Raw genomic sequence first — 118,174 nt, 5'->3', positions numbered from 1 at the left:
CCCCCTTGCGTTAATACTTTGTAGCGCCACCTTTTGCTGCGATTACAGCTGCAAGGCGCTTGGGGTATGTCTCTATCAGTTTTGCACATCGAGAGACCTTGCAAAACAGCTCGAGCTCAGTGAGGTTGGATGGAGAGCGTTTGTGAACAGCAGTTTTCAGCTCTTTCCACAGATTCTCGATGGGATTCAGGTCTGGACTTTGACTTGGCCATTTTAACACCTGGATACGTTTATTTGTGAACCATTCCATTGTAGATTTTGCTTTATGTTTTGGATCATTGTCTTGTTGGAAGATAAATCTCCGTCCCAGTCTCAGGTCTTTTGCAGACTGCAACAGGTTTTCTTCCAGAATGGTCCTGTATTTGGCTCCATCCATCTTCCCATCAATTTTAACCATCTTCCCTGTCCCTGCTGAAGAAAAGCAGGCCCAAACCATGATGCTGCCACCACCATGTTTGACAGTGGGGATGGTGTGTTCAGGGTGATGAGCTGTGTTGCTTTTATGCCAAACATAACGTTTTGCGTTGTGGCCAAAAAGTTCGATTTTGGTTTCATCTGACCAGAGCACCTTCTTCCACATGCTTGGTGTGTCTCCCAGGTGACTTTTTATAGATATCTTTGAGAAATGGCTTTCTTCTTGCCACTCTTCCATAAAGGCCAGATTTGTGCAGTGTACGACTGATTGTTGTCCTATGGACAGAGTCTCCCACCTCAGCTGTAGATCTCTGCAGTTCATTCAGAGTGATCATGGGCCTCTTGGCTGCATCTCTGATTAGTCTTCTCCTTGTTTGAGCTGAAAGTTTAGAGGGACGGCTGGGTCTTGGTAGATTTGCAGTGGTCTGATACTCCTTCCATTTCAATATGATCGCTTGCACAGTGCTCCTTGAGATGTTTAAAGCTTGGGAAATCTTTTTGTATCCAAATTCGGCTTTAAACTTCTCCACAACAGTATCTCGGACCTGCCTGGTGTGTTTCTTGGTCTTCATGATGCTCTCTGCGCTTTAAACAGAACTCTGAGACTATCACAGAGCAGGTGCATTTATACGGAGACTTGATTACACACAGGTGGATTCTATTTATCACCATCAGTCATTTAGGTCAACATTGGATCATTCAGAGATCCTCACTGAACTTCTGGAGTGAGTTTGCTGCACTGAAAGTAAAGGGGCTGAATAATATTGCACGCCCCACTTTTCAGGTTTTTATTTCTAAAAAAAGTTTAAAATATCCAATAAATTTCGTTCCACTTCACAATTGTGTCCCACTTGTTATTGATTCTTCACAAAAAATTACAATTTCATATCTTTATGTTTGAAGCCTGAAATGTGGCAAAAGGTTGAAAAGTTCAAGGGGGCTGAATACTTTTGCAAGGCACTGTATATGCTAATCATCCTCTCATTATGGAGCAATACAAATGTCATAACAATAACAAGTAAAAATGGAATTTAAGATCTTTGTATATATAGGAACACTTCATTAAGGGTAAGAACAGATGCTTTTATGTGTTATATGGTCAAAAGCATTTTGACATCTGACCATAAGCTTGGTAGACATCCTATTTCAAAAACAAATGGTATTTAAATAGAGCGACCTCTATCTTTTTAGCTATGGCAACAGCCACTCCTTTGAAAAGGTTTCTCATAAGACTTTAAAGTATGTCTGTGGAAGTTTGTGCCCATTCAAAAACAAACAAAAAAAACATTTGTATTGCTGGGCCATACAAATGGTCATACAAATGTAATATTGTCCTATAAACCTTGCTTTGTGTTCAGGGGGAAAAGTAATGGTGGAACTGAAAAGGCTTTTCCCTAAACTGTTGATGCAATGTGTTAGTGATTGTTGTGGCTGAAACACTTGAATTCCAAACTTAGAAGGGGTGTCCCAATACTGTTTATATATTATAGTTTTATTACATATATCTACTTTAAATATATTGACTTTTGAGTTTGTACATACACATATCAACATAAAGATATGTGTTTATAAGCCATGTCATGTATTTATAAGTCCATGTCGACCTAAGCTTGATAAAGGAATCAGTCCTGGAATATTCTGAAGTGGCCCTCTTAGTCTCTAGATTTAAATCCCATAAATCTATGGTGGGATTTAAAGAAAGCAGTTGCAGCATAAAAAAAACATTTAACCTCAATGATCTGGCAGCTTTTAAAAGAGAAGAAAAGCCAAAGATTTCACAAGAGAGGTCTTGTAAGTCTGAGAGGATAAAAACTAAAAGTGTTATAAATAACAAAGTATGTTAAATACTTGTTTCCTCCCATTGTAGTGTAATTCCTCATAGATAAAAAAAAATTCTAAACCACAAATACATTTGATTGTCAAATCCTTTATGTACTGTACCTTTTTTTTCTTTTAACACTTGTTTCTGCTTGTGTGTATGTGGACAACTGCCAAGGTAAATTCCTTGTCAGTGAATCTTTCTTAAAAACATGTTCTGATTCTGATACTGATCATAGATGTTAAACTAGGTGTTAAAGAGCTAGTTCTTTCTATTGGTTTTAACCATAGTCCTCTGGTAACAGTTAGCTCAAACACACAAAAGATTGAATAAAAATGTTGTACTATATTGTATCATTTTAATTTACTCTAGTGTACATTTGCACATGCTGCTCCTGCTTTATTTGTCACATACTGTAGTGTCGCACTGAATGTGCTACTTTGAACCATTAAACAGTTAGCATTTTAATATCCTACAGAAATCTTTCTAGAACTTTTTTAACTGCTTCTGTCCATTATATCAAATCAAATCACTTTATTGTCACGTCACATTAACACAGGTGTGAAAGGTGAGTGAAATGCTTTTAGGTGCTCAGTCCCTCACAGTTGCAATACACATTAATTACAAAAATATACACATTAACTTACATTAACACAATAACAACAGTTAAAGTAATGTTAACAGAATGACACCAAAGAGCTAACCATTAATATACATACTGCACAGTTTGCAACATTCTATGGATTGATGAGAAAATATAATTGGTACACCAACAGCTGTGAAGCATGGCTGAGGGGGCATTGTGGATTTGGGCTTTGCTGCCTAATGGCCTGAAGAGTAGTAAATAATCAGTTGAAGCTTTATATTAAGTGGATGATGCAGCAAATCAACAACAATACACATGAGTAAACCAGCACCAAGTTCTACCAGTTTTTTAAATGCAAAATTTGTACCCTCTTAACCTTGATGTAAATTGTTAATCAAAAGGTTTAAGAAAAACATAAGTACACTTGTTTTGTGTTATTAGCTTAAGCAGTATGGGTTCATACTGGGGTATGGGTTCATCACATTTTGTTGGTGATGAATTCTTCAGGGTAATATATTCTTTGGATTGTGCTGTCAATATATTAAGTATAGTACATGACAAAGTATTTTATTGACAATATTAAATGTTTTTGTATCAATTAGTGGGATCACTGGTCTGGTAAATTCCAGTGATGAGGACAAGCTACACTGTCAATGCAGAGCAAATCATGAGCAGAAGCTGAAGGTTCAGAAGAAAAATACAAAAAAAAAAAAAAACATAACTTTTAAGCTTACCTTTTTTAACCAGGTAAAATGTTTGTATAATTCAATGTCACACTCCATGATTTACAGCCATGTTCCAAGTTTTTATGTAGAACCAAATGGAATCCAAACTGGAACCGAATACTGAACTAGAACTCTAATCTACGTCTGCTGTGTCTCTGTGCCTCAGTATGCGTGTTTGGGTTTTTAACTGCCAGAAGGCTGTTCAAGTTTTGAGAGCATCTGGTTTGAAGCACATCTGACTGTGGTCTCTCTACTCAGATCTTACTAACTGCACTTACCCTCCTTTCTTCTTTTTTTTATAGTTCTCCTCCTCCTTCTTTTGCACTTCTTTTGCTTTCCTACTCTAATTCTTGTTGCATTAATTACACTCCCATTCCTGCCTGCACCCCTCAGCCTCCACATGCATGAATACTTATCTGCACTCTGTCCAAGAGTCATCATTCTTAGATTTTATTAGTGAGTAGTGCAAAACCCAATGCCACTTTTTTGTGGGCTTCATGCAGGGAACGGATTCCTGTTACACATGTGTTGCACAGCAGGCTGGAGGAGGAGGAGAAAAGACATAGAAGAATAAATGAGGCAATGGGGTCCACAGGAGCCCGGGAGGTCCAGGAAAAGGGGAAGTAGAGGAACAGAATGAAATATGGCAATGAGAGATGGTAAAGAAGTCCCGGAAAGCAGATTTTTCTTATATATTATTGAATGGCTGATTGTAATTAGATAGAGTATACATTAAAACGTATTCCGTTCCCACTCATTTAACAAAACGTATTATCACAACCATGTTACATACTAAAAATATAATCATGTAAATCCAGGCTATGATACTAAAAATCTCACTAGTATTAACCTACCAATGTATTCTACATTTTTAGCAATTAGCTAGCCAGCCGACTAACTTGATTTATTTTCCAAATCACATATCACATGAATATAGACTGTGTGTGAGTGTGTAGAAAGTTCTGAGTGTGTAGTATGGCGCAATATTTTGCAGTTTACGATTAAGCCAATTTGATTCTGTACTTAATTATGTATTATTTTCATATTTATATTATTTTATAATTATATTAAGTAAATAGAAAATAAGATAATATATATTCAATAAATAATTGTAATGTGAAGACAGACACCTAAAGTAAAATGTTTACAATCATACCACACTTATTACATCTGCTTAAAATAGGATTAAACAACCCAAAATCAGAAAGTTGGGACAGTATGAAAAATACAAATTAAACCGAAATGCAGTGTTTCTTACAAGTACTTTGACTTTTAGGTCATTACAGACAAAAGCATTATTTTGGTACAAAAGCATTATTCACTCTTTGAGTATTAAAGATATGTAGAAGATTGAAAGAGGGGTGTATATTTCTCCCTCTACAGTGCATGATACCATTAAATGATTCAAGGATCTGGTGGAATATCAGAGTGTAAAGGGCAAGGGTGCAAGTCTAAGCTGAACACTCAGGATCTCTGATACCTTAGATGGCACTACATCAAGAAGCATCATTCATCAACAGCTGATAAAACCACATAAACAAGGGATTACCCTGTCAGTTTTCTGTCAACTACTACAATACAGATTTACATTCACAAATGCCACTTAAAAATTTACTGTGCAAAACATAAAGCCTTACATTAATCATGTCCCAAAGTGGCGTTGAGTTATCTGGGTTTAAATGCATTTGCTGATCTAAAATTCATGAAATGGTAAAAAGAGGAGTGTCCAATACTACTTTTGACAATGATCAAATTGTAATGGCTATACAACTGGATCAGAGCATTTCCAAAATGGCAGTTCTTGGGTTGTTCACAGCATGGACTGGTTAATATCTACCAAAAGTGGGCAGTTGTGACCTAGCGGTTAAAGTATTGGACTAGTAATCTTTACTGATTTTTACTGATAGTAACTGCTAGGTTGCCACTGTTGGACCCTTGAGCAAGGCCCTTAACCCTCAATTGCTTAAACTGTATACTGTCACAGAACTGTAAGTCGCATTGGATAAAAGCATTTTGTAAGTGCTGAAAAGTTAAATTAGTGAAATGTCCAAAAACAGAGCAACAGGTTGACTGGTGACATGGCCATGGGTGCCCAAAGCTCCTTAATGAGATAATGGGGAGTGAAAGGTAGCCCATCTAATCCAGTCATGAGGTACTGTAGCACAAATTGCTGGTAAAGTTAATGCAGGGCAATGCTTCATTCCACACAATAATCAAGGTGAGGATGTAGGAACACCAGATCAAGAGCCTGTCAGGTTCAGCCTGATCTTCCAGACCTGAACCCATTGAAAACCTGATCTGTGATCCTAAAATGTGATCATCATAGATAGATTACATTGTAGTTACATTGTAGTTTAAATTGAAGTAAAATGAACAATTCTGAAATTAAGAAATCATGAACCTACTAGAATTTTATCCAGCCAGAATAGTAGTGTTTGAACTGTGCTGAAGGGATTCTGTCTCCTTACAGTGTCCTCATCCTTCATGCGACGCAGGATGTTCAAAACTTCTTTCAGCTCCTTGGCCAGCTGCAGTACCCTCAGTGACAGGCGGTAATCTGCAGATTCTAACAGTACTGGGGCACGGCTTACTTTGACAGCTTTAGGACCTGCATTGGAAAATCACAACATGGGAACCTTAAACCAAAATATACAATTAGTATATGGACATCAAATAAAATATGCAATGCTTTTGAATGATTTCTGATTATTTCATGTGAGTGACATTGTGGGTAACAAAATAATAAAAGAATGATGGTCCAGAACTAGTATAAAGGATCTTGTTTTCTCCAAGATCATGTAAACAGCTGGAAACATGTGCTCCATTTACTGGAATATGCTTAGGAATTCTTAGACACTGTCAGGCAATAAAGAAGGTCCTGCTCCTGCTTTTTTCTATAAATGTGTTCTATGTCAATTTTGGAACATGGGTGTTTTTTTTTTCACAAGCTTATGTGCAAGGAGCTGGCTTGATTCATGGCTTAATTCAGAATCTCTGGAAGCAGCTCAGCTTTGTTTGATGGTTTGTGACCTTCTATCTATGTTGATCACATTTCAGGGGTTTTCAATGGGGTTCAGGTCTGGATATTGACAGTGGGCTTGGATCACAGACTCATGTCCGTCTGCTTTTCCAGTAATAGCCAGTAGGGGGGTGTGGATGCACAGATGGCTGTCTCTTTTGAGCAGAGCCCACACATGAATCCACACTTGACTGGGCTCCACTCTATATATTTTATAAAGTATTTTTGTTTCTTTTATTTATTTCTGTTATTCGGACCACCCTTTATTTCGTAGTGTCATTTTTGTTTGTGGCTTTTTAGCCACATTATTGTTCTTCCTTGGTTAAGTATCCTGCACATTGCTTTCATTGTCCCCAGGTCTCACAGGTATAGGGCTACACCTGCTGTCTCAGTGTTGAGGTGTACCTTCCCCTATTACAATTTACCTACAAAAGAGATCGCACCAGGATGCACTGTAGAAAGATCCACCTCACATTGTACAGAAGTTAAAGGACCTGCTGTTAAATATCCTGGTACCAGATACAACAGGACTCCTCCCATTGTGTTGTGGAGTTCATGACACAGTGGGGTACAGTGGTTTTGATAGCATATTAGGCAGGTGGTTCTTCTAATGTTTTGGCTCATATATATGTAGTTATGTGCATTCTACGACGTGTCAGAATTTTTAGCACATTGTTAGACCAAGCTGCATTCTGAGCCTTGCCAGTATGAGGGCACTGTAGCAGACTGCACATTTTTTTACTCTCAGCATATTTTTAATGACACACTTTTTAAGTCAGAGCAAGCTTAACAGCACATACATTAATATTTAGTCATATAAACCTCTTCTGTGTTAGGTATGAACCTACTCAGGGTTACTACTGAATCTACTCAGGGTTAGAGAATTCAGAATTCACACAGGTTTAATGTTTAATAGAGAATAAAACAAACAGTTAAAACGTCTGTAAATAATAATAATAGCAATAATAAAAATAACAATAATAATAATAATGATAAAATCAATAATAATAATAACAATAATAATATCAATAATAGTAATAACAATAGTAATAATAATAGCAATAATTATAATAATAATAGCAATAATAATATCAATAGTAATAATAACAATAATAATAATAGCAATAACAATAATAATATCAATAATAATAATAGTAATAATAATAATAGCAATAATAATAATAATAATAATAGCAATAATAATAATAATAATAACAATATCAATAATAATAATAACAATAGTAATATTAATAATAATAATAATAATAATTAGGGGTCCAAGAATCAATAGTGCTGGAACCCTATTGTTTATGTTAGGACTCTTCTTTTTCTTCTTCTCCGATAAAACGAAACGCGTAGACCAAACCATAAGTCATCCCTCTGGCTACTCAGGTGCTCATGCTTAGCCCAATTGGCCTGATGGTGGCACTGTAGCATAGCATTAATCTTTCAGATCCATATCTCCTACATCGAATGATGTAGATACAAAATTCTTTTTTCCCCTTAATTTTTTTATGCTCTTTAAAATAAGCCTGAAAAACCATATAGCTCCACCCACTTACATTTTGAGTTATTTTGTGTAAAATGCAAAATCACACAAAATTTTTAGCACAAACTTCTCTGAATTTTAACCCACATACACAACTCTGGTATCAAAACAGCAAGCGTAACATACACATATACTGCTCTAACTCAGAAAGCATTTTTCTGATTCTCATGTTATACATAGTATAGGATGTTTGTAGGCAATGGCTAAAATATAGTGTAACTGCACTGCTGGCTGGTACTAAAACATACAAGTTAATGTTATGCAAAATAAGACTGTCTTGTGTGTCATATCCTCTCTCAGGAGGGGTCTATTATTATAATTATTCTTATTCTTATTGTTATAGAAACAAGGGAAGATTAAAAAAAATACTACTCTTAAAGACTATTAAACAAAGTCAAACTTCAGCCATTACAGTCAATTTATAACACTGCATCAATTTTCTAATGCATCACTGAGAATAATCCCCTAAAACAGTGAAAACTTTATACTTATTTGCAAATAAATAAGAATTCTTACCAGCTTTAATCTCATCCATTTGCTCGAAGGATGCCTCCAGCATGTGGCTGCTATTCGATGCCATGAACACAAATGACATTTCCTGCTTGACTGGCTTGCATAGCAGTAAGAGACATTCAGACACAGAAAAAATCCATAAAGTCGAAGTGTGTTCGGGAAAATGCATAAAAAATGTAATAGATTCACTTAGACAATTAAAAGAGAAGATGCAGGGGGTTGGGGCTTCACAAATTTAACATGAAGCAGCTTTGGTTTCAGACATGTCTCTCATTTTTCCATAGCCACTCCTGCCACTCTGTATATTTGTAACCGACTGGGGTGGATGAAGATTGGGGAGGGGTGATGCTTAAAACCTGATTTGCATAATTAACTTAATCTATCCAGGATACAGTTATAAAAATACATATTTCAAGAGATTGTTAATTTATTTCTTTATTGTTAATATCAGCTTTATCTTGTTTAGGGTTATAATGGGGACATAAGGCAGGGGCAGGCAGGGGGCAGTCTCAACCAGCCAGTCCACTCTCTAAATGGTTTAGGATAGTAAAAACCTAAACACCAGGAGGTCACCTATACACACCTCTTTACAGACAGTAATTAGAGGCAAAATATTACAACCAGTTCTCAAGGACCAATGTTGTTGTGCAACACTCACCAGACCAAATAAAAAATACAGGTCCAATACATGTCAGTGGTTTAAAACCATTAGTTTTAGAAATCCAAATAAGTTGAGAACCATTAGTTAATAAATCCTAATGCTACAATATACATTTGAATGAATTTGGCACTTTTTTCAACTGTAAAAAAGAGACATGCACTCCCATATGATACATAAATTTTTGGGACACAGTTGCTATATACTGTATGTGGCCCTTTTTCTGGCACATCATTCGAAACTAGACTGACAGTGAGTGAAGTGTATGAAATTACATTTGAACATTTTACCGAGGCGATACTCACACGCTCATCAGCTGTCCGAAACATCAACATCAACCTGACCAGCAGTAATCATTCTGGTTACACTGATTACAGAGTGCTACAGCTGACATCACTGAACAGCCATTACTGCAAATAGGCTCGCAAACACCTGACATCATGACTGTCAAAATAATAAGCATCCCTCCATTACACACACACACACACACACACACACACACATACACATCAATAAAATATGGCATACTCACACAAACATAGGGATTGGGAATGGCATTTATTTCTACTGGCTATTATTTTGTGAACATTTGTAAACACTACAAGACAGCCACAAAGCTTCAATTACAACTTAATGTAACTAAAGTGTAGTGCAGTGGTTCTTCAAATATTGGTAAATATTCATAATTATCATAAAAATTACAATTAAATCACAATTTATAATTTCCCCCCAACATTTTTATATTATTTATAGCTTTTATAAGTGTGTTTTTTGTAAGCAACACATGGGTCTTCTTTATAACACAGTTACTCATATTTAGCAGGTTTCACACTCAATAGGCAAAGATTTTATCTACTTTGCAGTGGTGTTCAGCATTTATACTGTGGTGATGGTGAGTAAGAACAAGACATTTTTGCTCTTTTTAAACTGTAAGTTACAGCACTCTTCTCCTGCTATATGTAAACAAGCACAGAACTGGTTCACGCCACCAAAAACAAAGTATATCTTGTAATCTTAACATAAAAACAAACACAAAACACACCATTAATATATATATATTGTTTATGCATTTTCTCCCCTTTTTCTCCTTTTTAGCACGTCCAATTGCCCGATTGCGTCATGCTTTTTCTCCACCAATGCCGATCCCTGCTCTGATTGAGGAGAACAAAGCTAACCCACGCCCCCTCCGACACATGGGCAGCATGCCGTATGCATTTTATCACCTGCACTTTGGTCGTAATTGCAGCAGTCATGGGAGAGATACCCCATCCGGCTTAGTTCCGCCCAAATATGAACAACAGGCCAATCGTTGTTCATGTGGCCGCTCATCCTTAGCCAGTAGGCAGAGCTGAGATTTGATACGATGTATTTGAGATCCCAGCTCTGGTTCCAGCGTTTGTTTTTACCTCTGCACCACCTGAGCGGCTCCACCTGAGTGGAGTTGAGGTCAACATCAAGTGTAATGCCATAAAGATTGGGGGGGGGGATTAAAAAAAGTTGCTTCCACACCATCATGCACTTAAATAGATCTGAATTTCATTTTTTTTAGAAACACACCCATATTTAATTTGTGCATGTTTTAAAGCCACAGCTACACCATTTGTATAAAGGTATGTGGACACCCCTGCTAATTGAGCTTTGGTATCGTAGGCACACCCATTGATTTAAGGGGTGTAAAACAAGTTACATCAAATATTATACATCTGTTCTTAAATATATATTTCTTATAATTTATCAGTCTACTGATTCATGAATATTCTGATGACAGTTGTTTATTTTTTATGTTTAAGCTTTATAAACAAACAGTCATGATTTATAAAAGGAGATGTGGATAATGGAGCAGGCTGTAATAATTGTACACAATTACTGAAATCCTGATGATTTTCTGTAATGGTCATGACTCATCTATGTAGAGTTTCATTGTCTCTTGTCGGAAAGGGAACAGATGCATGCTTTGCTAGCACCGTTATTATCAGCGACTAACTTGTTCCCTGCATCATGTGGTGCTTTTAATGACATTGCGGCAATAAAAGTCTTTTACACACTGGCACCATATGGCAGCAGTGGTAGCAACGCTACAAAGAAAAGAGGAAAAGAATTAAGAATATGCAGTAGATTATAGATTTAATTTTTATCATAATTCTGTTTCACTAGGTTTATTTCTTTGTAGGAAGCAAAGAAAAACTCCCCCCCTGTTTTCTCAGTGTGAAACACTAGCCAAATGTGATGAACACACTGCAACATGATTATTCTCATCAAAAACAAATTATGGCTTTTCTATTGTCTCTAAAATAAAAGTAATAATCATATCCTTACAATTTATTGAGGTTTCCCAATGCTATGCTGGAGTTTCCTTACAGTGCTCAGTTTGGTGTTCTTACTAATGTGGTAAATGACAAGAAGAAGTAAGCAAGTTTACTCAGGGGGAACTTTGTTAATGTGAGTCCATAGCCACACATGCCAGTGCAAAATTTCTGTTGGAATGAACATATGACTAAATGTGTGTCAGCAGTTATTGCCACAAAGAGAAGCCAACTCCATTTTAATGTCTGTGATTTTGGAATGGGATCTTAACCTTGTGGTCAGGTCTGGAGGTACTGGGAGTGCTGGTAGTAAGAAACTGTAATAAGGAATTATAACACAAATAGAAAGGTCATACAAACCTTGGTGGTATTAAGGCAAGCATACTCGAAATGGAGCTCATAGTGGTGTAGCTGACTGCACCCTAGCATACTAGTGATAAATGATAGGACAACCAATCCATAACCAGCAACCCTCTGTTACCCATGATTACCCATGATTGTTTTCCAATTAGCAATTTGTAGAGGCAGGCTGATCCTACTGGGTTTTAAGACCTACTTTGATTGTCTCCCAAACATATTATTTCTTCCAGCTCCAGCTCACCCACCCAGCGTTTCTGCACCCTATATGAAGCATTATATGTTTAACAAGAGAAAAATAGAATTAACAATTATAAAACAAGCATACAGGATAAGAGCTGAATCACAAATTACTTTTACACCCTGTGCAATGCAATACATGTGAAATATGGAGCAACTGGCAATCAGATTTTAATCTTTTTTTTTTTCCAGATCTGCAGCAAATACAGTACTAGTCCTATCTAGAGCTTGTAACATATAAGCTATACCACATGGCCAAAAGTATTTGGATACCTCACCATTAGCTTGTTGGATATCCCATTTAAAAAAAACAAATTGTAATAAGCAGCCACTTTTCTGAAAGAAGGCTTTTCACAGGACTTTAAAGTATGTCTGTGGGAATTTTTGCTCATTCAGTCAAAAGAGCATTTGTTTAGCTGGGCTCTGAAAGCTTCAATTGATGTTCCAGTTCATTTTAAAGCTGTTCAGTGGGGCCGAGGTCAGGGCTCTGTGCAGGCCACTGCAGTTTCTTGTAACCAACCTTTTCTTCATGTCTTTATAGACCTTGCTTTGTGTCCAGGACCAGGGGCACAGTCATACTAGATCAGAAAAGGGCCTTCCCTAAACTCTTGGCAAAAAAGAAGACATATAATTTTCTGGGTTTTCTCACATGATTGTAGATGACAGTGCTACCCACCGAGCCACTAAGCCAATGTCTTAAACATGTAAGGCGGAGACATAAACAGATTTTTATATTATGCCAAGTGTAACATAAGTGTCAGAAATACACATGTACAAAAGTGTAAAACATGTCACGTGTCAACAGACAGCAAAAATGTGTAAAGTTAAGACTATTGTAATGAACGCCTGAAAGATCATATTAGGTAATACATGTCTTACATTGGCTTAATCCAATATACCTTACTGGGTTGTGTCTCCCCCTGGTGGAAAAGACCAGACTTGCATAAATTAAATATTAATTTGAAAGTGGGAAATACAAGGCACCAGTTTATCTCAAAGCCTTACATAGTCAATAACATTTAGGTGTAATTAAGACAGTTAAGAATTAAGAAAATAATGCTGGCATGGGGGAATCATGTTGAATTTAGGGAAAAATTCAGTCATAGATTTTGAAGAGGCCAAAAGACGTGTAAAAACAGTCCTGATTCTTAACTATTCCGAATATCAGTGCCTGATCTCAAAAATGCCATTGGCACAAATTGAATGTGCACAAATCCTTACAAACACGCTCCAAAATCTGCTGTTTTTCCAATTAAAATGAAGCTGTTATAGCCACAAAGTGTGGCCCAAATTTAAATTCATGTCTTTTGATTTGGAATGGATGGTCTTTCAGTTAGAGGTCCATAAAAGTTTGGCCATATAGTGTACCTAAGGAACGTTTATGGGTGACCATATCTTTAGTGGAGTAATTAATGATAGAAAATCATGTACTTTATGGAACGCTGATGCCCCTCAGTACCAGCCTTGGTAAACCAAAGGATTTATGCTGCATTTAATTTGCGGGCGAGCCATACATTGCTGCTCTTATTCTCAGCTGTTGTGTATGTTGGCCACCAGGTGGACCCAGAGTCATACGTTTACAACTGTAAATTGCCCACTAATACTAGAGAACGCTTAATGGTTCAAGTCGTGTCTATGTGTAGTTTTACCTCAGTTTAAATAATCAAAATCCTTATCACATAAAAGTCGTTTTAGAAAATCGTTCCATCCACATGTAACAGAAATGCACTAAAATGTGAAAAAATAACATCTGGAGCAATTTGTGGTTGGTAAAAGACAACACGAAAGCCCTAGCAAGCACACATTCAACATAACATTGTATTCAAATTGTGAATTGGTTGGTAACATTACCAACAAATAATGTTCTGACAAGCTTTTCTGTTATACCTTTAACTTTACATTTACCTATTTAGAATATTTTAGATATGTTGTTTTCACTGAGAACATGAAAGTCGTTTCAGGTAATTCAAAAGCTATGGGCATTGCTTGAAACTTAATAAAATGAAAAGTAAGTAAAGTAAAGTAAAAGTAAAGTAAAATGAAAACTTAAATGTTATTAGATAACACAAGGCTTCTATAAAAGGGCTATGCTATATATTATTATTTGACTATCAGCATCTCTAGTTAACTATAACAGAAAATGTTATGTAGATTGGGTGGTAGATGCTACATGATCAGTTACATTTATTTTTAACTACCTGTACTTGTAATTCATTGATTAATTCAAAGTCTGTTTTACCACCACTTTATCCTGGTTAGGATCACAGTCAGGGCCGGCGCTAGGGGGGGGCTGAGGGGGGCATTGCCCCCCCAAATTGTGTCTTTGCCCCCCCCCAAGCACAATGCAAGCAACGGCTATTTTTAAAATTATCTCTGAACCAATCACAAAAATGCATTTTGTTTTACAGTGTGAAGATATTTCCTTGCTTATTCCTGATTGGCTCTTTGAGTCATATAAAAATCGGCAGACTGCCCCAAACAGTTCAGTTCGGCAGTATATGTTCTGTTAGTGTGAGCGAGAGGCAGGTATACTGGTAAACACTTTTTTTTTACAGAATTAATATTCTTTTGTTTTCTTTATATTTTAATTTCCCAATAATATAAATATTCTCACTCATTCCTATTTCCACGTTTGAATATTCTCAGTCTGTGTGTAGGTACATTTGTCAGCTTTGACTTAAATTTGTATTAAAGCCTTTCAAGAAATAGAGTTGTTCTATTAGTAATGGCAATTTAATTAAGGGGGCGTATTAAAATGAAATACAATTAGATAATCTTTTTTCTCCATTTACATAATCAACATGTATTTTTTAATCATTGGGTTTTAAGTTTAAGTTCGAAAACATGCATTTTTATTTCTTTACCTCATACATCACTTTAAGCCAGTATCAATAGCTTGGCTGTCATCATTCATGCACAAATCAAGCCTTGAATATATTTCTGGCTTCAAAAACATGACTATCAACATGCCCCCTCATTAGGTTTTACTGCCCCCCCAAGCAAAGCAGTCCAGAACCAGGGCTGATCACAGTGGTTGCAATGTACTAGGCAAAAGTTAGGAAACACCTTGGACAGGTCACTAGTCCATTACAAGGCAAACACACCAGTTAACCTGACTGTGTGGGGAAAAAAACAGCGTGCCCGTAGGAAACTCACATGGACATGTAGAGAACATGCAAACTCCATACAGAAAAGTCCCAGATTGCTCCTGGGAATCATTCTTGTTACTGTGTGCCACCCTGATCACAACATTTGTTTTACAATGTTGAGCTAAAGAGGCAGACTAGAACATTGCAAAACAGTCGTTGGATAGTGACAATATAACATTGCAGAACAATGTTGTTACAACCCTTAAAAGTGTTTTATTTCAACATCCATAAATTGTCACACAATGCAACATCAAAAATAGTGCGTATAGTGGAAAGGAAACATGAGATAAGATGAATGTTTCCCTGCGTATTATTACATGACTGCATCTACCCAGAAGCTAGAACTTGGTCATGATTGAATGTTGTATCAAAAGGAGGGTTGAAAAGGTACATTCAAATTTACTCAGAAATGGTTTGATGAGCAATAATCAAGCTCTACCCATGGCTCCTTTAGTCTCCTGACCTAAATCCCATTTAGAAGCTGTGACTTAAGCTGAAATAATACAGAAGTGATAACCAAGGAGCCTGAAGGATGTGGTGAGATTCTGTTTTGAGGAATTTATTGGAATTAATGGATTTTCTAATTTTATTAAGCATTATAGTACAAGACTTAATGCTGTTAAGTTGGCAAAGAGTTGTTGTTTTTAGTATTAATTAGGAGGGTCATTTTAGGACATTAAGATATACTTAAATATACTTTAGGATTAAATGTTTCTTTTATGTATAATTAAAATTCGAGATAAATAGCCACTAATGTTTTTTATACACTATATATTTCATTATAGATTTGTGCCAATACTTCTGTTTCTGACTATATTCAAACTTGTATATCTCTATAATGGAGATCACCAACATATTTGATGGATTGATTAATTGACATTGTGTGCTTACTTGCTTGCTTGATTGATTGATTGATTGGCATGAATTATTGCAGCTGTCCCTATGAAGATATTAAAATATATGAAAATGTGTTTGTGGTTTATGATAAAAAGATGAACTCAAGGTTGTTCACAGTCTCTTTATTACATCACTTTCTACATTACATTCTTTCTGTCATTACTTGGCACTCAATCAAATGTATTTGACCTAACCTTTATGTGCTCTTGCTAATGCAGTCCTCACACAGGGCAAAAATCAATGATCCCATCCATTTGACAGCCCACTGGCCACACAAAGTGATGATGGACTGTAGATCATCAGATTATAGTGATAAAAGATATACAGGCTATAAGCAGTATATGTTCAACCATCTGTTGTGGTATTTAGTGCCATTCAGGAGCCAGAGGTGAGTTATAAAAACATTGCTTGGCTCATTACTCATTCTGACCACAAAATGTATCTGAGGGAAACATTTTTGTCCAGTCTATCTTCTGAATATGAATAGAAAGTAACTGAATTCCTGACTTGCTCATATTTTTGAATGCAGGGTAAATGATGTGAAATTTCCAGGTGTTTAGAACAAGCATGCAAAATAAACCCCCTCTTTTTAAAGGAGTATAAGGTAAATAGCAGATACACAATACAAAATTAAGTACACACCCATCTAGCTTCTAACCTACTCTTCGCCACACCTATCGAAATTATATTTAATTAATTTTTTTGCTTGCAACAGCAAAGTGAGGTCCGTAAAGACATGGTTTAATGACACTAATGTGGAGAAACTCTGCCCTGCACAGTGCCTGGCTTTAGCAATGTTTGTGCCAGGCCTTCAAGTCCAACATCGGTTCCTGATATTTACAAATGCTCTATGGCTAAATGGGCACAAATTGAAGTGGAGGATGTTATGGTCGTAAAGGGGGTGATGGGAGCAATTTTCTATTACTGCCCACAGTTTTGAAATAGGATGTTTGTAAAGCTTGTGGTCAGTGGTCCACATTTCATATAGTGCACCTGGAAAACACAGAGTATATCTTTTTTTAAGTGTATTTATTAAATAAATATTATAAATATTATAAATAAATATTATACCTAAAGCAATATTGGATAAGTTATGACTCATACACTAGGCACTATCTGTATTTGTATATCTGTATATTAAAAATGTCATTTTACATTTAATTTAGGTTTTAATGTGTTAGTTAATGTCAAATGATGACACTGATGCAGACCCATGACTGTCAATAAATAGCACCTCATTGTACAAGAATTAAAATAATTACAATAAATAGATTTTTGACCACGTCACAAAAGTTGCATGGTAACTGGACAGCATCTCTGATTATAGGTTTCACCGGCTGCTCAGGTCTTGCAGTGGTAGAAACACGCTAGCACACCAGAGCTTGAATCTCAGCTCTGCCATTCGTCTGGACTGGGAGGCTGCATGAACAACGATTGGCTGTTGTTCATAGAGTAGGATAAGCCGCATAACTCCTCATAACTAAATGCATTACGACCTCTGCTGGCTGGTTGATGGCGTCTGCACAGAGTCGAGGAATAATGCGTTGATCAGGGTGTGGCTCTCTGTGCACAAAGCTGATCTGTATATGGTCTCGCCTATTGTAGGTGAAAAGATGTTGCACGTGTCGGAGGGGGCATGTGACGGTCTCGCTCTCTTCAATCGAGGCGGAGGTCAGCTCCAGTGATGAGGAAGCATAACGCTATTGGGTAAAAATTGGACGCGCAAAAAAAATGCAAAACAAAGTAGGTTCCTTTTATCTTTCCACTCCAGCAAGTTCATGCATTTCATCCTGTTATTAGGGTCAGATAAATATTTTACAACATTCATAAATCTGCAGGAAATTTGGCTGTATATTTTATTCTCATTGCCCTCATTCTGGTATGGCCTGGGCGAAGATGATAGTGCTGGCTTTGGTCAAATACTAATGATACTACTACTAATAACCTTGGGTAAATAGAATAGTTTCTAAGTGGTGGTAAGTTTCACATCAGAAACATAATACTAGACACGATTACACTGGGGACAGCCCAGTGACATAGCTAGTAGAGTGGGAGCCCAATGGCAATGTGGTTGCTAAGGTCCTGCATTGAATTCTCACTTCTGGCCACAGTCTTTGTGAAGTTTAATAGTTTTTCTTCATTTGCATTGATTTCCTTGGAATATTCTGGTTTACTCTTCCTTCCCAAAACATAGAAGTTAAATTGGCTATTCATAATTGGCCCTGTGTATGTGTGGGTTTCTGTCTCCACTGATGGATTGGTGCCCTGTCTAGAGTGTTCAAGTCATGTGCACAATACTGACAAGTAAAACAGAGTAAAAATCTATAAAGAAAATGCAGTTAAGATGTAGTGAAGTGCTAAGATGTAGTGAAGCGGTTGCTATAGCGTAATAATGTGGTTGACTGGTGTACTGGGGTTACTAAGCTTTTGTGAAGTGGTTGCTAATGTGTTTCAGGTGGTTGCTAGGGTGCTGGTGGGTGATTGCTAGGGTGCATTCTAGTGTGTGTGTGGAAAAGGATGTAAATAAATTTGCTCAGATGGGTGATTGTGTGTGTGTGCATGTATGTATTTGGTGGGGATGTGAATACTTTTGCTCAGGTAGGTGATTGTATGTATGTATGTAGTCAGTATCTTTATGAAATAGAGCTTGATAACCTGCACTGAAGGTAAACATGAATTTTTGGTGGTTGTTGGGTTGGTAGAGGAGAAAATGAATGGGAGTAAGTAGGGAGTTGCGGCTAAACAAGCGCATATTCAACAGCTGTATACAAGTTGGTCGCATGATGATACTGTGTCTCAAAAACTGTGTTATGAATAAGAGAAAGAAGATGAAGAATATACTGTCACATTGCACTCAGAATGTTTTCCCCACATTTTATTGTTTCATCAGATTCATCATGTTCATCGTCTAACAATAATGACTTAAATAAAAATAGAAACACATTAATTTGCTCAGGAATTTGTTTTTATTGAATGTTTAACACCAGCAGCTTTGACTTTTCAGTTATTTAGGCCTATTTTAATTCAATTTTTAAATGTGCACTCCATGCTTTAATCTATTAATATCTCACTATTTATTGTCTGTGTTTTATTTCACCTTGGACAGTTTCGCAGCTCTGTAGGGTTCCGAATTCAACCTTCCCTTCCCCCATTATCCAGTCTGGAGAACTCAGGTTCCCCAGCAACCGAAAAGCTTAGAGATGCACATTAAAGATGATAAAGGCCAGAAGCTTTTGAAGGAGAACAACAGGAGAAGGGTCCGTTCGGAAGATTTTGATCTAGAGCCTGGGAGATTGATGTGCAGCTATACGACATTAGCATTTACATTTGCGGCATTCAGCAGCCGCTTCTATCCAAAGGAGATGCAATTGGAGTAAATAAGAGGGCTCAACAGTGGCAATTGGGTGATGATGGGACTTGAACTGGCAACATACTGATTAGTAGTTGTTGAAAGGTCACTCATGGTGCAGCAATGTACTTAGTAGATAAACAATTTCATATCAAAAGTCTGAGGTTCTGCCGCTCAGGTGGCGCAGCGGTAAAAACACATGCTGGAACCAGAGCTGGGATCGCGAATACATCGTATCGAATCTCAGCTCTGCATTGCCGGCTGAGGCTGAGCGGCCACATGAACAACGATTGGCCTGTTGTTCAGATGGGCGGGACTAAGCCGGATATGGGTCTCTCTCTGTCAGACTGGTGCAGTTGCGACCTCTGCTGGCTGATTAGAGGCGCCTACACAGAGATGAGAAAAGAGTGCTCTTAGGGTGTGTCTCTCCATACCCAACGCTAGGTGGCACAACACTTGTCAATGTGTGGGTGATAAGATGCATACGGCTTGCTGCCCACGTGTCGGAGGGAGCGTGGGTTGTCTTCGAGGGATCGGCATAGGCGTAGAGGAAGCATGATGCAACTGGGCAATTGGACGCGCTAAAGGGGGAGAAAAAGGGGAGAAAATGCTTTAAAAAAAAAAAAAGTCTGAGGTTCTTTTGTACTGATTAAACCTTTTTTAATTATAAGCAGTCATTGTCATTGTGGTAAGCTGGGTGCATTGAACATAAAAAAATTGAAACCCTTACATCTAAAGAACAGCATGTTACATCACTCACCACAGTGGGAGACTTTCACCAGTGATCAAATGTTGTGTGACTTTCTAATTGTTCCAGTACAGTTAAAATTCAACTTCTGAATGATTCCCTTTGGCTGCTCCTGTCTGGGGTTGCCAAAGCAGATCTTTTGTCCACATGTTTGATTAGACACAGTTTTTACACTGGATGCCTTTCCTGATGCAACCCTCATGCACCCCAATGGCTATGTTCACATAACCTTCTGTATTTGTGAGCCCAGACACAGAATTTGAACCCCCAGAGCTTAAGCACTGCTGTTGCCAGCAGCATGGCTCTTACTATTACATCACACCAGCTCACCTATACTCTCAAATTTAAGAGTGAGAACATTTTAAAAACTCTTTTAGGCTTGAACATTTCATTTATCTTTTTGTTTGCTTCATTAAGCCCTTAACAAGGTCCAAATGAGCTGTTCAATCTCCTGAACTCAGCCTCTCATTACTGAAACCTCTGAGACTGGATGATTATAGATCAAGAGCCTTTTACACAGTTGTTTGATTTGGTAGTGATCACCACTAACGACTCTAAATGCTCTAACTCAGTGGTTCCTAAACATTTTACAGCTGTGTACCCAGCGAGAGATTGAACCTCCTGCAGAGGAACCCCTCTAGCTCTGAACACAATCATTCATTTATGTTAATAATGATACAGTTGTTAGAATTTTGGAACTATTTCTTGATCCTACCTGTCATTTATGCATCTCATTTATGCCTGGTAGATATTGTCCTATGAAGTTTGGTAATAAGCTGTCTGTCCAGGTGTCCGTCTGCTAAATGCTAAAAATGTAAATGTAATGTAGGTCTTTTAGCCACAATCGTTGCTAATATCAATTTTATGAAATATACGAGGGTTCTTCAAAAAGTTTCTGCACCTTTTAACTGTTTATTAAAAATTTCAAAAACAAATTACATCACTTCTCTACATACTCACCTTCTGATGCATTTTTTTGGTTGAGCGCATAGCCACTGTAGCACCGCTGCTTTCACATCATGATCACATTAAGATTTTCTTCCCCTTAAAGCTTCTTTGAGTGTCCAAAAAGGTGGAAATCAGATGAAGCTAAATCCAGACTATAAGGTCTCTCTTAATCTCTTAGACACGACCAATTACTACTCCTCCCGCCCTCACTGTTTTCAACAAAAATATAAATGTGTGGAAACTTTTTGAAGATTCCTCATGTAATATGATTCCAACCTTGCAGCAACAGTTTTACAAAAACCTTTTTCTGTTTCAAGTGTCCTCAATACAAGGTCCATAAGCTTGGTTTGACAAGTTTGAACACCTTTGGATGAATTGGTCAGGCTAGTTATGTTGGTCAGTCTACCTTCTAAAAGGCTAGTTGGTCATGCAGTTCAAGTTACAGCATTGCCAGATTAGTCAAGACACTTAACTAGTATTTTTGACTTGATCAGCATGTTTAGAGTAGATTAGACAGATGTTCTTTGTCATATATACAGTACATATACACATGTATAGTACAATGAAATGCTTTTTTCTGCATATTCCAGCTTGTTTGGAAGCTGGGGTCAAAGCACAGGGTCAGCCATTGTACGGCATCCCTGGAACAGGCAGGGTTAACAGTAGCTGCTTGGCAGAGCTGGGATTCAAACCCACAATCTGTCGCTTGATTGCCCAAAGCTCAACCCACTAGGCTACCACTGTCCCACAATCTTTGCAGTAACCATTTGGTAACTCCTGCTTTATCAAGCTTGACCAAGTGTCGTCAAGATGGCTTTGCTGTTGGCTGGTTGATGACTTTGGGAACATCACCCAGTTACTTTGTACAAAAAATACAGGGCAATTACAAATGTATGATAACTTTTGAGTGCCCAGCTATAAGGAGGGTAAAGTGCTGTCCATTGTTGCCTATGTCCAAAAACCTTGCAGTTTTGTTTTTCTTCCAGTCAAATGTAAAGAATAGTTATAAATAAGTCATCTAACAAGACCCACTTTTAAGGTCGCCTGATGTAATAAATGTTCATTTCTTCTGTGACATTGAAATACTAGGGTTAAAATTCACTTTTACAGAATAAACCCATCAACTCAACCTGCCTTCCAGCATAATAAAGCTCCAAGTCACAAATTACATCTCAATCTGGTGACTGTGAGTTCAGTGTACATCAACAGTCTGATCACCAGAGTCCAGTAGGCCAAACTTGGGATGTGATGAGAGATTTAGAGCATAAATTCACATCTGACAAATCTTCATCTGTAAAATGATGACAAAAATGAGTCTGTGTAGAGACATAGGGACCTGTAAAGTATTAGTATGATATTCCTAAAATATGGCCAATGAGTTACAATATTGGATGTTGGTGTTTACTGGTTATATGGCGATTCCTTATGACATTCAGAGCCATATGAGGGAGACATTCCCTTCTGCTTTATCATTATATGACGCCCTGAAGCTCCTCGTCTGGCCTGATTTCCCACAACACCTCTTTATCAGCAGGTACAATCAATGGCCAGTGAAATTTTCCTGATGTGCCTGAGCAGAGATGGAGCTGTCTGCCGTCGCCAGCTCTGAAAATAGAGCTGTTTCTCAGCATGAAATTGAAGTTAGTTATCTGATCCAGTGCTCAGTGGCATTAGAACAGCGGTTTACATCTCATTTGTGGTCAGCGGGCAACTAATAGCCTTTCACAGCTTCTGTTTCGGAATGAAAAGGAAAATAGAGCAAGGAGCTGTCTATGCATGAATTGATTTGTCTGTGCCATTTAGGTATTATGTGTAGTCAAAGTGGATCAATATCAAATGCCAAATAATTCATCTCTGTAAAGCTAGAATTGAGTTTAAGAAAAATACAAATACATTGGTGTAGGAAAAAGTAATTACCCCTTTCCGATTGCTTCTGTTGTTTTAAATTTGTCATACTAAATGATTTTATTGAACAAAACATAGTGATTGAGCAAGGCAAGAGGTTACACAAAGAACACGAGTGTGCCCAAGGTGGGATTTTATACAATTTGAGCTACTGGTGAGACAGATATTTTAATCCAAGCGATGTCCATTTGTGACTGCATACAAGCAAAGCAATTTATGGCCAAGAATATTGATTAAGGGCTCAACACTGACATCCGGGCAATGCTCAGGCTTAAACCAGCATCCTTCTGTTTACTAGTCCAGTACCCTAATCATTGAGCTACCACTGCTCAATTACTACTTGGGCAATAGTAGCTCAGTGCCAAGAATACTGGACTAGTACTGGAAGGCATGCAATGCTTGTATCCAGTTACTTTGGATAAACGTTACTACTAAACGCTGCTAATTCCAAAAGTTGGGACAGTATGTAAAATGCAAATAAAAGCAGAATGTAGTATGTGTAAAGTGTTATAGAACAGCTATTTAATGTTTTATACCATTGACTTAGTTGTTAGTTTATGTAAATATATGCTAATTTATAAGTTGATGCCATCACATTCCAAAAAGTTGGGACAGGGGAAATTTAAGACTTGGAAGTTTGTGGAATGAACAGAAGCACCTGATTTGGAACTTTCCACATGTGAATGCTTCCATAGTTGGGTGTATAAAAAATATTACAAGCAGCAAGGAATCTGCAGATTTACATGGATCTATTACTGATTAACAGTCCATTATATTTATCTAAAAAGATTCAGAGAACCCAAAGAATTGTTTCAGAAAAGCAATCTCCTATTACTAATGTACTAAAGTTATGACTGTAATCCATATATCAAAAACATTAAGAACATCTGCAGTCTTCTCTGGGCTCAAGCTCATCTGAGATGGACTGATGCAAAGTGGAAATGTGCTGTGAGTCCACCTTTCAAATTGTTGTTATAAATAATCAACCTCCTGTTCTCCATCCAAATTAGATTGTTCTCCATCCAAATTAGATTGTTACTATTAGTAAAACAACATTTAAAAACCAGTGTTTTAGTGCCAGTGGCCAGTACCAGTGGGTCATTTTGACAGTATTCAGTCAACAGACAACATTAATGCTGAGGGGTAACATATGCTGCTATTTATATGACATCTTTTCAAGGAACATCCTTGTTTGTTGTAGCAAGGCAATACTAAGCCAAATTCTGCACATTACAACAGTTATGGCTTCATAATAATACAGTGCAGGTGTTAGACCAGCCTGCCAGCAGTCCAGAAGTATCTCCTGTTCAAAATGTTAGGCTGTAGATGTATTGCAGCTCTGTCCAGGATTAAGAGAAATGCCTTAATAAATAAATACTTCAGGAAATTTTTTTAAGAAACAAGCATTTAATAACATGAAATTTCTTTTTTTTTTACTCACAAAGTAAATCATCCAGAAATGGAAACAACGGTGTCTGACAGAATTATTCAAATGTTATTTTATGATAATGGTTTGGACAGAACTTCACCCAAACACACTTGTGCACTTTAAAGGTAAAAAAAATAAAGAAATAAATTAATTATAAATCATTTCAAACAATTTGACCTCAAGATCTACATATAACACTATAACATTAGTTACAATATCCAGTTAAAAATTGGTCCGTTCCTAAAAAATAAGACATTTAATCAAATTAAGCTTACAGACGTCCATACAAATATTCTTGTTGACTAGTTTCACCCCCAATTCCAGTCATCCAGTGTTTACATGGAAGAATATCAGCCAATGCTGAGTAACTTTACTTCAGTGGAAGGTTGGCAGGACAAAAATTTTACCAGCTACTCATATTTAGTGTCTTGGAAATCTGGCTAAGCTGTGTGCTGGTTTTTGTCCTCAATTATTGGAAAGCTATTTATTTTAAACGGGTGACTACAACATCAGGAAAACAAATAACACCAAAAACCCCAGTGTGCTTTTCATATCACCATATTTTTGACGGAAACAACCATACAGTATGTGACCACTCAACATGCAGCTGAAACAATCAAGTTTTCCCATGCAAAGAAGGGCTTCCAGAGGCCTGGCTCAGACCCAACTGGAACTTCTGGACCGCTCTCGTGAAAGAAGCTCATATCTGGAGCTGAGAAGCTAAACTGCCCGGCTTCTCGAGTCTCAGGACAGAGCTATTCGCTCTCTCATGTTCCAACATGAAAGCAGGAATCACTCTATGGAGATGGAGGTGTCTTCAGGGAATTGCACGAGCCAGTCTGGCTTCCTCCGCCGGACCCTTGGTACTGTAGAGAAATAGAGCAGTGTGAGAACCAATATGTTTGCATATGCGTCTCCTAGGGTCACATCCAATGTTGGTGACAAAAGATATAATAGATACAGTAAGTGGAAACAGTTATTTTTACATCTAGAAATCTTACACATCTGTGGTGTAAATACGTTCTTTGGATGGCTCATTCACAATATTTCTAATTCACACCACCTAGGTTGCCAGATTTTTTTCTGTGTGCAGAAATCAGGGCATGAGCTGTAAGTAGACCCTCAGACATTAATATGGGGGTTCTGCAGTAGTAATGGAGTATTATGTGACCCAAATCTCAAAAACAAATGAATGAATAAATATATACACTGATCAGCCATAACATTAAAACCACCTCCTTGTTTCTACACTCACTGTGCATTTTTCCAGCTCAACTTACCATATAGAAGCACTTTGTAGTTCTACAATTACTGACTGTAGTCCATCTGTTTCTCCACATGCTTTGTTAGCCCCTTTTCATGCAGTTTTTTAATGGTCAGGACCACCACAGAGTAGGTATTATTTTGGTGTTGGATCATTCTCAGCACTGCAGTGACACTGACATGGTGGTGGTGTGTTAGTGTGTGTTGTGCTGGTATGAGTGGATAAGACACAGCAGCGCTACTGGAGTTTTTAAACACCTCACTGTCACTGCCGGACTGAGAATAGTCCACCAACCAAAAATATCCAGCCAACAGCACCCTGTGGGCAGATTCTTGTGACCAGTGATGAAGGTCTAGAAGATGACCAACTCAAACAGCAGCAATAGATGAGCGACCGTCTCTGACTTTACATCTACAAGGTGGACCAACTAGGTAGGAGTGTCTAATAGAGTGGACAGTGAATGGACACGGTATTTAAAAACTCCAGCAGCATTGCTGTGTCTGATCCACTCATACCAGCACAACACACACTAACACACCACCACCATGTCATTGTCACTGCAGTGCTGAGAATGATCCACCACCTAAATAATACCTGCTCTGTGGGGGTCCTGACCATTGAAGAACAGCATGAAAGGGGGCTAACAAAGCATGTAGAGAAACAGATGGACTACAGTTAGTAATTGTAGAACTACAAAGTGCTTCTATATGGTAAGTGGAGCTGATAAAATGGACAGTGAGTGTAGAAACAAGGAGGTGGTTTCTAATTTTACGATTGGTGTATATATATATATACATAAAGTACATAAAGGTTACCTAAAACTAAATAAAATATTCATCTGGATATTAACTCTCATGTTGCAGCGGTTTATCACACTGCACTATCACTCACAACTGTAGAGATCCGTGTTCGAAACGTTTGGTAAATCCTATAAAACTAATATTTTTTCTTTACATTTTAGGGTACAAAGTAAAAAAACATTGCATGTGTAAAACTGAATTCTAGTCACTGAAGGAGTAATAAATACAAACAAACTGGATCAATATTTGTTTCTCCCTATTGCTGCACACAGAATTAAACTCTGGATATCACTATTAATGCCCACTGGGTGTAGAAGCTTTTATAAACACAAGACACTGAAATAGTATCATGAACACCAGCTTTAATGCCTTGAGCTTTCATATCACTGGTTAGAAGAAATATTTTAATCTGAAAGTGGAACATAGCACAAGCACACAATGCGCTCTCACCAGTGTATTATCAGCTTCTAGAACCATCTGTTATGAGAGAAACACGTTGTTCTCTCCTCCAGCAGTGTAAATGAAGTGTCCAAAATAAAATGATTAACTTTTAATACACCAATGAATTTAAAGGAACTGGTAACTTTTCTACTATTTAATGGAACTTGTTTCGCAGTTTTCCCCTTCTTAAACACATGCAAAATACCAGTTCAGTAGCAGTAAGAAAATAATAGACTCTGGATAAAGATACTAATGTACTTTTGTGCTTCTCCAACATGACAATGGGTGTGTTCGAAAACCTAGTGAGCTGCCTTGCTGTCTTACTGCCTACATAGGCAGCTGCCTAAGTAGAGAGGATTCTAATAAGTCATTGACTTATAAGTCGCGCTACTCAGCGATTTCATCAGTTTTCGCTAAGCTAACGCTGTTAGCTTCATGCCATTCAAACCAATGGCATGGGGTAGCACAACACGCTAGCATGTCAACTAACATCACCCTCTGTGTACTGAAAACGGTAAAATTAGCTGATAAGCCCGAATTGCAAATAAAAACACTTGTGCAAGTTTATACAAATTAAAAATCAATAATAATTTATGTACGTTTGAAAATAACTCCGTTCGTTTCTCCGCACCGTCCGCCATGTTTTTTATCTTTCTGTGAGAAAAGTTGTGCCGCACTAAATGCTGGGATTGCCTGCCTTTTTTTTTTATGTTTTTTGTTCATGCCTTTTCTCCCCTTTTTGCCCGATTGCGTCATGCTTCCTCTCCACCAATGCCGATCCTTGCTCTGATTGAGGAGAACGAAGCCAACCCACGCCCCCTCCGACATGTGGGCAGCATGCCGTATGCATCTTATCACCTACACTTTGACGAGTGTAGTGCAGCTCAGCGTCGTGTACAGAGAGACACACCCTGAGAGCACTCTTTTCTCATCTCTGTGCAGGCGCCATCAACCAGCCAGCAGAGGTCATAATTGCACTAGTCATGAGAGAGAGAGAGACCCCACTCAGCTTACGATGTATTCGAGATCCCAGCTCTGGTTCCAGCGTGTGTTTTTACCGCTGCGCCACCTGAGCGGCTTTTTTTAAGTTCAATGAGTATATATAAACTAACTGTGCATTTGCATTTACTAAATGTACTCCTGTGGTGTGACTGAGGAGTGCAGAATAACATTAGAATTGTTAACTTGTAATATGAAAATGAGCACAGCATGGCTTTAAACTTCTTATTCCTTCCTTCTAGTTTGACCCTCTTCGTCTATTCTTTTATTATTATTATTATTATTATTTTATTTTCTTCCAGTCTGAACAAACAAGGTTCTCTTTATAATCACATACAGAAGAGGGACAGAGAGAGAGAGAGAGAGTGGGGGTGGGGTGGGAAGAGTAACACAGCCAACAGAAGCTGATGGCGTTTTTAATATTAGTTTTGCATTTGATGAATGGAGCCTGTGCAGGCATAATAACCTTTACTCAAATGACATGGGATGAAAACTGACAAATAATAAATAAGTTATCTTTATAAAACTAGTCCAAACTATTATCACAGAAGCACATTCATTCAGATATTGTGTTTTACCACTGCTTTATCCTGGTCAGGGTCTTGGTGGGTCTGATTCAATGAGCAAAAGGCAGGAAAACACCCCAAACAGGTTGCCAGTCAGAACAGAAACACTTACTCACAAACTCACCCCTTATTAGGGCAGTTTTAGTAGCTCTTTGGACATCTGGGAGTAAACCCACATACACAGAGAGAACATGCAAACTCTCTTTCTGTTCCCACCCAACTGGGGACTCAAAACCAAGCCCTTCTTGCTGTAAAGCGGCAGTGCTACCCACTTTGCCATTGTGTCCCCCTGTGCAGGCATAATAACCTTTACTCAAATGGCATGAGACAAAACCATCCAAATAACAAATGAGTTCTCTATATAAAACTAGTCCAAACTATGATCACAATAGCACAAAGAAGAACAAAGGGTTTAAAGCATTTAAAGTTATTAAGCTAAGGTGGAACAGTGGTCTAACATGTTTGCACACAATTGTGTAACAAAGCGGAAAAAACAGAAGAATAAAAATGATACATAAACGCTCTATTATTAAGACACTGATTGTTTAAATCCTGATGTTGTAAGGTTTTACTTGGCCTAGAGTCCAAGAAAGCATTTAGACTAATTACTTTTCTTTCTTAATTTAAGTGCCAAGAGCCAATCATAGGTGATTTGGAGCGTAATCTTCTACATTAGGACAATTAAGATAGGTGCATTTAGTTTGGTGCAGTTGGGTTGGTATATCTGTGTAATTGTTCCGCTTCTGAGAAATACACCAAAGAGCTTTTAAAGATAACGTGAAGGCAATTCCATGTGTCACAATTGACATTACAGGCACTTTAAAATTTATTTTTGTGTTTTAGTTGACGTCCATTCTTTAGTCAATGATTTCTATTTCTGACTTACCTCAATAAGTGGGTGCCACCGAGCGATGGGTTTTCGAGGGTATGTAAGCATCTCATTCCAGTGGTCTCTGCCTAGACTCTCTGCCTCGTTACCCACCCGACACACACCTATGATCTCGTTGTGACCTACACTGTGAAAGAAGCCAGAAACAAACACTTTTTTACTGCACAAGATCTGGTTTCCTTTTTAATGGGAAGAAATTTTACATATATGGCCAAATATATGTGGACACCCTTACTAATTCTTGAGATTAGATGTTTGAGTCACATTCTTTGCTAACAGTCATGTGTCCCTGTGTACAAAGCAAGGTACATAAAGAAATGGCTTGACAAGCTTGGCCTGCACAGAGCTTTGACCTTTAAGGTTAAAATGGAACATCAACTGAAAGCCAGGCATTAACGTCTCACCATCAATGCCTTACAAATGCTGTTGACTGAATGTGCACACATTTCCACAGACACACTAAAAACTTAAGGAAAGCCCTCCTAAAAAGTGATGACTTTCACTGAGGCATACTTGAAGTAGAATGTCCAACAAGATCACTGTCAGGTGTCCACATACTTTTGGCCATTTACTTGGCATATATTAATTGTTTATTTTATTTTATTTTATTTAGTAGTATTTAAGTACCCTCCTATTAACTGGAGCCCTTATGTTGTTATGCAATTGTTTCCACTATATAAACACCAGGTTTTTTTGGGGGGTGGGGGACATGTTTTAGTAACATGTAATATGAATCTGGATCTAGACTGAGTGCGGCCTGGTTTTAAGAACCGAACAAGGAACGGAGTGGACCTAATTGCACTTGTTTTCTTTCTATATAACTGTGCATGTCATCCCTGTGTCACTGCAGGACTTACAAGATGACCTGATGAAAGGAACAAAGAACTGTGACAGTGGTACTGGGACGGTGGTAGCTTAGTGGGTATAGCTTTGGGCTATATACCGAATGGCTGAGAGTTTAAATCCCAGCTCTGCCATTCAGCCACTGAGGCTTTTAACCCTCTCTGCTCCAGGGGCACCGTACAATGACTGACCCTGAGCTCTGACCCCAGCTTCCAAATGAGCTGATATACATGAAAAAAGAATTTTGTTGTACTGTACATATGACAAATAAAGGCATTCTGTTCTTTTCTATTATAAGTCACAAACATTTTTAAAAAATGCCAATTAATTAGGTACATATTTTGTACATTTGAAGTCAATGTTTACCACATTTTTATGGGACCTGTATGGGGACTAAGTTTTTGTAATCATTATTCATACAGGGAAAAGCTTTATAAACAGTTATATGATCTGACCATGCTGTGCTATCAAGAACAGTGTGGAGCCTACAAGTCTGAGTCTACTACCAAGAACAATTTTTATTTTATCAGCAGTGCTGTATTATGTTTCTCAAACAAGTTTATCTTCACTAACAGACTTCAAAAATAGTTTGTTATTTTTGCCTAGAAGCAGTAGTGATGATAAAGAACATACAGGAGACAATAAAATCAACACCATGACCGAAGCACACATGACGTTTTTTTATCATGGGTTTGTCTCAGTTATGAATAGTTAATTATTAAACAAATCAGGTGAGTAAAAATTTAATTGTTTAAATGTTTAATAAATAGTGCACTAGGTAGCAGACTCCAGCTTTGGGACTCTAGTGTATTAGTGAGATGTATTGTACCCAATGATGGGCTGTGACTCACCGATCATAATCCATAACAGCTATCAAAAGACTAATTTGATCTATGTTCTCCGGTGGTACATCAAACACTATAGCCTCATTATAAACAGGGTTCAGGGTATTCCTCTTGGTAGAAGTCTTCCTCTTCTTTAATCTACGGCCTTCACACATCAGGGAAACCTTTACGTACGGGTCTGGAAAATAAAGGTGATAAATTACAGTAAGAATGAAGAAAAAAAATATTTTATGCTGTACAACTCTGATCTATTTTTCCTGGTCTGTGTTAAAATATGTATAGTATTGCTCGACCATGAGAAGGGGTGTTGACATGTGCATGTGTTTTGTACCTGAGGCTCCAGTTATGTCCATGGCTTTCAGGTTGCGTGCTTTTATAACTGTTATGGTCAGTCGACCAGCAGTGGGCAGGTAACAGAGTGAAAACATTAGATCCCCCAGATCCACATTGTCCTGCAAAAAATAAAAAGAAAGACTATTAGTTAATTAGTTACAGGATTGCGCACACAATTCTTGAACAATTTTTGAAGCTTAGTACAGACTAGATGCTAGCTAAGCTCAATATACTACACTGGTCATCATTAAAACCACCTTCTTCTACACTCACTTCTTTCTACACTCACTGTCCATTTTATCAGCTCCACTTACCATATAGGAACACTTTTTGGTTCTACAATTACTGACTGTAGTCCATCTGTTTCTCTACAAACTGTTTTAGCCTGCTTTCACCCTGTTCTTCGATGGTCAGGACCACCACAGGACCATCACAGAGCAGGTATTATTTAGATGGTGTATGATTCTCAGCACTGCAGTGACAATGACATGGTGGCGGTGTGTTAGTGTGTGTTGTGCTGGTATAAGTGGATCAGACACAGCAGCGCTGCTAAAGTTTTTAAATACCGTGTCCACTCACTGTTCACTCTATTAGTCCACCTTGTAAATGTAAAGTCATCTATTGCTGCTGTTTGAGTTGGTCATCTTCAGTTGGTGACCGGACGCTGCCCACAGGGCGCTGTTGGCTGGATATTTTTGGTTGGTGGACTATTCTCAGTCCAGCAGTGACAGTGAAGTGTTTAAAAACTCCAGCAGTGCTGCTGTGTCTGATCCACTCATACCAGCACAACACACACTAACACACCACTACCACGTCAGTATCACTGTAGTGCTGAGAATGATCCACCATCCAAATAATACCGGCTCTGTGGTGGTCCTGTGGGGGTCCTGACCATTGAAGAACAGCATGAAAGGGGGCTAACAAAGCATGCAGAGAAAGAGATGGACTTCAGTCAGTAATTGTAGAATTACAAAGTGCTCTATATGGTAAGTGGAGCTGATAAAATGGACAGTGAGTGTAAAAACAAGGAGGTGGTTTTAATGTTATGGCTGATCCATGTATATGTACAGGTCAAGTCAAAGTTAGGACCACCCGCCAACATTGTCCAAACAACTTTAGTCCTGTGGTATCTGGTACCAGGACATTACCAGCAGGTTTTTCAGCCTCAGTATGTTGCAATGTAGATCGTCCTACAGAGCATAACAGTGCCATCTCCTCTGTGGGTAAACGAGGGAACAATACACTGTGACATGTGCTGGAACACATTCACCTCATCACCAGTAGTAAAATGATCTGCAGTTTAAACTGCAGCAGCATTTCTGTTGGTCTTTACCAGACACTATAGCTTCTATGACCTATTGGCTTGTCCCTTCTCAGACCACTGTTGGTGGGTTTTTACAACTGCTGTCTGTGAGCACCCCTTGCTGGCCATAATAGTTTGGTCTTTCTTTTTTTTTTTTTTTTTCTTTATTTGAAATCACATAAAGACATGACAACATTTTACACATATAATTATGATTTAGATTCCTTTACAATTTGATTCAACTTTTACCATTTTGATAACAAACTCAAAATCAGAACTCAAAATCAAAACTAGTTTGGTCTTTCTTAAAGTCACTCTGCTCTGGCCATACCTGCTGCATTCAACATGTGTACCACTAACTTCCATCGTCCCAAGATTTAATCACATGCAGAATTGTTACAATTAACCTCACTTCTCCACCACTTTCCATTTTTAACCTAACCGCCACATTAACACTTCTTCTTAAAATACTGTGGCTGTGAAAACACTCGGAGGGTTTCTTGTACTTCTGGATACGTGAACTGAGAATAGAGAATATACAGTATATTCCTCCTTGTTTCTACACACATTGTCCATTTTATCAGCTCCACTTACCATATAGAAGCACTTTGTAGTTCTACAATTACTGACTGTAGGCCATCTGTTTCTCTGCATGCTTTGTTAGCCCCCTTTCATGCTGTTCTTTAATGGTCAGGACCACTACAGAGTAGGTATTATTTGAGTGGTGGATCAATCTTAGCACAGCAGTGACACTGACATGGTGGTGGTGGTGTGTTAGTGTGTGTTGTGCTGGTATGAGTGGATAAGACACAGCAATGCTGGTGGAGTTTTTAAACACCTCACTGTGACTGCTGGATTAAGAATAATCCACCAACCAAAAACATCCAGCCAACAGCGCCCTGTGGGCAGCGTCCTGTGACCACTGATGAAGATCTCAAAGATGACCAACTCAAACAGCAGCAATAGATGAGCGATCGTCTCTGACTTTACATCTACAAGGTGGACCAACCAGGTGGGAGTGTCTAATAGAGTGGACAGTGAGTGGACGCGGTATTTAAAAACTCCAGCAGCGCTGCTGTGTCTGATCCACTCATACCAGCACAACACACACTAACACACCACCACCATGTCAGTGTCACTGTAGTGCTGAGAATCATCCACCACCTAAATAATACCTGCTATGTGGTGGTCCTGTGGGGGTCCTGGCCATTGAAGAACAGGGTGAAAGCAGGCTAAAAAGGTATGTAGAGAAACAGATGGACTACAGTCAGTAATTGTATAACTACAAAGTGCTACAATATGGTAAGTGGAGCTGATAATATGGACAGTGAGTGTAGAAACAAGAAGGTGGTTTTAATGTTATGGCTGATCAGTGTATATGTGTAGTGGTAGGTTAGCATTAGCATTAGCCATTAGTGCTTCATGTTCTTCTCATATATTTATTAATGCACAGTTCCTGTTCTGTTCTGGTTTTGTGTTGCACATTTTAATAAATCTCCACAATGTTCAGAACGTCTCAGCGTGTGTCCACCTTACATAAGGTTTATATAGCACTACCTCAAGAACCCAAAGATGCTTACAATTACAAAAATCAAAAATACAATTACAAGAGACGCATAAACCAGAGTAACGGCATTGAATAAGACATGGAGAGATCGCAGTGGAAAATCAGAGATTAGCTTGGTCAAGCAAGCTTTCTCCGTTCAGCCTACTGGGAGAATACATTTAAAAATGTCTTATGCATGTATTTTTAGTGGTTGTGGCATTTATTTTAGCCTAAGGGAACAAGATGTTCCTCATTAAATCTCCATCCCCAAATCTAAGACAGGTAGTCCGCTTTCCTCTGACATTGACTGATATCTAAATGTCTTTTCTTCAGCAGGAAAGTAAAGCCTGGAAAGTGCTGTGTGGTTACAAAACTTCTCCCTACTGTTTATCTGAGGTCACTCAGCAGGAAATGACATTTCTTTCCCTGTACAAGTGTGGAAAAGGTCAGCCTGATAGCATGCCCAGATTAATATTGCATAAATAAAGGGATGTCCCAAAGGTAAACCATGCTAACCAACCGTAAAAGGGCAACCGCTATTCAGAGTTTGCCTGCATGTTAATCTTAGGACACCCTTTCTAACTAGTCAACTCAGATACAATGTATGGCCAGAAATGTGTGGATGCCCCTCGTAATACCACATTTCCAATATTTGAACTATAATTTTCACCCACTTTATTATAATATTATGTTACTATAATGTGTATAAATCCAGTTAGGGTTCATTTACATTTTAATTCGCATGTTACAGTATGATAAAAACGGCTAAAGGCACAACTCCAAATGAAGGTAGTTGGGACAGTATAGAAAATGCAAGTTAAAATTTTTTCACATTTACTTTTATTTCATTGCAGACAGTATGAACCCAAAATATTTCATGTTTTGTCTCACCAACATCATTTCATTAGTTAATATACATTCATTCCATTGTTTTAGGCCTTTAATACCACTATATAATGTTTTACATTCTGTCTTGGTAAAAATCCATGGGCATCCCTAGTTGCATATGTTGCTCTAAAATCTCAATGTAATTTTCTGCATTAATGCGGCCATCACAGAAGTGTACATTACTTTTGCCAAGGGCACTGACACAGCCCCATACCATGACAGACCCTCGCCTTTGTATTTGTTGCTTATAACAGTCTGATGGTGCTTTCCATCTTTGGACCAGTGCACATGATGTCCATTTCTTCCAAAAAAAAAAACAACTGAAATACTGATTTGTCTGACCACAATACATGTTTCCACTGTGTGATGGTTTATTCTAGATGCCTCAGAGCCCAGAGAACTTGATGCTGCTACTGGACATGGTTAACATGAGGCTTCTTTTTGAACAGTAAGGTTTTAAGTGGCATTTGTAAATGTACCTGTTAGGTTCTGTGGCGTCAGGGGAATGTGCCATCTCTCCCTGACACCACAGGCCTTACAGAGCAGAAACGAGCTGCTCATTTAATTACCTGGGCAGCTCGTTAGGGCGAACGAGCTACAGCTGTGCCTGGTGCCTTCCCTTATTTAAGGGAAAGGTGCAGAGCTGTAGCCGTCGCACCTTCTGTGTTTGTTGGCCTTTTTCGTTTTTCTTTCTTTCAGTTTGTTTGGCACTGCGGTGCCCTTTTATGTTTGTTTATTTGTTAACTCTAGGTTGTGCCGCCGCGTTGTGCCGCCGTGCCGCCGCCGCCGGGCCACCGCTGTTGGGCCGCCGCCAGGCCGCCGCCGCCGCCGAGCCGCCGCCATTAGTGCCGCCGCTGTCGAGCCGCCGCCGCCACCTGGTCGCCGCCCTTAGGTCGCCGTCAGGCCGCTGCCGCCGAGCCGCCGCCGCCGTGCCGCCGCCACCTTGAGATCCATTAGGAGCGCCCAGAGGAACGCGACCCCCTCCCAGCGTAAACCACTGGTGACAGCGTCGCGTTCCGCCCTCTGGAGCGCTATCGCAAACGGCCACTTCCCAGCCACCCTGGCTGGTGACAGCGCCGTTATATTTAATCTTTAAATCCGCAAGTAAATCACACCCGGTAGATGGCATGGCGCTGACCAGCATTAACTGCTGGTGAGCGCCGTGCCATTTATCTACCGGCGGTGTTATCCCCCCTTCTTCGGCCAACAGCGCGAGGTTTCCCACCTCGCGAACCCGGTCGCTTCGCCTCTTTAGTGCTGGGAGCGGTTTTGCTTTCAGCGTTGCTGTGGCAGCGTGCTTAAGCTCCCAGCCTGGAGGTGAGCGACCAGGGTTCGCGCCTCGCGCTTTCCCTTTTTCCCCTTTATGTTTTTTCCCTTGTTTCTTTCAGTCTGGCGTCACCGGCTGCCTTTGGGATTCCCCGAAGTGTTTTTTGTTACTGTTATTTCTTTATTTTATTGTATATTATGTTTATTATTTGAAAATAAAACCCTTTTAAGTTAAACCCTCTGCATCCTTGGGTCCTCCCTCCCCACCTCATAACAGTACCTCTATATTGTAGCACTTGACAAAGGTTTGCGAAAGAAATCCCCTGCCCATGTGGTTATTTTAACTACTGATGAATGTCAGTCCTTAATGCAGTGCCGTCTGAGCGATCAGAGATGTTCAGGTGTTCAGCTCAGATATGCACCACTCGTCCTTTACGCACTGAAATTCCTCCAGATTTCTTGATATTATTTCTCTACATTAATAATATTATGCACTGTAGAGGGAGAAATATGCAAATCCCTTCTAATCTTTCTTTGAGGTACATACAGTAGTTTTTAAACGTTTTAATATTTTTTTCACACATTTCTTGACACTGGAGATCATCTGCCAATCTTTGCTCCTCAAAGACTTATCATTTTGTGGATACTGCTTTTGTTCCAAATCATGATGGCAATCACCTGTTCACATCACCTGTTTGAAATCTTTTATTTTTTATTTTTTTGAATTTGAATTAGAATTTTTTTCAGACCTGAAATGCAGGAATGATTTAGTTGAGTTGTAGTTGACCAGACAAAATGTGGAATATCTTGGGTTCATACTTAGTAAAAGATGATGTAAGAAACAATGCATTTTTTCTGTACTGTCTGTAATTTTTTTAGTAAGTTGGCAGTTTAGGGCAACTTGGCAGAACTTACTCAAAGGGATGCATACAACAGTAATAGGCCTAAATCCACCAGATTTGTTACTGTAATTACTTGCTAACTGCTTAAGATTTCAGGGTTATGGCTGGAAATTAAAGCTTTGTCACAAGTAAGAATGCAAAAGACTGCAGCCTTGGAAACTGCAATGTATATTTGTTCTATAAGCCTCCTGCCTCCTACGTTCTTGATTTTTTGGTGTGCTTTTAAAGAAAAAAGACATCCTTAGGGATGGCTGCTAAATGATTTCTAGTCATACACTGAAGAATGCAGGAGCTATAAATCCAGAAGGTATTAATTAGCATTTTGGGATGCACCCAGATTCTTCTCATGAAGACTCAGCATGTCAGACTTAACAAGCATTATTTTATATGCACCATGAAGCTGAGTCAATAAAGACATTTTTAGTAACTCATTTTATTGCCAGCAAATAGTTCAAACTAAGCTAAGTATTGGGACACCCTTCTAATTTGTGTTTCAGCCACAATTGCTAACGTGTAATAAATCAATTAAACAAGGGAAATTATATGCGTTATATTATATGTAGGAAGGTTCTTTCTTGTTCCAGCATGACTGTGCTGGAACTGTATAGACAAAGCAAGGTCTATAAAGACATGAAGAACATAAGGTTTGGTTTAAAGAAACTCCAGTAACCTGCACAGAGCCCTGACCTCAGCACCACTGAACAGCTTTGGAATGAACAGGAACATCAACTGATTTTTTTTTGTTTAACATCAGTGCTCAGCTATAGAAATGCTTATTGACTAAAAATGGCACAAATTCCCACAGACATTGTTTAAAGTCTTGTAAGAAGCCTTCTTAGAAGAGTGGCTGTTGTTATAGCTGAAGAGATCACATACAAGTCACACTATTTTACTACAATTTGTTTTTAGATGGGATGTCCAAAGCTTATGGCCGGGTTTCCAAATACTTTTGACCACATAGTGTATTAGGGTTTGGTCAACTTTTAAACTTTGTTATGCCAACATTAGATTTGAGTATATGTTCAACAGAAAATGTTATCAATATAAAATGATACAAGTATGATGTTCAGGTGGTGAAGTGGTACATTAATACACTAACCCACCACCAACAAGGCTTGCCTCGACCCACCAATGAGGGTCTTTTAACAAACACAACTGGGAAAGGATTTACCCATCGTCCCTGTAACAGTGACTACTACTGTACGTCTTGTGCTGACACAAGTGGCAAAAAAATACATTGTTTTTTATATGTTGTGGGTATAAACCCACGCTGGCAGGTGTAAAAGTGCAGCCATCAGGTTTACAAATATCAGAAAACAGCTAGGGTGTTGTATGTCACAATAAATTTAGCATATACAAATTAGATGCAAAAGAAATCAATAAAATAAATACAAGTAAACTCACGCCTTGTTTTGTACAGTATAGATTTGGTTCCAAGCTGTCTTTGGTTGCAACAGTAGCACAATAGCTGCAATAGGATCATCACAAATTGGGTTCCCATGGTTGAGCATGATGTGCAATGCTGCATCAGCTGGTTTGGTGCAGACACACCAGTACTGGATGAGAGTTCAGAATTATGCTCTGTCAACTAGCAGTCTGATGGATGACTCTGGTTTTGGTGGATATCAGGGAAATAATAACTGTGCACTGTGGCAGCTGTAAGGTTGGTGGTTATGGAATAATGGTCTAGGTTTTTTGCTTGCTCAGACCTCTTTAGTCCAAAATCTCACTGTCCAACATCAGGGTCTAACTTCACTAAAGCTCTTCTGGCTGTATGGAACCTAATTTACACAGTCATGTCAAAATCTAGTTGAAAGCTTTGTAGGCAGTTATAGCAGCAAAGAGTAGACCCCCTCTATTTTCATAACCATAGTATTTACAAGCATATATAGACATGGCTTTTGGGTGACCATATACTTTTGATCATGCATTTACTGGGTCCGAGGGAACTGTTCTTTTTTAGATTTTTGGACATAGGACATAGTCATGTTAATACAGGGAAAGACCTTTTCTAAACTGTTGCTCGAAAGTTGGCAGCAACTCCTTTATACAACTGATTTATTACATCTGGTAGCAACTGTTTGGCTAAAACACACATTATTTTACAAGAGGTGTCTTAATATGTTTGTCCATATAATGTATCTCCAGCTATAAGGAAGCTCAAATTACTTGACTGCTGGATGCCCAGGTGGTGCAGCGGGATACTCTGCTAGCACACCAGCACTGGGATTCTCGGTCGGCTGGGCATCACCTAGCAGGCACAATTGGCAGTGCAACTAAGTCTGCTGGGTGGGAAAAGACTGGACTAATAAGATGATGGGAACTTGTGTAAGTACCCTGGTTATTAGCCTGAGGCGCCTGTAGAGAAATGGAGGAACGTGGAAATCAATGTGTGAGTGATAGTATGGGTGAATAAGAAGGGGCCTGAGAAAGCATGTGTCAGGTGAACATACCCTCCTCAAATGTGATTGGGGTCCCCAGCAGTGGAAGACTAATCAGCTATTCTAAACTGGGTGAAAAGTGGAGAAAATGCAAAAATATAATAGAAAACTACATGACTGATCACTTTTAATTTCGAACAAGGTGGGAAATTATCAAATACAACACACACTGACCAAATACAATTCAAGAAAATAAGCAGAAAGGGTCTTGATCAAGTGCCCAACAATAGAAAGTGACTGTCACGAGCCCAGCCCCTCTGTGCTCCCAGAGCATGTGGAGTTTGTTGGTGTAGGTGCCGTGCCCCTCTCTCCAGGAGCATGTGCTGGAGCCAACGTCCCTTTTGTGATTGGTCTCTGGCTAATTAACCACAGCTGAACCTCGTCTAAGCTAAGAGGATTTGAACAGGCAGTGGCGGACCAGTCTTTGAAGACTATTTTGGTTTGACTCTGTCAAGTTGCCTTGCCCCGCCCCTTGCTCATGTTCGTTAGCTCCTGTTAGCTCCTGTTTGTCTGTTAGCTCCTGTTAGCACCTGTTAGCTCCCGTCTGTCTGTTAGCTCCCGTCTGTGTGCTACTGTCTGTTACTGTTTATACCTTGTTTTGTCTTGTTTCTGTTTGTCTTAGTCTAGTTCTTGTTTAGCTTAGAGTTTATGTTAATGTTTAGCATTAGCTAAAAAAAAAAAAAAAAAAAAAAAAACAGAAGACCCCTACCCTAAACCATTAACACAAGCCCTCTCTGACACATGTGGACAGTGGTAGCCTAGTGGATAGAGCTTTGGGCTATCAACTGGAAGACTGGCAGTTCAAATCCAGGCTCTGTTATATATGCTTGAGCAAGGCCCTTAACTCTCTCTATCTTAACCCTCTCTGCTCCAGGGCCGCTGTACAATGACTGACCCTGTGCTCTGACCCCAGCTTCCAAACAAGGTGGGATATGCGAAGAAAGAATTTCATTGTACTGTATATGTATATATGACAAAGTATATCTTCTTCTAGATTAGGGCTCAAGTTTAACTTAAGCTTTGTTCATGTGTGTTTAGATTAGTTTTAGCGTTTAGATTAGCATTGTTAGCATAGGTCATGTGTTAGTCTGTCTTGTCTTGTTTAAACCTGTCTTGTGTAACTTTGTCTTGTCTTTTCTTATAATTAAACACTTTGTCTAACAGCAGCTCTGCGTGTGTGTCCGCCACTCTTGTCTTGTCTAGCCCCTACTCGTTACAGTGACTGTAATTGGGCTTGGACAATCCAATTACTAGTCCAACACCCTAACCCCAGAGCTACTACATATATATATTGGGTAAACTTTAATCTTTCTTACTTAATAAAAAAGATTAAAGCCACGTCCATAATAGAAGCAATCTGGCATGAAGCAGCAGAGATCTTTTTTTATTGCCTCTATCCTAAGGATATCACACTGCAGACAATATTGATCTTTCCTCAGCCTTCAGCAATCTGCATATAAAGGTGAATTTAAAAAGCCTGTGGTCGTGCTTGAGGCCGAGTTCCCTCAGCTCTGTATTTTTCATGATAGCGATACGTCTCACTTTGTTTTGAAATGCTGAAAGTGAAGGGACAGTTTGGCACTTGGTTTCTATTTTGTGGGGGTAGATTTCTTAGCCTGTCTGAATCGAAATACACAAGGGCAGTATTATCGTCAACGCTGCAGCATTAGCTATAATTGGACAGAGGGAAGGGTGACTGTCTCAGGCAGGTTGGCATGTGTCAGAGAGGACTTGTGTTGTCTAAAAAAGAGTAGCACAAATTATAAATGGCTTGTTGATTTATATCCTTTATTGTATTTTCTCTATAAGTAATATGTCAATTAAATGAATATCATAAATCAGCTGAAATGACCAAAAGTATGGAGACACCCAAACATCACATCATTTTGTACCATCGTACATCACATTCAAAACCACAGACATTAACGTTAAGGTTTTTTTTTCTTTAGCTACAACAGCCTCAATCCATCAAGGAAGACTTTCTTCTAGACTTTGAAACATGATACCGGCTAGACACAACTGCATTCATAAGGCTGGAAACTGATGCTGTCAAGTAAAGCCTGATGAATCATTCCAGTCCATCCCAACTGTTGGATATGATTGAAGTCAGGTGATGTTTGGGTGATGCAGTGGTTTAACGTGCTAGTTCGACAAATCTAAGATCCGAGTTAATGCGTCTACACAGACATGACTGGCTTGGTCAGTGGAAGGGATGGCCAAGAGGATTCCTTATTACTGTGTATTTGAGGCCTTTGCTGGCTGGTTGAAGGTGCCCACACTAAGATGGTAATTGATGGATGGAAGTGTGACTGTTTGTATGTGATGAACACGACTCAGACAGGTGAAAAAAGTGTTTGCCAACTGCACATGTGTCAGAGAGGGCACCTCTGTAAACACCTGGTAGTTCAGGGCAGGAGGAGGTATAGAACTAGATAATTGAATATGACTAAATTAGGGAAAAGGGACAATGCATTCATGTGCTCAAACAGAAAAGAGCCTTCCCCAAACTTAATTGCTTATCTGAAATGTGCAGAAAAGAACCTGGACAGTCCCTTAGCATTTTAGGGTAATGTTCTATGGATAGACAAATTACATTAAATTATAACTTTGGAACAACTAGGGTCTCATGAGATATTAATGCAGCATTTTACAGAAAGTACACTGTACTAACAGTTAAATATAATGGTCGTGATGTGACTGTGTGTGGTTTTTTTTGCTGCATCAGGAACTGGACAATATGCTGTTATAAAAGCTCTTGATGCATGCTCAGTAATCCACGTACACAAATCCACAAAGTTGAATTAGTTCACCTGGACACAAGTTTGTTGTAGCGATATGCTTCGCCACTCAATCCAAGTGACTTCTTCAGTCTGAGCTGGCGGTGAATACCCCAACCTTATATGCAGACGATTCGCATAACGACCGATCAGCGCTCATTGTATAACAATGAAACTGGTGATCAGGTCCATATGCGAATCAGAATGACCAGTAATTACAATGACCATTTACATTTAAAGCATTTAGCAGACGCTTTTATCCAAAACAACTTGCAGTACTGTGACAGTGTTTAGGGATGGTCGTTCCCTCTTGACATACTGTAGATGGCCTCTTTGACTCCTCATTCAAACCAGCATTCTTCCTTGTCTGCACATCTTCATCATTAAATGAGTAGCTGCTGGCTTGCAGGTGAGTGTAAACCGAGGAGATCTTCTATGTTGTGCCATCCGTTTCGCCAGTGGCTGTTTAGTTTCCCCGATGTACAGTTCCTCGCACGCCTTTGTAAGATGGTGAGAGCGCAAACCAGTGGTGATTACATATGTGGCAGGAGTAGCAGAACAGTTGCAACACAAATTCTCCAAACACCGCGTATCAGTTGCTTTCAAACCCCAAAACATGCTACACCAGAAACTAGTTTACCCTAAGGATCGGATCCCCCGACACAAACAGAGTAACGTAGCTGCCGGGAGGAACAGCCACTGGCAAAACGGATGCCACAACATAGAAGATCGACCTCTTCTGGCCAGGACTCCAAGGTTTACACTCATCTGCAAGCCAGCTGCCACTCATTTTATGATGAAGACGTGCAGATCCTTGACAAGGGAGAACGCTGGTTTGAACGAGGAGTCAAAGAGATCATTTATGTCAGTGTTTCTCAACCTTTTTTCAGTCACGGCACCCTTTAAAAGTATTCAAAATCTCAAGTCACTCCAGTCTAAAATGTATTAAAAAACTTACACTCTGCATCCCTCAGACTGCTAACACACAAAAACACTACAGGGATGAGACGTACTGTGGTTGCATTGCATTAAGTTTCAGAAAAATCCTCACTTGTGCAGAGATGTACCTGTGTTTGTTTCTGCTAAAAAAAAAACATACATGCCATGAACCAATCAGATTTAACATCATTAAACAAGTTTATAGTTTATTTCTCAATTATTTGTCATTATACCACTAGCACTGCTCATTGTCTGCAAGTCAAAAGAAGCTTTATTGGCATGACAAATAAGGACATTCGTATTGCCAAAGCAAGTTACACAGAAATAATAAAAATAACAATAAAAAAAGAACAAATATATACAAAACAGTTACATGTGCAAAAATATAAAATAGAATAAAATATTAATAAAAACAGTGCAAAAAATGAGGTAATGAGCTCTCTCTGTATGTGTGTGTGTGTGTGTGTGTGTGTGTGTCGCTGGCTCTCCGCGATACTGAAAGTGATTTGAATTTCGACAATAAACAGCTCTTATTATGACTGATTAATTCCCTCTACTGATGGAAGCGGAATGGTTGAATTACAGCCGATAAGAACTGCACAGAAATATAAATATATATTATAATGGCTCCCAGAGGCACGACTCGATTCCTTTTGTTCATTTTAAAGAGCCGTTCAATAGAATCGGATCGTTCGCGAACGACTCATCACTATAGGCAACGCACGCAACCCGCGTTGACGTTGTAGCATGGGGAAAGGGGCGTGTGAGACAAGCTTTGATGTTTGAGGCGGCTAATGGTCTACATTTTCATGACAAGTTGACTTTTTTGTATTTTAAATTTATTTCATAGTATCAGTAACGTCAGAATGTTTTTGACGGCACTTCTGACGAAGCCAGACGGCACCCCAGGGTGAAGAGGTAACGACCATCCCTGAACCGAAGGGGGGCCTGAGAGTACGTCTCTCACAAACTTATAAAAGAACAGTGAACTTTGCTTTCCAACAAAAATATCTGAGACAGGGTTATGTAGTACAACAATGATCCAAAATAAAAAAACAAGTCCAGATCTGAATAAAAATGCCATCTAATGCCCTCAGGTTTGAGAGCATACTGGGCGTACACAAGCCAACTCTCAAAAAAAAACTGGCTAGCAACTGGCCCCCACTTTGCAGCCATAACAGCCCCCACTCCACAGGCTTTCCACCAAAATTTGGAGCATGTCTGTAGAAATATGTGCCTGTTTAATCAAAGAACATTTGTAAGATCAGGCATAGACGTTGGACCAGAAAAGCTGGCTCATAATTGATGTTCCAAGTCATCCCAAAGGCTCATTGCAGTCCTTCTCACGTCGCCATAAAAATTTGGAAGTCTTTAACGTGAACTCAAAATTTAGGTAGGGTGTCCGAATTATTTATATCATATTGTCCATTTAGTACATTGGTTTTTTTTACTATCAGTGGTTTTTTTTACTATCAGTAGTGCACAGAGGTTGCACGGCTGTAAGCTGAGATTGCACTGTGCTGTGGTGGAATGATTGATGCCGCAATAGCCGGACCCACTGAGCAGAAAGGGTGGCGACCATGTAGCTTTATATGGGTCTATACAGTTGAACCCTGTGCAGAATGGATTTGTCACACTGTCATTTTGTGGTTGACTGGCTACTTCCTTTAACTGACGGACTTGCTGAATAATGCATTCTGGGTGCATAAAGGTCATCAGAAGCAGACTACTTATGAATGCAAATTGTAGAAATAATCATCAGAGCTGACCAAGTCAATGATTTATTACACATTTTGCTCAGAATTACGTTTTATTATATGCAACATTACACTTTAACTTCAGATCAACCTCAGTGTGAGCAGGGCTAAATGAAAGCCCTGCTCACACTGAGGGGTACGTATTCTTCATCTGACATGCCGAGAGCTGAATTCCCACCCACAGGTTCTACCAGTTCTGGCTTAGTAAATGTGACAGGAGTTGTATGCCAGTATGCCAGCTTGCTAGCATGGGGCCTGTTGGCAATGATTTATTATATTTTTAAACACACAAGCTCTTTGTTTGTTAATTGTTATTAAAAAGCACTTTAGATCTGTATCATTTAATTAGAGCTGCCATCTGTAGTTACCATCACGGTAAACGTAATGGTATAAACAGGGGCGGCTCATTCATTAGGGCGATCGGGCGACGCACCACCAAAGGGCGAAAGGGAAGAAATTTTTCTATCACATTCAACCAGTGTTAAACTATCTGTGACTGTTCTGGAGTCAGTCTTGTCTCTGAATATCATAGTCCAATCAGCGTCGAGCTGTGTTCCGTACAGTACCGCCCCTTTTGGGGCAACTGCAGTCTAACTGAAAATCGCCCCGGATCTCTCTCATAGACTCTCATGTTAAAGCTCTTTTTTTCGTACTGCAGGCACTGTAATGCATTTTGAATGACTTTCGGGGGGGCACGCACTTACGTGCCTGTGTCACACGTAATCGTTCCTTATTTGGAAACTAAACATGATGTTCAGTATTTTTATCAATGGGAGAGAAACGCTGCAGATTAGACTGAGACAGGGCGATGTGTATGAAACAGAAGGAAACTGCTGCTACCGTGGGAATTAGAAAGCGTTTGGTTATTATTTTAAGTAGAGTTCACTTTTAGTCTTAGTAACGCCGTGTGTAGGGCGAAAGTAAAGTAACACAAGCAGGTCCGGCACTTTTCTCACTGCCCCCCTAAGCAACACAGTCCAGAACCGGGGCTGCATGTCAGTGTGAAGATGGATTATGTAAAAATGTTGTTTGCACTGTTCTTTATGTTGTTTTGTCTAAAATATGGTTCTGATTTATTATTATAAAGAATGAAAATAATAAATGTTAAACAGCCTAAATAAAACATTTTGATAATGTTCCCATGACGGTGTAAGACCCGTTATATTTTTTATAGGTGCAACCCTAACCGCCTACCCCCCCGCTCCCGCTCAGGTAAACACCTGCCATCTCACCCCTCACCCTATGCCTTCCGTCAGCCCAGGGTGTTCCTTATTTCCAGTTCTGAAAGTTGACAACCCTAATTGGAGCAGCTAGCACCTAAAATAAAATGCTGATGAAGACTTAAAGAATTAAATTGTTAGTGTGAAGGCTTTACTTAATTTTATGATTAATGGTAAAGCTGGTCTCTCTCCATGTTCAAAGTTATTTGTGAGGGCAAACTGACAGATGACTTAAAATGTTAATTATTTAAGCTTTAATTTACCCATTGAACGTGTCACCTTGGCCATCATCGCAACAATTGCCCCCCCTGAGAGATTTGACAGGAGCCGCCACTGGGTATAAACACTAACCAATAGTGGATACCACATGGATACCATAAATGAGTCTTGGACAAATTAGCGTTAGTGTCTGTGTGTGTGTGTGTGTGTGTGTGTTCATAGTTTTCTTTAATACAATTTTATTGATTTAGAATAACATTATTAAGATTACTTATGAAATGTAAATGCCAACATGGTCTGACCTTACAGCTCACCAGTATAGATTTAGCATTCATGGTAGTTTTGAATTGATGTTAAATTGGCAGTAATATATTGATTTGTTTAAGCAAACAACTAGCATCACATAGCCAATCAATCTCATAAGGAGAATGAACATCTAGAGAACCATATTATAAAGCTGAGTACTAACTGCTCACTTTTGAGGGGGGTTCTGTTTAACTTTCTTCTTGTTTTAAACCAAGCCATTATTGAAAGTACAGCGATAAAAAGCAAGGATTTTAGATTTTGCATTTTAGATTATACTTTAAAAGGGAAAAAAAACTACAAATCCCATAATGCTTTATGTCATGATGAATTGATGAATTGTTTCCCTTTAACAAAGGGCTCTTTGATATGTTTTAATTATTGTAAATACTGTAATTGTAGGTATGTAGTGTGTTATATGACATTAATTGAAATGTGATTTTATACAGTGTGGGGAAAGAAGGTTTTTTTTTTGTTATGCATTTTTGCCCCCAGTTTTCCTCTCAATCTCGTCCTATCCAATCACCTTATTGCATTACGCTTCCTCTCTACTGATGTTGATCTTAAAATGTAAATGTAAATCTCTCTGCATTCCTCTGACGCCTTCACCAGACAGCTGAAGCAGTGGTGGAGAAAATGATTCCCTAACTTAGATATAGCCAACTGTGTCTGCTGAGACTCAAGCTCAGATCCCTGTGTTGGTTGTCTAGCCTACCAGACTGCTGCACCACCCAAGCACAATAAATATCCAATCACCTTATTGCATTACGCTTGCTCTCTACTGATGTTGATCTCCACCCTGGTTGAGGAGAGCCGTGACTAACACACGCCCCCTCCGACACGTGTACAGTAGCCGACTGCATCTTTTCACCTGAACGAGACAAGTTTATATGTGGATCAGCTTTGTGTACGAAGGGACACTGATTCTTATTGTCCCTCGACACTGTGCAGGTGCCATCAATTAGCCAGCAGAAGTCGTAATTACATCAGTTATGAGGTTTCCTTTAGCACCCTGCCCTTGAACAACAGCCAGAGTGACTGACGAGTTCGAAATGTCAGCTCTGGTGTGCTAGCATGTTTTTAACTGCTCTGCCACCTGAGCGCCCCGGGAAACAAGGTTTTGTTATTAAATATACTCCTATAGAGGTGCTTCTGTGGCTCATTTACATTTATGGCATTTAGCAGACGCTTTTATCCAAAGCAACTTACAGGATACAGTCTTAGCAATTCAGTGCTAAGAGCCTTGCTTAAGGGCCCAACAGAGCCAACCTGGCAGTGATGGGGTTTGAACCAGCAACCTTCTGCTTAATAGTCCACTACCTTAACCTCTATGCTACATTGCCAGCGCTCTACACTCAGCGGTCTACTACGCTATCGTCCAGCGAGGCCTTTGAATTAGTACCTAAATTATGAACTAAAATACATTGTCCAGGAAAAATGACAGGTTACCCAACATTTTTGTAAATCAAAGACAACTCTGGCAAAACTGACTTACCAGCCTACCTCAAAATGTCAACCCAATATAATGGGCAGTGGTAGCTCAGTGATAATTGTAAGTTGATTTGGATGAGAGTGTTTGCTAAATGCCAAATGTAAATATAGGGCTTGTGTTTTGATGGTACATTTTTAAATGTTAAAACACTTCAGACAAAAAGAAATTGGAGTGGGTGTAGTGGAAAAAGTATGTGGGTAAAGCCTTGATCTTGCTGCAATTTACTCTTAACTTTTACCTTTTTTATCCTAGGGCAGTCAGTGGTAGCTCAGGGGTTAGTTACTGGACTACTATAAGGTCAGTGGTTCAGGCATCAACAGTGCCAGGTTGCCACTGTTGGGATGTTTGTATTGTATTTGGTCACAGATGTGAAACAACTGCTAAATAATGTAAATGTGAAAAGACACTTTTCAGAAATGTATTACAAGATCATTACAAGATCATGTCTAGCTCTGAAAGACTAACAAATGACGACTAAACGTTTTGCATTGTCCAAATTTGGGTAAATGTAACTCCACCTGCACTCTGGTACCCATGTCGCTTGCATGACACCCTCACTTACTGTACCAGACAGTGCCAGATTCTTAGAGACAGCCTCTATGAAGAACGCATATAGAAGATCACAATGTGAGACAGCGGTAGCTCAGCGGTTAAGCTACTGGAGTAGTAATCAGAAGGTTGCAGGTTCAACCCTTACTACTGCCAGGTTTCCACTGTTGGGATGTTTGTATTGTATTTGGTCACAGATGTGAAACAACTGCTAAATAATGTAAATGTGAAAAGACACTTTTCAGAAATGTATTACAAGATCATTACAAGATCATGTCTAGCTCTGAAAGACTAACAAATGACGACTAAACGTTTTGCATTGTCCAAATTTGGGTAAATGTAACTCCACCTGCACTCTGGTACCCATGTCGCTTGCATGACACCCTCACTTACTGTACCAGACAGTGCCAGATTCTTAGAGACAGCCTCTATGAAGAACGCATATAGAAGATCACAATGTGAGACAGCGGTAGCTCAGCGGTTAAGCTACTGGAGTAGTAATCAGAAGGTTGCAGGTTCAACCCTTACTACTGCCAGGTTTCCACTGTTGGGCCCCTGAGCAAGGCCCTTAACCATCAATTGCTGAAACTGTATTCAGTCAGAATTATAAGTTGCTTTGGATAAAAACGTCCACTGAAAATGTGAATTTTCATAGGGCAGTTGTAGCCAAGTGGTTAAGGTACTGGACTAATAATCAGAAGGTCGCTGGTTCAAGCCTGCCAGGTTGCCACTGTTGGGCCCTTGAGCAAGGTCCTTAACCCTCAATTGCTTAGACAATATACTGTCACAGTACTGTAAGTCGCTTTGGCGTCTGATAAATGTTGAAAATGTACATGTAAATCTCTCTACATTCCTCTGACGCCTTCACCAGACAGCTAAAGCAGCGGCAAAGACAAAAATTCCCTAACTTAGATATAGCCAACTGTGTCTGCTGAGACTCAGATCTCTGTGTTGGTTGTCTAGTTTACCAGACTGCTGCACCACCGAAGCACAATAAATACACTTTTAATCTACATATTTACAATATATTTTACAATATATATTTTTAATCGACATATTTGTGTTAGCTAGTAAAAGTAAGCTCTTTGAGGAAAATGGGCAGAATCATAAATGATAAATTGGGAAAATCAATACTTCTTTTCCCAAATTCTCTCTTCAGTCCCACTCTTATCTATCACACAAAACTGCTCATATCTTAGCAGGACAGCTAACCCATTCCACACAGAAAATGAAGAACACCTACAGGGATGAAAATCATGAGAGGGAAAATAATGGATGAAAAGTGGACTGATGAGCGAAGCACAGAAAAAGCATTTAAGAATAAGAAAACGGATTAAAAAAAGTAGTAGATAGAAGATGGAGAGCTGAAGTGGAGGAGAATATCGGAGAAGGAAAAAGGAGGAGGAGTAGGAGGCAGAGGAGGACAAACATGAAGAAAATGAACATAATTATGCATTGAACAGTATATAGTCCAGTGCAAGGATTAAAACATACAGTTTTTTTCTTAAATTTAGCAAATAAACAGTAACTGTGCCTCAAAATGTACAGAAAGTCCTTTTCTGTAAAGAATGTGGTTAACTTTTACTTGATTTTACTTTATTAGAAGACTCGAATAAGGTTAGTGCCTCTGAGCTGATAAGTCAGGCTTCAGATGTTACCCCACTGCTGTAATTAATATAGATCCAAAAGCAAAAAACTTAATCAGGAAACAAAATAAACAGAAAATAGAGATCTAGAGAAACAGACCAATAAACAAAAAAAATAAACATTTGAGAAAACAATGAGTAAAAATTCAGGAAATCCAAGAAAATCAAAGTCTAAAAAATCAATTAAACCAAGAGACCACAGGCACTAGCACACCAGCCCCGGGATTCTGAACACCCCAGTTCGAATCTTGGTTATGCTACCAGTCGGCTGGACGCCGTCGTGCAGATTACAAGATGCAGACACAAACTTGGCCACCGTGTCTGTGAGTCACACGTAAGTCACACACACAGCGACTTCAGACTCGACTCGGACTCGTTTCAAATGACTCGGACTTGACTCATGACTTGCAAAAAAATGACTTGTACACAACGTCAGTCCCTAGTGTCAGCATGTGTTAACATTAGTTACAATGTGACAATTTTATATATATATATATATATATATATATATATATATATATATATATATATATATATACAGTATATATACAGGGGTTGGACAAAATAACTGAAACACCTGTCATTTTAGTGTGGTAGGTTTCATGGATAAATTGGACCAGTCTGGTGGCCAATTTTCATTAATTGCACATTGCACCAGTAAGAGCAGAGTGTGAAGGTTCAATTAGCAGGGTAAAAGCAGAGTTTTGCTCAAAATATTGCAATGCACACAACATTATGGGTGACATACCAGAGTTCAAAAGAGGACAAATTGTAGGTGCACGTCTTGCTGGCGCATCTGTGACCAAGACAGCAAGTCTTTGTGATGTATCAAGAGCCACGGTATCCAGGGTAATGTCAGCATACCACCAAGAAGGACAAACCACATCCAACAGGATTAACTGTGGACGCAAGAGGAAGCTGTCTGAAAGGGATGTTCGGGTGCTGTCCGTCGGGAGCTCCACAGGGTCAATATACACGGCCGGGCTGCTATAGCCAAACCTTTGGTCACTCGTGCCAATGCCAAACGTCGGTTTCAATGGTGCAAGGAGCGCAAATCTTGGGCTGTGGACAATGTGAAACATGTATTGTTCTCTGATGAGTCCACCTTTACTGTTTTCCCCACATCCAGGAGAGTTACGGTGTGGAGAAGCCCCAAAGAAGCGTACCACCCAGACTGTTGCATGCCCAGAGTGAAGCATGGGGGTGGATCAGTGATGGTTTGGGCTGCCATATCATGGCATTCCCTTGGCCCAATACTTGTGCTAGATGGGCGCGTCACTGCCAAGGACTACCGAACCATTCTGGAGGACCATGTGCATCCAATGGCGGTGCCGTGTATCAGGATGACAATGCACCAATACACACAGCAAGACTGGTGAAAGATTGGTTTGATGAACATAAAAGTGAAGTTGAACATCTCCCATGGCCTGCACAGTCACCAGATCTAAATATTATTGAGCCACTTTGGGGTGTTTTGGAGAAGCGAGTCAGGAAACGTTTTCCTCCACCAGCATCACGTAGTGACCTGGCCACTATCCTGCAAGAAGAATGGCTTAAAATCCCTCTGACCACTGTGCAGGACTTGTATATGTCATTTCCAAGACGAATTGACGCTGTATTGGCCGCAAAAGGAGGCCCTACACCATACTAATAAATTATTGTGGTCTAAAACCAGGTGTTTCAGTTATTTTGTCCAACCCCTGTATATATATATATATATATAAAATTTTATATATATACAGTATATATATATATATATATATATATATATATATATATATATACAGTATATATATATATATATATATATATATATATATATATATATATATACTTATTATTATTATAAATATTCTGCTCTCTAATAACGCTCTAGCTGTCTAAACCCGCAACTCACGTAATGGGTAAATGTTATAGCCAGCTTCTGGCGTAGTGATGAAGCGTCGCTCCCTATTCCCTACAGTTTGAAGTTCATTTCATTTGAAAATTTTCCTTACCTTTGGATTGGAATCTCACTTAAAATGGTGGAATACCCTACGTAGTGCACTTTACAGGAACAACTGGGGTAAATGGAACGCTCCTACAGAATTGGCGCTAATGGTTGGAAGAACCGCTTTCTGAACCAATCAGACCTTCTGATTTTAATTTTTAGTAAGAAATGCTGTTACTTGCATTTATTCAGTTTGCGTCACACAGATGATGTCAATGAAATGCTTGATTGGCTTTCTAACGAGTTCGTGTTTTACTTCACAACTGGGAAAAGTTTGAAGGTTTTTAATTATAAGCACACATTTACAAAATAACGGATTATATTCCTAATGGGACACACAGTTATAAATTTAATAGCATCTGGAAGAACATAAGCTAAGGTAAGCAGTGGCTTTTTTAAATTTTTTTATGTGTTTTGGATTTTGGCCACTGTGTCGTGATTTATCGCACACTTTTGTTTTGCAATGAAAACAAAACATATCAGTTTAAGCTTTTAACTGCTACCTTCTTGTTACAGAAATTACATTCATTTGCACAATGATTAGGAAAGTAAAGGCACTAAGTAAAACGGCAAAATACAGTTGCTATAGTCAATGACAAATTGACTATGCTAAATCGGGAAAAAGGGAGAAATAAATAAATAAATAAATAGAAAAAAAAGAGACCAAACGAATATACTTCCCAAACTGAGTATGTTCAGTGATGTTAGAACTCTACCATGCTGCTAGTTTGTAGGCAAAGATGTGGAAAACACAACTAAACCAAAGAGAGAAAATAAATAAGAGGAACGGGGAAACAAGAAAAAAAGAAGAAACAACAGATCAATTTGGTGTAACTGAACAAGCTACTCAATACACTGGCAGATTTCAACCCAAAAGCTGAAGTGTGGTTTAGAAAACAAAATGTGTTTGCTGACGGTTATGAGGATATATCCAATCTTATCCAAAAAGGCTAGATGAGGGTGTGGCTACAGGTTATAATTGCAACCTAGCAAAGCTATCTATACCTGATTGCATTTGTTCAATCTTGAGTCTTTAAATGGCTAATCAGTTGCAGTCAGGTGCCGCTTCTGTCTGGTTGGTATGTACCTGTAGTCACCCTGGTTCTTTATGAATAAGATTAAGGTTAAGCCATTTATCATCAGATAATTAACACAGTTTGCTACTTAGTGACCTTTTATAATTTATGACCATATGTATTTAAGGTGTTTTTATTAAATTGACCAGAAATATTAGAATTTATTGCTAAAGAATTCACCCTAGTTGTTTACAACTCGACCCAAAGAACTATTGACGTGCAGTGAAATAGATTTTTGTCAAAACTAATAAGGAAACTGTCCCTAATATATTGAACCCCACAGTAAAACCATGTCCTGTATCTGAAATCAATGCTTCACTCTTAAATCTGAGGAGAAAAAAGGAATGCACAAGAGAGGACACAGTCAATTGCACATTCAACAATGCTTCTAATCTTTCACTCATTTACCCGTTCACTACTCCCTATTCCCACATCACTGCACAGGAAAAGAGGATTAGGAAATAAAAGCTGGTTAGGATGGTATCATCTTTCATTCTGATGCAAAGTTCAGCATTTACAGTCTGCTCTTGTAGGGTGAAGTCAGGTGAATTAGGCCACTGTTTCTCATTTCCATTTACAAATTACCAAGTTTCCTGGGTTTGAACATATATCCTTGCTACTAGCACAAACAGGGCTTTAATTATATATCTTTTAATAAATGAAGAGAATAATTCGATGAACATGTTTACTACAGAAATATTTTAGTAGTCAGTATTTGCATCACATTAACACTATTGTAATTGCTAAATTAATTTTGCAGCTATTTTATATTTGATGTCTTGTCTACTGCATTTGAAGCACATGAGTCAGTGAGATCAGTGGTTTAGTTTAAATATGTGCAGAGATCTGCCTGACCAGTCATCTACCCCGATTTGAAGAGATGACTAATTTATGAATCAGGATTTATTTTATGTTTCTAGTGTCAGACTGTGTAAATATCAATATCTAATTAATTAATTTATGTTAAAAGATTGCCATTAAAATAAAAATTATTTAACTTTTAACAGTAAAAAGTAGTAATTTCATCAAATTTTATCAAAAAGTACTGATATACAGTATAAGCACACACAAATAAATACTGCTACCACTACCACAGCTTTTAACACTATTACTAACACTGTACTACTATTACTAATATTATTACTACTCCTTCCATTTCTACTACAACTAATATAACTTCTACTACTTCTTCTCACAACACAGCCACTACTACCACTACTACTATTTATATTATTTCTACTTTTACTACTACTATTATAATTACTACTGATACTACTACTAATACTACTTATTTCACTTCTTCTTCTACCACAACTACCACCACTACTACTACTATTACTACTTATATTACTTCTACTACTACTACTACTACTACTATTACTTCTCCTTCTACTGTTATCACAAACCATATCAATTCACTTCTACTGTTACAACTACTATTACTTTTACTATTACTACTACTAATAATAATAATAATACTATTACTACTCCTTCTACTGTTGTCAAAACCAATATCAATTCACTTCTACTGTTACAACTACTACTATCATTTTTACTATTAATACTGCTATTAATATTACTACTACTACTAACACTACTTCTACCACCACAACTACTACCACTATTACTAATACAACTATTACTACCACTCCTACTATTACAACTACTGCTACTACTCCTACCACTCCTACTATTACAACTACTGCTACTACTACTACTATGTCTACCACCAGTACTACTACTACTGCCACCACTAGTACTTCTAATACTATTGTGAACTTAGTGGTTAAGGTCTTGGACTAGCGATCAAAAGATTGCTAATTCAAGCTCTATTTCTTTAATAATAGCCAATGTTAGGCCCCTAAGCAAGGCCCTTAATTGCTTGCATTAATCACCACTGTAAGTCCTTTTGAATACAAAGCATCTGCTGAATGCTGTAAATGTAATATATAGTAGGGCTGGGCGATATATCGAGATTTTATAAAATATCGATATATTTTCATACGCGATATAAGATAAGACAATATCGCTTATATCGATATAGATGTTGCATTCCAATTAGATCCAACAGTTCGTCTTTCTCTTCCCCCAGTTTGTCTCTGCACATGTTCGCCTTGCCCCGCCTCTCTCCCTCACTGAACACAACTCGCCCCTCCCCACCGCCAATTCTTTCTGCCCTCAGAACAAATTTCTGTAAGTAAAACTCCCATGATAGCATGGAGATGGTTGAGGAGCTGGTTAGTAAAAAGAATAATAATGGCTCAATTATTTGGAGATGGTTCGGATTCAGTGGTGGAGAAGTGTCAGATGAGCAGCAGAATAATGTATTCTGTAGAGAATGCCGAAAACAAGTCCAGACAAAAAGTTCCAGTTCCGTGTACCTCTGGTCATTCGTTTTTCACTTCAAATCCCAAAGTTGAAAAACAAGAAAACGAGTCGTTATTCGTTTCAAAAACCAATATTGGAAAACGGAAATAAACAAACACAAGCGCATGCACGCGCTGATATGCATGTATTTACTTTATATATAAACAGTGTAAATCATGTGTTGAAACAGTAATAATAACGTAACGGTGCGTCTCCTGTTGTTCTGATTCTTGTGTTTGTATATTTGACGTGCATGTATTTGCTCTATCTGTAAAAAACAAACATTATGGGGAAGTGATTTCTGTACTGGATGTTGTACGTGGTCATGTTAGTTTATACTGGATGATCGCCCGACGTCCGAGACTCATTTATTTATTTATCTTGTATTATAGTATTTCTTGTTGTCGGCCAATAAACATCCACAAATTAACAAAATTGCATGAACTAACTCTGCAGTAAACAAGGAGCAAACAGCAATTAAACAACAAATAAAGCTGTTAAATAGTAATAAAGTGCATGAAGCAGAACGCTGATTAAAATGCATTAAATGTTGTAATAGTGACACAGTGACGTGTACGATTAGTTCTGCCTATATTACAGAACTGAGAATTTTTTATACGTTAAAAAATGCAAAAATGTAAATGTTAATGTTGTGGCGACTGATGTAAAATAATGTTTAAAGTTCAAACATTTGAGGGGGGTTTAACGAGAACACTACTTTTAATGTCACACAAGCTCATTGCAAAACAACAGAAGAACATGAGCACAGCCGGAAACATTTCTGATATCTTCCCTACACACTCGCTCCCTGCGCCCTATTGTGCACTTAACATTCTTAAAGGGCCAGACAATATATTTGTAATTCACATTACACGACAGGTGATACGTTAGAAAACAACAAACTTTTTCTTAGAATAGTCTTTTTAAGGAAAAATAGTTCTTGTGTGAAGCTTCCCCAGCATGAATTTTAATAAAAGTGCCTGTAAAAAATTTGGAACATGTAGCTTTGTCTCAGAAGTGTATTTTTGTTATTACCTTATGGGATGAAAAAATATCGAGATATATATCGTATATCGTCGTTCAGCGAAAAAATATCGAGATATTATTTTTGATCCATATCGCCCAGCCCTAATATATATTATTACTACTACTACTACTACAGGTACCACTACTACTAATAATATATAATATATAATAATATAATGCTCTCTACTAATGGAAAGTCACTAGATCACTAGTCACTAGAAGCAGATTTAGCTTTGAGCCTATTAAAAATTGCACTACCAATTTTTGGTAACAGAACATCTAACATGGTAGTGTGTAATATTTAATAACTGCATATATGGATAAAAATAATGAAAGGCAAGACTTTGGTTTTCATAATCTGAATTCATTTGGCCTTTAAAGGCTATATACAGTGTATCACAAAAGTGAGTACACCCCTCACATTTCTGCAGATATTTAAGTATATCTTTTCATGGGACAACACTGACAAAATGACACTTTGACACAATGAAAAGTAGTCTGTGTGCAGCTTATATAACAGTGTAAATTTATTCTTCCCTCAAAATAACTCAATATACAGCCATTAATGTCTAAACCACCGGCAACAAAAGTGAGTACACCCCTAAGAGACTACACCCCTAAATGTCCAAATTGAGCACTGCTTGTCATTTTCCCTCCAAAATGTCATGTGATTTGTTAGTGTTACTAGGTCTCAGGTGTGCATAGGGAGCAGGTGTGTTCAATTTAGTAGTACAGCTCTCACACTCTCTCATACTGGTCACTGAAAGTTCCAACATGGCACCTCATGGCAAAGAACTCTCTGAGGATCTTAAAAGACGAATTGTTGCGCTACATGAAGATGGCCAATGCTACAAGAAGATTGCCAACACCCTGAAACTGAGCTGCAGCACAGTGGCCAAGATCATCCAGCGTTTTAAAAGAGCAGGGTCCACTCAGAACAGACCTCACGTTGGTCGTCCAAAGAAGCTGAGTGCACGTGCTCAGCGTCACATCCAACTGCTGTCTTTGAAAGATAGGTGCAGGAGTGCTGTCAGCATTGCTGCAGAGATTGAAAAGGTGGGGGGTCAGCCTGTCAGTGCTCAGACCATACGCCGCACACTACATCAAATTGGTCTGCATGGCTGTCACCCCAGAAGGAAGCCTCTTCTGAAGTCTCTACACAAGAAAGCCCGCAAACAGTTTGCTGAAGACATGTCAACAAAGGACATGGATTACTGGAACCATGTCCTATGGTCTGATGAGACCAAGATTAATTTGTTTGGTTCAGATGGTCTCAAGCATGTGTGGCGGCAATCAGGTGAGGAGTACAAAGATAAGTGTGTCATGCCTACAGTCAAGCATGGTGGTGGGAATGCCATGGTCTGGGGCTGCATGGGTGCAGCAGGTGTTGGGGAGTTACATTTCATTGAGGGACACATGAACTCCAATATGTACTGTGAAATACTGAAGCAGAGCATGATCCCCTCCCTCCGGAAACTGGGTCGCAGGGCAGTGTTCCAGCATGATAATGACCCCAAACACACCTCTAAGACGACCACTGCTTTATTGAAGAGGCTGAGGGTAAAGGTGATGGACTGGCCAACCATGTCTCCAGACCTAAACCCAATAGAACATCTTTGGGGCATCCTTAAGCGGAAGGTGGAGGAGCGCAAAGTCTCGAATATCCGCCAGCTCCGTGATGTCGTCATGGAGGAGTGGAAAAGCATTCCAGTGGCAACCTGTGAAGCTCTGGTAAACTCCATGCCCAGGAGAGTTAAGGCAGTTCTGGGAAATAATGGTGGCCACACAAAATATTGACACTTCAGGAACTTTCACTTAGGGGTGTACTCACTTTTGTTGCCGGTGGTTTAGACATTAATGGCTGTATATTGAGTTATTTTGAGGGAAGAATAAATTTACACTGTTATATAAGCTGCACACAGACTACTTTTCATTGTGTCAAAGTGTAATTTTGTCAGTGTTGTCCCATGAAAAGATATACTTAAATATCTGCAGAAATGTGAGGGGTGTACTCACTTTTGTGATACACTGTAGCTGGCAAGGTGTCATTAGCCGGTTAGCTTATCTTCATTTGCCTTAGAGAACAGGCCTTATATTTATTCTTTAGAGCTACACAAAGCAATTTGGAGAGCAAATAAACTTCTAGATTTCTAAAATACACAGAGATACTGTATTTATACTGTAGCAATTCTGCTGTTTTAGTTAGCTAATAATCTGACATATTAGCTAAAAGGCAAACCACACAATTGAGATGTAAGCAAAACTGCTACTGCAACACTAAACAATGTCAGTAAATTATTTGTTCACTATCAGGGATGGTATGTAGTGTGTATTGTTTATTTTGTGACCCAAGTTTGGACATGCAGTGGTAGTACAGAGTGGGAGTGGCTTTATTTAAATAAATAAATTTAAATAAAAATAAATAGGATTTAAAAAAAATATAAATTAGAAAACTACTCACCGAGGACACGTACTGAATATCCTTGGACAACTTGGTTTCTCGAGGAAAGTCCACCAGATCCAAAAAGTTGTCCACCACCACCTGTCCAATGATGTCGTGTCGTGAAAAACGGTCAAAATCATAAACTGTAAAGTGAAGCTTTCGTGTTGGAAGTTCGGCATACGCCACAGGGAAGAGGAAGACCTCGTCGAATACGGGGTTCAGAGTCTTGCGGTGCACCTTGGTCTGGTGCTTGGTCTTTCGGTCAGGAAGAAGGTAGATCTTAACGTAGGGGTCTGACGTGCCAGAAAAGTCTTTCGCAGGAAGATCTTGGGCACGATGGATCTTGACTATGAGCTGTTCCAGATCACAGTCGTATTTGAGGATGAAATGCAGGCGGCCGCAGGTTCCACCTCGACCGCCGCGGTTCTCCTCGCCGTCTAACGAGCGCTGCTTGTACAGCTCCGGTTTAAGCCGGCCAAGACTCATGCCTGTCAGAGAGTCCTGTCTCTGGAACTGAGCGACCATGAAGTCAGGATTTGACTGGTTCATGTGACGCCGAATGGAGCCAGGCCTGAAAGAAAGAAAACCAAATATAAACGAACTGCTACTCTAACAAAATAAGAAGGTGACCTACACGATCATATACATTTATAAAAAGACTAAAGACTCAGGGTCTGTCTGAAAACCTAGTGAGCTCTTTACATAGACGCATTTTACGTCATCTTACATGCGCTTCTGAGAAGAAGACTGTCTAAATTCTTAAATACCTTAAAATGCTCCCTAATGAGGTGCCCTAATTTTGAGTGATATTCTAACTGAAAACCGGGGGAGCATCTACAAGGTGTACAAGTAGATTTTATTATGAAAATCAGGCTTGCAGGGACAATTTAGCCGTTTTCATTGGCATGCTAGTGGGTTGTGCCATCTCAGCCCATTGGTTTAAATGCCCTGAGACTAACTGTATTAGCTTACTAAGTGAAAACTGCAGTAACATAATGGCTATAATCCCTGTCTAAGTAGTGCATCTAAATAATCTGCCTTATAAGTTTGATATCTTATTAGAATCCTCTCTACTTAGGCAGCTGCCAAGGTAGGCAGTAGACAGCAAGGCAGCTCACTAGATTTTCAGACAGACCCCTCGTGATATTAATGCAATGTTTTATTAAGTAACATTTTTGGAATAAATGAATTAAACATAAAACCCCCAGTAAGACTGCTGCATATGAGGCAGTCACGCCAGCACAACACCAGCTGCCACGCTGCTAAGCTAAGATTTGTCCACCACAGCATTTGTCCAAACAGCATTAGGTTTTGTGGTGGGTTCTTTGTACTGGTAAACATGGAAGAGGTACAGTGAGGGGAAACAAGTATTCAAACACTTTCATCCAGTTAAAATTTTGACTACTTACAAATCTAGACAGAAATGAGGTATTTACTTTTATTAAACATATAAATATAAGAATAAAAAATATTCTGACACCATCAATTAATAATATTAGTACTTCAATTCACTGTTGGCAATTGCAGCTTGTAAATTTCAGCAGATTTTTAAATAAATTGCTCTGATTTCTCTGGGACAGTGGTAACCTAGTGGGTAGAGCTTTAGGATATCAGTTGAAAGATTGTTGGTTCAAATCCAGGCTCTACTGTGCAGCCACTGTTGGGTCCTTGAGCAAGGCCCTTAACACTGTCTGCTTCAGGGGTGTCATACAATGGCTGAGCCTGCTCTTTGTCCCTGTTTCAATGTCCCTTTACGTAGCTCCATTTACGTTAGACATGTGATGCTTCGGTGTCATTTGCAGCAAAGTTGCCACCCATCATGACACTCTTACCAGCTGTTCTTGGAATTGTACCCACACCCCTTCTTTCATTTCTATTTAATCTGTCCATTGCCGTGCTGTATGTGTACAAATTCTAGATGTGCATTTCTGTGTCTTTTTAGCTCAGGTGTTTTTAGTGGGGTGTATTTTGTTGGAACGGTGATGACTCTTCTTGAATTGCTGCAGGCTCCCCTCTTACCTAGTTTATTATTAGTCTGACAGCACAGTGTGAAATCTAGTGGTGCGAATCTTTCTAGAGAGGATTTGTGGTCCTATTATGGTTCCTTATTCTGATTATGAAAACAATCGTACTGATGTGAATGTTTAGTGTTTAGGGTATTTGCTCTGGCAATGCAGATGAATTTTTGCAGCAGATATTAATATTAGGTGACCTTTATGTGATTTTAGCTGTAACATCAGCCACTGAAATAGCTCCTCAAAAGACTTTTTGGAATTTGTGCCAATTCATTTGCATAACTGGGCACTGAAAACCTAAACTGAGGTAAATTGGTCAAGAAAACCTAAACTGAGGTACTAGTTTATTTCAAAGCTGTTCTATATATGTATGTACACCGATCAGCCATAACATTAAAACCACCTCCTTGTTTCTACACTCACTGTCCATTTTATCAGCTCCACTTACCATATAGAATCACTTTGTAGTTCTACAATTACTGACTGTAGTCCATGTGTTTCTCTGCATGCTTTGTTAGCCCCCTTTCATGCTGTTCTTCAACGATCAGGACTCTCCCAGGACCACTACAGAGCAGGTATTATTTGGGTGGTGGATCATTCTCAGCACTGCAGTGACACTGACATGGTGGTGGTGTGTTAGTGTGTGTTGTGCTGGTATGACTGGATAAAACACAGCAGCGCTGATAGAGTTTTTAAACACATCACTGTCACTGCTGGACTGAGAATAGTCCACCAACCAAAAATATATTCAGCCAACAGCGCCCCGTGGGCAGCATCCTGTGACCACTGATGAAGGTCTAGAAGATGACCAACTCAAACAGCAGCAATAGATGAGCGATCGTCTCTGACTTTACATCTACAAGGTGGACCAACTAGGCAGGAGTGTCTAATAGAGTGGACAGTGAGTGGACACGGTAATTAAAAGCTCCAGCAGCGCTGCTGTGTCTGATCCATTCATACCAGCACAACACACACTAACACACAACCACCATGTCAGTGTCACTGCAGTGCTGAGAATGATCCACCACCTAAATAATACCTGCTCTGTAGTGGTCCTGTGGGGACCATTGAAGAACAGGGTGAAAGCAGGCTAAAAAAGTATGCAGAAAAACAGATGGACTACAGTCAGTAATTGTAGAACTACAAAGTGCTTCTATATGGTAAGTGAAGCTGATAAAATGGACAGTGAGTGTAGAAACAAGGAGGTGGTTTTAATGTTATGGCTGATCAGTGTATATATATATATATACTGTATATATAATATACTATATATAGTGGCATATTATACACACTATACTATAAGCATTTGGAGCCCTGACCATGAACATGTTGGACATCCCAATTAAAAAAACAAATGATAATAAAATTAAGTGACTTCTATGTGATTGTTTTAGTTATAACAATAGCCACTGAGATAGCTCCTCAAAAGCCTTTGGGAATTTGTGCCCATACAGTGCTGGCCAAAAGTATTGGCACCCCTGCAATTCTGTCAGATAATACTCAATTTCTTCCAGAAAATTATTGCAATTACAAATGCTTTGATATTAAAATGTTCATTTAATTTGTCTTCAATGGAAAACCACAAAAAGAATTGTCAAAAAGCCAAATTGGATATAATTCCACACCAAACATAAAAAAGGGGGTGGACAAAAGTATTGGCACCCTTTGAAAAATCATGTGATGCTTCTCTAATTTGTGTAATTAACAGCACCTGTTACTTACCTGTGGCACATAACAGGTGGTGGCAATAACTAAATCACACTTGCAGCCAGTTAAAATGGATTAAAGTTGACTCAACCTCTGTCCTGTGTCCTTGTGTGTACCACATTGAGCATGGAGAAAAGAAAGAAGACCAAAGAACTGTCTGAGGACTTGAGAAGCAAAATTGTGAGGAAGCATGGGCAATCTCAAGGCTACAAGTCCATCTCCAAAGACCTGAATGTTCCTGTGTCTACCGTGCGCAGTGTCATCAAGAAGTTTAAAGCCCATGGCACTGTGGCTAACCTCCCTAGATGTGGACGGAAAAGAAAAATTGACGAGAGATTTCAACGAAAGATTGTGCGGATGGTGGATAAAGAACCTCGACTAACATCCAAACAAGTTCAAGCTGCCCTGCAGTCCGAGGGTACAACAGTGTCAACCCGTACTATCCGTCGGCGTCTGAATGAAAAGGGACTCTATGGTAGGATACCCAGGAAGACCCCACTTCTGACCCAGAGACATAAAAAAGCCAGGCTGGAGTTTGCCAAAACTTACATGAGAAAGCCAAAAACGTTTTGGAAGAATGTTCTCTGGTCAGATGAGACAAAAGTAGAGCTTTTTGGGAAAAGGCATCAACATAGAGTTTACAGGAAAAAAAACGAGGCCTTCAAAGAAAAGAACACGGTCCCTACAGTCAAACATGGCGGAGGTTCCCTGATGTTTTGGGGTTGCTTTGCTGCCTCTGGCACTGGACTGCTTGACCGTGTGCATGGCATTATGAAGTCTGAAGACTACCAACAAATTTTGCAGCATAATGTAGGGCCCAGTGTGAGAAAGCTGGGTCTCCCTCAGAGGTCATGGGTCTTCCAGCAGGACAATGACCCAAAACACACTTCAAAAAGCACTAGAAAATGGTTTGAGAGAAAGCACTGGAGACTTCTAAAATGGCCAGCAATGAGTCCAGACCTGAATCCCATAGAACACCTGTGGAGAGATCTCAAAATGGCAGTTTGGAGAAGGCACCCTTCAAATCTCAGGGACCTGGAGCAGTTTGCCAAAGAAGAATGGTCTAAAATTCCAGCAGGGCATTGTAAGACACTCATTGATGGTTACCGGAAGCGGTTGGTCGCAGTTATTTTGTCTAAAGGTTGTGCTACCAAGTATTAGGCTGAGGGTGCCAATACTTTTGTCCGGCCCATTTTTGGAGTTTTGTGTAAAATGATAATTGATTTGACTTTTTTTTCATTCTCTTTTGTGTTTTTTCATTGCAAGCAAAATAAATGAAGATATTAATACCAAAGCATTTGTGATTGCAATCATTTTCTGGAAGAAATTGAGTATTATCTGACAGAATTGCAGGGGTGCCAATACTTTTGGCCAGCACTGCATATATAAACATCATAACATAATATGTGTATCTCTGACTGAAATGTAAATGTGCACTTAAAATATATCAAATAAGAAAAACCAAAGTGGTTAAATACTTGTTTTCCCATCATACTTCTGCAAATTATATCTATTAAAACCTCACTGACCGAACACACGTCGAGGATGGATCAGTGATCTGCCTCTGCATGCCTCTGCTGCCATAGACGCCATTCTCCCGAGCATTGGACTCAGCCTCTAGAGGAATGTCGGGTGAAGTGTGACTAATTTTCAGAGCTGTCTCAGGCACCGGGACAGGTGGAGGAGACCCTGGCGCTGGTGGTGATACCGGCGTAGGCGGTACAGTTGTCTCCTTAACCACTGAACCTCGAGGCTGGGTCCGGCGGTCGAGAGTGGCATCCACTTCTGTGTATATGGGCTGTGGTTGAAGAGGTGGAGGAGGAGGATGAGAGTGCTCCGGTTGGCCCTCTTTGGTGCCAGGTGATGGAGCTCGCTCTCTCCATGGTATCCAGCATAGCTTCCAGGAGACGAAGAGAGAGACGCCGAATAAGGCCAGTCCACAGGCAGTCACCACCAGTGACAGCAGGCTCACCGATACATCTGCAGGGTAGAGAAACAGAACAGATTTTGGAGATAAGTGGATATTTTACACGTAAAACATGACAGGAAAATGTTCCTAGGCTTGACAGATACTTATGGAAGTGTGAGAGAATGTGTTGAGGAATAAGAATAGCACTGGCGCCAGGGTGAAGCCTCACATTTATTTTCATTTATGCACTGTTTTAAGTATTCTAGAGGGTTTAAAATAAATCACAATGTCCTAAATCATCGTTGAAGGTTCATACAAATGATCCTTATTTATCTTTCACATTGATGCCTGTGGAATAGTTTTGTTTGTCTCCTTTTACATTTACAGCATTTAGCAGATGCTCTGATCCAGAATCACTTACCAAAGAGCTTTGTGAATCCCTCAGTGAACATTTTCTTACCCGAGTACAAACAGACACCAATCTAGAAACAACACGCATCTGCTGAAACCCTAAAAAGAGGCAATTTAGGTAGGAGAGCAGCTGGTATTATTATTTTTTAAACATGGCTAAGTACATGATTGGGTTTCATTTAAGAACATTGTAAAAAAAAAAAAAAAAAAGGAGTGTCTCCAATTGCAGCAAGTGCTGTTCAAACAGACATGAGGTTCATTTCACCATCTGGTTGTTAAGCACTGATATTTCTGTTCCTTGAGTCCACAGAGGGGTCAAAGTGAGTCCTAGTCTTGTTGGTCAGTCTTAGTTTTTAGCTTTAATATATATAAATATATATGCACTGATCAGCCATAACATTAAAACCACCTCCTTGTTTCTACACTCACTGTCCATTTTATCAGCTCCACTTACCATATAGAAGCACTTTGTAGTTCTACAATTACTGACTGTAGTCCATCTGTTTCTCTACCTAACTTTTTAGGACCCCCACAGGACCACCACAGAGCAGGTGTTATTTAGGTGGTGGATCATTCTCAGCACTGCAGTGACACTGACATGGTGGTGGTGTGTTGTGCTGGTATGAGGGGATAAGACACAGCAATGCTGATGGAGTTTTTAAACACCTCACTGTTACTGCTGGATTGAGAACAGTCCACCAACCAAAAATATCCAGCCAACAGTGCCCCATAGGTAGCGTCCTGTGACCACTGATCAAGGTCTAGAACAGACCTGGGCATTGTACGGCCCGCGGGCCACATCCGGCCCGTGAGACATCCCTGACCGGCCCGCATGGGGTTCAAGGCAATTAAAAATTTTAAGTAAATAAATGTACATTAAACATGCAATATAACAGGATTGATTTTGACGGGAGCGCTGTGTCTTTAAATATCCGGGAGTTTGGATTTACGTGTGTGCGTGAGTGTATCCAGCTTCACTGTAATGTGAACAGAACTGAGTGTGACTGACGGTGGAGTTTTTAACAAGACACGAACTTCTGAAATATTTATTTACTGAAGTCAGATGTAACGCTGGTTAAGGATCACAATTTAGGCTCTACATTTTTAGGAACAACACCTGAAGCTTCACTAACTAAACCATGGTGGCTAAGTGGGTAGCACTGTCGCCTCACAGCAAGAAGGTCCTGGGTTCGATCCCCAGGTGGGCGGTCCGGGTCCTTTCTGTGTGGAGTTTGCATGTTCTCCCCGTGTCTGCGTGGGTTTACTTCGGGTGCTCCGGTTTCCTCCCAGTCCAAAAACATGCAAGTGAGGTGAATTGGAGACACTAAATTGTCCAAGACTGTGTTCGATATAACCTTGAGAAGTGATGAACCTTGTGTAATGAGTAACTACCGTTCCTGTCATGGATGTAACCAAAGTGTAAAACATGATGTTAAAATCCTAATGAACAAACAAACAAACAAACATTAACTAAACTACAAAAGCAACAAGAACTTTTTTATAAAGTTTAACACATCCAGAACTGAAGCAGTCAGGACCAGCTTTGTGATTTTAAAAAGAATATCCAACAATAACAAATGACTGAAAAACAAATGAGGTAATTAGACTCAAAACAAAATAGTTTACAAACCTGCACATTTGTTCACATTTGGTTTTTTTTGCATGTTTGTTTAAATAGTAAAATAATGTTGATGTTTTTTCTCTACCTACTTCTAATTTTCTGATTGTAACATCTAAACATTAACAGCTTAATAAAAGTGCACAATTTACTGCTTCTCATAAAGAGTGGGCAGTCGTAGCCTAGTGCTTAAGGTACTGGACTAGTAAATACAAGGTCGCTGGTTCAAGCCCTTCCACTGCCAGGTTGCTGTTGTTGGGCCCTTGAGCAAGGCCCTTAACCCTCAATTGCTCAGACTGTATACTGTAACAGTACTGTAAGTCGCTTTGGATAAAGACGTTGACGCTAAATGCTGAAAATGTAAATAAAGAGATAAAATTAATATTGAGCAGAATTAAGTTCACCTTATTGGTCTGGCCCTCCACAACAGTCCCAGTTTCTTATGTGGCCCCTTGGAAAATTTAATTGCCCACCCCTGGTCTAGAAGATGACCAACTCAAACAGCAGCAATAGATGAGCAATCGTCTCTGACTTTACATCTACAAGGTAAACCAACTAGGATGGAGTGTCTAAAAGAGTGGGCAATGAGTGGACACAGCATTTAAAAAACTCCAGCAGTGCTGCTGTGTCTGATGCACTCATATTAGCAAAACACACACTAACACACCACCACCATGTCAGTGTCACTGCAGTGCTGAGAATGATCCACCACCCAGATAATACCTGCTCTGTGGTGGTCCTGTGGGGGTCCTGACCCTTGAAGAACAGGGTGAAAGCAGGCTAAAAAGGTTTTGCTTATACAGGAGTAGTGGTGCATTGTTATGCTGTGCAGTGCTTGTATGAAAGAAGATGGAAGACTATTCAAAAGAAAACCATGTCTCTAACCTCAACAAACAAGTCAATCTCTCAAGTATACAAAAGAACATCTAGATAAACCAGGCACTTTTTATAGGATCACCTATTGGCTACAATCAACAGTATACTTGCACATCAAAAGATGTTTTATAAATGCTGATTTGTATATCATTAAACCAGTAGAATTTATGACTTCTAATCGTACCAACATTTTATAGAAAATAGGCCCTCTGAATTTAATTAGCACCAGGCTATTAATATTCCCCAGGCCAATAAGTTTCCCAGTTTATATCTATCAGCCTTTTTTTATAAGCAATTGAAAGCTGTCAGAGCGTTGACAGGTCTAAACCAGCTCTGATTCTAATAAAATCCCTCTGCTTTAATTGAATGCAGGATATTAATTAGGTCCAAGTCAAGCAGAAGGCAACCCTTTCATCCTTAACTTAAAAGAAGTCATGGCTTGTTTAATTACAGATAAGCAAAATTGGTTTAATTATGTGCACAGAGCTTTATCTTTGTACTGAACGCCCTTTGCAGGTCGGACTAATTAACATTAAGAAAAATAACACTAGCTTAAATAAGAGGGTTCTATTTTTATTTATTTACTTATTCATTTATTTATTTTTACACGAGTAATGATGTAGGGCTATATACACCGATCAGCCATAACATTAAATTTTTTTTTTCCATTTTATCAGCTCCACTTACCATATAGAAGCACTTTGTAATTCTACAATTACTGACTGTAGTCCATCTGTATAATTTGGGTGGTGGATCATTCTCAGCACTGCAGTGACACTGACATGGTGGTGGTGTGTTAGTGTGTGTTGTGCTGGTATGACTGGATAAGACACAGCAGCGCTGATAGAGTTTTTAAACACCCCACTGTCACTGCTGGACTGAGAATAGTCCACCAACCAAAAATATCCAGCCAACAGCGCCCCGTGGGCAGCGTACTGTGACCACTGATGAAGGTCTAGAAGATAACTAACTCAAACAGCAGCAATAGATGTGCGATCATCTCTGATTTTACATCTACAAGGTGAACCAACTAGGTAGTCTAATTGATTGTCTAATAGAGTGGACAGTGAGTGGACACTGTATTTAAAAACTCAGTGTATGTATATGTGTAATTATATACAGTATGTGTATATCACTAGAAGGTGTTGTGAAAACAGAGAAGAGTAAAAAAATTCATAGAATAATCAAGTTACACTACTTTGCACCATTCCACTATAAGTAGGTGAATTGGTAACAGGTATCATGATTGAGCCTTTGGTAGATTCTCCTTTTATTCCCAGTCTTTGTAAGCAAATATGGGTTGTGGCTCCCACTACTTTGTGCCAAACTAGTTCAAAAATAAATGATTTTTTTTATTATCTACTGTGCATAATATTGTGAAAGGATTCAAAAAATCTGGCAAATGTTAATCCATGCAGGGCAGCACAATGTGGGTTATCTATGATGCCTCAGATAGTATTGCATAAGAAACCATCATGCTACTGTGATAAATATAGCCATGTGAGCTTGGGAGTAATTGGAAGCAGTACGTCACTACTCCAAAAATAAATCACAGATTCTTGGTTTATAATATGGGGTGGCTACATTTTGTTTCTATACTGTTAAAATATAAAATTGGATGATGAAAACATAAAAATGCATGTTTTTAATAACCTAAAGGTCATAAATACTGAAGATGAAAAACAATTCTTCATTTCCAAGGCATAAGCAGAAACCCAAGCCGTTCTCACATGCACAGAGTCACAGAGGGAAGTGCTGAGAAGAAGTGAGAAGTCACGACTAACTCTGTGAATAATCTGCCTCAGTCGACTCCAACACTTTCAGCACATGTAACTGCAAACCTTTAGCACACTTGAACACCAACTTCATTGGATCCAAAAACAATTCAAGTCTATAAATATGAGGACCAGCTGTTGTCTTGTAATAAAAATACACATCTGCAGAAACGTGAGAGAAATGGGCTAGAAATTGGATGGCTGTATGCATTATATTAATGTAACTATCCAATCATTTGACATGCACAAAATAATCTCTTCTCATTATTTTTCTATTAGCTACACAGTAACAGTCACTGGCCATTTTATGAGCTACACCTACCACATACACTGATCAGCCATAACATTAAAACCACCTCCTGGTTTCTTCACTCACTGTCCATTTTATCAGCTCCACTTACTATATAGAAGCACTTTGTAGTTCTACAATTACTGACTGTAGTCCATCTGTTTCTCTGCATGCTTTGTTAGCCCCCTTTCATGCTGTTCTTCAGTGGCCAGGACTCTCCCAGGACCACTACAGAGTAGGTATTATTTGGGTGATGGGTCGTTCTCAGCACTGCAGTGAAACTGACATGGTGGTGGTGTGTTAGTGTGTGTTGTGCTGGTATGAGTGGATCAGACACAGCAATGCTGATGGAGTTTTTAAACACCTCAGTGTCACTGCTGGACTAGGAATAGTCCACCAACCAAAAACATCCAGCCAACAGCACCCCATGGGCAGCGTCCTGTGACCACTGATGAAGATCTCAAAGATGATCAACTCAAACAGCAGCAATAAATGAGCGATTATCTCTGACTTTACATCTACAAGGTGGACCAACTAGGTAGGAGTGTCTAATAGAGTGAACACAGTATTTAAAAACTCCAGAAGCGCTGCTGTGTCTGATCCACTCATACCAGCACAACACACACTAACACACCACCACCATGTCAGTGTCACTGCAGTGCTGAGAATGATCCACCGCCCAAATAATACCTGCTCTGTGGTGGTCCTGGGAGAGTCCTGACCATTGAAGAACAGGGTGAAAGGGGGCTAACAAAGCATGCAGAGAAATAGATGGACTACAGTCAGTAATTGTAGAACTACAAAGTGCTTCTATATGGTAAGTGGAGCTGATAAATTGGACAGTGAGTGTAGAAACAAGGAGGTGGTTTTAATGTTATGGCTGATCGGTGTATATCTCTTACTGGCAAGATATTTGTTTACCATGCAGTCTGACTCCATATTGACACAAAAAAGGTTCTGTTTATGATTTGAATGCTGTTTGAGGTGGAACTGCATGCTCTTTCTACAGAAGAATACAAAACCAGCACTTGCACACTGAATGTGGGTGAGCAGTACTCTTTACAACCTGTGAAAGACAGAGATCTGTAAACAGAGCCCTGTTCTATTTTCAAATCAAGCGTCTGCTGTTGGACATACATTTTAATTACCTGTTTACCCCCTATTTTTGTCTTTGCCCTATTTTGTTCTGCCAAACTAGTTGCTTTCAATTCTTCCCATTGTTATACCTGTGCTGCTTGCATTACCCATGACCTAACCTGACATATACTGGAATATACACTGATCAACCATAACATTAAAACCACCTTGTTTCTTCACTCACTGTCCATTTTATCAGCTCCACTTACCATATAGAAGCACTTTGTAGTTCTACAATTACTGACTGTAGTCCATCTGTTTTTCTGCATGCTTTGTTAGCCCCCTTTCATGCTGTTCTTCAATGGTCAGGACTCTCCCAGGACCACTACAGAGCAGGTATTATTTGGGTGGTGGGTCATTCTCAGCACTGCAGTGAAACTGACATGGTGGTTGTGTGTTAGTGTGTGTTGTGCTGGTATGATTGGATAAGACACAGCAATGCTGATTGAGTTTTTAAACACATCACTGTCACTGCTGGACTGAGAATGGTCCACCAACCAAAAATATCCAGCCAACAGCGCCCCATGGGCAGCGTCCTGTGACCACTGATGAAGGTCGAGAAGATGACCAACTCAAACAGCAGCAACAGATGTGCGATCATCTCTGACTTTACATCTACAAGGTGGACCAACTAGGTAAGAGTGTCTAATAGAGTGGACAGTGAGTGGGCACGGTATTTAACTCCAGCAGCGCTACATGGGCAATGATTGGCTGGTCCGAAGAAGGGAGTCCGCAGGGATTCTTCATAACTGTTGCAATTATGACCTCCAATGACCTCTGCTGACTGATCAATGATGCTTGCACAGAGATGGGGGATAATGGGGATTGGTGCATGACTCTCCGTGCACAGTACGGTTCCCTTATGAACATGTTTTGTGCAGATGAAAACAAAGCCGTTGGCTATTGCACGTGTCTCAAGGGGGGGCGCGTTTGTTACGGCCCTCCTCAGGTGTGAGAGTCTGCAGCGGTTCGTTTGTGGTGAGAACAAGTAAGTTCCAAACCAAGTAGCATATCCCAGTACTTTTTCAAAGTCTGAAGCAGTACAGCATTTTTAACCCTAGTGCTACTCACAATTCGGAGCACCGAAAAATATACAGCAGGGGGACAAGCGTTCTCCTTGGAATAATTTCCCTGCGTCTGTTCGGGATTCAAACTTGGTTGCATCCTTTAAGTGTAGATTAACACATATTTATTTACTCAAGCTTTTGATTAGTCATTACAAACCAGGGAATTTATCTCTTTCAGTAAAGCTATATCCTCTATACCTATATCTTTTAGTTTTATCTTTCCACTGTTGCCCTTGGCTTGCTCAACAGGGGGTTTTGGTCCTAAAATCTAGCTTAAAGAGCTTTTAAAAAGGGCTATACAAATAAATTTTACTTAACTTGACTAAAGACGTGCCCTTAAAAGACCGCAGCATTCTACTGATGTAGATTAGTCTGGTATAATGACCAGACAATTACCACAGCTACAAACAAATGCCATCTTTCTGTTGCTCCCTTTTAAATTGCATAGAAATATGCACTCGTCCAAAACACATGACCTTTTATCCTGTATTTACTTTCCAGCTTCTGACTCAGATACATCTGACCAAGGAGTGGACTTGGTCTTTTTTCTTCTTGTGTATTACAACAATGTCCATTAACAATGAGTTGGACCTAAATGTCACCTGAGTGAACTACTGGCCGCCTGAAGTTGCTCAGTTTTTTAAATTTATTTTATTGTTACATGAAAAATGCCAGGATGTAGGAAGGCCACTGTCACACATTACATTAAACACAACCCCAGCAAGTTTAAATGCTGTGCAGCGTGGCTGCTTTCTTACACTGCCTGCATTTATCTTCTCTGACAGGAAATAAGACAAACTTTTCCCTCGTGTCTGCAGGCGGTCTCTGCTCTGGAGATGTATTAACACAGATAATCTAATAAAAAGAAAATCAGTCTGAACCAATGATCGTTATTTAGTCATTCATCTTCAGTTACCGCTTCATCAGGCTTGTAGCAGGTCTGGGACCTACTCAAAAAAAGACCTGTGCCAGGAAGGAATCCACCATACACAACACACCAGTACATCACAAGACATTACCCACTCCACCATTAATTTAATCATTTATATTTTAGGAGGTGGGAAGAACCCACCTAAACACTTTGCTAACCATCCCACAGGCAGTGATTGATGTTCTATGTTGCACCCACACTACATGTTTTGCCCAATGTGCTGCCCTTACTAATACTTATTACTTTATTAACCTCTTAATTCTGGTCAGAAGTCTGTGGACCCAGGAACAGTAGACACATGGCAGGAATCCACCCTAGACAAGGCATGGCAGGTTTAACCATTCACTAATTCACTTACACATAGAGGCAATTTGAAATAGTCAATGTACCTACTGGCATATTTATTGGAGGGGTAGGAAAAAATGCCAAACTTCCCACAGATAGTGACCAGAGGTTTTAACTATTTGTTTGTTGACTGTGCTATGTAAGTTTCTGTTTTAAATGAAGAAATGTGACATCTGCACAGTTATTTTACACTGTTTCCACCAGGGAACACACTGGATGCAGGGCAGGAATACCCTGGACAGGGCTCCAATCCACCCTGGACAGAGCTTTGACCACCCACAGACATAGCCAATCATTTCTGTATATATGCCATGCTGGCCAACAGTGCCATTGAGATTTGAACCTTGATCTTGATGGTACCTGAGCGCCTCTCTGCACAGTGATATTTATTATTATTAGGGCTGTCACACGATTAAGATTTTTAATCGAGATTAATCTCGATTAAAGAACCAAATTTATCGACTGCAAAAATAACGAAGCAAAATTTGAACAGTTATGCACATTTTTATTGCAAGAACATGTTTACCAATAAAAAAATTTATACAATTATGATAAAATTATTAAATCTAAATTATCTTTAGAAAGCCAGCCAATGCCTGTATAGAGTTGTTAACAGCTACCCATCTTTCAGCTAGTTATTTAAAATGACAAGTCTGTTCACATTATCTGGCAAAAGTGAGGATCTTTTTCTGTTCATAACTCTGCCACTGGAAACAGGCGCTCAGGGTACTAATATGAACCATTTCTAGATGCAACACATATAACGGCATGTAGATGTACATCGTTAACTATGTTAAAGCATCTACAGTCCTGCTCACCATTATTGGCACCCCTTCATTTTTTGCATAACCTGTACAATATCTTCAGAAATAAATGGAAATGTACCAATTTTATATTATCAGGATTTTTTAATTGGAGGTCCAAAGTAATATAATGAAGAACATTGTTTTTCAGCTTACATGTTGTCATTTTAAAGAAGAAACAGAAAAAAAGAGAATGTGCAGTAATAAAGGCACCCCTCCTTAATATTTGGTTGCACACCCTTTGGCAGTGATGACAGCCTCCAAACGTTTCTTGTAGCCATCTATAAGCTTCTTGCACTTCTCAGCTGGTATTTTCTCCCACTCTTCCTTTGCAGTTTGTTCGAGCTCTTGAATGTTTGCAGGGTTCTTTTTCCCCAATGACAGATTTCAGCTCACCCCACAGATTTTCAATGGGATTGAGATCAGGACTCATTGCTGGCCATTTTAAAACAGTCCATTTCTTCCTGTTCAACCATTCCTGCGTGCTTTTGGATGTGTGCTTTGGGTCTTTGTCTTGCTGGAGGACCCATGATCTTCGACTCAAACCAAGTTTTCTTACACTGGGTAGGACATTTCGCTCTAAAATCTCTTGATAATTCTCCAATTTTATGATTCCTGTGATACGGTCGAGGCCCCCAGTACCAGACGCAGCAAAACAGCCCCACAGCATTATGGATCATCCACCATGCTAAACTGTAGGTAGGGTGTTATTTTCCTTATACGCTTCATTGCGCCGTCTGTAAACAAATTGTTGGTGTGCATTGCCAAAAAGCTCTATTTTTGTTTCATCGGTCCACAGAACATTTTCCCAGAAGGATTGTGGTTTGTCCAGGTACTCTTTGGCAAAGTTGAGTCATTCCTTTTTATGTCTTTTCTTTAGCAATGGTTTCTTTCTTGGCCTTCGCCGATAAAGCTCTGCTTGGTTTAGTGTGCGCCGTATGGTACTTATTGAAACCATGACCCCAGACTGTTCCAGGTTGGCCTTCAGGTCTTTGGATGTTTGACATGGTGTTTTTTCCACCATTCGCACCAAACTTCGAAGACATCTCTCATCAATTTTCCTCTTCCCTCCACATCCAGGGAGGTTCTTGACTGTTCCATGCTTGGCAAACTTCTTAATAACATTGCACACTGTTGAAACAGAGATACCAAGGTCTTTGGAGATGGACTTATACCCTTTGGAGGTCTTGTGTTTGCTAATAATAGCACTTCTGATGTCCTCAGACAGCTCCTTAGTCTTCACCATTGTGACAAAGGAACAGGGAATAACATGTGGCTTTTTAAAACACTGAAGTCATCATTCATTGGGTAATTAATGTCACATGGGCACTGACAACTTATCACAGGTGATTCTCATTTGTGATTTAGCACAGGTGAGTCAAAATGTGTTTCCATACTGATTTACTGTAAAGGGTGCCAATACCAGTGCCACAGCAAGCTTTAGGTTTTTCTATTTTTTCTCTCCCATTGTTTTTAGTTTTAAATGTTGTTTATCATTTGCTCTTTTGTATCAAACACAAGTTCCCTATAGAAAAAAGCTGTTACACTTGATTAATTTTTTTCCAGGAGATATTCCACATTATGTACTTAAACTTCATGGGTGCCAATAATGGTGAGCAGGACTGTACAGTCCATTGCGATCCATTTAACACCAGTGTTTGTAATGTTCTCACGACGTGTACAGTCCATGGGCTTTCCATCCAAATTCCTCAATTTCCCAAATAAAGTTGTTGAGCTCATATCGGCTGTAACGCGTATCCATGAATGCAGACGCCTGACGAGACCAAAGATGATATTAAAGCGTCAATCAATAACTGTAATTTTGTCTAGTGATGATTTCTTACGCTTTTTGAAAACAAAAATTATTATTCGAAACACCCCTACATTTCTCAATATGTAGCAGCAGCAGCTCAAGTAATTTGTAACCCACAACTGCAAACTGGAAAAACACCCGTGTTATCGCTATACTACGACGGCGTATTAGGGCCACTTTAAAGAAAAATATATTTTTAAGTTTCGATTTTGAGAATAAAGTCGAAATAATTATGAGAATAAAGTCGTATAAGTTTCGATTTCGAGATTAAAGTCAAAATGATTACGAGATTAAAGTCAAAATGATTATGAGATTAAAGTCTAAATAATTACGAGATTAAAGTCAAAATGATTACGAGATTAACGTCGAAATGATTACAAGATGAACTTCGAAATGATTACGAGATTAAAGTCAAAATAATTACAAGATTAAAGTCAAAATAATTACGAGATCAAAGTCCTTGTGTTAAAAAGAGGGATGTTCATGATTAGGTTATACTTAAATAAGTTATACTTTTGTATCGGTTTCACAAATAAAGAAATCCCCAATCTCCTGCACATCAGCACCAGTTTGTTATTAGCATAAGGACAATGACACAGCTTTGCAATAAACTGTGTTTATTTAGAAGAACGTGCACCACCGGTCAGCAGTATTTTAACCGAGCCTTATGGACTCATACGATAAACTGAAGCCGTATGGCATTACATAAATAATGGGGTCCTCAAACTTTTTAACCAAAGGGCCAGATTACTGTTCTTCAGTGTTTCGGGGGGCCGGACCGCGGGTGAAATAGTAAACACACCCAAAAAAGCTATTTACTATGTATACTGGATGTATTGTCTGTGCTTTGTATAATTGTAGTTCATAATGATAATGCAGAAATTTTATTTATTTTAATAATTTCCATTATCCTACCTCATACAGTGTTTCCTTAAAAAATCAGTGTGAACTGTGAGCCTGCTTTTGCCTGACGACAGTAAGCGTCAGGTTCCATATTTGTTACTGCCAGTCATAATAGCTAATAAATGTTGATCAGTGAGTCTGGATCTGGTTGGAGATTTAAGGTGTTTCAACTTCGAAAAAGTCTGCACACTTATTGAGATCGGGGAGCAATGGAAAGAGAAGCATAAAAATTAAACAATGTGCTTGAGTTTTGATTTTGGATGCATAAATGCGTTGATCTCCGGGAGCAGGAAGTTAAAACATTTCAAAACTCGCACCGACTCAGCCAGCGGCTCTCAGTAAAGCACATCTTCAGCTCAGACAAGAATTCCTGAAACTGCCTGTAGTTAAGAGCATTAGCTTTAATGAAATTAACACAGGACACGAGGATTTTCATAACGAAATCCCACTTAACTGCTTTGCAACACAGTTCAGTGGCTGCGGTCACTCATCTCTCTATTGATGCGCCAATCACTCCCCTCATGCTTGGAGCACCACCCATTGGATCGCTGCCGTATAATCTACTGAGACTCCGGGTGGCCAATTTTTGTTTCCTCTGTTATTTTTTTCCCCGTTATAATACTGTGAGTTCGAAGATGAACAGTGGCCAGACAACAAGTATTGCTGCTGTGGTTAAAGGGGCCGGTCAAATTAAAGCATCGGGCCGTATATGGCCCGCGGGCCGTAGTTTGATGACCCCTGCTATAAATGGTTGCATTGACGGGTTTAGTCGTCATGTCATGTGGATGGAAGCATACAATACAAACAGCCACCCACACTCATTATAGGCTGCCCTCGGCGCCCTGAGACCCGTGCTTCTCTGAACTGACAAGCCTGCGACGGCTGCACACTCTTTGGCCATAATATTTCGACTTTATTCTCATAATATTTCGACTTTATTCTCATAATATTTCAACTTTATTCTTATAATATTTCTACTTTATTCTCATAATAATCTCGAAATCAAAACTTATACGACTTTATTCTCGAAATCAAAACATAAAAATATTTTTTACAGTGGCCCTAATACGCCGTTGTGCTATTCAGTATAAACACAATGTTGCTGTGTTAAAGCAGCGCAAATTACCACAGTGACACACGTTTAAAGTAGGGATGCACCGATATCGGTCCCGATATTACCAAAATGAGATGGATCGGATATCGGATAATTAAACCGATCCATGGGGCCGATATACATTCACTTTAATTCGTTTGCGACGCATGCTAAGCCCATACAGGACGTGCTGCTGACGTATGGCGTATAGCACAAACAAAAACAGCAACATGGAGCGAGCCAAAGAGTCATCTGCATGGAGGTATTTCACTTGCTTGCTATGCTAACAAGTTCGATGGCAACATGTTTATTACTCAGGTTTAGCTGCTATATTTTATTTTGAATTACTGTTTGCACTAAATATTTACGGATAAGTTTATTTGAAAAAGTTATTTAAGCTACTACTGTTTTTCTCATTGTCAGCAGCTACATTATGGGTGTGTTCAAAAACCTAAGGAGCTGCCTTGCTTACTGTCTACATAAGCGGCTGCCTCAGTAGAGAGGATTCTAATAAGTCATCAACTCATAAATCAGGTTATTCGAACGCGTTACATAGCGATTCCATCGGGTTTAGGATTTAGCATCTTGCCATTAAAACCAATGAACTGAGGTAGCACAGCACTAACGCTAACGTCAATATAACATTTCCCTTCATGTACCGATAACCGTTACATTTCCTGACAAGCTTAAACTTGCAAATAAAAACACTCGGTACAAGTTTATACAAGTTAAAAATCAGTAATATTTTATTTACGTTTGATAATAACTCCATTCGTTTCTCCGCCCTGTCAAGCTATGTTTATTTTTCTGTAAGAAAAGCGCATCCGACCCGCAATGAATGCTGGGATTGCTTTGGTCACCAAGGCAGCGTCAGATGCTTACTCGTTGAGTGAAAATAACACTGAAATATTAAGATGCCTGTTTATTATTTTATTGACAAATAAATAGCAGTTAATTATATTTTGTTTTGCAAACTTAGTAATGTTTAAGTCGATCCTGATGCCTTTCCCACATAATAAAGTATACGGTTTATTAATTCAACAATGGTATCGGATCGGTATCGGGTATCGGCCGATATGCAAAGTATATGTATCGGATCGGTATTGGAACTGAAAAAGTTGGATCGGTGCATCCCTAGTTTAAAGTAGCACAAACATAGCCCAATATAAATCGTTTGATTAAAATTTTAATCTCAATTGATTTTTTTAATCGCGATTACAATTTTAATGCGTTAATCGCGTTAATTAACGCGATTTACACAATTAATGACAGCCCTAATTATTATTATTACTAATACATTATGGCCATGATTCGATACCTTTTTGTCAGAAGGTCACACCAGGTTGCTTCTGTGGACAGCAGTTAGTCACATGGCCGCACACATTTATTAACGAGGCTACTGGTTAAGGATGCTTGCTTTAAATCTAGGGTTTATCAAAATCTGCCATTCAAAAGGTTTAACCATCTTTATTTCTTTTTCTTTTCTTCTTTTTTTTTTTTTTTAAGAAATGTATCTTGCAACATAATACGTTTTCATTTCCCCTCACTAGCTGGTTGTTACTAAAAGCAAAACCTGTGAAATGAAGTTTTCTGAATCCCATTAAAATCAAAAAGTTTGGCTTGCAGCGCTGGTTTAACTACTCAAAATCTGCCAGCCGGCATTAGAGATAAAAGTATCCTGAGGCTTCATTAACTGAGGCAATGAGTGTGAGAATGTGAAACCGGCAATTAAACAGACAATTACTCATAATACACACCACAACAGCTTCTATTTTTTAGCATTACTGTAGAAGTCCAACCAGACTGTGACCATGTCTATAAATAGTTTACAGCCTCCATTATAATGCATTAAAGTCACTACATTAAACTCACTGAGGATTGTATTAGGTATACCTATCTAGTACATGCATTCAATATTTTATAAGCTACACCTACCATACAAATAAACTTTATAGATATACAGTTACTGCCTGTAGCCTATCTGTTGCTCTGTACACTTTGCATTAAATGGGTCATTAAGGGATGCCGTTGTGCAATTGTAACCTCTGTTGTGTGACCAAGGCACCTGCACTAGTGCTGGGGGAATTTATATGGTACTCTGTGAGGTGAAAAGATGTGGATACCGTAGGGAGTGCATAAGAGTGTCAGCGCTCCTCAGCCAGAATGGGCATGGTACAAGCAACAAGAGAATTTCAACACTTTGAAAAAAGCCACAGAATATTAATCACTAGCCACATATTTTTACCTGCCAGCGGTAGACTTTCAAAGAAAGCTGCATCATGTAAAAAGATTCCTGTTTTGCCCAAAATGCTGCACCAACCAAACGTAAGACCTCCAAATTTCTTGTTGGTAATTATAACTGACCGCAGCTGACGACTTCTATGTGCTCATGTAAATAGAGCTAGTTCGACTTCACATATGACAAGTGACAGGGGAGTAAATTCCAAACTGTCACATTATACTGAAATTAAATGTGATCAGAATGAGCTGGCAAAACCGTTAGTTCATCAATTAAAAACAACTTAAACATAAGTGACACTGTCCACGGTCAGGGAAGCTTGAAGTCACCATTAAATCAGAAACTTAATGGTGCTAATTAGAAGCTTTAAAGTGCTGATTTTAGGATGTGTATACGATATACAGATCTAGTTAGTGTTGTATACTATATTGCCAAAAGTATTTCGACACCCAACCATGAGCTTGTTGGACATCCCACTGTAGGCAGTAAATTAGGAATTAGCACATCTACTTTGTAAAGGCTGCTTTTTGTTTTTATTTGCATTATACTTAATGTCCCACATACAGACACATTGTGGTTTCTTTGCTTCTCTCATATCTTTACTTCGAAAAGCAAATCGCAACCATTATGTTATTCTGTGTTCAGGTTTGTCTTCATTAAATGCTTTATCCTGGTCAGGGTCGCATCCGGTCTGGTTTCACCGAAAACACTGGGCACAAGGCAGGAATACCTTGGACAGGGTGCCCATCCATCGCAGAGCTTCAGCTACCCCAATCATGTCTTTACAGATGTTAATCATGTCTTTGTAGATGCCCAGGTGGTGAGATTCTATCTCAAGCCACAGTGGTGGTGGGCTATCATAATAGACCACAGTGCCACAAGTGCCTTTGTGTATAAAATCAATTATACCCTTCCTGACCATGACAGTCCACAAAGCAAGACCCATAAAGACATGGTTTGGTGTGGAGGAACTCCTGACCTTAGAAGCAGTCCTGATCTTAATACCTTGACACATAGCAAAATCTTATGGAAAGCCCTGCAAGAAGAGAAGGCTGTTATAGCTGCAACAAGCTCATGGTCAGATAAGGTGTCCATATATTTTTGGACATACAGTGTATAATCATTACAGACATCCTCTAGTAATGTTTTAACAAATATACAGTGTTTTAGAAAGTCTTATTGTATCTGAACAACATTTAATGTTTTTATTTGCATTATACTTGTCCCACACACAGACACTTTGTGGTTTCTTTGCTTCCCTTGTATCTTTACTTAGAAAAGCAAATAACAGCCATAATGTTATTCATAATAACACACTCCACTTTTGTTTTATCACTTACTCATTACCTAGCTATAAAGTTATATGAAATGTATGTATAAAATGTTGCCATGTGCTCCACTAAGTGCAAAGTCAAAACAATGGCACTGATTTAAATATAGTCATTTACTCCTTAGCGGCTGGATAATTATTGTTTTTACTCTTTGCCCTGCCTTTGTCACAGTGATTATTTAATTACAATCTTTCTCTTAGTAGTGCACTGAACACTCCAACCCAGCTGCCAGGCCTGCAGAATTATCTCTATTTTTCTCCCTAGCTTTCAGTCAAAATGATGCCTGTCTGCATGAATCAGTCTTCAATACATGAAATATTTCATTTCTGTAGAGACAGAGGAATGATGGAGTTCAGACTCATGAAAATGATGAGGAGTATTCTCGCTCGCGAGCACACAATGTATAGCACGTACACAATGCAGAAGATTGGACTGGACAATGTGCACCTAATTGGATCTTGCTGAAGAGTTTAGTGCTTTACTGAAGAGAGTTTTAGAAGTAAGAAGTCCAGAACTTTTAATTTCATGGTAAACGCTGGGGCAACACGGTGGCGCAGCAGGTGCTGCTGTCACCTCACAGAAAGAAGGGCCTGGAATAGATTTTTCCAATCCCTTTTCCAATCACCTTTTTGTGTGTAGTTTGCATGTTCTCCCAGTGTCCATGTGAGCCTTATCTGAATGCTCTAGTTTCCTCACACAAGTTTAAAGACATGCAGTCAGGGCAAGTGGAGCTACTAAATTGCCCTAAGTGTGAGTGTATGTGTGTGTGTGTGTGTGTGCCCTGTGATGGACTAGCAACCTGTTTGGGGTGTTTACTGCCTTTCATCCAATGAATCAGATCCACTGCAACTCTGACTAAGATAAAGCAGTGGTAAATGGTTTATTTATATGGCAAATACTTTTATTTAATGGAACACGTACAGTAAGGGGAAAAGTATATATACCTTCATATATTATACACTAATAGGTCAAAAAAACCCAAAAAATGTGCATGGCAATGCCTTTTTAGTACACCTGGGCATAAAACACTCAGGGATTTATGAAATGTTTGGCTGATGGTAGTTAATTGTTGTACACATGTTAAATGCAGTAGATCTGATCACACAACATCTGAGTAACTTTGCTAATAGGCAAATTATGTGCCCATGCAAACTCCTGTCCATCGTCAAAAGCAATGACCATGCAGGTATCGGACCTGGACATCAAAACAATGAAAAAAGGTTGACCAGTCTAATGAATCCTGTTTTCTCCAAAATCCTAATGATAGCTTACCTGCATGAGAGACTGAACCAGGATGCACAGCCTAGCCATTTGGGGGTGCCCTTGTCAGTGCTCTCTCAGTGCCAGTCCCAAGTCGGGAAAATATTAAAGAGGGTTGCATCAGGAAAGGCATCCAGCATAAAAACTGTGGAAAATCAGGTATGCAAACCAGAATGATCCACTGTAGCAACACTCAAATAGGAGAGCGGCAGAAGGAAAGAAAAAGGGGATGCTGGTTTATTATCTAACCCTGCTTTTTTAATCCTACATTCTATACTAGGTCTGCACAGCAGCATTTGTAAGGCATTTTGCAATTGAAAATCGGTACTGGTCATTTTCAGACAAAAAGGATCATCAAGTTTTATCCTAGCCACTTCGAACATTTGGGCTAAGATTTCAAAATTGCTTTTCACTGCAGATCTTCAACCAACCTAGCAGGACAATTTTGCGAAGTGAAATGGGCCCAAATAGTCTTTTTATTTGGTGCAAAATGTCCTGAGACCACCCAAAGAATAATACAGACTGCCAAAGGCTCGACCAAGTATTAATAAATTGAAATTAATACTAAAATAGTAAGAAAAGACTTTACCATAACACTTAACATAGACAATGTGGCTATGGGGGGACTGGCCAGACTGGTGGCACCACTGAGACTTGAACTATGACTCTGAGACTCTCAGCAGTAAAGGCTAGCTCATTATACTGGTACACTGAGCCACCCTGAGATAAATATTTTTAAGTGTAGTTTTCTGTCTTTCTTATCTTTTTGGAATTTACTGAGATAATAAGAGTCAAAACAATCAAGCCAAACATTAGTAGCAGTAATAATACATTGCAGATCAAATGTTTTATTCATAAAAGATCCATTATTTTTTTCTAGTCTTCAGCCACAACTCTTTGATAAAGTTATGTAATTCACACTAAAGCAGATTCAATTTATCAGCTGTGATATTTTATTAAATCAATAATCTTGGAGCTCCTTCAGAGAAAACAGTCGATTGGAGATTATTAAGCTGGCACTATTGACCAGCAGTGAACAGCTGTCTGTTCAGCTAGAGCATGTAAGAGTGTGAGGACAGTGGATTTATCAGAGTGGGTCGATTGCTCTTTTGTCTCAAGCACTATTTAAATCAGATTCATTTTTTACATGAAGGTAAAGGGTTGTATACCATACCCTAAATGGCCATAAGTTTGTACCACTCGTCCAAGTAATGAAGTTCATGTGTTTCAACAATACAAATTACTACCCTTACCCCTATAAAATAATTACATTTTATTTTTTTCACATTTTATCTTCATCAATTGCTTTATCAATCGCTGCTGGGCACAGGGCAGGAATACCTTGCACAGGGCGCCAATCTGTCACAGAGCTTCAGCTTCCCCAATCATGTCTTTACAGCTGGTAATCATGTCTTTGTAGACTCCCAGGTGGTGAGATTCTATCTCGGGTCACAGCGGTGGTGGGCTAGCGTTAAAGACCACAGTGCCACCGATTTTTGCCCTGATTTTTGCTCGCCGACAGGTTGCCGCTAGATGTGGCAGCTTAGAAGCAACTCAGCATTTGCTCTGGGCTCGAAAATTGGCTCTTGATCGTTATGTGTGAACTTTTCAACGACTCGATCCGAGCGATTGCTCACAGACTCAAGAAAAATATCTAGCATGTTAAATATCTGGACCTGTCGGCAACTCAACATCATGTAAATTTGCAAATTTCCCCCCGTGGGATAATAAAAGGCTATCTTATCTTATGTAGTGTGAAAGGTGTTGCAATCAGGTTGTAATTGTTATGAACGCAAAATACAGAAGGGAAACCCTGGAGGATGAGTTGTAAATGTGTAAAACAGGGGTATATAGTTTCTATCAGAATACATTAGCACACACAAGCTTAACAGTATTTGTGACTTCCACGCCAAACCATAATACTGACATTGCACTGCAAAAATTATTTATTTGACTTCCAACTCTCTCTGCAGAAGAGACAATCCCTGCTGGCTGTGTAGCCAAACCCACTTTTTTACCCAGATTCATTTATTTTTGCTACTTGCTTTTACGCAACACATCAGCGCACAAACAACTTTGATCGCTCGCTTCTTGCTGATGTAAATTTTTGGACATGGTATCACTAAACCCCTTAATCACGTTCCGCGTGTGATTTCGTGACAAAACGTTTGGGAGACCAGACAGACTCGTCTGAGATTCCTCATGGTGATAGATCGTGTAGTGTGTGACCCCATATCGCCAATCAGTCGTGTAGTGTGAAAACCACAACAACTTAAAAGACTCCCGATTAGATCCAGTTGTGTAGTGTGAACTGTACAACGATCTGAACAACTTGAAAGTTGTGCAGGAACTCCTGACCTTAGTAGTAGTCCTGACCTTAATACCCTGAAACATACTGCTTGTTTAAAAGTGCCTGACCTTTAATATTCTCCTTTGGCTGAAATTCACACTGACACAAGCAAAATCTTATGGAAAGCCGTACAAGAAGATTTAAGGCTGTTATAGCTGCAACAAGCTCATGGTCAGGTGTCCATATATTTTTGGCCATATAGTGTATAATCGATACGGACATCCTTCAGTAACAATTTTAACAGATACACCGATCAGCCATAACATTAAAACCACCTCCTTGTTTCTACACTCACTGTCCATTTTATCAGCTCCACTTACCATATAAAAGCACTTTGTAGTTCTACAATTACTGACTGTAGTCCATCTGTTTCTCTGCATGCTTTGTTAGCCCCCTTTCATGCTGTTCTTCAATGGTCAGGACCCCCACAGGACCACCACATAGTAGGTATTATTTGGGTGGTAGGTCATTCTCAGCACTGCAATGACACTGACGTGGTGGTGGTGTGTTAGTGTGTGTTGTGCTGGTATGAGTGGATAAGACAGCAATGCTGATGAAGTTTTTTAACTTTTAAACACCGCACTGTCACTGCTGGACTGAGAATAGTCCACCAACCAAAAATATCCAGCCAACAGCACCCTGTGGGCAGCGTCCTGTGACCACTGATGAAGGTCTAGAAGATGACCAACTCAAACAGCAGCAATAGATGAGCAATCGTCTTTACATCTACAAGGTGGACCAACTAGGTAGGAGTGTCCAATAGAGTGGACAGTGAGTGGACACGGTATTTAAAAACTCCAGCAGCGTTGCTGTGTCTGATCCTCTCATACCAACACAACACACACTAACACACCACCACCATGTCATTGTCACTGCAGTGCTGAGAATGATCCACCACCTAAATAATACCTGCTCTGTGGTGGTCCTGTGGGGTCCTGACCATTGAAGAATAGGGTGAAAGCAGGTTAAAAAAGTAGAAACAAGTAGGCGGTTTTAATGTTATGGCTGATCAGTATATACAGTATTTTATGAAATCTTATTGTATCTGAACAACATTTTAAGCCTGAAAAAGCAATAATGCTCCACACGCTGGTGCAGGTATTGCATGTATTGCACAGATGGCATGCAATCCTTCCTCTGCAGTGTTCTCAGCCTGATAACTGAATAATTCTAAATGGACTCAAAACATTTTGGGCCTTTAATTATCAAAGTTGTGGAAAAACATGAAGGTCGGCGTACCCTACAACTGTGCTTCTGATTTCGAAGTCTCTTTTACAGCATGAAACCAGGTATTGATTGGAACCACACTGCACGGTTTCAAGCATCTTGAAAAGATCATTACTTGTCACACTATCTGACATTATTTTTTTTTAAATGTCTGATTTTACCAGACATTGTGCAATATCAGCTGTACTCAGGGTCATATTGTACAGTCCGATTTTTTTGATTGGCAGACCTTTAAATACACCATCACATCACGCCATCAGTCACATTGGCATAATAGTGGCAATCTTATGCCTAAAGGAATGGAACTGTGACTCGGCGGGTAGCACTGTCGCCTCACAGCAAGAAGGTCCTGGGTTCGATCCCCAGGTGAGGCGTTCTGGGTGCTTTCTGTGTGGAGTTTGCATGTTCTCCCTGTGTCTGCATGGGTTTCCTCCGGGAGCTCCGGTTTCCTCCCACAGTATTAAGACATGCAAGTGAGGTTTGTTTGTTTATTAGGATTTTAACATCATGTTCTCCACTTTGGTTACATTCATGACAGAAACGGTAGTTACTCATTACACAAGGTTCATCAGTTCACACAAGGTTATATTGAACACTAGGGGTGTAACGATACACTCTACCCACGATGCGATGTGATTCACGATACTGGGTTCACGATACGATTTTTTCCCGATTTTTTTTTAACTGAAATTGAAGACAAATTATGACAAAGTTTCCTTTTATTATTTCTCATAAAAAATAAAATACTGTATTTGTAATTATCTTTTATTTATCTAAATAATGAATGCCCTTTTATTTCTGAGGTAGGTACAAACTATGCAAAACAATTTTAAATTAAACCCAATTTGGCTGAAAAACCCCGAACTTGGCGTCAACGTGACGTCAACAAGGCGAGGTGTATAACGCCAGTGCACTCTGCTGTTTAAAGTGAATATCGATTCATTTTACATGTCAAATCGATTTTAATCGTGAAATTTTTGAATCGGTTATTAACTGTATTGTGGTGAATCATTACATCCCTATTGAACACAGTCATGGACAATTTAGTATCTTCAAGTTACCTCACCTGCATGTCTTTGGACTGTTGGAGGAAACCGGAGCACCCGGAGGAAACCCACGCGGATACCGGGAGAACATGCAAACTCCACACAGAAAGGACCCGGACCGCCCCACCTGGGGATCGAACCCAGGACCTTCTTGCTGTGAGGCGACAGTGCTACCCACTTAGCCACCGTGCCTCTGCAAGTGAGGTAAATTGGATACACTAAATTGTCCAAGACTGTGTTCGATATAACCTTGTGTGAACTAATGAATCTTGTGTAACGAACAACTACCGTTCTTGTCATGAATGTAGCCAAAGTGTAAAACATGTTAAAGTCCTATTAAACAAACAAACTTACGCCTAAATAAAATATGACATAAAACGTGAAAAATGACAGAAGGACTGTCTGTGATAAAAAGGAACAGGTAACGTCCATGTATTAAAGAGAACATAAGGTAAGAAGGATATTTTCCCATCTATTAGCATCTTTGCCATCTGCTAGGCCACTGTAACGAGGCCCAGGTTCCTCTGTATATGGCATGAACTCCTGTAATTAATTAAGTTGGTATTTAAAACAAGTGTTCGATGAAATGCTTATTTAAAGAATACAACTCACAGTCTTTCATACAGCAGTTTTGAATCAGCTTCTGTCTTCCTATTGGTGGATTTTAGACAAGCCACACAGCAGCGGTCAGACTATGAGATTTTAATTTAAAGTTTCTGACAGTGTCAGAACTTTTATATTGGCTGTCTTTGGTCAAAGCAGCACTAAATTAGCTGGTGGTGAGCAAACCAGATTACATAAAGAAAACCCATATTGACCTAGACCATTCAACACAGACAGTGACAGGTGACAAGGAACGATCTCAGGTCCCAAAACTGTTGTCAAAATGTTGAATGCATACAAATGTTTTATATATACATATTTTAGCATAGACATCACGCTTAATATCACATGTGCAGCACCTTCTTTTCACCTGCCGGAGCTGGATTCTCTCAGGGGGCTGTATCATATACAGGCAGATACATAATGCATTTCTGTTATCATCCACTGATAGCAGAGATAGCATTCACAGCAGCACTGACGAACTCCATCAACCTCCATTCCTAAGGCACGTTGGACGCCCAGCCAGGTTGATAGCACAGCTGAGATTCAAAGTCGAAAGCTTAAGATCTCAGTAGAGGGCGGCATGGTGGCTCAATGGGTAGCACTGTCACCTTACAGCAAGAAGATCCTGGGTTTGATTTCCAGGTGGAGGGGTCCGGGTCCTTTCTGTGTGGAGTTTGCATGTGACATGCAAGTGAGATGAATTGGAGATACAAAATTGTTCATGACATTAAAGCCTTGAACTGATGAATCTTGTGTAATGAGTAACTACCTGTCCAGTCATGAATGGAACCAAAGTGTGCAAAACATGACGTTAAAATCCTAATAAATAAATAAGATCTCAGTAGTGGTGGACTAGAGCGGTGGTCCCCAACCACTGGGCCGCGGACCGGTACCGGTCCATGGGTCATTTATTACCAGGCCGCACAGAAAGAATAATTAATTAGAGATCGCTACATCAGCAATGAAAACACTGCTTCCATTTCCAACACACTGGTGTTTATCATCTCATATCACCCCCAAGTGGAAGCAGCGTCTCGTTGCAGTGAAAAAGCTAATTTGTGAGTAGTATAGTTATTCTATTTAAATCCCCCATGGCCCTGCCCGTCCGTAAAATTTTACTTTATATGAAACTGGGCCGTGGTGCAAATAAGGTTGGGGAGCACTGGACTAGAGCATTAGAAAGCTGTGCCACCCAAACGCCCAGAATTTTATTTGCCAGTAGGTGATAGCTGTGGCTGAAAGGTTTGAACTCAGTCATTAGAAAGGAGTGTTTCTATACTTTGGCCATGATGTGCATAAATGTAAGCACATGTTTGTTCCCTAATTTGTTAGTCCAGTCCTATCTAGGTGGGGTGTGAGGGGGCAAAGGCAGAAGGCAGAGGAGCAAAGGGGTAAATCTTGCCAAGAGTGGCAAATGTGCTGGGCCCGTTTTCTAATCTTCATTATCATTAGTCTTTTTTCGCTGCTTGAAAGCACTGAAGCAAAGACTTGCAATCTCATGTCAGCATCATAAAATGGGTCATATAGTCTTGTGGGAGTCAGTGAACGAGGGAGAGCGAGAGAGAAAAGAGATGAATAAAAAAGAGCTATCAAACTTCAATCAGTCGGTCTTCCTGTGATGTGTAACATGCTAAGTGTTCATCTGCTGTTGCTGTTGTTTCAGATTCAGGTACATGACTATTGCACAATAGAAATAACACCCACAGTGCTAAATAAACATCTAAAGTATGTGGACACCTGAATGATTGTGTTCGAATGTTTTAGACAGACCCACTGCAAATACTCTGATCAGCCATAACGTTAAAACCACCTCCTTGTTTCTACACACTGTCCATTTTATCAGCTCCACTTACCATATAGAAACACTTTGTAGTTCTACATTTACTGACTGTAGTCCATCTGTTTCTCTACATACTTTTATTAGCCTGCTTTCACCCTGTTCTTCAATGGTCAGGACCACCACAGGACCACCACAGAGCAGATATTATTTAGATGGTGGATCATTCTTAGCCCTGCAGTGACACTGACATGGTGGTGGTGTGTTAGTGTGTGTTGTGCTGGTATGAGTGGATCAGACACAGCAGCGCTGCTGGAGTTTTTAAATACCATGTCCACTCACTGTCCACTCTATTAGACACTCCTACCTAGCTGGTCCACCTTGTAGATGTAAAGTAGATGTAAAGTCAGAGACGATCGCTCATCACATATGTACAGTATATATTTACATATAGAATATATAGTGTTTTTATTATATTGTTGTAATTACCATACTGTTGTATAATAGTAATTGCATTGCATAGCTAATTTTTTCTACAAGTTCCTTATTTTTTATTTTATTCTATTTTTATTTACTCTATTTACTGTACTTACACTGTACTGGAGCTGCTGTAACACTCGAATTTCCCCCATGGGGATCAATAAAGGAATCTTATCTTATTGCTGCTGTTTGAGTTGGTCATCTTCTAGACCTTCATCAGTGGTCACAAGACGCTGCCGACGGGGCGCTGTTGGCTGGATATTTTTGGTTGGTGGACTATTCTCAGTCCAGCAGTGACAGTGAGGTGTTTAAAAACTCCATCAACATTGTTGTGTCTGATCCACTCATACCAGCACAACACACACTAACACACCACCACCACGTCAGTGTCACTGCAGTGCTGAGAATGAGCCATCACCCAAATAATACCTGCTCTGTAGTGGTCCTGTGGGGGTCCTTACTATTGAGGAACAGCATGAAAGGGGGCTTACAAAGCATGCAGAGAAACAGATGGACTACAGTCAGTAATTGTAGAACTACAAAGTGCTTCTATATGGTAAGTGGAGCTGATAAAATGGACAATGTGTGTAGAAACAAGGTGGTTTTAATGTTATGGCTGATCGGTGTAGGTGCAATAAATTCAATATACAAATAAATGAAAGGCTCTTTACTGTTTCAGCATAACAATAAAGACGCTTTGTCTATAAAGACATACAGTGCCTTGCAAAAGTATTCAGCCCCCTTGAACTTTTCAACCTTTTGCCACATTTCAGGCTTTAAACATAAAGATATGAAATTGTAATTTTTTGTGAAGAATCAACAACAAGTGGGACACAATCGTGAAGTGGAACGAAATTTATTGGATATTTTAAACTTTTTTTAGAAATAAAAAACTGAAAAGTGGGGCGTGCAATATTATTCAGCCCCCTTGCGTTAATACTTTGTAGCGCCACCTTTTGCTGCGATTACAGCTGCAAGTCGCTTGGGGTATGTCTCTATTAGTTTTGCACATCGAGATACTGAAATTTTTGCCCATTCTTCCTTGCAAAACAGCTCGAGCTCAGTGAGGTTGGATGGAGAGCGTTTGTGAACAGCAGTTTTCAGCTCTTTCCACAGATTCTCGATGGGATTCAGGTCTGGACTTTGACTTGGCCATTTTAACACCTGGATACGTTTATTTGTGAACCATTCCATTGTAGATTTTGCTTTATGTTTTGGATCATTGTCTTGTTGGAAGATAAATCTCCATCCCAGTCTCAGGTCTTTTGCAGACTGCAACAGGTTTTCTTCCAGAATGGTCCTGTATTTGGCTCCCTGACCCAAATCCAGTTGAACATCTTTGGAATCAAATGAACGTCAATAGCACGCCAGGTCTTTTCATTTAACATCAGTGCCTGACCTAACAACTGTTCTTTTTACTAAATAGGCACAAATTTCCACACATACACTGTAGAATCGTTTGAAAAGCCTTCCCACAAGAGTAGAGGCTTTTTGCTCTACAGTGTATTGTGTGTGTGTGTGTGGTAAAGGGGGGTTGGAGGTTAACGCCATAATAATGTCCAAAGCTTCGGAACAGAATGTCCAAAAAGCTCAGGGCCAGGTGACTCTGTAGTGCATGAGAGCAAAAATTAGGAGTTGTAATACAATCTATGGGAGGATTTTAGACTCATTTGGATCATTAATTTTACAGCAATTTGGATTACTATTTTAATGGTGCATAAAAGTCTACAATGTAGAATAATTCCTCAATACTGAAAATGATGGACTACAGTTTTTTATTTGGCTGCACCCATTAAAAATGACATGGAACAGTAGTTTAATGCCAGTGTTGGGTAAAAACACTTACTCTCTCCTTTTGCTAAAGGTGGAATACTGCTTATTGATCAGATGTCTGCCATGAGAGTTAGAAGCTGTTGGAGTAGTCACTGTCCACAGTCAAGCATGCTTTCACTGCAATGACACTTTTTTAATTACATAATGTTGTACGTACAACAATACTTGTGTACTTTAATACTTTTGTACTTTAATACTTTTTGCTTTAATGTACCTTGAGCTGCTGTAATAACTGACTTTCCCTCTGGGATTAATAAAGTGATCTGTCTATCTACAACCCCAAATCAGAAAAAGTTGGGACAGTATGGAAAATGCTAATAAAATAAAAATGCAGTTTTCCTTACATTTACTTTGACTTTTATTTGATTGCAGACAGGATAAACCTGAGATATTTCAGGTTTTATCTGCTCAACTTCATTTTATTTATTAATAAACCTCCATTCCTGCATTTCAGGTCTGCAACACATTCCAAAAAATTTGGGACGGGGGAGATTTAGGGCTAGTAATTAGGTGAAAAAACTAAATAATGATGCGATTTTAAACAGGTTTGTTTGTTTGTTTGTTGGGATTTTAACGTCATGTTTTTACACTTTGGTTACATTCATGACAGGAACGGTAGTTACTCATTACACAAGGTTCATCAGTTCACAAGGTTATATCAAACACAGTCATGGACAGTTTTGTATCTCCAATTCACCTCACTTGCATGTCTTTCGACTGTGGGAGGAAACCGGAGCACCCGGAGGAAACCCACGCAGACACGGGGAGAACATGCAAACTCCGCACAGAAAGGACCCGGACCGCCCCACCTGGGGATGGAACCCAGGACCTTGTTGCTGTGAGGCGACAGTGCTATCCACTGAGCCACCGTGCCGCCTTTAAACAGGTGATTGATGAGTCCAGCATCCAGGAAAGGCTGAGTCAAGATGATCAGAGGATCTCCAGTTTGTCAACAGAAAATGATTGAAATATTTAAAAACAATGTACCTCAAAGAAAGATTGGAAGGGGTTTGAATATTTCTCCCTCTACAGTGCATAATATCATTAAACCATTCAAGGAATCAGGAGGAATTTCAGTGCATAAAGGCCAAAGGCGCAAGCTAAAGCTGAACACCCGTGATCTTTGATCCCTTAGTCCAAAAGCCAGGGTCTGTCATGGTATGGGGCTGTGTCAGTGCCCTTGGCAAAGGTTATTTACACTTCTGTGATGCAGCATTAATGCAGAAAAGTACACTGAGATCTTAGAGCAACATATGCTGCCTTCAAGACGTCGTCTTTTCCAGGGATGTCCATGCATTTTTCAACAAGACAATGCAAAACCACATGCTGCACACATTACAAAGGCATGGCTGCAGAAGAAGAGGGTATGGGTACTGGACTGGCCTGCCTGCAGTCCTGACCTGTCCCCAATAGAGAATTTTAAAAATGAAAAATGCGACAATGACGACCCCGTACTGTTGCACATCTTAAGACATGTTTGAAGGAAGAATGAGACAAAATAAAACCTGAAACACTAAATCACTCGGTATCCTCGGTGCCAAAACGTCTTTTAAGTGTGGTGAAAAGCAATGGCAACATTACAAAGTGGTAAATGCTTTACTGTCCCAACTTTTTTTGGAATGTGTTGCAGACCTGAAATGCAGGAATGGATGTTTATTAATAAATGAAATTAAGTTGAGCAGATAATGAACATGAAATATCTCAGGTTCATCCTGTCTGCAATCAAATAAAAGTCAAAGTAAATGTAAGAGACTGTTTTTTTATTATTTGCTTTTTCCATGCCGTCCCAACTTTTTCTGATTTGGGGTATCTATCTATCTATCTATCTATCTATCTATCTATCTATCTATCTATCTATCTTACATCGCCATTAGCTTAAAAACTAGCTTGCAAGAAAGCAGCTCAGTCCCCTGCCTATTCTTTGTCCATGTATCCATATACCAAGTTTAGTCTAGCTTTAAGGCTCTCTTATCTTCTAATATTTGCCAGCATCTCTAATTCATGGTTTTGGTGGTTCAGGACAAACCTTCTCTCAGCATTAGATCCAATTGAACCTACTTGAACCTACTTTTGAAATGAGGCAGTCCAAAAACCCATATTTATATGGACAAGAGAAGTCACCAGCTGTAGCCAATTCTATTCCCTAATAAGGAATTGGAAAATCATGAGATCTTGTAAAAGAAAGCATGCCAGAAAAAACTCTGTATTGTAAATGTCATTTGTTTCTTAAAATTCTGACAGGGAGCAAAACACGTGACTCTAGCAACCTGTTCTTCCACGTTTTTACAAAAATTACTACATTGTTATATGTACCTAAAATAGTGATTCTGTTTTTGTAATATCATGCTACAACTGATTAAATCTTTTATCCATCCATCCATCCATCTTCACATTCATTTAGCCACCCATCCATCCATCCATTCATTAATACCAATCATCAAGTATGCACATTCACAAAAAAAGTGTATGTATTAAACAGACCCGGCAAGAATCAGTAGGTCTGATTCATTGGGCACCCTGGCGCTACAGATAGTGTTGGGTAATGTAGCCTAAATTCTTTAATTCATTTACTACACAGCCAGACAGGGTGTGCATCATCAAAGCAGGGACCTGTCGAGACCTCAAGGGTTACTGGCATGATTGTGCACCCATTTTATTTTTTAATGAGCAAGACAAATCTGCCAACTTAATTTCCTGAATTGACTTCGAAGCTTCAGAGTCGACTCTCAATAATCAAACTGAAATTGGGGCACTTGCAGAAGCAGGGTGGCACCCAGGGATTCACAACTTCAATGAGCCTACATGTTACAATTTTGCAAATCGTAGCCCAATCAACTCCCTGAGCTAAAGGTGGCACGGTGGCACAGAGTGTAGACCTACTGCTCTAAACTACCCCTTGGTGTAAGTGAATGTGTGATTGAATGTCAGTGTGTGTTGCCCTGAGATTACTTGGTGCTCAGCCCAGGATGTGTTCGCGCCTTGCAGCCAGTGTTCTTCTCGGCTGGCATCGAACCCACCGAGACACAGATCAGAATAAAGCTGTTAATGAAACTGATTAAATGAATAAATTTCTCAACGATTCAGATTCTGAGTCTCTAATATTAATTAATGAAATTGAAGAATCGACTCTTTTTGAGGAACAGCCCCTTGTGCAACCGGCGAACTTACATTTCCGTTTTCAGCATTTAGAAGACGCTGTTATCCAAAAACGTCTTACAGTTGTGACTAGGGTGGCCAGCCGTCTGGCTTTAGGTCGGACAGTCCGGTTTTTCAGCTGCCAGTCCTCCGCCCATGCAACGCTAGGACGGACACATACAAATCCTCCTTTTGGAGTGAACTGGGTACATTTTTGATCAATATTATCTGTCATTGGCTTAGGTACATGTCAAAACAAATGCTTTGTATTTCATTGATTTAACAGCCTCATTTGACTGCTTATAGTGCTACCTATCATGGGCGGATCTTCTGCGATTGGCCAGTGGAAGGTCCGCCCTCTAAATGCTAGTCTGTGACTGGGTGGTTGAATTTCGCCCGCTCGCTGTTCTGCATACACCTCTACCTGAGTCAATTAGTCAGCTCTCATGCTCAGGAACGCTGTAAAAATGCCAAATATATCAAAAGTAGACACAACATTTGGTGAGTAAAACAGTAATTTGTTATAGAATTCTTGCTTAAATTGGTCAAAAACTCTGTTATAAGGGTTATGGTGTCATCCTGTGTGTTGCAGTATCATGTCCCCCTGTTCCTGGTATGACGTCCTCCTTTTTGTGACTATGAATGTGGCCACCCTAGTTGTGACAGTATACAATTTAAGCAATTGAAGGTTAAGGGCCTTGCTCAAGGGCCCAACAGTGGCAGCCTGGCAGTAGTGCAGCTTGAACCAGCAACCTTTTGATTACTAGTCCAGTACCTTAACCACTAGGCTACAACTGAATTTGTGGACATAGTTCATTGATAAATAAATAAGTAAAACAAGTACAGTGCATTAAAAAATAAACTTTTAAAGGGTGGGGCACTATGAACAAAAGGGGCAAAAACAGGTGCTGGGCAACCTGCAGCTCCCCTGTTCACGTGCCTGCATCAAAGCAACAAGTCGAAATGCCAGCCAGATTTGGGCAAACTGCAAAACCTACCTGATTCGGAGTACCTCGGTCTGGCCAGGTCCCGGAAATAGTAAATGAAATCCAAGCAGTTGTCGTTCTGCACCTCCCCTTTAGAGCAGAGATCCGACAGAAGCTCCAGCGCTTTCTGGCAAATCTCGGCCTCTTTGTCCACGGGCATTGCCCACCAGCATCCTCGCGTGAGTGAAGGGAGAGGCGCGCGATCCTCAGCAACGATCTGATCCGCACCTCCTCCCTCTCTCTCTCTCTCTCTCTCTCTCTCTCTTTCACACACACTCTATTCTTTATGTCACCCACTCTTACTCTCAGCTATCCACGCGTAAAAGCTTTACTTCACTTCACTTCACCCCCTTGCGCACTATAATAATCAGATTTGAATCAGTGGTTCGGTGCGTGCACTAAAACGTGCGCGATCTTGCAGGCGCCACCGGTTGAATCCGCGGGAGAGCGCGCGATACTCCTTCCTTTCATCCCTCTGCGCAGTCCGCGCGCCTCACCGGGTGCTAAAAGAGAACGAGAACGCGCGCGCGCTCGTCCCTGGTGCGCGCTCAGGAGCTTCCCTGGCTGTTCTCTGTTTTTAGTGGTATAACCAAAGAGGGGCAGTTTGCCTAGAGAGGTGTATGCTGTACCCATGATAGTTACATGAATGCTGTTAAAAAGCTTCACGAGTATGATGTAGTTTTGCAATAGATTATATATACAGTGGGGCCACAAAGTATTTAGTCAGCCACTGATTGTGCAAGTTCTCCTACTTAGAAAGATGAGAGAGGTCTGTAATTTTCATCATAGGTACACTTCAACTATGAGAGACAAAATGAGAAAAATTTCTAAAGAATAGGATTTCTAAAGAATTTATTTGTCAATTATGGTGGAAAATAAGTATTTGGTCACCCACAAACAAGCAAGATTTCTGGCTCTTACAGACCTGTAACTTCTTCTTTAAGAAGCTCTTCTGTCCTCCACTCGTTACCTGTATAAAAGACACCTGTCCACAGCCTCAAACAGTCAGACTCCAAACTCAACCATGGCCAAGACCAAAGAGCTGTCGAAGGACACCAGGAAGAAAATTGTAGACCTGCACCAGGCTGGGAAGAGTGAATCTACAATAGGCAAGCAGGTTGGTGTGAATAAATCAACTGTGGGAGCAATTGTTAGAAAATGGAAGACATACAAGACTATTGATAATCTCCCTCGATCTGGGGCCCCACGCAAGATCTCATCCCGTGGGGTCAAAATGATCATGAGAACGGTGAGCAAAAATCCCAGAACTACACGGAGGGACCCGATGAATGACCTGCAGAGAGCTGGGACCAAAGTAACAAAGGCTACCATCAGTAACACACTACGCCGAGAGGGACTCAAATCCTGCAATGCCAGGCATGTCCCCCTGCTTAAGCCAGTACATGTCCAGGCCCGTCTGAAGTTTGCCAGAGAGCATATGGATGATCCAGAAGAGGATTGGCAGAATATCATGTGGTCAGATGAAACCAAAATGGAACTTTTTGGTAAACACTCAACTCGTCGTGTTTGGAGGAAGAAGAAGAACCCAAGAACACCATACCTACTGTGAAGCATGGGGGTGGAAACATCATGCTTTGGGGCTGTTTTTCTGCAAAGGGGACAGGACGACTGATCCGTGTTAAGGGAAGAATGAACGGGGCCATGTATCGTGAGATTTTAAGCCAAAACCTCCTTCCATCAGTGAGAGCATTGAAGATGGAACGTGGCTGGGTCTTCCAGCATGACAATGATCCCAAACACACCGCTCGGGCAACGAAGGAGTGGCTCCGTAAAAAGCATTTCAAGGTCCTGGAGTGGCCTAGCCAGTCTCCAGACCTCAACCCCATAGAAAATTTGTGGAGTCCGTGTTGCCCAGCGACAGCCCCAAAACATCACTGCTCTAGAGGAGATCTGCATGGAGGAATGGGCCAAAATACCAGCTACAGTGTGTGCAAACCTGGTGAAGACTTACAGGAAACGTTTCACCTCTGTCATTGCCAACAAAGGTTATGTTACAAAGTATTGAGTTGAACTTTTGTTATTGACCAAATACTTATTTTCCACCATAATTTACAAATAAATTCTTTAAAAATCCTACAATGTGATTTCCTGGATTTTTTTTTCTCATTTTGTCTCTCATAGTTGAAGTGTACCTATGATGAAAATTACAGACCTCTCTCATCTTTCTAAGTAGGAGAACCTGCACAATCAGTGGCTGACTAAATACTTTTTGGCCCCACTGTAGTATATAATATATAGTATATAGTTATAATAGATTATTATAAGTAGGGCCCTACTAAATTCACTGAAAAATTTGCTTAATTTCACGGACCCTGTTTTCACTGATTTTTACAGAAGTGTCACATTTTACGGCAGTCATTAAATAACACTCATACAGTAAAATGAATGGTAGAATAAATGGAAGCTACTATACACACAGCTTACCCTAATAGTAATAGTTGTATGTAAGCGTCGAACATTCAGCGACGGTGCGAGGCTCCTTGGAAATTCTCACCCGTGTTTTGACGCACCACCCTCTGTGTCCACAGAATTGGTTGGGAGTTTTCCAAACTTATTCAAGTATTGTTTTTCGCTGCTTTAGACTTTGACATCTAGGACATTTTGTCTAACTGATTGCTAACTGAATTGCCATAGGATTGCTAGTGTAACTGACTTTTCTATGGTGTAGTGTGCCTACAATGGGTGTGTTCGAAAACTGAGGGAGCTGCCTTGCTGTCTAACTGCCTACATAGACAGCTGCCTAAGTGGAGAGAATTCTATTAAGTCATCGACTCATACATAAGGCAAGTTATTTGAACGCACTACTTAGACAGTGATATCATCGGGTTTCGCTTACTAGCATCATGCCGTTCAAACCAATGGGATGAGGTGGCACAGCGTGCTAGCATATCAAATAACATCTCCCTCAGTGTACCGAAAACGGTTTTTGTGAGAAAAGTCATGCCGCATTGAATGCTGGGATTGCCTTCACCGCTAAGGAAGCATCAGATTCTCATGCGTTCTTCACTAAAAATACTGTTGAAATTTTAGGATGACTTAGTAGGGAGGATATTAAGGCATCTTGGATTTCGAACAGCCTACTTCTCAGGAGCGCGCATACAATGACGTAAAATGCTTTGATGTATGTGCTTACGTATTGAGTGCATATTGTCCATTTGGGGATCCCATAATCAGTGGAAATGTGTGCTTCTCTACACATGTGATCATCTCTCTGCAGTCTGTGCTGCGCCTCAATAAAAAAAGCCAGTAAAGTATTATGCTCCTGATAATTTGTCTATGTGTTTCTTACATTATCAACTCAGCAAACACTAATGATGCTCAGTTACACTAGAACCACCTCATAGTACATATGAACCAGTACACTTAAGGCACTTAAATGGTACGTGTATGAAAAACCTTAAATCGCTAAACACAAACATTACAATTGTAATCTTTAAACAGCAAATTGAATGTTACACAAAAAAAGGCTCATTTCACGGTACATGACACCATTTTTTACAGCCGTGAATTGGGGGGAGGCTTACTTATAAGATTAGAAGCATTCTTTTTGCCAGCATTATATTAAAACCGTAAGTAAAACTGAGAATGGGAATATGGGAAAGATGATGAGCTGCTCTCTCAGGCTGCACATGGAGCACAGGAGAGCTGTTGTGTCTCAGACACCAACCTATGCATCTATATATTGTGTTAAATTAGATTTTAGGGCAGTTAGGCATATGTACATTCAGACAGACAACCTAAATGGAGAGGTCCTGCTATTGTAAAACATTCCTGCCATATAAACAACAGATTAAAAACACTTTTTGCAAAACTAGTAAGTGAAATATGTGTATTTGGTTTTTTTTTTCACATCAGTTTATTAGGGGGGCATTTTGAGTATATCTGAATATCTGAATACTGAATACACATTGTGATAACTCCCTTGTTGTCATCTCTTTGCGATGGTTGGCTGCACAGATATGTCAGGTTTCTCCACTGCCTTCTGTCTTTTGTCACTTGCAACAGACTAGCCCCTGATGCAATCCAGTTGTAATGTTCTCAATCCAGCTTGTTCTCGGTCTTTTGAGTCCTTCCTCAAGTCCAGTCTTCAGTGTTGTCATGTGGGTGCCTTATCACATACATATGTTGTTCAATAGTTCCTTTTCTGTTCTGGCCATCTTATAAACTTGCTCAGTGGTCATCATCTTCCTCCATGAGAATTTAATCAGTCTAATGCACTTGTTCTTAAAAGTCAGAATGTGTCTTTCTGTCTGTTTGTTCAATATCCAGGTATCTTCCCTCAAGCACATTTATTCAGTGACATTGCGTTCTCTGGAATTCATATATTATTTTACTTATCTTTTTTTTAACCAAACGCCTTACTCTGGTCAGGGTCTTGGTGATTATTTGCCTTGAGGAATGGGACAAAATGGACCTACAGTGCTGCAAGACGCATTATTTCTTATTGCAGATACTGTATATCAAAGCAGTAATTGTCAATGTACTAATGTTATTTATTCGAGGGGTCCTAACATAACAAACAACATCACATTTTGTGTGTAAATTGGAAGTGAATACAGTGGTACCTTGAAACTCAACATCAGTTGGTTCTGGGACTTGCATTGAGTTTAAAAGGCGTTGACTTTCAAGGTATTCTTTTCACATAAGGATGTATGGGAAACCTGTTAATGTGTTCCATGGTCCCATGGACTTGCATATATTTTAGGCTATATTTTAGGTAAAATAATGGGGTTGTTTTTGACACTTATACACTAAAAATAACACAAATATAATATAAAAACACTGAAATAAAAAAACGATTCTTACAATTTTTCAGAATCTCAAGCTGTAACACATGTTTAGAAGTGAAATAGTGAGGAAAATCCAGATAAACACAGATACATGTGGATGCTTTCAGAGTGAATCTGATGGTTATTCCACACAAATGCAGGTTTGTCTTACATGCACACTTTGATGACGTTTTACCGCAACGTTCAAGCTGAGCGCTAAGCAAAGCGACTGTTCATTGGTAATTTGAAATTAAATAAATACATTTTTAAAAAATAAACTGAACACGTTGAGTTTAAGGGAAACGTTGAGTTTAAGGGTACAAAGTTCTCGATGAAGGGCGTGGAGTATAAAAGATTTTGAGTTTAGGGGACGTTGAGTTACAAGCTGCTGTACCACTGTATTCTGATTTCATTGAAAAAAGGTTGAATATTTGTTTCCATCCATGTCAAAATTTTTGCACTTTTTTCTTTATTTATTTTTAAATACAGTAGACCGTTGACTAATGAATTTAATTGGCTCCGAGTGGTTGTTCTTAAGTCAAAATGTTTGTTAGTTAAACCTATTTTTCCCATAAGAAATCATGTAAATAGAATTAATCCGCGCCAGACCTCCCAAACCACCCCCTTACCTAACCTCTCTAATGTCTTAAAAGGTCTTTTTTGTTATAAATACAAGTATATTTCCCTTAAATCTTAAATGATAAAATATACATTACTGTAATAAACAATAATAAACAACAATACACAGTAGTACTGTACATAAAACACACATCACATTTCAGTACAGTACGTGTGCTGTACCATACACCATAATACATTTCCTTCTTTTTTATAAAATGTATCTACCAGAAACAACAATAACTCTCATATTTCTCTATTATTTACTTCTTTATTTCAATAATGATGTATTTTTTAGGTGTAATTGCACGAAAGAAAGAATACTTTACTCAGCAACTTTACCCCCTCTGTCTGATTTACAGTGACAGCTACTGGCAGGAGTAATTATACAACACAACAAATAGTGATCACTGCGTTTCCTCTGCACCTTTTTTGGGGACATTTTAATATTGAATTTTACAAAATATAAAGAAAACACTGGAAAAACACTGTCTGAATGTTCGCTCACTGTATATACTGTATATAGAGAGAGAGACGGTCGGAGAAAACTTTTTCGTGACGTCACGTGTTTCGCAAATTTCTGTTCGTAATCCGAAATTTGTTCATACGTGAAGTTGAAAAAGATTGCTCGTAACCTGAAATGTTCGTATGGTAAACCATTCGTAACTCAAGGGTCTACTGTACATTCATTCTTATTTCCAAATAATTTGGTGTTTTAGAGTCCTTAATGTCATAGTTTATGCTGGGTAAAGGGAGCAACTAGTTTGAGGAGAGTGTGATCAGCCTTGACATAATTCAACATGTCTCACAGGGTGAGTCACATGGCATTTGTGACTCAAATGATCACTGACTCAAATGGTCTTTAAACAAAAATGCATAAACCCAGGTGGCTATTGCATCAGTAAGCGAATCCTGTTGAATAAATTGGAATTTAAACTGCTGTGCTTCTTATAAAATGACATGTCTGCAGCGATTACATCCCAAATTTCCTCACATGCCCACTGGACATCTCCTTAACATCCCTCAAGAATTACACACATTGAGAGGAAATCTCTACCATTTTCCTGCAGCTTAAAAGCATGTTGACGATGATCACTGGTGACTGAGCTTTTTCAGTGGTGGCAGAGAGACAGCATTCACATCCAGCAGACTTAATGAATGAAATCTCATCGTGTGCTCTAAAGTGATGAATTTTGCATATTGCATTGCTCATGAATGAAGTGAGCTACTGCAGATGGAGAACATTCCGTTTCATGTTTAGCCAGATGTTGTTTTTTTATTTACACCAGTAAAGGATGGGTCTGTTATATTAGCATTAATGATGTAATTAGTGTTTGTGCAACATCATTTAAAATAGGGTTTTTGAGCAGGGGTGGGTAAAAAATTATTTGTAAAGTGCTGTTCCTAAGGGAAATGTACAGTACTGTAGTTTTAATCTCGGTTAATTAGCATCAGTACAAACCATCAGTTATTTCACTACACAGGTGTCCAGTGTTTAATTAATTACCAAGAGTATTTATAAACAGATAAAAAGTTTCTGAAGCTTTTTAATTATCTACAAAATATGGTCTAAATTTATCCAAGTCATAATAATAGTGAACTTGTAACACACAGCTGTACTTTATATGTCTTTATTACACAGTTACCACTTTATTATTAAGCTAATGCCTTCTGCCATTGACATTTCTGACATTACTGCATAAATCAATAAAATTCCTTAGGGTTCACAAACCTTGTCTTGCAGCTGTTGTCAGTATAAAACTACTAAACTCTGGTGGGACCAATTGTACCAATCCACTATAACTTTTACATGTAAGATTATACTTTATTTTGTAGTAATTAATTCGTTTATTTATGTTAACTGTTTTGTCCGATATCACCCAGGTGGAAATACATTCTGGACAGGGCAGCAATCCAAAGCGAGTCATCAGACACATATTTTCTCAGATTAGACATAAAGTCAATCCACCTTTGGGGGAATTAAAGTGCCTACAGGAAACTCAGAAAAAACCTGGCCACATTTTTAGAGACAGTAACTGAGGCAAACTAAACGTACAACCCCAAATCAGAAAAAGTTCCTTACATTTACTTTTACTTTTATTTAATTACAGACAGGATGAACCTGAGATATTTCATGTTTTATCTGCTCAACTTCATTTCATTTATTAATAAACATCCATTCCTGCATTTCAGACCTGCAACACATTCCAAAAAAAGTTGGGACAGTAAAGCATTTACCACTCTGTAATGTCGCCATTCCTTTTCATCACACTTAAAAGACGTTTTGGCACCGAGGATACCGAGTGATTTACTGTTTCAGCTTTTATTTTCTCATTCTTCCTTTAAACACGTCTTAAGATGTGCAACAGTACGGGGTCGTTGTTGCATTTTTCATTTCAAAATTCTCCACACATTCTCTATTGGGGACAGGTCAGGACTGCTGGCAGGCCAGTCCAGTACCCGTACCCTCTTCTTCTGCAGCCATGCCTTTGTAATGTGTGCAGCATGTGGTTTTGCATTGTCTTATTGAAAAATGCATGGATGTCCCTGGAAAAGATGACGTCTTGAAGGCAGCATATGTTGCTCTAAGATCTCAATGTACATTTCTGCATTAATGCTGCCATCACAGAAGTGTAAATAACCTTTGCCAAGGGCACTGACACAGCCCCATACCATGACAGACCCTGGCTTTTGGATTTGTTGCTGATAACAGTCTGGATGGCTCTTTTCGTTTTTGGTCCGGAGCACAAGGCATCCATTTTTTTTTCAAAAAAAAAACCTGGAATGCTGATTTATCTGACCACAATACACATTTCCACTGTGTGATGGTCCATCCTAGATGCCTCTGAGCCCAGAGAAGTCAACGCCGCTTCTGGACATGGTTAACATAAGGCTTCTTTTTTGCACAGTACAGTTTTAAGTAGCATTTGTGCATGTAAGTCTGTATTGTAGTACTTGTCAAAGTCATTTCTTGCCCATGTGGTTATATCAGCTATTGTTGAGTGGTGGTTCTTGATGTAGTGTCGTCTGAGGGACTGAAGATCACGGGCAGACAAAACATGAAATATCTCAGGTTCATCCTGTCTGCAATCAAATAAAAGTCAAAGTAAATGTAAGAAACACTGCATTTTTATTTCATTTGCATTTTCCATACTGTCCCAACTTTTTCTGATTTGGGGTTGTATATTGATGTGAAGCACAGTACACAGTACGTGTACTGTGATTCTTAACAGAATGCTTATAAATTATAATTTTTTCAGTGTTTTGGTATTTTACTTTCCTGTTGGAAACAAAATTTCCTCAAGAACATTAAAGAAAAAAAGAACACATATCCCACATATCCACATGTGCACACAGGCACACACATGAACACAGAAATGCCTGAAAAATGCCTGTCGTATTCATTTTACAAGCATATAAATTCACATTTTCAACCAGTGATGTGTGCATAGAAGTGAAGCCTGCACTTGCAAATTTTCTGACCTATCACATTTGACAAGTCATTGTAGTGTGAAAGTGGAAGTTCTTTCACGGCTTTCCAGTCTCTCAGTTGGTCTGGATTGTACCACAGATAAAAAAAGGGAATCTAAGGGCAGAGAAAACTTCAGTGATAGCAGTAATTGAAATACATGGGCTACAAAAACCATGCTTCATTCTATATTACTGTCATTGGTGTGTTGTCTTAAAAGATCTGTGCTAAAACAAAAATGTAACCAATAAAAGCAGGAGGTTTACAATGATTATTGAAGCTCAATTAACTAGGACTGACGGATACCAGTTTAATCTCATGCACATTAAATAGTGGCTTCTGTCCTTGCTGTATATGTTGTGAGATTTCTCCAGGTTCCCTGAATCTTTTTACAAAATTAGGTACAGTAGATGGTAAAAGACCTAAATTGTTTACAAAAAAGTGATAAGCCATGATTCATCTTTGCTTGTAAAGACTGAGCCTTTGGTGGAGGCTTGTTTATTCTCAATCATTGTAGTATCATCTGTTACCAATTCACCTGCTTGTTGTGAAATGTAAAATGTTGTAAATTAAAAATTCTATGAACCTACTCTTCTCTACTCTTATTTAGCCCCTTTCCAATTTTTAAGTGTGTTGCAGGCATTATATTTACAATTTGTCCATATTTACAAAATAAAATCTAGTTGGTCAGCCAAAACATCACAAGCATTACAATTTAAAGAGGATTTGAGAGAATAAGCAAATCACAGATTCTTGTTTTATTGCATTTAACAAAATGTCTCAACTTTTCCAGAAATGAGGTTTGTATCAGAGTAAAACATTGTTAATTATACACGAAATACACACTATATTGCCAAAAGTACTCACTCACCCATCCAAATTATTGAATTCAGGTGTTCCAATCACCTAAAAAAACCAAGCACCTAGGGATACAGACTGCTTCTACAAACATTAGTGAAAGAATGGGTCGCTCTCAGGAGCTCAGTGAATTCCAGCGTGGTACCGTGATAGGATGCCACCTGTGCAACAAGTTCAGTCGAGAAATTTCCTCGCTACTAAATATTCCACAGTCAACTGTCAGTGGTATTATAACAAAGTGGAAGCAATTGGGAACAACAGCAACTTAGCCATGAAGTGGTAGGCCACGTAAAATGACAGAGCGGGGTCAGCGGATGTTGAGGAGCATAGTGCGCAGGGGTCACCAACTTTCTGCAGAGTCAATCGCTACAGATCTCCTACAGATCGCAACTTCATGTGGCCTTCAGATTAGCTCAAGAACAGTGTGTAGAGAGCTTCATGGAATGGGTTTCCATGGTCGAGCAGCTGCATCCAAGCCTTACATCACCAAACGCAATGCAAAGCATCTGATGCAGTGGTGTAAAGCACGCCACCACTGGACTCTGGAGTGACGAATCACGCTTCTCCGTCTGGCAATCCGATGGACGAGTCTGGGTTTGGCGGTTGCCAGGTGAACAGTACTTGTCTGATTGCATTCTGCCAAGTGTAAAGTTTGGTGGAGGGGGGATTATGGTGTGGGGTTGTTTTTCAGGAGTTGGGCTCGGCCCCTTAGTTCCAGTAAAAGGAACTCTTAATGCTTCAGCATACCAAGATATTTTGGACAATTTCATGCTCCCAAATTTGTGGGAACAGTTTGGGGATGTTCCTGTTCCTGTTCCAACATGACTGCGCACCAGTGCACAAAGCAAGGTCCATAAAGACATGGATGAGTGAATTTGTTGTGGAACTTGACTTGCCTGCACAGAGTCCTGACCTCAACCCGATAGACCTCACAAATGCGCTTCTGGAAGAATGGTCAAAAATTCCCATAAACACACTCCTAAACCTTGTTGAAAGCCTTCCCAGAAGAGTTGAAGCTGTTAAAGCTCATCATATTAAACCTTCTGGATTAAAAATGGGACGTCACTCAAGTGCATATGCGTGTCAAGGCAGACAAGTGAATCTGTAGTAGAAGTAAAGACTATGCTATGGTGTCCAAGAGTCTAGCTTGAGGTTGATCTGTTATTTCAGTTGCAATAAAAAGCTTATTGTTCATTATCACCATTATTATCAATTTTACTAATCACTTCTTTCTGTGTCAGGGTTGTGTTGGATCTGGAACTACCCAGAAACTCTGGATGCAAGGCTTACTTACATATTCTTTTACTCACTTACTTAATCACTTACTTACACATAGTGTTAATTTAATCCTGATTAACCCAAGGAAACCTCATCAAACGTCTTAGACAGTGAATGGAGGTAATAACCAAACCAAGGTTTATTAATATTACACATCACTCTATTGAACATCCACTAAACCGCAACTGTTCTAATTAGATTTATCAAAATAAATATGTTGGTTTCTTGAGAAATAACTGTGACACGTGTAAATACAAGAAAACACAAAAGAAGGCAATTATCTTTGTCATGGCACTGTAGATGTGTGAGACACACACATCTGTTAAAGGACAGAAGGCCATGTCAAATTCATTGCACATCCAGTACCTCAAAGCTTAGTTTACTCTTTCATAATACTGTCATTACACTACAAGGGCACTCTGGCTGTTGAGAAACCAGTGGCTGCCGTTAAATGAAATGTTCATGAATTTAATGTGCTATAAAATGGTCTTTAGATTAGTATATAGAGTGGTCACACAAAAAAAACACTTAATGACTAAAGCATATCCTTGAAGGCATAGAATTGGCAGCATCATCTAGAAGACTCTTCTTTCTAAGAATGTATTTAGTTACTTTTCTGTTCCTTGTTAGTACTTATAAAGTAGAAGGAAGAAAAAGTTTTTAAAAGTTACACACAAAAGCACACAGTCGTTGATTTAAAAAACATTAAACGTGTACCAACATACACTGATAAGCCATAACATTAAACCCACCTCTTTGTTTCTACACTCACTGTCCATTTTATCAGCTCCACTTACCATATAGAAGCACTTTGTAGTTCTACAATTACTGACTGTAGTCCATCTGTTTCTCTACATACCTTTTTAGCCTGCTTTCACCCTGTTCTTCAATGGTCAGGACCACCACAGGACCACCACAGAGCAGGTATTATTTAGGTGGTGGATCATTCTCAGCTCTGCAGTGACAATGACATGGTGGTGGTGTGTTAGTGTGTGTTGTGCTGGTATAAGTGGATCAGACACAGCAGAGCTGCTGGAGTTTTTAAATACCGTGTCCACTCACTGTCCACTCATTAGACACTTCTACCTAGTTGGTCCTGGGGTGCTGTTGGCTGGATGTTTTTGGTTAGTGGACTATTCTGGACTGTTCAGTCCAACAGTGACAGTAAGGTGTTTAAAAACTCCAGCAGCGATGCTGTGTCTTATCCACTCATACCAGCACAACACACACTAACACACAACCACCACGTCAGTGTCACTGCAGTGCTGAGAATAATCCATCACCCAAATAATACCTACTCTGTGGTGGTCCTGTGGGGGTCCTGACCATTGAAGAACAGCATGAAAGGGGGCTAACAAAGCATGCAGAGAATCAGATAGACTACAGTCAGTAATTGTAGTCAGCTTTGTCATTAGCATTAAAACTACTGGTTGGTACAACTTCTCACCACTGGTTTTGCAGTGTGCATGACTTTCTGAAAACAATCAATAACATTTGACCGCAGGTTTAGTAGAGTGTCCACTGGGTCCTTTCAGACAGCATGTTATTTTGCTGAGGAGAACAGAAAAAAAACAGTGCTCTAAACCTCCCGGTTCCAAATAACAAAGACTGAGCCTGCAGGAAAAACTGAATAATGCATGAAATATACAATTTCCAAGCCACAGGCACTCAGAAACATGAAATCAAGCCATTGTGTGGGGTGTTGACTTCTGTCTATTGAATGTGTACTAGAGTGAATGAAAAATCCAGTGTGAGTAGATTGACTACAGTTCATATCATATGAAGATTTATTTTTTACTACCACTTGTAAAGGTAGCAAAATAGAAAGAACCGGATTACTGTTATCTTCTTTTCATTTTTGAGACCAAGGGTCTGTGAAAACCTCATGAGTTAGTTTGACATCATATTACATAACCATAGACTTTAATACTTAGTTACCCTACCACTTTGTTGCTACAACAGCCTTCATTTTCCTGGACAGGCTTTCTACAAGATTTTGTAGTGTCTGTGGGAATTTGTAGCTTTTCTTTCAACAGTGTATTTGTAAGTATAATGCCCAATGTTGGATGAAAATGCTTGGCTTGCAATCAACATTTTTATTAATCCTAAATATGTTGAGGTCAGGGTCACTGAAGTTTCTTTACACTGTTAATAATAAGCACTTCTTTTGTGTCATTTGTTTCATTCGTTATTTCATCAATTAGGAGTGTCCACAATCTTTTAGCTATGACATACTCCTTGCAAATAATTAAATCTTCATACAATAAACTTATATATACACTGATCAGCCATAACATTAAAACCACCTCCTTGTTCCTACACTCACTGACAATTTTATCAGCTCCACTTGCCATATAATAGCACTTTGTATTGCTACAATTACTGTCTGTAGTCCATCTATTTCTCTGCATGCTTTTTTAGCCCCCTTTCATGCTGTTCTTCAATAGTTAGGACCACCACAGAGTGGGTGTTATTTGGGTGGTGGAACATTCCTGATGGAGTTTTTAAACACCTCACTGTCACTGCTGGACTGAGAATAGTCCACTAACCAAAAATATATCCAGCCAACAGCACCCATGGGCAGCGTCCTGTGACCACTGATGAAGGTCTAGAAGATGACCAACTCAAACAGCAGCAATAGATGAGCGATCGTCTCTGACTTTACATCTACAAGGTGGCCCAACTAGGTAGAAGTGTCTAATAGAGTGGACAGTGAGTGGACACGGTATTTAAAAACTCCAGCAGCGCTGCTATGTCTGATCCACTCATACCAGCACAACACACACTAACACACCATCACCATGTCATTGTCACTGCAGTGCTGAGAATGATCCACCAACATGCAGATAAACAGATGGACTACAGTCAGTAAATGTAGAACTACAAAGTGCTTTTATATGGTAAGTGGAGCTGATAAAATGGATAGTAAGTATAGAAACAAGGAGGTGGTTTCAATGTTATGGCTGATCAGTGTATATATACATTTAAAGGGAAGATATGACTGGTCAATTTAACTGTCTTTTGAAATTCGTCTCTTGAATTACTATTGCTTGGCCCTCTGTAAATTTATAGCTGGACGACAAATCACCAAAGGATGAGACAAAATTCTGATGGGTAGACAAAGGGGCTTTTTTAGTTTAACCCTTCACATTTCAGTACAAATTGAATTGGCAGGTATGAAGGATTTATTTCCTTAGATTTGTGTTTGTTACAATGTTAAAATGTGTAAGTACAAGTTCAAACTGCTCACTTAGATATTATTAAAATATTATTTTTAGATTATCTTAGACACTCTCTAAAGGTGTACAGGGTCATGATGGTTCCCTTTTGATGTACATTAAGTGACCAATTGAGAAAATAAAAACCAACAAGTCTTAGAAATACCTTGGGCCAACACAAGATGCCAAAAGAGCTTCAATCTGCCTTTTGAATCTGTGGAACTGTCCTGAAGAAATAAAGCACCACATTCTCTCAACTGATATTGATGATAGTGGTGGAGTGCGCTGTCATTGACATTGGTCCAAAATCTTTTATACATGTTCAGTTGGTTGAGATATAATAAATGTAAAGAACATATTGTATATCTGATTATTTTTATATTGTTTTTTAAGGAGGGGCATTGGCATCTTGGAGAAGACAAGTCCCATTAGGATAGAAATCCTCTATCAGGTAATTAGTCAACATTACTTTGTATTGATTAGCTGTGACCCTTTTAGAAAAGTGGATGCAATCAATTCCAGCATCCGTCCTGGATTTATATGCATACCATATGGTACCGTAGGGAACCATACAATGGAAAAGGGGCTTTGTTGTATACTGCACATGCCATGAAACATATTAAACACTAGTCAGTTAAACAGATTTTGTGACTAAAGCGCTTGTCATCTGTCATCTAACACTGACCCCTCTTTCAAAGTACTTAGATCTGTTCTTTTTAACTGGGTCTGCTCAGGACTTTTATACCACATGATTATGCAGTACACCTGTCTGGAAGCATATTCATTCAGTATGTTTCTCTAGTTGATTTTTTCCATTTGTAAATTGTAGGTGTTCCAGATAAAATGGCCATTAACTCTAGGTACACAGCAAGCCTAATTATAACTGCATTAACTGAGTTTTCAACAGTAAAAAAAAGTCCTAAAATGAGTCGGTTCAACCTCCAATAAACATCAACTGAGGCAGCTTTCAGATTGTTATGACCCTTCTCTGGTTTTGCTTTATGTTTTGTCTACAGTGCCTGCTTGTTTTGTCTGTGTATTTGGCCAATAGTTTTAGCTTTCCTGCATGTTTATCTTTATACCTGAAATCAAAAAAAGGTTTTTCATTTGCAAGTTTCAGTTTTTAATGCCATTAACAATTTAACGCTAGGCTGAACTCATTTAAAATTTTCCTTTTGTAAAGTCAAATCAGAAAAAATTGGGACAGTATGGAAAATGCATTAAAATAAAAATGCAGTGTTCTTTATATTTACTTTGAATTTTATTTGATTGCAGACAGTTTGAACCCAAGATATTTCATGTTTTGTCTGCTCAATCTGATTTCATTTATTAATAAACATCCATTCCTGCATTTTAGGCCTGCAACACATTCCAAAAAAAGTTGGCACGGGGGCAAATTAGGGCTAGTAATGAGGTGAAAAATCTAAATAATGATGTGATTCCAAACAGGTGATGTCAACAGGTGACTATAATCATGGTTTGGTACAAAAGCAGCATCCAGGAAAGGCTGAGTCTTTGATGAGCAATGATGATCAGAGGATCTCCAGTTTGTCAACAAATGCATGAGAAAATGATTGAAATGTTTAAAAACAATGAACTTCAAAGAAAGATGGAAAGGGATTTGCATATTTCTCCCTCTACAGTGCATAATATCATTAAACCATTCAAGGAATCAGGAGTAGTTTTAGTGCGTAAAGGCCAAGGGCACAAGCTTAAGCTGAACACCGGTGATCTTCGATCCCTCAGACGGCACTGCATCAAGAACCACCACTCAACAATAGCTGATATAACCACATGGGTGAGGGATTACTCTGGCAAACCTTTATCAAGCACTACAATACAGAGTTATGTGCACAAATGCCACTTAAAACTTTGCTGTGTAAAAAAGAAGCCTTATGTTAACCATGTCCAGAAGCAGTGTCGACTTCTCTGGGGTCGGAGGCATCTAGGATGGACCATCACACAGATGAAATGAAAAATGCAGGTATGAATGTTTATTAATAAATGAAATGAAGCTGAGCAGACAAAACATGAAATATCTCAGGTTCATCCTGTCTGCAATCAAATAAAAGTCAAAGTAAATGTAAGAAACTCTGTTTTTTTTTATTAATCGCATTTTCCATGTTGTCCCAACTTTTTTCTATTTGGGGTTGTAAAACCGGAGCAAGCTTTTTCGACAAATGTTCTAATCTAGGATCCACTATTATAAATCACCCCAGCAAACATGTTCACATGATATACATAAAATTGGTTATGGAATTTTATTATAACATAGTCGGCTACTAATAATCACTGTAACTATAATAATGCTTATTGTATTCTAAAACATATTAAACTAAAATCCCATTTTCATGCAATGGTGGTGTTTAAGTACTTGTTTTTTCTCTCAATATTTTAAAATCCCCACAGCTAATGATGATGTGTATTTATCTTAACACATCTAATAAATGCACTTATGTATGAGGGTAGCTTTGGATGGTGTAATGCTGTTTAAATGTGCACATTTATTTTGTCTTTGATGTCATTACAGTGATGTGGCATACGGCTCTGTTTGTGCCACTAGCTGTGTCATGTAATAGATAAGGGGGTTGGGAGGAAGCATACAGCAAGGCTTTTTAAAATGATACTTATGTCTGTATTCTGTGGCATATGAAGCTTTTTGAGAAAAAAATAAGGTCAGAGGCTCAATCTTCTTAGCAATCTGCCTTTTCCTCTGCACACCATTGGATGTTGTGTTTTTTGTTAAGGGATGATGTGGTGTTCCGGTTTGCCTACTCATATATTCAAAAATAAATATACAAATTAAATAACTTTAAGACTGCACAGAGTGGGTGCTGCACACCATCATGGTGTCAGAGATTCTGGGTTTGATTCTTGTATTTGTCATATATTTGCCCCATGTGGATTTATCCTATGGTACTATCATGTCTTCCCAAGAAAAAGTGAAACAAATGCACGTATGCAGTGAATGTGTCAAAGTGTTTCACCCTGGGATGGACTGGCACTCTGTAGGGTATGTTTCTGCTTGCGCCTGGTGTTTCTGGCACCAGAACCATTGCAGCCCTGACCAGGATGAAGCAGTTAGTAAAATGAATGCATAAATGAAATAATAAATAAAAAAATAACTCCACATACATTGATTTAATGAATTAATTAAAACATGTTTGTTTGTTTATTAGGATTTTAATGTCATGTTTTACACTTTGGTTACATTCGTGACAAGAACGGTAGTTACACAAGGTTCATTACACAAGATTCATCAGTTCACAAGGTTATATCAAATGCAGTCATGGACAATTTAGTGTCTCCAATTCACCTCACTTGCATGTCTTTGGATTGTGGGAGGAAACCGGAGCACCCGGAGGAAACCCACGCAGACACGGGGAGAACATGCAAACTCCACACAGAAAGGACCCGGACCTTCTTGCTGTGACCCACTTAGCCACCGTGTCGCCCTAATTAGAACATATACAAGGTTTAAATTTGGTTAGTTTAGGATTTTTAACAAACAAAGAATTACTAGTAATAGTTCAAATAATTATACAGTAGACCCTTGAGTTACGAACAGTTTACCATATGAACATTTCAGGTTACGAGCGATCTTTTTCAGCTTAACATATGGACAAATTTAGGATTACGAACCGAAATTCGCGAAACACGTGACGTCACGAACAAATTGACTCGTCTCTCTCTATAAATATACAGTGAGCGAACATTCGGACAGCGGACGGTGTTTTTTCTGTGTTTTCTTTATATTTTGTAAAATTCTATATTAAAATGGCCCCAAAGAATGTGCAGATAAAGCTTAGTGGTGAGAAAATGAACAAATCTATTACTTTTTGTTGTGTTGTATAATTACTCCTGCCAGTAGCTGTCACTGTGTATCAGACAGAGGGGACAATGAGTGAGAGAGAAGAAGGAAATTATTCTTTCGTGCAGTTACACCTACAAATTACAACACTATTGAAATAAAGAAGGAGATAATAGAGAAATATGAGAGTTATTGTTGTTTCTGGTAGATACATTTTATTAAAAAAAAGAAGGAAATGTATTATGGTGTATGGTACAGCACATGTACTGTACTGAAATGTGATGTGTGTTTATGTACAGTACAGTACTACTGTGTATTGTTGTTTATTATTGTTTATTACAGTAATGTCTATTCTATAATTTAAGATTAAGGGAAAATATACTTGTATTTATAACAAAAAAGAGGGTCTGGCACGGATTAATTCTATTTACATTATTTCTTATGGGAAAAATCGGTTTAACTAACAAACATTTTGACTTAAGAACAACCCTTAAATTAAATTCGTAAGTCAAGGGTCTACTGTATAACAGTGCACATGCTGTATTTGTGTTGCAGGCATGAATGGCCACCCATTCATATATGATCCATATGGGAGAAGATGAAGGAGAAATGAGACCTGGCTCAGAAGATTACTCCATTAGCCTCTGGTCATGTTACTTGGTGTCCATGGCAACTGACAGGCAGAGAATCTGCAACCCTTATTCTCAAATACCATTACGTAAAGCAATACAGTAGCATCTATAAGCAGAAAATTGGGCGCAGAAGGTTGGTCTGTGCTCTGCTTTATACTAAAGGTTTAAAGCAGGTTCTTCTGACTTGATATTTTGGTACCAGCTGAGTGGCTAGCCATTTTTACCCTCTTACATACACTACATTGCCAAAAGTATATATGGGCTTGTTGGATTTCAAAAACATTGGTCTTTCCATTTTAAAAACGAATTGTAATAGAGTAGAGTGGCATTTATGTGATATTTTCAGCTATAAGAACAAGCACTCCTCTGAGAAGGCTTCTCACAAGACTTTGAAATATGTCTGAAGAAATGTGTGCTTATTCAGTCAAAAGGGCACTTGTATGGCTGGGCACTGATGTTGGTCAAGAAAGTTTCAATTGATGTTCAAGTTCATTTCAAAGCTGTTCGGTGGAGCTGAGGTTATGACACTGTGCAGGTCATTCTGTCAGGGGTTTCTTTAAACCAAGCTTTCCTTCACGTCTTTACAGACCTTTCTTTGTGCACAGAAAAGGGCCTTCCATAAACTGGTGCTACTTACTTGAAAAGGTAGACTGAAGGTTAAGGTCCTTGCTCAGGGGCCTAACAGCAACAACTTGGGAGAGGTGGGTCTCGAACTAACAACCAGCACCTTAACGTCTGCGCTACCACTGAACACAAATGAGGAAAGTTGTTATTCCTGTTCAATGCCTTTTACTTTCATACAGTATGTGTTTTAATTATAAAATAAAATCTATTAACCATTATGGTGTCCCTGAGTACACTATGTTTCTTAGAAGCATTTGCATTAATGGTCTGAGTATCTCTGAATATGTTTCTGAATTCGTTTTCAACCCTGGTACTTTCTGGGTGTGTTCGAAAACCTAGGCAGCTCTCTACATAGACAGCATTTTATGTCATCCTATGCGCGCTCCCGACAAGTAGGCTGTTCGAAATGTTAGATCCCTTAAAATGCTCACTAGTTCTAGTTAGATATCTTTTTTATATATTTTCTTTTATGCATTTTCTCCTCTTTTTCTCCCTTTTAGTGTGTCAAATTGCCCGATTGCATCATGCTTCCTCTCCACCAATGCCGATCCCTGCTCTGATTGAGGAGAACGAAGCTAACCCACGCCCCCTCCGACACATGGGCAGCATGCCATATGCATCTTATCACCTACACTTTGACGAGTGCAGTGCAGCTCAGCGTTGTGTACGGAGAGACACACCCTGAGAGCACTCTTTTCTCATCTCTGTGCAGGCGCCATCAATCAGCCAGCAGAGGTCGTAATTGCACCAGTTGAGAGAGAGACCCCATCCGGCTTAGTCCCATCCATTTGAACAACAGGCCAATCGCTGTTTATGTGGCTGCTCAGCCTTAGCCGGCAGGCAGAGCTGAGATTCGAGATCCCAGCTCTGGTTCCAGCGTGTGTTTTTACCGCTGCACCACCTGAAAGGCCTAGTTAGTTATCTTAAATGTAAACTGTATTTTCAGAAAATAATGAGGGAGCATCCGATGCTTCCTTAGTGATGAAAGCAATCCCAGCATTCAGTGCGGCACGACTTTTCTCACAAAAAAATAACAAATATGGTGGAAGATGCAGGTCAAAGAACTGTAATGTAAATAAATTATTACTGAATTTCAATTTGTTTAAATGTGTACAAGTGTGTTTATTTGCAAGTTTGGGCTCGTCAGTGACAATTTAACCGTTTTCGGTACGTTGAGGAGATGTTAGTTGACATGCTGACGCATTGTGCCACCTCATCCCATTGGTTTGAATGGCATGATGCTAAATGTGTTAGCTTAGTAAGCAAAACCTAATTAAATCTCTGTCAAAGTAGTGTGTTCGAATAATCAGATTTATAAATCGATGACTTATTAGAATCCTCTTTACAGTACTTAGGCAGCTGCCTATGTAGGCAATAAGAGAGCAAGGTAGCCCACTAGGTTTTCGAACACACCCTTTGACTCATTTAAAAAATAATGGAACAACTAAGAAGTGGCATAATTTTTGAGAAAGTGACTTTTTTGGAGGAAATTTAACTACAGAAGTTAAAAGTGTACCAATCTAATATTGCCTAACCTTTTTATGTGAAGAATATTAATATTTTATGTGAAAACTACTGGGAATGGTTCATTATCAAAGTTAGAAATGTCAACCCTCTTACCATCCTATTAATAATAAAAACATGTAATGAAGTAATAAATAATTATATAATGAAATTTTTCATTTTGAAAGAAAATTATCTGCTATTTCATGCATCACAAAAGAATAATTTTGAATAGTGTTTTTAACAAGCACTTGGCTCACAGAATGAAAGGCATGGCATCAATCAAAGAAATGCATTGATTGTTTAAAGAAGTAGACACAATGGGATCAGGAGGAGACTATGTAGAAGTCATTTTCTCTATGTTCACTTTACAGTTTCTAAAGGATTTTGGTGTAGCAAGTACGTGCATTTTTAAACACTTTCATTAGTTCTTTTGTGCATTATGCATTTGCACTTCAAGTGAAAAAAGTGTTTTCTCAATCACCCTTTGTTTTCCTCTGACAGCAAGGGGTTATTTTGAAGAATTTGCCCTGGGCAAGGAGGTCAAGATCTCCTGAGGTCTACATTTTTTCACAGGCTATTGACCTTGCTGTAAGTACACAAGTGGGCAAAGGTTTAAAACATTGGCACAATTTAATGCCATATAAATAGAACAATAAAACAATGGTAACAT

The 118,174-nt window shown here is 39.2% G+C and overlaps 1 protein-coding gene across 2 annotated transcripts; it reads right to left on the bottom strand.

Annotated features, from left to right (window-relative positions):
* Positions 1-24,586: 24,586 nt before the first annotated feature.
* On the bottom strand, positions 24,587-96,933 carry syt9a (synaptotagmin IXa). 2 transcript variants are annotated; one of them, XM_063004473.1, is made up of 7 exons: positions 96,713-96,933; positions 64,981-65,440; positions 59,757-60,309; positions 31,587-31,707; positions 31,262-31,433; positions 29,565-29,694; positions 24,587-25,474 (listed from the first exon to the last, which is right to left on the bottom strand). In XM_063004473.1, exons 1-7 carry the CDS (start codon positions 96,858-96,860, stop codon positions 25,406-25,408), a joined length of 1,653 nt encoding a protein of 550 aa, XP_062860543.1. In that variant the 5' UTR covers positions 96,861-96,933; the 3' UTR covers positions 24,587-25,405. The 2 variants fall into 2 exon arrangements, with proteins under 2 accessions (XP_062860543.1, XP_062860542.1); XM_063004472.1 differs by having other exon boundaries at positions 64,990-65,440.
* Between the last annotated feature and the right edge of the window lie 21,241 nt (positions 96,934-118,174).

Source organism: Trichomycterus rosablanca, chromosome 11 (assembly GCF_030014385.1).
Source record: "Trichomycterus rosablanca isolate fTriRos1 chromosome 11, fTriRos1.hap1, whole genome shotgun sequence".
Taxonomy (NCBI): Eukaryota; Metazoa; Chordata; class Actinopteri; order Siluriformes; family Trichomycteridae; genus Trichomycterus; species Trichomycterus rosablanca.
The sequence above is the reverse complement of the archived record's forward strand: the minus strand, read 5'-3'. Positions and strand labels throughout refer to the sequence as shown.

Bases quoted from the DNA above. Each gene is read 5' to 3' on its own strand.
- syt9a (XM_063004473.1), bottom strand. From the start codon at position 96,860: ATGCCCGTGGACAAAGAGGCCGAGATTTGCCAGAAAGCGCTGGAGCTT. The intron at 65,441-96,712 runs GTAGGTTTTGCA...TCTACCCTGCAG, and splicing joins ACCGAGGTACTCCGAATCAG to ATGTATCGGTGAGCCTGCTG. The intron at 29,695-31,261 runs GTGAGTCACAGC...CTTCTTTCACAG, and splicing joins GCTGTTATGGATTATGATCG to TGTAGGTCACAACGAGATCA.